The sequence below is a fragment of the Schistocerca cancellata genome, chromosome 1 (genome assembly GCF_023864275.1).
Source record: "Schistocerca cancellata isolate TAMUIC-IGC-003103 chromosome 1, iqSchCanc2.1, whole genome shotgun sequence".
Classification (NCBI taxonomy): Eukaryota; Metazoa; Arthropoda; class Insecta; order Orthoptera; family Acrididae; genus Schistocerca; species Schistocerca cancellata.
In genome coordinates, this window is record NC_064626.1 from 553347859 (window position 1) to 553492037 (window position 144179).

Genomic DNA, 144179 nt, shown 5'->3' on the forward strand with positions numbered 1-144179 from the left:
TTCCCTGTTCCACTCATAACACTTCTCCATTATTTGCCGTAAGCTAAAGATCTGGTCCTGACAACCTCTAAGAGGCCTAAACCCACACTGATTTTCATCCAATTGGTCCTCAACTAATACTCGCACTTTCCTTTCAACAATACCTGCGAAGATTTTACCCACAACGCTGATTAAAGAGATACCTCTGTAGTTGTTACAATCTTTTCTGTTTCCATGTTTAAAGATTGGTGTGATTACTGCTTTTGTCCAGTCTGATGGAACCTGTCCCGACTCCCAGGCCATTTCAATTATCCTGTGTAGCCATTTAAGACCTGACATTCCACTGTATTTGATGAGTTCCGACTTAATTTCATCCACCCCAGCCGCTTTATTGCACTGCAATCTATTGACCATTTTTTCCACTTCCTCAAGTGTGATCCTATTTCCATCATCATTGCTATCCCATTCTACCTCGAAATCTGAAACATTACTGATCGCATTTTCACCTATATTGAGCAACTCTTCAAAATATTCCCTCCATCTGCCCAAGGCATCCACAGGATTCACCAGCAGTTTTCCTGACCTGTCCAAAATACTTGTCATTTCCTTCTTACCTCCCTTTCGAAGACTGCTAATTACACTCCAGAATGGTTTTCCAGCAGCTTGACCCATAGTCTCCAAGCTGTTTCCAAAGTCTTCCCACGATTTCTTCTTCGATGCTGCAATTATCTGTTTGGCTTTGTTTCTTTCTCTGTCTACCTGGGTTCTGGTATGTAGCCATTTTTGATACGCCTTCTTTTTCCTTTTACAGGCTGCCCTGACTGTATCATTCCACCAAGCTGTTTGCTTCATCCTACTTTCACACACTACTGTTCCAAGACATTCTTTAGCCACTTCTAGTACTGTGTCCCTGTACCTTGTCCATTCCTTTTCCAATGACTGTAATTGACTACATTCAACTAACTGGTACCTTTCTGAGATCGCTGTTATGTACTTGTGCCTGATTTCCTTATCCTGAAGTTTCTCCACTCTTATCCTCCTACATATGGACCCGACCTCCTGCACTTTCGGCCTCACAATCCCAATTTCACTGCAGATTAAATAATGATCAGTGTCATCAAAGAATCCCCTGAATACACGTGTGTCCCTCACAGCCTTCCTGAATTCCTGATCTGTTATTATATAGTCAATGACAGATCTGGTTCCCCTGCCTTCCCAAGTATACCGGTGAATGTTCTTATGTTTAAAAAAGGAGTTTATGATTACTAAGCCCATACTGGCACAGAAATCCAAGAGTTGTTTCCCGTTCCTGTTGGCCTCCATATCCTCTCCAAATTTACCCATAACCTTTTCATACCCTTCTGTTCGATTTCCAATCCTGGCGTTAAAATCACCCATGAGCAGAACACTGTCCTTGTCCTTTACTCTAACAACTACATCACTGAGTGCCTCATAAAAACTATCCATCTTATCTTGATCTGTCCCTTCACAATGCGAATATACTGACACAATCCTAATTTTCTTGCTAGACACTGTCAAATCTATCCACACCAGTCGTTCATTTACATACCTTATTGCAACTACGCTGGGTTCCATTTATTTCCTGATGTAAAGCCCTACACCCCATTGTGCTATTCCTGCTTTGACTCCCGACAGGTAGACCTTGTATTCTCCCACTTCCTCTTCTTTCTCACCCCTTACCCGAATGTCACTAACAGCTAAAACGTCCAGCCACATCTTACTTGCAGCCTCTGCCAGCTCTACCTTCTTCCCAGAGTAGCCCCCATTGATATTAATATCTCCCCATCTCATTACCATTTGTTTGCCAAGTCGTATCTTAGGAGTCCCTGGTTTGTCAGTTAGAGGTGGGACTCCGTCACCTCCAAAGGTCCGAGGCATTTTGCTCTGATTATTGCCAGCATCATATTTAAAGCACCAGGGAAGCAGGTTGCTAGCCTTACTTGCCCCGAGTCCCATTGGGTTTTACCCCTAACGGCTGAGGGACTAACCGATGGGTTTGGTAGTCTTTGCCGTATGAGCACAAAGGTGACCACGAGTCAGAATATGTCCGAGATGTCCAGCCTTATTCCAAAGTAACTGGTATCCCGACTGTCGGGACCACTTACTTGGCCACTCATACGTTGCCCGTGGTTCATGAACTAGGACATGACTACAGGAACCCACACCATGAACCACAGAGTGAAGTATATTAAATCAAATTAAGAATTTAATTAAACATCAATTTATTTGAATACTTAACAATAATTAGTGACGACAGGTAACGTCAATTATAATTCGCACACAGTCACTGTTTGCCAGACCATAAGATAAAACAAAAATGATACAAAATTCAATCAAAATTTAAACAGCCATAAAAATTACCAAAACTTCATGAGCAGAAAATAGCAGTAAAAATGTTCAAATGTGTGTAAAATCTTATGGGACTCAACTGCGAAGGTCATCAGTCCCTAAGCTTACACACTACTTAACCTAAATTATCCTAAGGACAAACACACACACCCATGCCCGAGGGAGGACTCGAACCTCCACCGGGACCAGCCGCACAGTCCATAATTGCAGCTCCTCAGACTGCTCGGCTAAACCCGTGCGGCAGATAGCAGTAAATAAAACTGAACTGGTCACATAATAGTTTAGTGCCAAACTACAAGTTACCAAAGAAGGAGAACAAAGGTTTAAAACCTCATGAAACAGACATGGTAGCAAGGCTTACAGAGTTCCACAACAATATTCCAATAATTAGAAATTACATTAAATAAAAATGACTGTTGAGATCTCGAGCACTAGTAAAATGTTTAAATAACTCAAAGAAACAATGAGGTTATAAAAAGGGAATTAATAAAAAGATTGACTCAGAATTGCTCTAAAATTTCAACTTACATTTGAACAGCAGCATTAAAACACGCGGCTGCGGTTGGAAGAAAACACTGCAGAAGATGGACAGAGCGAGCTTTTGCTGCCCTAGGCTTGTGCACAGAATCGCGTAAACAGGCAGCTGTGTAAGCCACTGCCGACTTCCGTGGCCGAGCGGTTCTAGGTGCTTCAGTCTGGAACCACACGCTGCTGCTATGGTCGCAGGTTCGAATCCTGCCTTGGGCATGGATGTGTGTGATGTCCTGAAGTTAGTTAGGTTTAAGTAGTTCTTAAGTCTATGGGACTGATGACCTCAGATGTTAAGTCCCATAGTGCTTAGAGCCATTTGAACCATTTTTGTAAGCCACTGGGCCCAAAATGAGTGGGCTGACAAGGATCGGTAAACGGTACTGATACTAGTGCACAAGCAGTCTTAACAACTTCCCTTTAGTACAAATAAATTCCAGTACGTGCCAGCTCAAGTCACAGCCAAGATTATAACAAACAGTAATTACGGTCCCAGTATTAATGCAGTTTCTTATGAAGCGACACTCGAAATTTTCGTCGTCCAACAAGTTATCAGAAAATTTAAGACACCACTTACACTTGGCTTGAGGAAATCTCGGAATTAAATAGTTATACCAAATCCTCCTGAACCAATGACTAAGCCAATCCCTCGCCAATTCCCTTAAATTCTACGCCTCCTGGGCACGTAGACAGTCCTGGCTAAGCTCACAACGGATAATGTGTTGTGTGCTGCGGTCTGCAGGAAAAAGAATTAACAGTCAATTTGAACAGACTTTATTATAATTAAAGAAAAAAACGCCTTCTTACCATACACTAAGTTAAAACGCAGTAACAAGAAAACCCACAAATCTTGTGGTGACAAACCAAATAAGAAAACAAGACAATGGAAGAAAAGTACTGACCAAAATCTACTCTACACAATACTACGTAAAAAGTGCTACTACAGTGGTACAGCGAATGAATACAAAGCTAGGGCTGTCGTTAAGTACTGGCCGGAGCTGTTCCTAGCGGTTGATGAACACTGCCGGTCTGACGGTGTAGGCGTGCTTATACAGCCAGGTCGGCGGAGCGCTACATCACTCATATGATTTCCGATTGGTGGAACACTGTCACATGTTGTCTGGCGAAGTAGTTCCGTGTTTATTTGGAAAGTCTGTTATTGTTTCGGTCTGCCGGCGATGTTTCTCCCGAGGGCCCTCTAACAATAAGGGGCCGTTACGATACAATGCATGCTACAACAAACTAAAATTTCCATATAAACCACTTAAAATAAACACACGATATCCACTACCTGAAGCAGTATAAGCAGTATATTAGCCGCAATAAATAAGACACATAGCAGCCAAGTACAGAGAGACGGTTAATGTTCTGCCAAATGACAATCACAAATTGAGCGCAGCATTTATCAGACATGTTCAAATCACATGTTAAGTCATACGGTTCTTAACACTGATAACCCTAACCCTGATAACATTCGCGCAACACGAAAGTCCACTTTCACACCAGGAATAGACAATCTATGAGTATATTAAACATCGACCAATACCGTGCGCCAGGACTAATGTCAGCTGATAGTTATTTGCTTCAAGGAACGCGAGAATGAATAACAGGCAGGTAGGTGCACTTAAACACACATAAATGCTACACTGCCAACGAACTTCAGAACAAGTTCTTTGCCGCGCGGGATTAGCCGAGCAGACTAAGGCGCTGCAGTCGTGTACTGTGCGGCTGGTCCCGACGGAGGTTCGAGTCCTCCCTCGGGCATGGGTGTGTGTTTGTCCTTAGGATAATTTAGGTTAAGTAGTGTGTAAGCTTAGGGACTGATGACCTTAGCAGTTAAGTCTCATAAGATTTCACACGCATTTTAACATTTGAACAAGTCCTTTGTAGAGGCAGCCAAAATTGTTAACCCAAATCAAAGGCGCCACGGACACTTAAAATTCACAGATCAAACTTCCAGTAGGTGCAATATACAAAGATCTAATAAAAGTATTTAAAAGACCTTTTTAACACAGGTTCTTGCTCATACAATTCAGTCTGCCATTTCCATGGAGGTGCGGATTTCCGTACCAAAAGACAGGACCAGTGCATCCAGAATTTCCGGTAAACACACCTCTTTTCACCTGTTTTCAATAACCCACTCCTGAGGTTCCTCGGTACTGCAAGCCAAACACAGGCCGACATGGCCCCTGCATATCCTTCCCAGTTTACGCCAACAGCGAGAAAAGGGCTTCCTTTACACGTGTTTGCTCCACTGATACTCCCATCATCTTACTAACTGCAATACAGCCCTTATGGGCCCAGCAAGCCGGTCCTCCATGCCATGCCAGAAGGAGCTGCGTTCGCTGGGCAACATCTTACAAGGGGAGGCCACGACGTTTGGAACGAGGATTTACTGTTAACTTCGTACACTCGTAGTAATCCATAAGGACAACAAAACGTGTAAGCAGCAGCGCGTACTTCTCAAGCGTTACTGAGAAGATCGCAAGATAATTTCCGTCGTCAAATATGTATCTGTGCGTGGCCATTTTAACCGTAAAGCGGCTGCAACCCAGTGGTGCCGGCACGGTAGCTCAGCGTGTTCGGTCAGAGCGTTAGCTTTCCTTTCTAATTAAAAAAGCTGAGCGGGTCACGTCGGACGTCCGCCCTGAACAAAATCAGCGAACAATACAGAACAATTTTTTTTAAAAAAAAAAAGGTTGGTGTTCAAGCCGCTGGATCGCTGGATCGAGTTCCGTTCATCAGTTTGTTTTTTTTTTTTTTATTTTCAGCACAGTCATTTTCTTTACTATTTGTATTAAAATTGATATAATGGGAGAAATAAGTGTGATCGGATGGACTTTTATTAAATTTACAATGTAATTTGGCAGTCTACTAATTTTTATTATCACAAATAATATAATATAATATTCATAACTATCGACTAGTAAACGACCAAACGCATAAAGTGATACTGAAAATGTATGCTTGTACGTGTCTTCAAAACTGTTCGAATTTAATCGAAAGAGAACGAAAAATTGCTTCTCGGAAGACGCTGTTAAAATACACTCGATACTGCATAACCAATTATCAGCTCCGATTTTTAAGGAAATACTGCGTTATGCATGGTTTGCTTCCAAACTATCGTCTGAAAGAGATTTTTTGTTTTGTTTTGTTTAACGAGGTTTGTTTTTCTACGGAAAATGTCAAACGGAAACATAGCATTTATTCAATGCAGCTGGTGACGTTTAACTTTGTGTTTTCCATGTGAATGTATGCTTTCCCCGCGGATACAGCTGGCGAAGAGTTCTCGGGCTTCCAGCCGGGTGGCGGTGTCTTCAAACTGCGACGTTTCGACGAGTGACATACTCGTCATCTTCTGGCGAATTTTTCCATGTTTTTACGAAAAATACCATCCTGTAACTTGTACTCGTAAAGTCGAAAGCAACGATTAATTGTACATCTTTCGAAAGCCGTCTGTGCCGGTCAAAACTTGGAGGTAACAAGTCGTTTCGGGCTCCTTCCAGGTATAAGGGATTTCTCAAATCACGGACAAGCATACATTTTCAGTATCACTTATGCGTTTGGCCGTTTACTAGTCGATAGTTACGAATATTACATTATTTGTGATAATAAAAATTAGTAGACTGCCAAATAACATTGTAAATTTTTGTATTTTGTATTTTAGATGCTCCAGTCTTACAGTTCTTTAAGCATTGTTCTCGTATTAACGATACCATGTGTAATTTTCTTTGATTTGAATCTAACAACATTTGGAAACATTTATTTTTCGTTATTTTAATTGTTTATCAGCTGCTTCTTTTAAATCAAAAGAATCCTCAGGCTGAAGCATAGTAACCACAAACGAATTGTCATGTGTTGCCTTCTCCATAAGTTTTACGATACGATATTTACGACATTGCAGTGCCTATGTTATTATGATTACGATACAAAGTTCCTTTGAACATGCATGCACGTCCAATGGAACTTTGTATTGTAATGAGAATAACAGAGACACTCCAATATTGTACTTATCTGCCGATACCGGGCAAGCGACTTTCAAACTCAACGTCTGACCTTTACGGGAATATACATAGTGGATGTACGAGTGCAGGTCGTAGACGCGTGGTTGACGACATATGCAAGTTTGTGTCTGGCCGTGAGTCGTACACGGATAGCCAAATGATACTTTCATATAATGGTCAGAGAGCTGGTTGCCCTCTGTAATAAAAAACTGAGTGATCAACAACGAACTTCAACGGATGTCATGTGATGTCTGGTACGACCAAATGCAACGAACAAAACACAAAAAAAATTTAAAAAATGGTAAGGCTACCGCTCGCGATAAGCGGAAAATCTGGGTTCGAGTCCCGGTCCGGTACAGATTTTCTTTGTCGTCATTCCATTCTACAGCTGATGGTAGTCCTTATTCGAAATTGCGAATTCATTTGATTTGTAAGTTTTACGAAGTCCGTGTATACTTGGCACTCGGACAGTGTGCCTGCCTCTTACGTTTTTCAAACTGGGCAAAATCTCTGTCATACGCTGCAAACAATTACAAAGTATTGTGGTACTTAGCTCGCTTTAGCCTGCCGAGTGGGCCGCTACACAACCGCTCAGACTAACTTTCGGGCCTTATATGCACTTCTGGAAATGATCTTAGTGCGTAACCTGCTTTTCAGGTTGTTGGCAATAGCACTTAGCTTGGATTTTCGGGTCTAACTCAAAAGAATTTTTTTTTTTTTTTTTTTTTTTTTTTTTTTTTTTTTTTTTTTTTTTTTTTTGGCACAGCTCGTTACTGATTACCACTCTACTTATTAAAATCTGTATATGTATGTGGTAAACACGGTCAGTATACTGAAAGACGCAGACAATCTCGCAGATTTTTGTCATTCAGGTTTCCACCCAATTTTGACTTATTTAGTTCCATAACCGAAAAAGTCTTTCAAGCTCATAATTATGCAGAGTGAAACGCTGTGTAACGTTTGCAGTCTCATTATGGAGACGTGGAGACTCTCCCCGAGTGAAACAACGTAAAACTCGAACTCGTGGACAGTTTTAACGTAAAAGAAATCATCTTTTAAATGGGGACTACATTTCAGGTCGATCAGTTCCTTCTGCACATGCACAGGGACACACACACACACAACTGAAAAGGCAAACTGTCTTGTAAACAGCTCAAAAATAGGTGTTCTCAAAACATGATGTTGACTATTCTTGTCATTCCTTTAACGCCATAAAGGTTTGGATTCTTCCTGCTTGCCGAACTATAATTTGGCCAGCAAGATCGCCAGATTTGTCCCCAATTGAGAATGTATGAGGCAATATGGACAGGGTTCTGCAACCAGTTCGGAAGTTTGAGTATCTAATGCTCCAACTGAATAGAATACGGCACGAAATCCCTCAGGGCAGCCAAAAACTTTGTCAATCTATGCCAAGCCAAATAACTGTTTGCCTAAGGTCGACCAACGCGTTATTGACTTGCTCATTTTGTGAAACTCTTTCTATTGAATAAATGATCCAGTTTCTCTGAAACTATAATCACTTGTTTGTGCATGTACATCACATCTATCGATCTCCGACCTATTCGCACAATTCCTTCGCAGTGCGTCGTCTTCCATTTTTGTTTTTTCTTAGAGAGTATTTTATAAAAAACCAACATTTCTTTTGAGATTAACAATGTCTAGCTTCAACTTTTGGCACTTAAGATTTTTCAACATTACTGTTAGAGTCTCTCACCAGTCAGACAAACCTGTGACGATTAACGACACCCTTCTCTCATTGATAAAACGGGGTGTTCAAAAAGTCTCTCCGCAGTGCCGTATGATTGTTAGCCGCGCGTGCCGTAAGATTGTTCGCCTGCCTTGGTTACTCCCTTCGAGTAGACTCTCCCAACATTCCACTGTTTCGTTTATCTCAGCCAGCGTCTGTAGTATCTTTGGTATGTGTCGTTACGTGTTGACGTGAACGTTTAAGTTTAGTTCCTTTTTTGGGCACTCTTAAAATGCTAACCATTGAAGAATGTGTGTTTCTAGTCGAACAAGTGTTCAAAGCTGGCGGTAAATACACAGTTTCAGTTCGTCAAACATTTAATTCAGTTTTCCCGGTGACAACACTCCCACATCGCGATACTGTGCGAGATTTGATTAACAAATTTCGAAGCACGGGTTCAGTGACAGATGTACCGAGAAGTGGTCGTCCTAGCGTTTTGTCTGAGGATGAACTACTCGATATTTCCGATATAATGTCAATGAGTCCGAACAAGTCAGTAAGAAAACTCACCCGGGAAATCGATGTTAGTGTCGGAACGGCCCATACAGCTGTAAGGAAAAAATTAGAACTTTTCCCATACATAGTGACAGTAATGCAAGAACTGAAAAATACTGATCATGGCAAGAGACTGCATTATTGTCAATGATTCAAAAATTTCGTTCAGCAAAATGGAAGGTATATTCTTAATGAAACTTTTTTCGCCGATGAGGTGTGGTTTCATTTATCTGGGTATATGAACTCGCAAAATTCTCGTATGTGGAGTACGGCAGATCCATTGTGTATTCATGAGGAACCACTTCATTCTCTGAAAATAGGAGTTTGGATTGCAATTTCTAGACGTCGGATTGTGGGTCCTATATTTTTGAACGAAAAAATAAACGCACAACGATACTGCAGTGATATTCTGTACCCATTCATAGGACAATTTGTGTTAAGTGAAATACTGAACGGTTATTTTCAACAAGATGGTGCAACCGCGCATACAGCTCGCTTGTCGATGTCACTGCTTGCTGATGTTTTTGGTGATCGCCTAATTCCACAGGGACTTTGGCCTCCTCGATCGTCTGACCTAACACCACACGACTTTTTCTTCTGGGATGCAGCGAAAGCAACTGTCTGTAAAAACCGTCCAAAATCCATCGATGAATTTAAAACTGCAATATCCACTTTCACTGCTTCTGTTACAGAAGAAATGTTACAGCTTGTGTATGGCATCATGATAAGACGAACTGAATTGTGTATTCAACAACAGAGGGGACACTTTCAACATTAAATGTGAAAATTTGTAAGTAAAAATGAATATTCAATAAATTAATAACTTGGTTCAAATGGCTCTGAGCACTATGGGACTCAACTTCTGAGGTCATCAGTCCCCTAGAACTTAGAACTACTTAACCTAGGGACATCACACACATCCATGCCCGAGGCAGGATTCGATCTTGCGACCGTAGCGGTCTCGCGGCTCCAGACTGTAGCGCCTAGAACCGCACGGCCACTCCGGCCGGCCCTAATAACTTGTATTTCACTGAGTTTCATTTCGGTATATTCACTGCGGCATACGGCACGCGCGGCTAACAATCATGCGGCACTGCGGAGAGACTTTTTGAACACCCCGTACTTGCCAAACCGCATAACAATGCTACACTAGTTGCATAACACGAGTCTTTTTTTTTTAATATTTTCAGCTTGGGGAAAAAGCGCTCAGTTTTCGCAACAGCCTAAGCTGCTTTTAAATTCATCATCATGAGTGGAAATACGTTAGGGTAGCCCGTCATCAGCTTAGCAAGCCTTGCACACCAGATTATTTTTCAGTACTGTGCTGCGTTGGAAACAGAGGAGAAATGTCATGAGAAAAAAGTCGTATTGCTGTGTACGCATCTATAGCGTACTTCATTCCTTAAAATCAGGATTTAGAGGCGAATAAATTTTGACACTCATTGAACAGAAAAAAATTTAAGAGCAGTTACGGCCTCCGTCAGCCTCTCTTCTCGCAAAGCCCTTCGAGTCCTTCTCCGCTGTTCTGTTTCGTTTGTTGGATAATTTACACTTTATGTGCCACCACCTCCCATGTCAGTACCACAACCTGGAGCCAGGCGATGCGGCAGGCTACCTTCAAAATTCTGGAGCCGGAGCCAGAAAAGTGCTGGGCCAGAATGGCGTAAGCCTCCGCTCCGGCACTGTGGCGAACGTGGTCACCATACGCCAGGCCGTACGCTGGCTGCATGGGAGCCGTATGTGGCTGGCAGCAGCGCCTTTTCGTACTAACACCAAGGTGAGCAAATATAAACACTAGTCACGCAGAGCTAACAGACTGCTGCTATGCCACTAAAGCCTTCACGTCAGCGGCTGACCCGGTGTAGCCGCGCGGGGTAGCCGCGAGGTTTAGGGCGCCTTGTCACGGTCCGCGCGGCTCTTCCCGTTGGAGGTTCGAGTCCTCCCTCGGGCATCGGTGTGTGTGTGTGTTGTCCTTAGCGTGAGTTAGTTTATGTTAGATGAAGTAGTGCGTAAGCTTAGTGACCGATGACCTCAGCAGTTTGATCCCGTAAGACCTTACCACAAATTTCCAAATTTGACCCAGTGTAGGTGATTTAGTCTCATCTGGAACCAGCCGCTGGTGTGTGGGCTGTGCCTAGTCCTGGCATGGTGCCTTCCCATTGGAGTCTGCTGCAGGGTGATATCAAATGACTCCTGGCAGCCCCCGTAGAGCCTCTCGTTCGCAGCTTACAGTTTGGTGCCTCCTCCCAATGACCCACTACAAGCTCCTGGCTGGATGCTGCATTTCCGCCAGATGGAGTGGCCAGTCCGCTGCTGTGATGTGTACTATGTAATAGCACATACTCAATAACTGATTTACCTGGTTGTAGTCAATTACCATTTATTTTCATTTCACTCCCATGTACAAACATTCTTCTGCCTTGACCTAGTGTGCCATTCGAACAAAGAAACTAATAAACGATAAGAAAAACAATTTAGATCACTTAGCCTCTGTTGAAAGTGAATGACAGATAATAAGTCCCACAAAAGGACTCATAATGACTGGAGTCACTATACTCCGAGGGGCAGTCAATGAGTAGTGCAACACTTTTTTTCTGAAAGCAGTTTGGGTTTATTCAGAACTCTAGAACACCTTGTTATTTCCCACTCTCTTCGCTACAAATCCTGTTTTTCAACGTAATCTCCTTTCAATGCGACGGGAGGGAGGGGGGGGGGGGGAAGTGGGGGAGGGGGGTGGTTGCTGTATGGCCGCGCCATACCACTCTACTGGTCGAAGTTCAAGCCAATGCTTCACTGCATCAATAATATCCACACATTCTCGTACTGTTCACCGCGGACTGCATGCTTCATTGGACCGACAGACGGAAATCGGGAGGCGGGAGATGCGGGCTGTACGGTGGATGAAGGAGAACAGTCCAATGAAGTTTTGTGATCTTCTCTCGGGTGCGCAGACTTGTGTGAGGCCTCGCGTTGTCATGTAGCAGGAGAAGTTCGTTTGCATTTTTGTGGCGAAGAACACACGAAGTCGTTTTTTAAACAATACAATCAGAGTTCATCGTTGCGCCATGATTGAGGATATGCACCGTAGAGTCCCAGAAGACAGTCGCCGTGACTTCACCGACTGAGGGTGAGGCTTTGAACTTCTTCTTCGTAGGAAAGAAGGTGTGGTGACTCTCCATGAGTTGACGTTTTACTTCCTGTTCGAAGTGATGAAACCATGTTTCATCATTTGTCACGATGTTCGACAAAAACTTGTCACGATCAGCCTCGTAACGCACAGGTAGTTGCGCACAGATTCTTCGTTGCTCTTTTTGATCTTCTGTTAGGCAGCGAGTAACCTAGCGAACACACATCTTTGAGTACCCCGAGTGGTGGACGAGTAAAGTGTCCGCACGTTCCAACATTGCAGGAGTTACAGCTGTGTGTGTCCAGCCGTTACGCAGGAGATCGGAAAGATTCGCGCAACCTTGTTGAGATGATGACAGATGACTCGACAACGACTTGTGGGTTGGCAGGAGAGCCAACACCGGGTACTAGAGAGCCAACACCAGGTACTAGAGGAAGCCGAAAGGCACGCGTTTTAGCTCACGCAGGCTGGCGTGAGGTCTGGAACAGGACAAGGAAATTAGAGTTTAGAAAAACGGACGTAGCTGGTGGAATACTTAACTTTAATCCATAATTGGTGAACATCGGTCTGACGGTACATGATTACAGTATCAATAGTAACTGGTAATGGCGCCTTGCTAGGTCGTAGCAAATGACGTAGCTGAAGGCTATGCTAACTATCGTCTCGGCAAATGAGAGCGTATTTTGTCAGTGAACCATCGCTGGCAAAGTCGGATGTACATCTGGGGCGAGTGCTAGGAAGTCTCTCTAGACCTGCCGTGTGGCGGCGCTCGGTCTGCAGTCACTGATAGTGGCGACACGCGGGTCCGACGTATACTAACGGACCGCGGCCGATTTAAAGGCTACCACCTAGCAAATGTGGTGTCTGGCGGTGACACCACACGACTCACCGTGCTTTTGTTCACTGCCAGGTCTCAAGGGACATTCTGCAAGCGCTTATGAATATCTGCGATGCTGTGGTTTTCCACCAAAAGAAGCTCAATGACATTTCTCTGCATGGAAATCATCTCCTTTACAGACGCCATTTTGAAGGCTACATTCAGCGCCGCCACCTATCGAAACTTCGTGAAACTACAGGAGCTGAAGTGGGAATATTCCAAGATGACCTACAACAAATTTCGCATTTTTTCCACCGAAATTGGCAGAGGGAGAGAAAAAAATGTGTTGCCTTAATTATTGAACGCCTCTCATATGTACTATAGGATGACAAGTCTGACGTTCATTTGGCAGTGACATGTTATCATGTTGTCCAACAAAGCCGAAGTCCACTTGACCGTATAGTGATGGCAACAACTGGGCAATGAAGATAGTCTATCTTCCACACTAGAATACCATTATTGGAGCGCTGGGTCCACAGGAGGCCAAGTCGGAGGAGACGATGTTCCTTGGGTGATGGCTGGCTGTTCATAGTATCCTCCTGACAGGGCTGCTGGTGGAAATGCGTGATGTATATGACGCAACATGCTTCGGAATTGTTAACAGTGGCTCAGAGAACTCAACTGTGGGAGTCCTAAATACATGCCTGGCAGAGTGACATCTGCTCGATGCTTGGATGGCACGTTATTCACGGAGGCAAAGTATTGCTTCCTATTGTGGCGCTGTTATCCAGCTTATGCGCACATCGTTGGTCTCGAGGGTGACACATCTCATGTTAAAGCTAGCGCCACAGGTTTCTGCGGTGCCACTAAAGTTCCAGTTTCAAACGGACCAGTGTGTTTTGGACACAGTCCAGCTTGTTGCGCCGTGTCTGACAGACTATTGCCGTCTGGGTCTGCCAAGTGAGTGTCTTCTGTGGACCTGGAGCACGTGCAACTTGCTCGCAGAACATGACTGAAATGTCGATAGCTGTGCTCAGAGGTCTTGGATACTTCATGCCACAGCACGCCTGACCTCTGCACACCTGACGTAGCAGCGCGCTCGCAAGACGCTGGCGCCACAGCAGTGGCGCCACTCCTCTGCTGTGGCCTCCTTTCTGGCCTGGCACCCTTGTTGCCACCTCACACTGCTGCGTGCTTCACCGAGCAAGTGCCGCCACCCATTATCACCGCACGCTACTGGACACCGGCTACATTGACTGTATGAATTCCACTGAATAAAGGATTGTACTTACCACTACATTTATGATTCCAAGCCGAGAAAGTGGTTCTTCACACCTGCTGCTCAGCCAACCATCCTGCTAGGTCGCCTTGGCACGTTATGTAGTGAATAATGCTCGAACTCTCCTGACCCGTAATACACTCCGCGGACCATCTTTCACAGATATTGAAAATTTCGCCAAGTAGTTTGTCGCATGATCCTTTGATGCTAACTTATTCCTGCCAGCAACAGAGCGATAAGTCGCAATGATAAGACAGTGGACTAGCATTTGATATAACAGCGGTTCAGATCCCCGTCCGCCCATTCAGATTGAGGTTTTCCGTGACTTCCTCCCATACCTCTTGAGAAAAATGCCTTCCTCTGAAAGGATACGGCCGTTTCCCTTGTCCGTCTTTCCCCTGTCACAGTTCGCGTTCCTTCTCTAATAACCACTTCGTCGACAAGATCTTCTGTCTGTATTTATGACAGGGCCATTCCTAAAAATTCATAGGCTAGTTAGATGGATCATTTTACACCATAAATCGTAATTATTCGGAACGAGCCACTTTACATTCACATCGCACATTAATTTATAAATATGGCTATATGCTGAACATTTATAACGCTTTTAATATTTTGTTGTTTTGTTATGAAAAAAAATTTCCGGATGTGTGTTAGTAACACTTGCCCACCAACTTTTACACAGTACAGCGACAGAAATTTTTCCACGCAGTAGAAGGCTTTGTCAAGGAGAAACTTTTTCAGTGTTTTCAAATTTTACTTTAATGTCTGTCAGACATTTTATATCAGTCGGTAAGTGTTCAAAAATTTTAGTTGCAGCATTGTGCGTCCCTTTTTGTGCTACAGACAAACTTAATGTGGAATAGTGTCATTTTTTCTTCTGGTATTGAGATTATGTACATCATTGTTCCTTCTGAACTGTAGTAAATTATTTACAACAAACTTCGTGAGGGAATAAATATACAGTTACGCAGTAGTCATAATGCCCAACTCCTTAAATAGATGTTTACAAGGTGTTCGTGGATGATCGTTACATATTTTCTTACAGCACGTTATTAAAGATGAATTACCACATAATATTAATCCGCACGACGCTACTGAAGAAAAATATGCTGCAGCGTTAATACTCCCAGACTGCATGGCCTTCAGTGCTGTAGTAATTCATTTAAGTCGTCTATATTGAATCTGAAAAAGATTAGATTATGTTTTTAAGGTCTATTGCAACAGTTCGTTCGTTACTTTTCTTAGTCTTACGAATTATGTTTGTCACAGTCTTAAGAACGTCAATGATTCTCTCTTTAAGTGTATAGATGGTTTCTTGTCTACCAGCCCACTGGGCTACATTTGGTCTCTTTGGTGTTGCCTTCAAAGTAATCACGGAACAAGTTTTTAAATCCTACCACCGTATTGTCTGCGGCCAAAAATTATTTTAGCTGCTCGCAGCCGTTTCGAAATACAAATCTGTTTCTTGATTAGGTTCTTACCCTCTGCAGCGTCTTTAAGGAATACATTGAAATTCTAACTTGACTATTTTCTGGACACCATTTTATGCACCGCTCGTCACGCTTGCCCTACGATGGCCTTGGCAGAAACATCTGTTAACATCTAGGCCCTTCAGTTTATATATTCAATTAACAGTCATCAATGGACGCCAAGTTCACGAGATCTAGAAGGGTGGATAAAATGAAATTTAACCAAGGTGCTTCGCAGTTTACCAGAATAATTTTCAAAACAACCTTTCATTATTTCAAGATAGCGAAAGGTTTCTCTTGACTGATCGACTTTATTAAATGTTCTACTTTTCCTTTCCATTTTAATTCTTTCTCATTTTTCTCTTTTTTTCTTTCTTTCCAGAAACACCTTATCCTCATGGCCATTGCCCAGGTCGTTCAATCCTAGTTACATTCTTACATACTTTCCTTAATTCCGCAGTTGTTATTTTCTGCATATCAAAAAAAATTGTTCAAATGGCTCTGAGCACTATGGGACTTGACATCTGAGGTCATCAGTCCCCCAGAACTTAGAACTACTTAAACCTAACTAACCTAAGAACATCACATACATCCATGCCCGAGGCAGGATTCGAACCTGCGACCGTAGCAGTCGCGCTGTTCCGGACTGAAGCGCCTAGAACCACTCGGCCACCGCGGCCAGCTTCTTCATATCCTCTTAGAAAAACAAAACATGGTGATGCAGTTCTCAACAATACAGAGGTCTCTGCAACGGCCCACGCCGTTGCCTGGCATCAGTTTGAGACGATTCAACTGCCGTGCAACATGGATGACGCCGTACACAGTCAGCAAAATCCTGTGAAAACTGTGAAGTGCAGTTAGAACGTGGAGCAACAATAGCAGAAGGTAAGCCATCTGAGTCTCGCCACTCCATGGCACTCAAAACATAGGCATCAAATGAATAGCATTTTTCTGGGGACACACAAAATATATTCACACCGGCACGTATATTTAATGAAGATGGAGATCTTTGACAGGGTAATTTGATTTTGTAAAACAGTCATCCACACTGTTATCGAGGTTTGTCTGAGAGAGAATCTGCAACCAAAGCACGAATTTGGTAAATCTTACAGTTGTAGGAAGAGAACCCGAATATTACAAATTATACATTATCCTATGAAGTTTCTGTGCCTAGTTGCCAACATATTCTGTCATACAGTTATTGTTCGACAAGTCGAGTATGTCACCGTGGTGTCTCGAAACATATGTTTTCTATGTGCATATAACAAGAAAAAAGATGTTCTTATGAGTATTTCTGACGGTTTTAGCCGAATTTCAAATATTAAGTTGTATTTGTGCCAGAAAAGTAATTTGCAAAGATCGTGGGTGTCTTATGGACGATATTAAATGCAATCTGAAATTTTTTCTGTTTATACGTAAAATTAAATAATGAGGGTGAGTTTTCGTGTTTGTTTCACTGCAGGTCGTATCCTCAGTCTCAGCATAGTGCGCCAACATTTTCTTTCCTTGTCGTCTCCATAGAAGTAAATCGGATCGGTAGAGGTCTTTGGAACTCGAGCTTTTAATTTGTTGATTGCTCTCATTGCCAACTTTGACAGTCAAATGATACAGTTCTCAACAGGCCTGACACTATAGTCGCCATTGTTTAATTCTTGTGTTACACTTCGATGATATGTAATTTGGAGTCAGTTCTAGTGTCCGAGCCCACCCGTCGACTTCGAGCAATGACGTCATACCTAAGGCAAAGACGTTACATAGAGATGATCTTTAAAAAGTAACTGATCATATTCTTAAGCAAAGTAATGTAGCATACAGGGACATTACAATCACAGTTCACGTGATTAATTACTTAATCACGAATTATATCAAAAAGAACTGAAGGTAATGACAATAAAGAAGAAGAGAAAAATAGAAAATATACGTGTCTGAAATAAATTACTATTGTAATTTATGAGAGTAAGAAAATCACAGAAAGCTTTTAAATGCTTCATAAGGCACAGTGAAGTAATACTGTGATATAGCGTTAATTGTCAGTCATCATTATCGAATCTAACGGGACTACCGTGTAATAGTTGGAGTTTCGGGCGGGGAGAAACTAAAATGCACCACAAAAACGGGGTAGTGAAATAAATAACGCCATAAAACTAACTCCTTCAGAAAAGGCCTCGGGAAGCCCAAAGGTACCGACCACCGTGTCATCTTCAGCCGATATGCTTCACTTTACTTTACATTTCCGTGTCCAGATCAGATTTTATTTTTCCAATAGTTAGCCACCGCTACGGCTTTGTCGTTGGTTTGTAGCAGGTCACTAAAACTGCAGGGCTCCGGCAGTAGTCGGCATATGAGCAGATGTGCCTCGTCTTGTACTTCTCCGCATCCGCAAAGAACGTCGTCATCGTTAGTCAGCAGTCCCCACTTGCACAGATTAGTTTTGCATCTGCGTACACCAGCCCTCAGCCTGTTTAGTGTTCTCCACACTGTATAAGGGAGTTTGTTTCCAGGTGCCATTTGCTCTTTTGGTATTATCTGCAGTGCGGTTTGTTCATTCTCCCATTTACGGACTCTATTATCTTCCTGTGAACCGTCAAGGATCTTGGTTCTTGCAATAAAGCTATTTCTAGACTTAAGCCTCCGAGCCTGAGTGACGTGCCCATTCAGTGGGTGTCGAGAATCTGTTTCTTTCTTTGTTCTCTCAGCGTCTGCTGCCACCTGCCTTCTGATCTTGGATGGGGCAATTCCAGCAAGTAGGTACAAATTACCCGTTGGTGTGGGTCTGAGACAACCTGTAACAACTCGCATTGTCTCATTTACACTTACATCAACCTGTTTAGCATGTGCAGATGCTTCCCATACTGGCGCTGCATAGTCTGCTGCAGAAACACACAGAGCAAGTGCTGATGTTCTCAGTACTGATGGTTGAGCTCCCCATTCGTAGTTTGTCAGCCTGCGGATGATGTTATTCCTGGAGCAGACTTTAGCCTTGGTGTTTTGGCAATGCTGCTTGAAGGAAAGCGTTCTGTCAAGTACAACCCCAACTTATTTAGGTGTTGGACAGTGCTTTAGCTTCTTACCTTGCTATGTAACGTCGAGCTCAACTCCAGCATCTCTATTGCGCAGATGGAAAGCACATACTTGGGTTTTGTCAGGGTTTGGCTTGAGGTGATTAGCGTCGTAGTATTGAGCCAGTTCTTCAAGCGCTATAGCAAGATTTCCAGATGTTGCATCAAAATTGGACTCCTGGACCACCACAGCTGTGTCATCAGCATATACGAACAGTCTTGCATCTTGAGGTATAGGTTGGTCATTAGTGTACACATTATAAAGGATGACAGAAAGTGCACTTCCTTGTGGTAAGCCATTCTTCAGCAATCGCCATCTACTGCTCTTACCATTTAGGGAGAAATAAAATCTTCGATTCTGCAGAAGACTACCAATAACCATCGTCATCCTACAGTCCCCTGTGAGGCGATATAATTTGCGCAATAGCTTTCTGTGGTTTACCCTGTCGTATGCAGCAGTAAGATCTATGAAAGCTGCTCCAGTTATTAATTTTTTTTTCAAACCCATCTTCTATATGTTGCGTCAGATTAAGTATTTGCCCACAACTAGATCTTCCTGGTCTGAAACCGGCTTGTTCCTTTATGAGCTTTCCATCTATAGTTTCTGCCACCTGGTTGAGAATCATCCGCTCCATTATCTTATAGAGATTGCATAGAAGTGACACTGGTCTGTAACTTTTGGGGTCCCTTATCTCCTTGCCAGGTTTTAGTAAAGCCACCACTCTCGCCTGCCGCCATAGTTTTGGAATATTCAGCTCTTTAATACAGGTGTTCATCATTTGTAGTAACTAGTTTCGAGCTTTGGGCCCAAACTGTTTTATCTGCTCCGTTCTAAGGTCATCAGTTCCAGCGGCCTTATTCAGTTTCATACTCTGAATGGCGTCTTCCAGTTCGGTTGCTGTGAACGAAGTATTGAGGAGTCCGTAATCTTTTTGTTCTTGGGGTATAACTCTTTCCCTTTCTCTTTTCCCTTTGGTTTTCTCCTTCTTCAGAAGTTGGCTAGCAATCTGATTTGCTGTTACCCCGTTGTTCTTCTGCTGGTGGTCAGTTGGGTTCCCACTTAAGTTTCTCAGTAATTTCCATGCACGTCTGCTGTTTTGTTTCATGTCAAGATTCTCGACTAGTTTGCACCACCGTGATCTCTTATCCTCAGCAATAGCCTGCATTAGTTCCTCCCCAGCCTCCACAGTATCTTCGCTGAAGGGGTCCTGAGTGAACAGCTTTTGGTACCTGTCAAGTAAGACCTTGCTGCTGCCGGTCAGACCCTGCATGTACTGGGTGCGGCAACCCCTTGGGATGTTTTTCCTTGAGATCCCTTTTGCTCCAGTCAAATAGTAGACATACTTCGCAAAAGGTGGGGTAGAAGAGTTTATTTTTTCAACTCGTTCATATGCTTGGAAAGATTAGAAAACCGAGTTTTGCCAACAAAATTTCGCTTGGGAAAACTTCCTGCAGTCAAAAACCTTGGACAATTTCGGCGTTTTTTCAGTTTTTTCAAAATATCTCAGTTTTTTGCTCCTATCGCTTTAACGTCTAATTTCTTTTTTAAAGAGCACAAATTTGATTCTTGCCATTTTTTTCTACTCCTAATATCTAAGGCGCTACAGCGCCTCAAAAAATACCAATTTTTAAAATTTTGAGCATAGTGGCAAGGTACCTTATTTTTGAACACTGTTTTTTCAGTTTCTGTTTGTGTAGTATAAATACATTATACATTATGTTATATGTTGGAATTTACCACCTCACTTTCAGGTATTCAATTTCTCTGTATGCAACATGAGGATTGCTGGGCACCCAACTATTGTGATTCTTACATCACCACCTGAAGTTCACTATGGGCCAACTCAGCCCTGGTATTTGTAAAACTATAAATATAAAAATACATCATTTAGACAACATACACACACACACACACACACACACACACACACACACCACACACACACACACATAAGCACACATGCACATACACATGCACACAAAATAAATTGTCTCAGGAAACTGAACTATTATTAGCTGCAATAGGCAACCTAATTAGGTAGGTAATTATTCTTGTGTATAAAAGCCACACAGTTGACATTAAAAATAAGTAGTTTTATTACAATTAAAATGCATTGTCAGTTACTAAAAAATGTTGACAGTTCTGGGTGTGTAATATTTGTAATATCGCACTTTAGCCCACTTGAGACAGATATGAGCATCACTTCCAACGTTTTGATGGGCCAGGTTCCTCAGTGTCACCAGAAATACCTTGAGTTACGGATTCAGGGTCTGTACACAGAATTGATCCCAGATTGGCCTCTTCTTTACACAGCGAGTCAGCCTCAGCAAGTTCGTTGATTTCGTCAGCGGTTTCCTCAACATCCTCCATAACATCTTCTTCACTGTCTTCATATAAACATTTTGGCACGTTTTCACAGTTGACCCATTACATTTCTTGCAAATTGAAGAACATTTCAAACCCGCTTTTCTGCAGGAGCACGCACCGCCACAGTTCAGCTTGCATGAGCATGAAACAATGTGAAGAAGTGCTTCAGGTGCTGGATCTTGGCTCATTATAACGGGTGTTGGACCGTGGTCACTGTGATTCCAGCCCCATTTCTCAGAAGGCTTCTAGTTTCCCACCCAACTTTGGACTTGTTGGTACGTCCACAACGAATGATGTTGTGTAGCATCTCGTGTAGGTGACAACCGTGCAAGATTCAGTTTGCTTTTTGTGGCAGATTTGGCGAATAGCTGGTACCGCAAATGGTCTAGTGTGTGGGAACTGCTGACACCTCCACTATACAATGCGATAGTAACCTGTTCTCCTGCTGTTATTATTTCTTCACAGGTAGCATGTTTATTGAACGTGCAAAGCGCTGAGGTTAGGTGTTCATTTTTCGCAACAATATTGTAGTACTTAATTTTTCCTTGACCAAAAAAGCGGATGTAGTATTACATCCGCTAAAGGCGTCAGTGAACAGAATATATTCACTGTCAAACTTGGAAGATGCAGTGGAAAACCACTTGTCTTCTGCATTTCCTCTTCCTGACTTGAAGAAAAAGTTTTCAATGCTTTGCCCCAAACCGGTCATGAGCACAAGCAGGTCAACATCTTCTCCTACAATGACAACAGTTCCAAAATCTTTGGTTCTTGAAATGGCAGATGTTACAATCATAACGTGAGCATCTTCTTGTGCCTGGTGTACTTCAATGCTACACTCCAGAAATTCCTTTTTAAGAAGTGTGATCAAACGCATCTTGTTTCGTTCGTTGTACAAGAACTTGTCATGAGGGACTTGGTTCACCATCTCTGATTCAACCACAACGTCAACCCAAGAATGTTTTTTGGACCTACGAATCCTCTCAGCACTCTTTGTGCTACATTTGCCTCCCTCACAAGGATACCCATCAAATACAATAGCAAATTGAGATCCAAAATGACGTTGCAGGTAAGAAACATAGCTTTGGGCTATTGACTTAAAGCAAACATTTCGAGTCCAAGTCACTCTGTGGATAAGGTACCCTCCATCAATGACAAAAAATTTACTCGGCCCACCTGACTTCACATCTTCCACTGGAACGAAGGCATTATAGAATGAAGATTTTGTTCCTTTTCGCATGCATTTTTCTGAGAATAGGGACATTGGGTAAGGAGCAAGTTCATATTTCAGAAACGCTTTTAACTCTTCTTCACTTTGTTTCAATAAACAAATCCTTTGGCATAGAGTTAAAGGATCAACAGGAGTAATTTTAGTGCTCCCAGCTTTTACAGAATTGAACGCAGAAAGGAGAGTCGCAACTTTATCTTTTCTACGGAACTTTACATCATGGAAATTGTCACCAACTATTCTTTTCATGTCTTTTTCCCCCTCTTCGTGACACATATGACAATTAGCATCCTCCGTACCGACAACACCACTGCTGATAGACATTATAAAATCACTTTCAGGGAAGGGAGGGTGCACTGAAAACCAATCACGCGTCTTACGCAAGTCTATGCCATCTCGTTCGATGCGACAACTTCTTGCATCTACATGCTGTTCTCATGTTACTGCGCTCACTTCGCAATACGACTCAATTTCTTCACAAATGTTCTGCATGTGAATCGTACCCAATGTCCATCTGGTTAATACACTATCCGTAATTCCTCAGCCAGAAGTAAGTCCTCCAGAACTCTTCATGGTTCTCATCAATGTTTGTTCTATAGTCATGTTGGAAGGAACCCCTGACCAATACTTTTCTGATCGCCGGATTGTAAAATGTCCTTTCGCTGTGAACTTCTCATATTCTGATAAATCCATTTTTTCCTCGAGTCTCATCATATCCTGTAAGTAGAGGTGGCCACTTTTTCTTATAACTGATAATTAACGTCAATCAACTGTAGAAAATGTACGGCACCTGCATGCAATCGTATTACATATTGTAACACAAATAAACTTCACGCAATCTGACGTGAATGTGTTCGTAGTTACTGAATATGATGCTGTTTGTCCTGGCCCTGCAGCAGAGTGAGATGGTATATTCCAATGAATAACATGATGAGTAATATGTTTATATTACACAAATAGAAACTGAAATAACAGTGTTCAAAAATTAGGTAATTTCCCACTTTGTTCGAAATTTGAAAAATTGGTATTTTTTGACGCGCTGTAGCGCCTTAGATCCTGGGAGTAGAAAAAATGGTAAGAAGCAAATTTGCAGAGAATTTTGTGCTCTTTAAAAAAGAAAATAGACGTCAAAGCGATAGGAGCAAATGAAACTGAGATATTTTGAAAAAAACTGAAAAAATTCCGAAATTTTCGAAGTTTTTTGTCTGCAGAAAGCTTTCCCAACAGAAATTTTGTTGGCAAAACTTGGTTTTCTAACCTTTCCAGCAATATGAACGAGCTAAAAAAAAAATCTTCTACCCCACCTTTTGCAAGGTACAGGCTTTTTTCTGACAGTTTCACTGGACTATTTCACAACATCGATAAATCTACCATACCCATCTGGTTGAGGAGGGATTTTCTCAATCTCTTCATCCAATTGCTCTTTAAATTTCTGCCAGTCTGCCTTTTTTAAATTAAACCGTCTTCGGAAAGGCACCTCCTCTCGTTTAACCATGGCATTCACAATACAAATGACGGGTCTGTGTTGTGTACTTGGGATAGGTTCTTCAACAAGCTTCATGCACTGTGCTGCCAACTTCCTACTCACAAAGATGTTGTCAGGATTATATCCCCCTCTGTTGAACGATGCTGGCTGTTTTGGGTCATGAATGAGTTGTAGGTCATTAGTGTCAGCCCAGGATTCAAGCTGTACACCATTCTCATCAGTTTCATTATATCCCCATGCTTCACCATGTCAGTTGAAATCGCCCATGACAAAATTAATATGGTCATATGTAAAATTGTTTGGTTCATGGAAAACAAAGTCCACATCTGGTGGTTTGTACACAAACATCACAGAGAACTTTTGGGCGCGAATGGTAAGTACTTCAATGTTATTTACTTCTGTCATTGCGGCTGATGTTACGTTGAGCCCGGGTATGATGAAAATCGCACTCCCATACTTGTCGTGAGGTCTTTCAATGGCCAAATCCATTCCCGCTATTTTAGGTCTGTGGCTGGTGGCTCCCCGGTGTGTTTCCTTCACCAGCAATACGTCGCATTTATGCTTATAGCACTTGTCTGCTAATAAAACACTCTTATGACTAGAGAATCCCTCAATATTTATCGAAATCGTCACAAGGGGTGGTCTTGGTAAAGGCCGTTGCATCTTGATGTTAATTTGGTTTTGGACTTTAACTTGATCTGGTGTTTGAAGGATTAGCCTGTGAAATCTTTCACCGTTTCCAGGGTACGCCTGATTGTGTCTGTCTTCAGTCTTTAGGCTCACAATCTTCTAGGAGGCTCCTTCTTTGTACCCCATATGCTTCACTGATCGCAGATATTGTGGTCAGTACACCGCTCTCCCGGCCATTGTCAGTTTTCGTGATCGGAGCTGCTATTTATCAATCGAATAGCTCCTCAATTTGCCTCACAAGCGCTGAGTGCACCCTGCTCGCCAACGGAGCTCGGCAGACCCGAACTGTTACGATCCAAGTGCTGGCCAAGGCTGATAGCACTTGATATGACGGGTACCGGTGTTACCAATGTCGCAAGGCCGTTAGCATATATGAAACACAAAAAGAACAGTAGCATGAAACGTGGAGAAACCGACACATCTTAAAAGAAAAGCCAGTGCAGAAGTAACGAAAATTCACAAAAAGTGACAAATATTGGAATCGGTAACTAGAATTAAGCAATATGGTCAGTTCTAGTTACTGATTCCACCCACTCCATGATTCATTATTTACACCACTTTTCAGCAAGTGTGTGCATTGAAATCTTATGGGATTTCTACGTTTGTAACTTCTCTCTGTAATGGCCCGAAAAATTAACTAGAACTGAACTATGTAGCTTAAGTCTCGTTAATTATTCCAATATTTGTTATTTTTTGTGAATATTCGTTATCTTTATACTGGGTTTCTAGATATGCAGATTTTTCCACATGTCATATGCATTATTATTTATTTCATTTCCCCGCCAAAAACCCCCTCTGTCCCCGGTAGTCCCGTTAGATAACGTAATTATTATTATAAATTAACGCTATTTTATAATATTACGACTTCATCACACGCTAGACTGTAACAGAATTTAAAGGTTCTCTGTGCTGTCCTTACATGCATAAATTGCGACAGTAATTTATGTCACGTACATATATATAATTCCCTTTTGTATTAGTCTTATTTATTTCCGTTATCTTCAATTCTTTGCTATATAATTCGCTCCTACATAAATAATTTCGTGAATTGTAATTGTAATTTTATCGTATGGTACATTCGTTTGTTTACGAATATCATCCGCTGCGTTCAAAGATTGCCTATATTCAGCATCCTTGTCTCTGTGATAACATCATTGCTCAAAGCCGACGATTGGAATCGGACACAAGAATTTATCCCTAATTTGTAGCAGTGGGTTCCATTTTTTACTGCCGTCTTGCACCATTGTGTAACCCTTTATCTGACACAACAAGTATTACTCTGAAACGTCCCCTTAGAACAATTATACATGACTATGCTTAAACTGACACACAATATTTTTAGCGCAACGCAATCTGACTTTCAATAATCCCTACAAAACAATGGCCCTGACTAACATTAACCTATACCTTTCACAAATCACTTACCTCACAAAAATCTTCGTTACTCGAACTACTGCAATACAGCGAGCGCCACTACTGCCAGCTAAATAAAAGATTCAAACTACGGAAGGCACTAACTACTGATAGGCATAGTTAGCAAATTAAAGATTTTAATAGAGAACGAACAATGTAGTTACCTTAATAGTCATAATATATATAGCAGTTCATGACAAATTACAAAACTCCGCCATCTCTCTCCCCACATCCACCACTGCTGGCGGCTCACCTCCAACTGCGCAACGCTACGCGCTGTTCACGTCCAGCTGCCCAACACTACAATGGCAGACAACAATGCTAACTAGCCACAGACTGCACACAGCACAGCCAGTGATTTTCATACAGAGCGCTACATAACGTTGCCAATAAGAAAACATAAACAGCCTACTTACATACCAGACTGCACACAGCACAGCCAGTGATTTTCATACAGAGCGCTACATAACGTTGCCAATTAGAAAACATAAACAGCCTACTTACATAGCCCCCATGCTCCCCACAAAAAATTTACAAATTGTTTTGGGCAGTGGCCAATAATGATTTGATAAAATTTTTCATAATTACAATAACAAAGATACAATGTTGGTCAAAAGCTAAAATTTTCTCACAGTCCATAAAGCTAGTCCTGATCATTCATCATAATAGGAATTACAGTTTTTTTCACAAAGTCTCATTAGTAAAAGAAATTGCACACAGAAGTAGTGGATTTCCATGCAGTCTTGAAGAAGAAGTGTTGCCCTTCCAACGGAAAGACAGTGCTGACTCTTGACATGCAGACAGGTAATGGGCCACAACAGAGCAAACCCACAGCAGAGTCAGTCGAAGTTTTGAAGAAGATTGGTAGGTAGGTCATCATAGAGTAGACCCACTGTAGTCCTGGTAGAGATTGTGGTATTGGTGGGCCACCAGAGGTGCAGACCCACTGCAGTCCTTGTAGAGATAATGGTATTGGTGGGTCATCAAAGGTGTAGACCCAATGTAGTCCTTGTAGAGATGGCCAGCAGCCATCTGCTGCGACTGTGCAGGTGCACAATCACCATCGAAGAGTCTTGCAGAGAAGATAGCAAGTCCATAAACCACCACTTGTGCACACACAAAGTTTTTGGAATTGTCCTTAGAAGTCTTGCAGACAGTATAGCAAGTCCATAAACCACCACTTGTACACTCACGAAGTTTTTGGAATTGTCCTTAGAACCAGCAATGCTGTTATCCAGTCCCTTTCTGAATTAGTAACACACGTGCAAACACTAACATTCCCAACTTCTCACATATTGTGCATTACTATGACCAACAGAAATGTGTACAGTGAAATGAATGCTTACACATTACTTAATTTGATGAACTGGTGTCAATTACAATATTATAACATGAGAATACAATTACAAAGGTACAAAATACATCATTAAAGAACATAACAATACAGATAACATTTGTAGTACAGGCTTTACAAAAGAATCGAACTAACATATACATCAGTGTTACAGGAATTATGACATAAGTAAATACATAAAAGATCAGAATAACTTTTGAAACATCAACTTTACACATGAGCATTAAAACAAAACAGAACAAATAATGTCTAAGCATATTTACAAGGTAAATAACATATTATTAATGCCAATTATATTTGAGGATAACAGTATTCCTCATCATAGTGAATGTAGCTTAGTATTAGAAGAAGAAAAATTCTATGAAACTACACAGAGACAGGAAGATAACAAATACACAAGGGTACACAAACACATAGTGGGATAACACAAAAGGAAAGGACAGGATTCGTTTTCAGTGTAACATTTGGTACTGCAGTCCAACCCAAAACTTCATTCCATAGATCTTTCGTCTTATTTCGATATTTGCTCCAGCCAAAAAATTCTGTCCAAGCATGCTTTCTGTATTCTGTTCACACATTTCTTACCTCATTATTTATTTACCATTATCTTACCTCAACATTTATTTCCAAGAAAATCCTACCTAAACCTGTTGTCCCTAAACCCTACTTTTTTTGTTCATATCCTCTTTCAAAATTCTTTTGTTGGCCACACCATTTTCTTATAGCTTCTCAATGCATTTCTTCCAATTCATCATAGTTAGTTTCTTATATAGTCTACCCCCTCTTAAGCTAACTTAAATCTACTGAGCTCAGATGCATAAACTACGGGACGAGGCAATGCAGCAGCACAAAACAATTAATACAAACAGCAATGACAAAGAAATGGAAATTGGTGAAGCAACAATAATGCAACTAAGATAAGGCACTGTGCAGCAAACAAGAAAAATAAATCAGTAGTAAAACTAGCTTAGAAGAGTAAGATAAATTAAAATTCAGTAGCATTATGCCTGGCAAACAGCAGCAGCAAATATAAAAAATATAAAACTTATATCTACACATGACAAAGCTCAAGCAGAAAAAATATTACAGTAAAAATGGCCATGTTTAATACTTATGTCACATCTTAACACTAGAGTGATGCATCACAAAAACTTACTCTACCAAAAAAAAATTACCAAGTAGTTGAACAGAAAATTATGTATGCAGTTCCTGTGAAATGTCTTTGTGCTCCCCCATTTTTGGGAAATGTATTACAAAATTAGTATTTACTGGATCCGTAGACAGAAAATATTTATATTAGTACATCTATAAAATTCTATTTTAACCAATGCTGCAGTGCAGCTAGAAACTTAATATTAAACAAAATGTGTAAATAAATACATAAAGCAAGCCATATGGCATTTTTCTCAACTAGCAAGACAATAGCCGAGAAATGTTTCTCATCGTTTCATTAGGCATTTCAGTAAATATCATACATTACGAGCTCCACAGTATGCTTTCAACAAGGAAATGTCAATAGCGAGGATAATGGCCTCCCTTTTTTTTCTACCTGTGCTTCCGAAAAGGCACACCTTAATGGCTTTTTCTCCAGGCGTCTGACACAGCTGGGTGCCCACGACGCATTACGTGCAGGTGGTCACTTAACTTTCTTACGGAAATATTTATGACAGCAGTTTCCGCTACAGTGACAGTCTCATATATAAAATTTCACGGGTTGAGAATTTGCGTTGCAAATGTGTAGAAACAAAATCTTATGAATATCACAGTGTCCAAAAAATTTTCGTCGGCATTGTAATACATTCACGCATTTACATACGTTCCATAACTCTTAAAGTACGATTCTTGGTTTCCAACATCCTTTTCATAAATCAGAGTCCCTAACCACCACTCCTTATTCCTTACCTTACTACACATATACATATTCGTCGACACTTCTTCAATATTTCATCTTAATACATATGTAGCATAATCAAATTCCTCATATAACATCGGCTTATTGGTCATAAACATACCGCAACAGCGTAATACACATCGTCGTCGTAAAAATAACATCATAACACCTCAGTCAAATCTCAACATCGTCGTAGCTTCCTCCAATAATTTCAAAACCTAAAAAAATTCTCTGCTCATGTCAAAAGTGTCATCTGCCTCAAATGTGCTTTAAAAATCGTGATCCCATACCAAATATATCATTCAAAGCTCTCATAATATCACAGTGGGTCTGAAAAAATTTGAACAGTTCACACAGTACAGACAAAATACAATTTCGAAAGTGTGAAGTTATCCAACGGTGTAATTGCGTAAACATGTGTCACTGATGTAGTAAAAAAAATGTTTGTTTCTCTGGTAAATAATCAGATAGCTGTGTAATTTGTGTGTTAGAGGAATATGGTACCGATGTGTAAAGTTGTATAAGCAAATACCATATTAGCTAGGGCTCCTTGTGCTTGCCAAACACATGGTACACAAAGTAAGCGTGTACCCCCCTGAGGATTAATGTAATTATACCCTCAGGTGTTACAGATTACAGCAATGGAATGAAATGTATAACGGAAAACCTTTGTGTCATTGTACTTCAAATATCTTTAAAAATAAATGTTTGAAGTATAAAATTAATCACTCAAATACGTGTACTGTAGCGCTAAACTGTGCGTCTTGTTGTAAGATAATCTCTGTGGAAGTGTTGTAGTTATCGTCCTCCGAAAGCTAAGTTCTGCAGAAGTCAATGTACTTACCTCATGATAAACAAAAGTGAAATGCCTTGCGTATAGATATCTTAGTTATTACGCTTATTGTTGTGATGAAGAACATACTGTGCTGTAACGTATTGTTGTGCTACGAAAGAGGCTGTCTCATTGTAGCTATACCACAAAAGTTACTACTAAAACATGTTTTACTTTCCAGAATAATACAGAAAAACTGTGCAGATATGAAACAGAAACACCGCAAACAGATTCTAAGTCTGACAAAGCATACTAGCAATGTAAAGTGAAAAGTTATATGGCAAAGACAAAGTTAAGGTGTAAACCTTTACTCTTCCTGGTACGCAGAGGTTCAACTTGAACGGAATTATCATGTGGTATATGTTGGTAAAGAATACTGGAATTTTTCTCAAGGTTAGCGTCAATGTTATTTTTCCCTGAGCCAGCCGGCGCACGCGGCAGCCTGTGGTGCGAGTCATTGTCTGTTCCTTTGTTGGCGCGCATCGTTATTGGTCTTAGGAGACCTAGCTTCTTCAAATTCACGTTGTCGAAAGTGCCCTGCTCTGTTTGAGCCCCGCTAGTTCTGATAAAATTCAGGTCTGGCGTTACGATCACATCGTCTGTCGTCATGTCGGTAGTTACTGTAGCTTCTTTCTTGTTGGTTAAGTGGTGGAGAATTTCTTCCTGAATCATAACTGCGCGCTGAACTGTTGCGTCTGAAGTTATTCTGTCTCCCGTGATAATAATAGTTCTGGTTGCCAAATTGTCTGTTTCTATGATTGTCTCTATCATATTCATTACTACGGAAATGCGATCTTTCTCTGTAACTATTACTCTGCCAGTGGTTGTCATACAGGTGGTGTCTCTTTTGGTCACGATTTGTGTTGTGAGAATAGCCTTGTTGTGTCCAGTTATTATTTCTGTCGTCATGGAATTGTGACGGATGTGACCTGTAGTGATTGTTTACCTGTTTTCGCATCCCGCGACTGTCTGTGTCAATTTCTAATTGTTGTAAGAGTCCCTGAAAAGCTTCAATGTCGTCTTTGCAACGCCCTGCCAAAATAATATTTCTTAAATGTTCAGGAAATTTCATTAAGCAAATGCGGATGAGTTCTGAAGGGCTGTATGGGTTTGACAGGTACTGATTCTTGTGCAACATGTCTTCAAAATATTTCAAAAGACTGGAAAATTCAAATTGTTCGAAACGTTCCATCATTATGATGCTATGTTTTACTCGGTCTTGTGTAGCTTGAGACCAATACGCTGAGAGGAAGGCATGATAAAATTCTCCTTCACTGTGACAATCGTGAATGACCGATCGCATTCTTACAGCTGGTTCATTCTCCAAGTAGCCACACATAAATTCTAACCTGTGCTCCAATGACCAGTTGGGAGGAAAACAATGAGAGAATTGATGGAGCCATGCTTGTGGATGAATGTCGTTGCCAGAATTCTTAAATGTTTTGAATTTACATGTAGTAATGAACAGCTTATAGTCAAAATCATCATGTCGGCGAGTCACATGTCGGTCATTGTTACATCGTTTCGGCAGTTCCATCTCAAAATTCGGTGTACCTTGCCAATTTCTTTCATAATTTCTGAAGTGCCCTGTGTTATTATTTTGTGGCTGTTCCGTATTTCTATGTCCCTCTTCCCATATTGGGGCGCGAGTGTCCTCAGAAATACATAATTCTTGTATTACCTGAGCCAGCTGATCTTGTACTTCCAGGATTTCTCTTTGGTGTTGCGTATTAATTTGATTCAGATTTTGTTTCGGTTTCCTAATTTGTTCGCACTCTTCTGTGTCATTAAAGACCACCGGTTTTGTGTCATTCAGATTATCATCTACCTTTGTAGATAATTTATTTAGCTGATCCTAAAGTTCAACTACTTTCTCAGATAACGAACTAATTTCCTCCATGTGTCTTTCTGAACCAATTTTCAGAGTATCTACTGTGTCCTTTAAGTTTTCTTGAGTTTTTGAAAGTTGCGTAACCAAATCGGTAGATGCAACTGAGTCAATTTTAGCTTGCAATGTCTCATGATTTTCATGAACAATGGTTTGCAGTTCTTTTATGGCTGCTTCGTGATTTTGTAATGCATTTTCATGCCGCGAAAAAATAGGTTGAAAATGCTCACAAATTTGTGTTTTTACGTCATTACAGACTTTTTGACATTTCGATTCAATGTTATGTAACTCAGTATTTAAATCTTCACGTGTTTGTTCAAGCTTATGTTCCACTGAGTCTAACTTTTGAAGCTTTTGTTCCATTGTGTCTAACTGTTGCTGTGTTTGCCTCTGGTGTTGTTCCATTGAGTCTAAGTTTTGAAGATTTTGTTCCATTGTGTCTAACTTTTGAAGATTTTGTTCCATTGTGTCTAACTTTTGAAGCTTTTGTCCCATTTGTTGCATTAATTGTAATAACAATGCACTGGTGTCTGAAACATGCTCCTCAGTGCTATTCGGCAATGCATTTGAACCGCCAATATTCGCATTTTGAAAAGCAGAAAATATGTCTTGACTAATTTGAGAAAATGGCGAGGACGCAAAACCTGAATCTACAGTATTTGCAAGATTGTGTCCTGTCATTTCGGATTCCTGAGGCAAGCTGTTGCCGACCGATCGATCGATAATGCTTCCCTGTTCACTAATTGTTTCTCTGCGTACACCATTATTTGACGCCCGCTCCATTTCCCTATGCACAGTTACCAAATTACTACTTTGAATATTTGTTAATTCATTACACAGTGGTGCTGATAAGCTACGCTCGTCATCACTATTATTTCTCAGTTTACTTTGGAGCCTAGTGTTACGTTTTTCACACGCCATTATTGTCACAATATTTCACACGACAACACAAAAAAAAACCAATTTGAAGAGCAAAAATAAGAGAACACATTAACATAGCACTGAAAATAATATCTAGTTAATTGCAAGCGCAGCTGCGAAATACTTGGTGCAAATCTAAATGCATGCCACAACTGTGTACAACAATGAAAAACTACAACTACAAAGGAAATTCTCTCTATAATTACGCGCTATCAATAAACAAAATCGACACTAATTACACAAACTACAAGAAAAAGCAGAAGATTCCAGTGAGATATCCTTGGCTAAAGGTCGACATATGAAACGTCCCCTTAGAACAATTATACATGACTGTGCTTAAACTGACACACAATATTTTTAGCGCAACGCAATCTGACTTTCAATAATCTCTACAAAACAATGGCCCTGACTAACATTAACCTATACCTTTCACAAATCACTTACCTCACAAAAATCTTCGTTACTCGAACTACTGCAATACAGCGAGCGCCACTACTGCCAGCTAAATAAAAGATTCAAACTACGGAAGGCACTAACTACTGATAGGCATAGTTAGCAAATTAAAGATTTTAATAGAGAACGAACAATGTAGTTACCTTAATAGTCATAATATATATAGCAGTTCATGACAAATTACAAAACTCCGCCATCTCTCTCCCCACATCCACCACTGCTGGCGGCTCACCTCCAACTGCGCAACGCTACGCGCTGTTCACGTCCAGCTGCCCAACACTACAATGGCAGACAACAATGCTAACTAGCCACAGACTGCACACAGCACAGCCAGTGATTTTCATACAGAGCGCTACATAACGTTGCCAATAAGAAAAAAATAAACAGCCTACTTACATACCAGACTGCACACAGCACAGCCAGTGATTTTCATACAGAGCACTACATAACGTTGCCAATAAGAAAACATAAACAGCCTACTTACAACTCGCTCACTCTGAGAATACCCTCGGAACAGTGACTGACGGGAGAAGCTATTTAGACAGAAATCTCAAGATTGTGTATGAATTCGGATTAACATTGACTTGTTTCTGTCCCTGGTTGGTGCATGTTTCGAGCAGCCGTTTCGCCTGGATGACGCCGTATCTCGATGCAACAAGAAACGCGATTCAGCTGACCAGGCGACGCGACCCCATTGATCCACGGTCCAATCTCAATGACACGGTGTCCTCTGCAATCGCAGGTGACGATTTAGTTGGGTGAACATGCGGACACGTATCAGTCACCTGCTGCGCCTCATGTTCAAAAATGTGCGCTGAAAGGTGTGCTCCGAAACACTTTGCAGCCTCCCCAGCAGTGCACTCTGCCATCATATCTGCCACAGACCGATCCCACCCTGCTTTACGTAGCAGATAAGCCTCCGACCTCCACTTTCTCTATTTCATCATCATTCATGAAAGTGGCGAGAATGGACTGAACAAAGGTTGGGAATTTGTACGGGCGCCGATAACAGCGCAGTTGAGCGACCCACAAACCTAACATCACCATCATCCACTGTCTCTGAGGAGGAGTGTGGTTCTGAAAAACCTCATAAAATCGTCGGAAGGTATCACTCGGTAATTCCAATGTGCTACCAGCAGTCCAACCAGCAGAATGACTGTGCTGTTAGAATGAATGGGGTACAATCGACCAGATGCTCCTCATCAGCCACACATTTCTGCAGTCATGGCTAAGCGACTTTTGAGTGACGCCATCGGACACTACATTTCTGGAAACAAGTGATTTGGAGTGTTGAAACACGATATGCCCTGTGGCAATCCGATGGGAGGGTCTGGGTTTGGCGAATGCGTGAAGAAATTTACCTGCCTTCTCACACTTAAGAAAACGCTAAACGCAGCAGCAGCATCATAACACATTTCACAGAATTTTGTGCTTTGTAAAGTAAAGAAATAATTCGAAGGCTATTATTGTTTGTATCAACATGATAATACATCCTGTCAGGAAACACCAGCTGTGAAGCGATGGTTTGTGGAAATAACATTCCCCAAATGGACTGACCTGCGCTGGGTCACGACCTGAACTGCTGGGATGAATTATAACATCGACTTCTCTGCAGGCCCCACTGTCTGGCATCACTACATTATCTGGTATCGGCTCGTAAGGAAAATGGATTGCCATTTCTCTACAAACTTTGAGACGCCTAGCTGAAAGAGTCCCCAGCAGAGTTCAAGCTGCCATAGAGTGAAGTCTGAACACTTCTTATATTAATGGTTCAAATGGTTCTGAGCACTATGGGACTTAACATATGAGGTCATCAGTCCCCTTGAGAACTACTTAAACCTAACTAACCTAAGGACATCACACACATCCATGCCCGAGGCAGGATTCGAACCTGCGACCGTAGTAGCAGCGCAGTTCAGGGCTGAAGCACCTAGAACGGCTCAGTCACAGCGGCCGGCCTTCCTATATTAACGTTCACTGATAGGTGTCCGTATACTTCTGATCAAATAATATATACTGTCTGTAATAACTTACGGTAATAAAATTTGGACGTCGAATGAGCCAACTGTACAAAATTTGAGCATTAAAATAAAACGATCAATTAAAAGATGCATCTTGGGCATACCAACATGGGGCATAACACTTACAATTAGATGAGAAAAGAGACAGGAGTTGAAGATGTCATAGCGACTCTTACGAAACAGAAATGGAGATGGAATGGACAAACAGCGAGACAAAACAACGGGAGATGGGCAAAAGAGTTTCTCTGTTTGGTCCCTTGTGATAAGAAAAGAGCGATAACACAGCTTAACCGAATATGAATTGACGACATAAAGAAACAAGTAGGACAGATTTGGATAGGAAAACTTAATAACCATAATGTGTGAAGATATACTGAAGAGACCTGTATCCAGCACTGAATGATTGATAGCGATTGTGATTAGAAGACAACGGTGGTGATGATGATGATGATGATGATGAGGATGGCGGGACGATAACATCGCCGTGGTAGAAGACTGTTACAGTGCAGATAATACACCAGATATGCCTCGCAAAATGTTAACGTGTGACGGGCACGTGGATTCCATTGTTATGTTCACTTGCTGTACGTACTTGCAGGTCAGTGTCCCGACGGGGATAGAGAACTGGTAGGCCGTCAACTGAATTTGCTGATTTAGCAGCTGTTAGCGCCTTTACTCCACTTTTGAGACACACATGGTAATGAATTGTTTGCAACGAGCGGATGAGTACGAAAATAATCCAACCCATCCAGTCATCTTCATCTAATTTACACCGTAAAGTAAAAAACACCACGTGTGCTTAAAAGTGTGAATGTAAAACTGATACGTTGACTTTTTCGCTGTACAAGGATCATTTTATGTGACGTTTGTGTTTCGGAAACGGCCACTGACCTCATAGAAGCGACTCATATTCGAGCTAGAGAAACACACTGATGCAAACTTGAACTTCAGCTTCTCAAACAATTAATTTCAACTACTTCTGCTCTTCATATAACTGCTAGTCTTGGAAAGAAACGGATCGACCTCTGGACATATTTTGCACATTTCCACTCAATAATGTCTTATGGAATAATTTTCTGGGATAAGTCATCACTTAAGAAGCACTGATTGCACAAAATCTAACAGCAAAAATAGTGTGTGGTGTTCACTCACTGTTTTTATGAAGGTATCTCTTCAAGGAGTTAGGCAACTAATGACATTCGTCATAATAGGCCACCACAATTCGAGAAGAACAATGATGACCGTATCTACAACACTAAAGGAAAAATTTTTTTATTATCCATTATTAAAGCTGTAAATAGCTCAGGTAGGAGTTCGACATGCAGCAACAAATGTATTTGATCATTTTCCCAATAACATAAAATGTTTGACAGGTAGCAAAGCAAGTTTTACATCTAATCTAAAATCATTTCTCCTGGACAACTCCATCTATTCCTTGGTTGAATTTCTATTGAAAAACTGGAAGACTGTAGGAAAAAAATTTGTTTCCAAGTGTAGTTCCCTAAGTAGACTAAAAACTAATATGTTCATTAATATTAACAAAATACAATGTGTTGTATCCTGTAACCTAACTTGTTTGGCGTCCTTTTGATAAAAGAATCGTTCAAACAACCTATGGTACATGTAACTGACTAACTCACTTACTAACAAGGAACGGGGAAGGAACACTCGTTTTGTACAGTTACGTATTTACAGTACTACTTCCAAGGGTGTAGAGAATTGATTGGGCATAGTCGAAAAAAGGAAACGAGACTGCTCTTCTTACCAAGAAACTATTGGTCGCAGTGGCGAGATGATTCTTACAGGTCTTTCCTTGTGCTCGACCAGAAAATGGAGTGACCAAAAAAAAAATCTGAGTAAATATGACTGAGGCTCGCACGTTGAGGGTTCTGTACAAACTTAATTAGGGCCTATGTGTATAGATAGTTCATCCATCCCGAGAACTGAGAATTTCGAGGATTTTTGCCTGTTGTTGGTATCGATACTGGCATAGTCGAAAAAAGGAAACGAGACTGCTCTTCTTACCAAGAAACTATTGGTCGCAGTGGCGAGATGATTCTTACAGGTCTTTCCTTGTGCTCGACCAGAAAATGGAGTGACCAAAAAAAAAATCTGAGTAAATATGACTGAGGCTCGCACGTTGAGGGTTCTGTACAAACTTAATTAGGGCCTATGTGTATAGATAGTTCATCCATCCCGAGAACTGAGAATTTCGAGGATTTTTGCCTGTTGTTGGTATCGATACTGGCAAGATATCAAAAAAATGTGACGCAAATGGCCGTATCTTTTTATTGCATTGACGTAGAAGCTTAAATTTTTTATACCGCCAAGGTACTCTAGACTTTAGTATGTGACATACATTTCAATTTTATACATGTATCCGCCCCTGTGATAAAAACAATCTTAATAGACTAACAGATAGACAGTCGGATAATATGACGAAAAGTACTTTTTCTCGTGTACTATCGTTACAAATTAAGAATTTTCGGATTTTTTCCTTCTAATTCTACTGCGAAAACTTGCTTTTTGCCGAATTTCATAATTCTAGGTCAACGGGAAATACCGTATACGTTATCATGTGTGAGTTTACGAGCATAAAAATATATGACATAAACGGCAATATCTTTTGACTGCACTGATTTGGAAGCTTAAATTTTCCAGCGCCAAGGGACCAGAAAACTTCGTATGTTACACAAATACCAACTTCATATGTCATCCGGTCTTGCAAAAAAAATGGATCTTAACCGACGAACTGACAGACAGTAGGATAAAATATGACAAAAAATATTTTTTTGTATGATACAATTACAAATTAACAATTTTTGGAATTTTTTCCTTTAATTGTGCTGTCAACACTTGCTTCTTGCCGAACTTCATGATTTTAGGTACGCTATAGATTTTGATGATCAGTGAGTTTCCGAGTATCAAAATATGTGACTGTATATTTTGATTGCATTGACGTAGAAGCTTAAATGTTTTACTTCGTCAAGGAACCATAGACCTTAGTATGTGACATAAATTCTAACCGTTCCTGAGGAAAACGGCTCTTAACAGTCGGACAGACTGACGGACGGACTCCAAAGTGGTCCTATAAGGTTTCCGTTTTTACCTACTGGGGAACGGAATCCTAAAAACGACAGTGATACGGTAAGCGGCTGTAGTTGTCAAATATCTCAAAATAGTCCCTGTCATCTTCAAAGCAGGAACACTCGCATGCATTTGTTCCTTTCACCTCTCAAATACACTCCTGGAAATTGAAATAAGAACACCATGAATTCATTGTCCCAGGAAGGGGAAACTTTATTGACACATTCCTGGGGTCAGATACATCACATGATCACACTGACAGCACCACAGGCACATAGACACAGTCAACAGAGCATGCACAATGTCGGCACTAGTACAGTGTATATCCACCTTTCGCAGCAATGCAGGCTGCTATTCTCCCATGGAGACGATCGTAGAGATGCTGGATGTAGTCCTGTGGAACGGCTTGCCATGCCATTTCCAACTGGCGCCTCAGTTGGACCAGCGTTCGTGCTGGACGTGCAGACCGCGTGAGACGACGCTTCATCCAGTCCCAAACATGCTCAATGGGGGACAGATCCGGAGATCTTGCTGGCCAGGGTAGTTGACTTACACCTTCTAGAGCACGTTGGGTGGCACGGGATACATGCGGACGTGCATTGTCCTGTTGGAACAGCAAGTTCCCTTGCCGGTCTAGGAATGGTAGAACGATGGGTTCGATGACGGTTTGGATGTACCGTGCACTATTCAGTGTCCCCTCGACGATCACCAGTGGTGTACGGCCAGTGTAGGAGATCGCTCCTCACACCATGATTCCGGGTGTTGGCCCTGTGTGCCTCGGTCGTATGCAGTCCTGATTGTGGCGCTCACCTGCACGGCGCCAAACGCGCATACGACCATCATTGGCACCAAGGCAGAAGCGACTCTCATCGCTGAAGACGACACGTCTCCATTCGTCCCTCCATTCACGCCTGTCGCGACACCACTGGAGGCGGGCTGCACGATGTTGGGGCGTGAGCGGAAGACGGCCTAACGGTGTGCGGGACCGTAGCCCAGCTTCATGGAGACGGTTGCGAATGGTCCTCGCCGATACCCCAGGAGCAACAGTGTCCCTAATTTGCTGGGAAGTGGCGGTGCGGTCCCCTACGGCACTGCGTAGGATCCTACGGTCTTGGCGTGCATCCGTGCGTCGCTGCGGTGCGGTCCCAGGTCGACGGGCACGTGCACCTTCCGCCGACCACTGGCGACAACATCGATGTACTGTGGAGACCTCACGCCCCACGTGTTGAGCAATTCGGCGGTACGTCCACCCGGCCACCCGCATGCCCACTATACGCCCTCGCTCAAAGTCCGTCAACTGCACATACGGTTCACGTCCACGCTGTCGCGGCATGCTACCAGTGTTAAAGACTGCGATGGAGCTCCGTATGCCACGGCAAACTGGCTGACACTGACGGCGGCGGTGCACAAATGCTGCGCAGCTAGCGCCATTCGACGGCCAACACCGCGGTTCCTGGTGTGTCCGCTGTGCCGTGCGTGTGATCATTGCTTGTACAGCCCTCTCGCAGTGTCCGGAGCAAGTATGGTGGGTCTGACACACCGGTGTCAATGTGTTCTTTTTTCCATTTCCAGGAGTGTATTACCGTATGTCATTTTCCGTAAAAGTGATATTGTATTTTCGTGTCAACTCCTTCTTCTCCATAAACGAAATATTTAGTGTGTAGCTGTTGTTGTTGAGGTCTTCAGTCCAGAGACTGGTTTGATGCAACTCTCCATGCTACTCTACCCTGTGCAAGCTTTTTCATATCCCAGTACCTACTGCAACCAACATCCTTCTGAATCTGTTTAGCGTATTCATCTTTTGGTCTCCCTCTACGATTTTTACCCTCCGCTCTGCCCTCCAATACTAAATTGGTGATCCCTTGATCTATATCTACATCTACATCTACATCCATACTCGGCAAGCCACCTGACTGTGTGTGGCGGAGGGTACCTTGAATACCTCTATCGGTTCTGCCTTCTACTCCAGTCTCGTATTGTTCGTGGAAAGAAGGATTGTCGGTATGCTTCTGTGTGGGCTCTAATCTCTCTGATTTTATCCTCATGGTCTCTTCGCGAGATATACGCAGGAGGGAGCAATATACTGCTTGACTCTTCGATGAAGGTATGTTCTCGAAACTTTAACAAAAGCCCATACCGAGCTACTGAGCGTCTCTCATGCAGAGTCTTCCACTGGAGTTTATGTATCATCTCCGTAACGCTTTCGTGATTACTAAATGATCCTGTAACGAAGCGCGCTGCTCTCCGTTGGATCTTCTCTATCTCTTCTATCAACCCTATCTGATACGGGTCCCACACCACTGAGCAGCATTCAAGCAGTGGGCGAACAAGCGTTCTGTAACCTACTTCCTTTGTTTTCGGATTGCATTTCCTTAGGATTCTTCCAATGAATCTCAGTCTGGCATCTGCTTTACCGACGATCAACTTTATATGATCATTCCATTTTAAATCACTCCTAATGCAAACTCCCAGATAATTTATGGAATTAACTGCTTCCAGTTGCCGACCTGCTATTTTGTAGCTAAATGATAAGGGATCTGTCTTTCTATGTATTCGCAGCACATCACACTTGTCTACATTGAGATTCAATTGCCATTCCCTGCACCATGCGTCAATTCGCTGCAGATCCTCCTGCATTTCAGTACAATTTTCCATTGTTACAACCTCTCGATACACCACAGCATCATCTGCAAAAGCCTCAGTGAACTTCCGATGTCATCCACAAGGTCATTTATGTATATTGTGAATAGCAACGGTCCTATGACATTCCCCTGCGGCACACCTGAAATCACTCCTACTTCGGAAGACTTCTCTCCATTGAGAATGACATGCTGCGTTCTGTTATCTAGGAACTCTTCAATCCAATCACACAATTGGTCTGATAGTCCATATGCTCTTACTTTGTTCATTAAACGACTGTGGGGAACTGTATCGAACGCCTTGCGGAAGTCAAGACACATGGCATCTGCCTGCGAACCCGAATAGCGCGAGCTGAGTTTCACACGACCGTCCTTTTCGAAACCCATGCTGATTCCTACAGAGTAGATTTCTATTCTCCAGAAAAGTCGTTATACTCGAACATAATACGTGTTCCAAAATTCTACAACTGATCGACGTTAGAGATATAGGTCTATAGTTCTGCACATCTGTTCGACGTGCCTTCTTGAAAACGGGGATGACCTGTGCCTTTTCCAATCCTTTGGAACGCTACGCTCTTCTAGAGACCTACGGTACACCGCTGCTTGATGCCTCAGAATATGTCCTACCAACCGATCCCTTCTTCTAGTCATGTTGTGCCACAAATTTCTCTTCTTTCCAATTCTATTCAATACCTCCTCATTAGTTATGTTATCTACCCATCTAACCTTCAGCATTCTTCTATAGCACCACATTTCGAAAGCTTCTATTCTCTTTTTGTCTAAACTATTTATCGTCCACGTTTCACTTCCATACATGGCTACACTCCATACAAACACTTTCAGAAACGACTTCCTGACACTTTAAACATATATTCCAAAAATGTATTGCATTGGTATTCGTGTATTCACCGTAGTTTCCCTGATAAGCTGAATTGAAGTTTTATGTCCCCAAGTCGGTAGATTTGATACATCAGCGAACAGGTATTGGTACTTACCGATGGCCTTTGAGGCGCTCGTCTTCTAAGCTGATTTGGGGTTCACCTGAGGACTTACAGTTCTGATATCATCTGATATAAACCTCGGTAAGTTCAATTCTGGAGTCATTTGTAAGGGTACTTACAACTATTTTTCTTTCACACCATACGTGGAAGCAAGTAGATTATCATGAATTCGGTTCCCCGTTACATCTAATTTTACTGATTATGTGCTATGAAATGCTTCTTATGATGAAGAATGAACATTTCAGACAATAATTTTTGCATAAATTATCTCGAAAATGTTGGTCGTTGAGATAAGATAAATTATTTCTATCGACAGCGCACATACTGAACGATTATTGAAAATATGCGTTATGATGAAAACAGAGTATGCACACACTTGAATATTGTTTACTCGCTTTTGGTTGCTTTTTATAGTTAATTGGATCATATTGACATTCATGACTATTTATGTTAGGTATATAAAAATGAGTTCGTGGAGGTAGCGTAGTTCCATGGCAGATGAAGTTCTGGCCGATCGTGCTGCTGGGAAGAGGTTACGAAAGAGCATGCAGAAGATCCAGAATTTGGAGGAGACTCTGATGCAGATGATGAAGCTACCATTTCTCCAGATTCAAACACTACTGTAGTATCTGATGACAGACTGGATGACACAGTGTCAAGTGGAATAGTGGGTGAGGCGACTAGTAATATGCAGCACGTGGGATACACTGTTTGCCTGTGCCTGAAGAAGAATTTCGTGAAAGTCGTGGAGCTGACTCCGATACTGAAGTAGTTCCAAATGCGAATTTAATTGCATGATATAAAGTTGGTTGTGTACCTTCCTCCGGAGGGCATAATTCCCTAACGGAAGTTGACATCGCTAATTTCCTACGGAAATGATAACTTTTCGACACAGGTTTTGTGCTGTTGATTCATTGGTACGAATATTAACCAATCCATAACTCATGGTGGACTTATAAATACATAATAAATTGATCGGTTTTATTGATCACTATTCCCAAGGAGCATATACTGAAATGAACTACATTGCTATGCTTGATAAAACATTTTCTGACAAATGTATTATCATTTTCAGCTGACTGTAAGATGTCTCTCACCATACCATTCCGAGAGAACGCATTTGCGATCCATGGAACAAGCACGTAACTATCTGAGCTCCTTGTTTACCGTCCCGAAACGTACCAGTAGGTTGCTAGTAAACTGTTACTCCACTGTCACTGAACTTTATCAACTTTTTAATGAAACTTGTCACAGTGCAAGCAAACAGTTAAACAAGGGTGCTATAGTAAGCCACAACAAATAGTAATGCGGACCAAATCGTTTCTCTCTCGCTCAGATATCTGTGGCAGGTACACACATGAAAACTAAGCAGGCAGGGAACGAGAAGTGGAAACAGGGGGAACTAGGTACTTTCACTGATGATGTTGAAATGGAATTCTTCCTTACGGGATATCGTCCTAGAAGGGTTTCGTTTAACGTCCTGTAGCTATTAAGGACAAAACTGTGGCTTACTGTAAATCTTAGAAATTATTGAAGTTCTGACGGATAGTCTATTACAGCTTTAAATGGAGAAACCGTTTCATTTTTGCACCCTGTTACAGTAAGTGGATATCAGTATAGGCTAAATACAGGGTGAGCGTTAATAAAACCGCCAAACTGCAAGGACGGAGTCATCACTGGAAATGGAGAAAAGAAGTTCCCTCGAACATGTCTCCGTAAATGGACGATGTGCGTACAACAACAACAAATCGGCCCAGAACGCAGCACAGAGCTGCATCGCATTCACGTCACAACAGTTGTTCAAAGTAACCTCCAGGGGACGGAATGAACGCGTTCACACGTCGCATTATGGATTGGTGCACTCTTTTGTACGTTTCGGCCTCTCTCCGAGGAGCGTCACAGGTGTCGTGAACATGCTGCTGAACGGTCTGCACATCAGTTACCAATTCAGCATACACAATGCTTTGCAGATCTCCCAAGAGGTAAAAACACAGGCGGTTTAAGTCCGGTGATCTAGCAGGCCATGCTACAGGGCCTGTGTGTCCTATCCAATGACTGGAGAAGATGTTGCTGAGGTGTCGATGAACTATAATGGCCGGCCACGGTGGTCTAGCGGTTCTGGCGCTGCAGTCCGGAACCGCGGGACTGCTACGGTCGCAGGTTCGAATCCTGCCTCGGGCATGGGTGTGTGTGATGTCCTTAGGTTAGTTAGGTTTAAGTAGTTCTAAGTTCTAGGGGACTTATGACCTAAGATGTTGAGTCCCAAAGTGCTCAGAGCCATTTGAACCATTTGAACTATAATGCGGCTGTGGAGTAGTACTCCGTCATGCAGAAAGGAAATAACCTGTAGTATTGCCAAAGACACATTCTCAAGCAGCCCAGGCAGAGTATTCCGCAGGAAGTCCAGGTGTTTTCCTCCTTCGAGTCATTGTGGAATAGTAACCGGTCCAAGTGTGTGATCGCCAGGAACCACTGCCCTTGATGCTGAACCGATTCTGATGAGACGCCTCAACTATTCCCCGAGGATTGTCTGTAGCCGAAAGATGACGATTATGCAGGTTAATGATGCTAGCCCTGGAAAAAGTTGCTTCATCGGTAAAGAAGGCTGAAAGGATTAAATTCTGTTTGACAGGATCAATCTTGTCTGTTACATCTGTTACCGGATTATTCTCTCCTTGCATTAAAAGACTAAATTAAATCAAATAATTAGTAATGTCGACCATATAGGATTTGTCCTCCACTTGCCCTTAACTCAGTTTTCCCCTTAATGGCCACCATAGGTCCAGACAGAATTCACTCTCGTTTATCAGAACACCAGTGAGACATAGCGTCCTTGCGGCTGGTTTTGTAATGATGGTCCTGTGAATATTTTTCCACTTCATAATACAATGAAGAGCCAAAGACATTGGCACACCCGCCTACTATCGCGTAGCGCCCCCGCGAGCACGCAGAAGTGCCGCGACACGCCGTGGCATTGACTCGACAGATGTCTGAAGTAGTGCTGGGTGGAATTGACACCATAAATCCTGCAGGGCTGTCCATTAATCCGTAAGAGTACGATGGGGTCGAGATGTCTTCTGAACAGCACGTTGCAAGGCATCTCAGATATACTCGATAATGTTCATGTCTTGGGAGTTTGGTGACCAGCGGAAGTATTTTAACTAAGAAGAGTGTTCCTGGAGCCACTCTGTAACATTTCTGAACGTGTGGGGTATTGCATTGTCCTGCTGGAATTGTCCAAGTCCGTCGATGTGCGCAATGGATAAGAGTGGATGCAGGTGATCAGAGAGGATGCTTACGTACGTGTCACCTGTCAGAGTCGTATCTAGGCGTATCATTCAATCCTGCACACTCACATTTTCACCATTTCCGCTCTCTATCGAACAACCTTCAAGGAACTTCATTTCTCAATAAAAATTCGGACTGTACATGACTCGACGAGTTTTTCGCTTCAAAACAACATGATTTCTACAGTCATGAAAACTAAAAATTACCCCAGAGTTAACATACTGTTGTCAATTGAGAAGGAGAGTATACAGGGTGTATCAAAAATCATGAGATTAAAAAAATTAGCCCAATTTAGTTCTAGTAAAAATGGTGTCGGGACAACAGAAAGCGTTTTGTGTTCTACGTTTTGCACAGTGCGGGTCAGTAATAACTGTTCATCGTGACATTCGTACTAAGTATTGTGTGGATCCTCCTACAACACAGAGCATTAGGTGACGGCATGAACAATTCCGACGAAACGGTTGTTTGTGTAAAGGTAAATCGCCGGGCGGTCCCCAGGTATCTGACACAGACAAAGTTTCCCAAGGAGTCCGCAGAAATCCGTTCGCCGTGCAGCTCGACAGCTCAACATGCCCCCGATTCCCGTCTGGCGTGTGTTGCATCGTTGTTTACACATGAAACCATACAAAATTCAGCTACTGCAAGCTCTTCGGGAGGAGACAAACAACAACGTGTTGAGTTCTGTAATTTCGTTCTTGGCATGATGGAGGATGACTGTTTTCTTCCACACTTAGTGTTTAGTGACGAGACAAAATTCCATTTAAATGGAAAGGTGAATCGTTTTAATGTGAGAATGTGGGGTATGGAACAACCACATGAAGTTGTACAACATGAGAGGGACTCTCCCCAAAATTTAATGTGTTTTGTGCAGTTTCACGGCGAAAGGCGTATGGTCCATTTCTCTTTGCCAAGAACGTATCTTGATATGCTCGAGAACTTTCTCTTCCCACAGTTAGAGACTGATTAGAACGACTTCACTTGCCAACAGGACGGGGCACCGCCACACTGGCATCTGGAAGTGCGGGAATTTTTAAATCAAAGGATTACTGAGTGATGGATCGGTCGCACTGGACCAACTGATTCAGCCTTACATTACTATCCTCCAAGGTCACTGGACCTCACTGTATGTGATTATTTCTTGTGAGGATTTATGAGTATAAAGGACTCTTAGTTACCAACAACAATGAATGAACTGAGACATTGCCTAACAGCAGCTGTGGAAGCTGTAACTCAAGACATGCTTTCTGCAGTGTGGGAACAATTTGAATACCGCATTGCATCACGAGTAGGGCATATTGAACACCTATGAAAATGTATGAAAAAAAAACTTTGTAGTTTCCAATCCATCAAAAAATAAAATTCATTGTATATGTTAATTAGCTTCAGAAATATAGACGTGCCAAATGGGATGATTCTTTTTGAGAAACGTACTATTGATGACTACAGTCTCCGTTATGTGTATATGTTGTGTTTATTAAATCATGGAGACAAGCTACGAACTTATGCACCAACCAAATAGTATTGCTTGTATCGAGGAGAACAGGATAAGAAATAATGAACATAAACGATAAATACAAAACGTCAGGCGGGATGAGAAAGCACAGAAACGTGAGTGTGAGATGTAGAAGGAACATCTTGCTCAAGCAGCTGAACATGGAGTGAAGATAAGAAACAGAGCCCCTAGATGTTTATGCACCCGCTATCTGGGTCGTAAAGCTGCAGGAACAGACACGAAAGCGCAGGCAATTACAAGCAGAGGTAGCATCCGCAACGTTTCCTGCCACGGACGGCGCAAGTGTCTACAAGCGCAGTACATCCCGGGGCAGCGAAATTGCAACCCAGACTGCTCTTTCTCGTTTGCTTTTCAGAGCACCTTTTCACAACTGAGAATTTAGCTACTGAGACTGTACACAAGTGAAAATTGAGAAAGGACCATTCTGAAGCAAAGATAACACGTAAACAGAGTTTTGTTCAATTCCACTCGAATCGGTAGTTTGAAGAAGGGAACGAATCCAAAACCTCCTTCTTTGAGGAAATACAAAAGACCTTCTTCTGTTATTATTTTTAATTTTGTCTTAAGCAGGTACTTATATGAGATTATTTACATTAAACTCCTACCTCAATACCTTTATAAGATGAACTAAGTTGCCCCGAAGGACACATCACAATATTAAAAACCGATGATTTCTCCCCTCCTTGAGACTGATCACTAATTGGGAGTTAAAATTCTTATTGCAACATTGGAAATGACTATATTTTCACAAAACATTCATAATACAATATATAAAGGCTGTCTACTCAAAGGTTTTGAAACCATTATATGTGAAATGTATTCTGAAAGTCATTATTGTCCGTTACTTTTACCATTCTCTGCAGTAGCTGTTGTTGGTCTCACCGACACCTGCTATTAAAATACTCTGTACTCACATGGAATGTATGTAATTATCTTGCGTACTTCCTTCCTCTTCCTCTACAGGAATTTTTGGATTGTCCGCTATTGCTGTTGGAATGTGCGTCACTCCTGCGTTATTCTTTTACAGCAAAAAAGTGTTCTTCACCACACCACCAAAGAACTCAGATGTGGTGAAATAAAATTGAGGTAAGAAACATGCTAACTGCTTGTACTTGTAAATCGAAAATACGGAGTTTTCCAGGAATTTCGCTCCTGTCGTTGTTGGCAAACTAACACGCTTTTCAGTAGTTACTATATGAATAACTATTATTTATTTTCCGTTAATGAGGAACATCTAAACTCAGACGTCAGAATTAAACACAAAACAATCCTTTGACGAACTGCAAACACGAGGTTTTAATAACTGAAGAGCAGATAAGAACACCAGCTGTCAGAGAGACAACAGGGTTGAGGATGGACAAACCTATATTATTTTTGCTCCGGTTCGGAATAAATCATTAAAAATACTTACTAATGGAAACTGATGAGATCAGGAATATTATAAAGGAAGACGAGGTGTTCTGAAAAAGAAAAAGAAATTAATAAAAGTTTTACTTTAAAATTGGCGTGGTTGGTCAGTCATTAAGAGGGTGATGCTAGACAGTGTTTCGGTAATATAGGTTTGAATATCCGATACCAGTGCGCTTAATAATGCGTGCAACAAACTGTAATCGGACTTCGTAAATCAAGAAAAGATAATGAAGCCAGGTTCTATGATTCATCACGGAAATTTGCATTTGGCTGCTACTACGGCGGCCAATTAATTGCATCATCTCCGCTGAAACACATAAACGCTGTTGAGGACAAGGTAGATACAGTGATTCACTGTAAATAAGAAAGTTTCAGAGTTTAACTGACATGCTAACATAAAATATGCAGACACTGAAAGTATCACGCTTCCTATCAAAGTGTGCATCTACATCGGAAGCTAAGTACAAATAAAAGAGAGTATGGCAGACAAGATCCCTCGCTAAAGAAACTGGAATAATTCGTTTCAACAGACATTAGTTCACATCTGAAGAGTCAAAAATTACGTTTACATAACTTTCTTACTACGTCGCGTCGTTCCATCTGCGGAGCGGTCGGTTATCCAGTTAATTTAGAAAAAGTGGTATCACAAACTTGACACTAGAGTATGGTCCCTTCTTCAAAGTAATGAAAATTTCCAATTCCGATCACGCCGACACATGAGTAGTTTTCGTTTACTTTTTACAGCTCACAACACGCATCTACATACACACTGTAAAAAAAAATCGATTTTTTGGCGCTTGTTCCCTTCTTCAAAGTATCGATTCAGCAGTAATAAGTTGTGCATGATCGAATCTTCACGGACCATGACTAGACTACCTTTTACAATACTTTCAGTACTGTGGTGCTTTTGTTTTCAGGCGTCACATTACGCATCAGTTATACAGTGATTGTTTGCAGGCCCTATACTGTGATCCAATTTATGTAGTGATCCTCCTGCCCAATTAGCCCTTTCAATGATTACTGGGTGCCAGACCAAAGAAGGTAAACCAAGAGTGATAAATTTTATGGGTTTGAGAATATATTACACGAAGAAAAAGCTGCTAGCAGGGAACCTCGCAAGTTGAAACATCTGATTTCTATCTTCGATTAAACAAAGAAAGTAAAAAATTGATCTGGTATTTCTCAGGGTATCTGGCCTGAGTACGACACGTTAATTATTCTTTTGGCGCCTAAGTGCAGTGGCATTGCCCATTACAAATATTTGTTGGACAGTCGAATGTGTGTCGCTGGCTCATTGGTCTGTCTCACGAGGACTAGACGAGACAACATAAAGAGGCAGTGAGAAGCCAGGTGACTGCCACGTCAAAGCGCCAATGAGGACTTTCAGGTGGCGAAGATGATAGCAGACATTTCGAGTGACTCGGTAGATTGGCCATAAATGGAACCAGACAGATCATAATCTAGCTTCTTGCGTGTGCAGACCTTTTTACTGCTCCCTGGCCGAAGCTTTATGATTCTGTATAGCCGTGAGAGAGGAAATCTTACTACATTCCTGCGGAACTCACTTGTGAGGCACAAATTAATTTTCGCACTTCAGTGTATTTACTCAGTTATTTAAACCCGAGAGCGCTGACGGTGCTCTCATCAACTAGCTACTGCAATAATTATTTTACAACATATGAGTCCGGTGTCGAAAATTCAGTGGATGAAATGAAAATACATTCTCTTGGAGAGAAATGACAAGGAAAACATTAAGAAACTCGCGTCAGCTGCATATCTCCTACCACACATACAAAGCTAATACAGAGGGTGCTATAAAAAGGAGACACAAACTTACCATTCACGTGGTCGCTGACCACACTTAAGAGAAGAATATCACTAAGCATCCTGCCGCAAAATCTACAAGCTGTTGACATAAAATACCGTCTGCAAACAAGAGTTATTTTTCGCATCTGCATCTGAAACAGTTTGGTTAGGCATGATGTAGATGCGGATGGGTAAATAGAGAAAAGGTGCACACGCCCAAGTGGCTACCTAGTGTAAACTCGCTCACGGAATCTACAAGTCCCTTTTCCATATAAAATTGCAATTGAGATCAGATAACATGTAAAGAGCGATTTGCGAGAAGCCTCCTAAGGAAAGAACCCACTTACGTATGACAGCAAAAATTAACTGCAGCAAAACATTTCACGCAGAAAGCATAGACCGAAGGAAAACCGCATGCAAGGTCGTCAGCCCCGCAGTCCTACCACCTCCGCCCTCACTGCAACAGACTCCCAACCAAATGTGCTTTTCTTTCTCATAACGGCACCTTCTTCACAGGAGCATAAAGAACTGCCAAATATATTGCTACTTATGACCGCCAGTCGATTCAAAGATCTCCATACTTGGCAAACCAGTCAACGACTATCATTCGTATCTTTGGAGATGCTATTTGCTAGAAAACGAGTACCCGGAACAAAATTTTTCTTACTGGGGTAATGAAATGAGACTAACAGCCGCACATATCTCTGTATTTTATTTATTCTTTACTGATAACTGCAAATTTGGTGAGTTTCTGTCTAACAGTACAACACGAGCCTGGAGTTAATCTGAGTCAGCTATCACGTTTAGATCTACAATCAAAAGAAATGCTTTGTAATGAAAAATAAATAATGTATCTGACAAAAATAAAAAAAGTCACCAGTTCCACTTGCGGCATACAAATATCAAGATGGACTGCAATGGACGCAGCAAATCATCTCCCTACAACGAACTTGTGTGGAGACCAGCGATACAACAGATAATTAAGTGATGATATACTTAGTTCTCTCAAAAGTTTCTTTAATAGTGCAACATGCCGATTGTTTGGTATAACACGGAATTGGAGTAGCATGCAATTAGAAATGAACTGCAGATATGTAGCTGATAAGAAACATAAGCTTCCCAGAATTCCACTTTTATTATTCCCACATGCCCTCCTGCGGGCAAACATTCAAAAATTTAATCATATCTTACTCGTACACTGTTGAAGTTTATCCTAAGTCCACAAAGGCTATGAAATTATGATGATTTTACTTTGCTCTTCCTTAGATTAATCTAAAACTACAAGGAAACTCGAAAATTAGAAGCTACTTTAATACAGTGTTTTATTTACTTATTTTAGGGCTCTCACACATAGATGACTGCCTGCCGTAACCTTTCAAGGCAGGTAAAGGTGTACCACCTGGAACCAATGTGGAATCCGACTCAGCCCGTGTGCCCACTTGTAGAGTCACAAATTCGTAGGAAACTGACTAAGGCAATCCGTTAACACTAAATTTTCGGAAAGTAGGCTCAAAAGACTGAAGTAAATAGCGTTCTCCTTGTTACAATGTCACATTACCGTAGTCTGCAGACCTGAGCTCACAATCGTTGTGCTAAGTAATAATTATGAGTGTACACATAGAGCAAATTATGACATTCTCAAATTTATAAAAGCGTGTACCGCTTAAAATTCTTAAATCAGTTGTATGGTATACATTCTTTCAACTTCTTGGAAGAATGCTTTCAAATGATCTATCTGCTGAACTGCAGTCTTTTCTAAATTATGCTAAAGCAATGTAATGAGCACTGATGTAAATAAATTATCGTAATACATGAGTTTTTTTATCCTGAGAGAACGAAATATTTCAAAAACTACGCATCGGAAAAGTACGTGTTCAATATATTTAAAAATTTTATTCAGCGATACCAATGTTGACACCCTCCATCTCACCCCCACTGGGAGACATGGGGGAGAAACTTTGAAACATTAAATAGGAACATCCTGTTTTTACTGTCGATTGGACTTCTATGGGGAAAACTACATAATTTTACATATTTGTGGTGTCTGTTCTTTCAGACATACCCAAAAAAAAAGAGACATCATTTTGATCCCGCAATATACAGGGTGATTCAAAAAGAATACCACAACTTTAAAAATGTGTATTTAATGAAAGAAACATAACCTTCTGTTATACATCATTACAAAGAGTATTTAAAAAGGTTTTTTTTCACTCAAAAACAAGTTCAGAGATGTTCAATATGGCCCCCTCCAGACACTCGAGCAATATCAACCCGATACTCCAACTCGTTCCACACTCTCTGCAGCGTATCAGGCGTAACAGTTTGGATAGCTGCTGTTATTTCTCGTTTCAAATCATCAATGGTGGCTGGGAGAAGTGGCCGAAACACCATATCCTTAACATACCGCCATAAGAAAAAATCGCAGGGGGTAAGATCAGGGCTTCTTGGAGGCCAGTGATGAAGTGCTCTGTCACGGGCTGCCTGGCGGCCGATCCATCGCCTCGGGTAGTTGACGTTCAGGTAGTTACGGACAGATAAGTGCCAATGTGGTGGCGCTCCATCCTGCTGAAATATGAATTGTTGTGCTTCTTGTTCGAGCTGAGGGAACAGCCAATTCTCTAACATCTCCAGATACTGTAGTCCAGTTACAGTAGCACCTTCGAAGAAAAAGGGACCAAAAACTTTATTGGCTGAAATGGCACAGAAGACGTTCACCTTAGGCGAGTCACGTTCATACTGAGTTGTTTCCCGCGGATTCTCAGTGCACGCTGAACAACTGTCGTCGATTCACTTCTGCCGTACTCAATAACACAAAAAGCTTTGTGTTGAGCGGTCGCCATCTTAGCATCAACTGACGCTGACGCCTAGTCAACAGCGGCTCAAGCGAACAAATGTACAACTAAATGAAACTTTATAGCTCCCTTAATTCGCCGACAAATAGTGCTTAGCTCTGCCTTTTGTCGTTGCAGAGTTTTAAATTCCTAAAGTTGTGGTATTCTTTTTGAATCACCCTGTATATCAATATCAATATGTAAAAAATTAAAGACATTAGCTGCAAGTGGGCATTTGCGTATGTCAATGGGGCAAGTCCAACAATTGTGGCACACCAGGATTCGACCCCAGGTCTTGTGCTTACTAGGTAGATCGCTTACCACTATGCTATCTGGACACAGTGGTCACCATAACTGGCCAAACTACACTAAGCAGATACTAATTCTCAACTTCTACCACGCACTACTCATGTACTGCCCCTGCTCATTAGTCTCATTACCTGTGCCATGTCGCCAATCACCCTAAAAGTTCGAGCCTGCTGTGCATCTCCACAGAAGGGATTTTTGGACAGGAGGCATGCAAGGAGACAGTTCATGCGGCTGTTGTGACCACTTTGTGTGGTTGGTGTGGATGTCAGCGTATATGCCTGTTAGGCAGGAGACCTGGGTTCGAATGCTGGTCCGGCACAGATTTTCAAAATCAAATCAATGCCCTCTGGCAGCTAATATCCTTAATTCCTCTGTGTTTTGGTTCATAGTGGCTGCAGCATCAGTCTGTTCTTTTGAACATGACCTAAAGAATTGATGCCTCAACCATACAATGAAGGATTCCAGCCAGTGATCCCTACAGTGAAGAAGCCCTCCGAGCTCGAACTCTTAGGGTAATCAAACAGATGCCGTGGGAGGCCTGGCTAATGAGCCAAGGTGACTCCATCGGTAGTGTGGGTCTGACAGGAGGCGCGCTAGGGTAGTCCATGCAGTTGTGATGACCCCTATGTCTGGAGGGCGTAATGATCAGTGTATCTACCTCGTAAACAGGGAACGTGGGTTAGAATGCTGGTCTGGTACAAATTTTTAACTTGTGCCATTGATATAAATCAGTGCCCACTGGCAGATAATGTATTTAATTCCTTTGTGTCAATATTACTTTTGTATGTAACACTTTCTTCGTTTGCGTGAGAGATTGCACTGTAAGTGACAAAAAACAAAACTGATTTCAAAAACGGTATTATCGTGAGCCAAGTGCATAGGTCCACAAAAAAACAGACATGTTCAGTATTATGAATCAAGCTTGTTTGAGGAGTGTACTCTCATCTCTTATCAACAGTATGCTCATCTGAGGTGCATCCTCTCACCTCACTCCAACGGGGTGTTTGTTTATAAGAATTGTTTCACAGAATTATTCAAAAGTGTCGCTGCCCACTGCAATGCATTTATTTAATCGTACATGGAATGATATGAAACAACTGAGAAGTGTTTCAGAGGTAATCTTTTGACATGCATTGGTGATACGCTGAATCATTTTATCGCGCGTTATTGGCACTTCATTATTAATTTGATTTTTCGAATAACACCAGCCGGCCAGAGTGGCCGAGCGGTTCTAGGCGCTTCAGTCTGGAACCGAGCTACTGCTACGGTCGCAGGTTCGAATCCTGCCTCCGGCATGGATGTGTGTGATGTCCTTAGGTTTAAGTAGTTCTGAGTTCTAAGGGACTGATGACCTCGGCTGTTAAGTCCCATAGTGCTCAGAGCCATTTGAACCATTTTTGAACAACACCAAAAACAAAAGTCAGACGAAGTAAGATCTGACGATCTTGCAGGCCAACACAGTGGACGCGTCTTTCGATCCACACAAGAGTGTAGACGCGATCTAATACTTCCCGTGTTGCTACTGGACAACCACTGTCTTGAAGCCACATTGTTTATCGCAAGCCCAAGGAAAGGTCTGCAAGCAATACTGGAAGATCGTCCTCCAAGAATGTTAGATATTTATCACCATTTAAGACACCAACGATAAAGAACGGACCAATGAATTTGTCACAAAATAGTTCATGCCAAACATTTACATCCTGCGGACGCTAATGTTCAGTTTGGTGTAACCAATGCGGCTTTTCCAAATTCCAGTAATGCATGTTGTTTCGATTAATCGTACGGTGGTTCGTGGTAGTGGACTCGTCAGAGAAGAATATTTGAGCAAAGAAATTGAGGTCTCTGTACTTGATGAAGCGAACTCTGTCAAAACGCCGCTCGATTCTGGAAGTCATAGCCATAACGTTACTGATGGAGGGAAATATGAAACGGACTACGTTTTCTACGTCTCAAAATTCGGAAAACAGTAGTCTGATTAATTCCCAATTCACGATTTAATTGCCGAGTGCTAATGCAAGGGCTACGATTCACTGCAGATGATATCACTATTTTCTTATTCTCTGCAGCAACTCTTTGTCGACGGTTCCTTTTTCATGGTTATACAGTTCCCTCGGTGGAGAACTGCCGAATAACTCGGACAAATAGAAGTCCGTGTTCGCACGCTGTTTGGATATCGTTGAGCATAAAGGTTTACGGCATTATCGACATTCCTGCTACTTTTTCCATAAATTCAGTTTTCTCTTCTATTGTATTAGCCAGCATTCCATTAACAACGAAGTCAGGTTACGAAGGGAAGTATTTAAGAAATGACGGACGACGTGCTCGCAGTGAGATCGAGTCAGATAATGAGTGGATGTTTCAAAACTGCTGCACGTTGAAAATTGCAAAACACTGGGCCGTTTGGCATACACGTCTGCGTTTGTTCTTGATCCAACTCATCTTTGCTTTTTTCGAGATAGCGCAGTTTTGGAACTCGATTGTATTATTTGTTGATTACAGCGCTATGTATCAAGCAACAAAGGAAGTATTGGCTCTGAGCACTATGGCTCTGAGCACTATGGGACTCAACATCTTAGGTCATAAGTCCCCTAGAACTTAGAACTACTTAAACCTAACTAACCTAAGGACATCACACACACCCATGCCCGAGGCAGGATTCGAACCTGCGACCGTAGCAGTCCCGCGGTTCCGGACTGCAAAGTATTACATACAAAATTTACGTATTTTTCTCCGTAGAATCGGAATCTACAATAAAAATGGAATCTTCCTATTTAAGATGTCGAAGTTGTCCCGCGCCTGACCCCTTGGGGTTTGCGAGGTGAGCGTGGATGAGGGGTGAGAGGTAAACAAATACTGAACACGTGTGTTTCCGTTTATTAATCCGGTGAGTAATATTTGATATGTTTCCTTCTCTCAGGATAAAAAACTCATCGTATGTAAAAAACACTTTATATATTTTATGATTATTATTAGATCTTCCCCCCCCCCCCCCCCCCCCATCAACAACCATGGACCTTCCCGTTGGTGGGGAGGCTTGCGTGCCTCAGCGATACAGATAGCCGTACCGTAGATGCAACCACAACGGAGGGGTATCTGTTGATAGTCCAGACAAACGTGTGGTTCCTGAAGAGGGGCAGCAGTCTGGATGATTGACTGATCTGGCCTTGTAACACTAACCAAAACGGCCTTGCTGTGCTGGTACTGCAAACGGCTGAAAGCAAGGGGAAACTACAGCCGTAATTTTTCCTGGGGGCATGCAGCTTTACTGTATGGTTAAATGATGATGGCGTTCTCTTGGGTAAAATATTCCGGAGGTAAAATAGTCCCCCATTCGGATCTCCGGGCGGGAACTACTGAGGAGGACGTCGTTATCAGGAGAAAGAAAACTAGCGTTCTACGGATCGGAGCGTGGAATGTCAGATACCTTAATCGACTAGGTAGGTTAGAAAATTTAAAAATGGAAATGTATAGGTTAAGGTTAGATATAGTATTAATTAGTGAAGTTCGCTGGCAGGAGGAACAAGATTTTTGGTCAGGCGAATACAGGGTTATAAATACAAAATCAAATAGGGGTAATGCAGGAGTCGGATTAATAACGAATAAAAAAATAGGAGTGCGGGTAAGCTACTACAATCAGCACAGTGAACGCATTATTGTGGCCAAGATAGACACGAAGTCCACGCCTACTACAGTAACACAAGTTTATATGCCAACTAGCTCTGCAGATGACGAAGAAATTGAAGAAATTTATGATGAAATGAAAGAAATTATTGAGATAGTGAAGGGAGACGAAAATTTAATAGTCATGGAATTCGGTAGTAGGAAAAGGGAGAGAAGAAAACGTAGTAGGTGAATATGGGTTGGGGCTAAGAAATGAAAGAGGAAGCCGCCTGGTAGAATTTTGCACAGAGCATAACTTAATCATAGCTAACACTTCGTTCAAGACTCATAAAAGGATGTTGTATACATGGAAGAACCCTGGAGATACTAAAAGGTATCAGATAGATTATATAATGGTAAGACAGAGATTTAGGAACCAGGTTTTAAATTGTAAGACATTTCCAGGGGCAGATGTTGACTCTGACCACAATCCAGTGGTTATGAACTGTAGATTAAAACTGAAGAAACTGCAAAAAGGTGGGAATTTAAGGAGATGGGACCTGGATAAACTGACTAAACCAGAGATTGTACAGAGTTCCAGGGAGAGCATAAGGGAACAATTGACAGTAATGGGGGAAAGAAATACAGTAGGAGAAGAATGGGTAGCTCTGAGGGATGAAGTAGTGAAGGCAGCAGAGGATCAAGTAGGTAAAAAGACGAGGGCTAGTAGAAATTCTTGGGTAACAGAAGAAATATTGAATTTAATAGACGAAAGGAGAAAATATAAAAATGCAGTAAATGAAGCAGGCAAAAAGGAATACAAGCGTCTCAAAAATGAGATCGACAGGAAGTGCAAAATGGCTAAGCAGGGATGGCTAGAGGACAAACGTAAGGATGTAGAGGCTTATCTCACTAGGGGTAAGATAGATACTGCCTACAGGAAAATTAAAGAGACCTTTGGAGAAAAGAGAGCCGCTTGTATGAATATCAAGAGCTCAGATGGAAACCCAGTTCTAAGCAAAGAAGGGAAAGCAGAAAGGTGGAAGGAGTATATACAAGGGCGACGTACTTGAGGACAATATTTTGGAAATGGAAGAGAATGTAGATGAAGACGAAATGGGAGATACAATACTGCGTGAAGAGTATGACAGAGCACTGAAAGACCTGAGTCGAAACAAGGCCACGGGAGTCGACAACATTCCATTAGAACTACTGACGGCCTTGGGAGAGCCAGTCCTGACAAAACTCTACCATCTGGTAAGCAAGATGTATGAGACAGGCGAAATACCCTCAGACTTCAAGAAGTATATAATAATTCAAATTCCAAAGAAAGCAGGTGTTGACAGATGTGAAAATTACCGAACAATCAGTTTAATAAGCCACAGCTGCATAATACTAACGCGAATTCTTTACAGACGAATGGAAAAACTAGTAGAAGCCAACCTTGGGAAGATCAGTTTGGATTCCGTAGAAATATTGGAACACGTGAGGCAATACTGACCTTACGATTTATCTTAGAAGAAAGATTACGGAAAGGCAAACCTACGTTTCTATCATTTGTAGACTTAGAGAAAGCTTTTGACAATGCAGACTGGAATACTCTCTTCCAAATTCTAAAGGTGGCAGGGGTAAAATACAGGGAGCGAAAGGCTATTTACAACTTGTACAGAAACCAGATGGCAGTTATGAGAGTCGAGGGACATGAAAGGGAAGCAGTGGTTGGGAAGGGAGTGAGACAGGGTTGTAGCCTCTCCCCGATGTTATTCAATGTGTATATTGAGCAACCAATAAAGGAACAAAACAAAAGTTCGGAGTAGGTATTAAAATCCATGGAGAAGAAATAAAAACTTTGATATTCGCCGATGACATTGTAATTCTGTCAGAGACAGCAAAGGACTTGGAAGAGCAGTTGAACGGAATGGATAATGTCTTGAAAGGAGAATATAAGATGAACATCAACAAAGGCAAAACGAGGATAATGGAATGTAGTCGAATTAAATCGGGTGATGCTGAGGGAATTAGATTAAGAAATGAGACACTTAAAGTAGTAAAGGAGTTTTGCTATTTGGGGAGCAAAATAACTGATGATGGTCGAAGTAGAGAGGATATAAAATGTAGACTGGCAATGGCAAGGAAAGCGTTTCTGAAGAAGAGAAATTTGTTAACATCGCGTATAAATTTAAATTTCAGGAAGTCGTTTCTAAAAGTATTTGTATGGAGTGTAGCCATGTATGGAAGTGAAACATGGACGATAACTAGTTTGGACAAGAAGAGAATAGAAGCTTTCGAAATGTGGTGCTACAGAAGAATGTTGAAGATTAGATGGGTAGATCATGTAACTAATGAGGAGGTATTGAATAGGATTGGGGAGAAGAGAAGTTTGTGGCACAACTTGACTAGAAGAAGGGATCGGTTGGTAGGAAATGTTCTGAGGCATCAACGGATCACCAATTTAGTATTGGAGGGCAGCGTGGAGGGTAAAAATCGTAGGGGGAGACCAAGAGATGAATACACTAAGCAGATTCAGAAGGATGTAGGTTGCAGGAAGTACTGGGAGATGAAGAAGCTTGCACAGGATAGAGTAGCATGGAGAGCTGCATCAAACCAGTCTCAGGACTGAAGACCACAACTACAACAATTTCTCCTCTGTTTCCAACGCAATAGCAATAGCAACAAATAAAAGAGGGTAAATGTGTGTAGCCCGAAAACATAATTGTGCCTAGGTGCTAAAATTACAGCAATGACAGTAAAAAAAAAAACCGATGTCCTTGTAGGAATACAACTCATCAAAAAATATTCTGAAAATGGCCTTCTACAACAAATATCAATTGTTATGGCTCTTACTGTGTTAAAGCGAATTAATAACGTTTTAAATGAGAGACTGGATCCAATGCTACAATAAACAGCACCTTCATCACCATATTTCAGCTCTAAAGAAGGCTATGGATAAAGTTTTGCCTTCCAGACAGGAGGGCTAAGAAGTCTTCCTTAAAATGAATCTTCTGTTAGCGCAGGTTAACCTATCCAGAAAAAATGCTGAAAATGCATGTCGCAGAGATATTTTGTAAATCAGCATGTTACAATTGTAAGGATTACTTTCTGTACCAAAGTGTGATACGCATTAAACATCGTATCCCCCAGGCGCTTCTATTTACTTTCATTTCCCGCCAACGCAATTTCTTAGGATCCCAACGGAGTAGGCGATGACAGGTCCATGAAAGGTGCAGCGCTGTCAATCGACCGGATATCAAAGAAAACATTCCTAAAAGAACCTCGCTGGAAAGGTGAATGTTCGGCACAAAAACGCAATTCGTTCCAGAGTCTCCAGACGGCATCAAAAAACTCTTTGTTACCCGCTGTACTAAAAACAGACAATACTTTTCCCGGAACTCTGACCTCAGTTCAAGCGCTCCATTCTTTGTTATGCTGAGAAGGTGAAAAATCGTGCTTAGTGAGTTTATTGAACGACACTGCAGGGTCAACGGCTACTTTAGATTAGACTTACAGATTTAAATACTAACGGTGCTAGGTTACACCCCACTATTACTGACATGTACGGAGTCAGTGACGGGAATTGGTCTTACTAAAATAGCTAGTATACAATGCCTAGCCAGGTAGGGTGGGGAACCAGTGGTTATATATATAATGTCATCTAAGTATGAGGGTCGTTTGAAAAGTCGGTGCAAAGTCCGAGAGATGGCACCACCGGTGCGTTTCGAGGTCATGTTTAGTTAGTAGTATCTTTGGAAAGAACGCACATCAAGTTTCAACCATATTGGTCTATTTCTTTGTGTTTGGCATTCGCGTGAATCAAGGAAGTCGAGTGATTGTCAAAAACTGGACGGAAAAGAATTTCGTGTCGTGATTAAACATTACGTTCTGAAAGGCAAAACGCCTCAGGAGACTAAAGAGAAGCTTGATAAACATTACGGTGACTCTGCACCTTCCGTTAGAACAGTTTATAAGTGGTATCAAAATTTTCGGAGTGGCCATACGGGCACACCTGATGCTAAACGTTCTGGACGCCCTGTGAAGGTTACGACTCCAGAAATCGTTGATAAAATCCATGCTATGGTGATGGATGATAGAAAAGTTAAGGCGCTTGAGATTGCTAGTGCTGTGGGAATCTCGAATGAACGGGTACATAATATTTTGCATAAACATTTGGATGTGAGAGAGCTATCCGCAAGATGGGTTCCGCGATTGCTCACGCTTGACCAAAAACGGAATCGTGTAAAGTGTTGTAAGGTTGGTTTGCAGCTGTTCAGGAAGAATCCGCAGGACTTTAAGTGTCGCCTCGTCACTGTGGATGAAACATGGATACATTACCATACTCCTGAGACCAAACAACAATCTAAACAATGGGTTACCAAGGGAGAATCTGCACCAAAAAAGGCGGAGAACATTCCTTCGGCCGGAAAGCTTATGGCGACTGTCTTTTGGGATTCGCAAGGTATAATCCTCATCGACTATCTGGGAAAGGGTAAAACTATTACAGGTGAATATTATTCATCGTTACTGGACCGTTTGAAAACCGAGCTGCAAGAAAAACGCCGGCGATTGGACCACAAAAAAATCCTTTTCCATCACGACAATGCACCAGCACACACCTCAGCAGTTGTGGTCGTAAAATGAATGGAAATTGGATTCCAACTCGTTTCACATCCCCCCTGTTCTCCAGACTTGGCTCCATCAGACTACTATTTGTTCCCCAATTTGAAGAAATGGCTGGTGGGACAAAGATTTTATTCAAACGAGGAGGTGATTGCAGCAACTAATAGCTATTTTGCAGACTTGAACAATTCCTATTATTTGGAAGGGATCAACAAATTCGAATAGAGTTGGACGAAGTGTTTAAGTCTAAAAGGAGACTATGTCGAAAAATAAAAAGAAGGTTTACCCCAAACACGTTAGTCGTTTTTATTTTTGCGCGGACTTTTCAAAGGCCCCTCGTACATATGGCGCTGTGGACAGTGGAGTGACGTACACTATCTTATGAAGAGTTTATAGATGCTATTAGTGGATATTGACACGGGGTGTGTCAACCCTTGCTGTTTATATCGGCTTGAACTCTGATGGGGACACTTTTAATGACGTCTGCGAATGTCTGTGGAGGAATGGTAGCCATTGTTCCTCAGAAGCCGAAAACAGAGAAGGCAGTGATGCTGGACGTTGGGGTCTGAAGCGAAGTTGACCTTCTAACTCAGACCAAAGATTTTCACTGAGTTCATGTCGCGTCTCTGGGCAGGCCAGCCTGTTTCAGGAATGTTAACACGTCCACAAACCATTGCCTCACATATGATTCTTTATGACAGGGTGCACTGCCATGCTAATAAATAGAATCATCGTATCCAAACTGTTGCCCTAACGCTCGCTGTATACTGTGCCGTAAAATGTGTATATCCTTCGTCATTTAGCGTTTTCTCACGCGCACTGAGGGAGCCACGTCCTAACATGAAAGCACATCCATACTGAACTTCATTGTTGGCACTAGACATGATGGCAGTTAAGTTTCTCCAGGCATCCGCCAGACCCAGACAGTTCCACCGGACTACTACAAGGCACCACTCCAAATCGCTCGTTTGCAGTCATTCACTGTCCAGTGGCGTCGCTGTATGCATCACTTCAAGCGTCACATAGCACTGATTGCAGACACGTGCGACTTAAAGAGGAGCTGCTCGGCCGTTGTACACTGCCACTTTTAACCTCCTTCGCACAGTCGACGTGCTACGTGGACTGCAGGTAGCAGTCATTCCTTCCGCTGATTTCACGCGATTTTTTTTTTACAACCACCCTCCGCAATGCACGACGGTCCCTGTCCATCAGGATATGTTGGTTGGCTGATGTTGATTTACCTGTGGGTGTAACTTCTCGTTTCATCTTCACGTTCACATAACTTACAGTCGGCTTCGGAAGTCTTAGAAGGGCTAGATATTTTATTCTGTTCACATCCAATCACTAGTCCAATTCGAAGTCACTGAGATCTCCTACTAACCCTCACCATAGAGGTGGTGCTGTGATTAGTATGTTGTTAACGTATCGGGAAGTACCACGGTTCTAATATGCGTCCGGCCATCCAATTTAGGTTTTCCGTGATTTGTCGAAGCTGCTCCGCGTGGCTACTTTGAGAGGGAACGATCGATTTCCTTCCCCGTCCTTGAAATGTTCTGAGTTTGTGGTCCGTCTCCAACACCGATGCTGACGGCACGTTAAACGCTAATCGTTTTTTCCTTACTTACTTCTGACCGCCCCAATCTCCTGTTACTGTTTCTCTACAAATACTCTTCACCTCTGTGAGATCTAGGGATCAATTTCGCATTAAATGCATGTGTCCGGATAGTTTAATCAGATAGTGTACATTTACATAGGACGCGCGTGTGGTAAATTCTGAGTCTGTCACTAGAACTCTGTGCTTTTTTCACGTTCATTTCAATTTTGGGCTCCGAGAAGTCGGTCCTAACCGAAATACAAACGTTGGGTACAATTTGAGAACAGCAGGGTGCGGCGTACACAAACATTGAGATAGTAACGTTGGTGCTAATACGGCGCCAACGCGATCTGTATGAAGGCACACAAGTGAATTAAGATTAGTACTTGACTCGGTGCGGACAGTTTCGCTTATTAAGATTTAAAATTTCATTCCTACGAGGTACATATTGTTAAGACAGGCCTAATTAAAAAACAATGAGGGGGCATTGTTATTCAAATATGAATGCTGTCAGAACAACACGAAATCATAACAGTCACGAAATCCGTTTCGTTTTCAGTGAGGAAGACAATGAGCAATGTTTCTGCTCGTACAGTATGTAAAAAACTTCTCCGTTCAAGTTCGTGACAAAGTGCTAGCATTTTCGGCAGTATTAGCCCAAAGGGTGAAATTGGTGCTACTGTGACAGTCACTGCCGGCAGTTACTTCAGATGAATAGATCAGAAGTTCACGTCTTCTCAACATTCAGACCGTTATTTTCCAACAAGATACACAAACTACACACACTGCACAATTGTCAACGCAAGTGTTTCGGTGCATATACCTATAACGGTCTTTTTAATATTTTGACGATATCCCTCAGGCCTAAGTTTTCCCTCATTTGAGCAGTTACACTTTCTTTGGGAATACCTCAAATAAAATATTTACAGTCACAAAAATCAACCTTAGTTGAAATGAAGGAGGCAATGAAGCGAGAAATGACAAAAATTGATCGTGAGGTATCTTTACTAAGAATTTTCAGCAAATGTTTGAAACTTTCATTGAAGTAAAAAGGATATCAACTGTCTTATATTATCTTAAATAGTAATACGCTATAAAAATTACCTGTAATTAAGATTCTTTTTTCAAGTACTATAGTTGTTTTTCTATAAAGAAATACAGAAGTACTGACCATTGAAAAAACGTTGTATCCCGTTATTCACCCTGTAGAACATTATACTTTTTAAATAACACAACAACAACAACAACAATTGTTGATTAAAATATCCGACTTATGATCCAGACTTGCATTATCTACCTGTTATTAATGTTTCGATCGCCAACTTACGAAATAGGCAGCTGAGACAGACACGAATAATATCGGCGAACTAAATTGTCGACTGCCAATCTGATGCGTCAGTCAACCAGCAAGTTTCAACCGACTCCCAGATTGGTTCCTTGTTTCCGCCTCATAAACACAATAAAAAGGGAGTTACAGGCAAAAACAAACAGAAACTAATTATAGATGAATTTTTGATCTACAGCGGCAATGTGCTAATTTGAAGCTTCGTAGCAGAATAAAATTATGTGCCCCACCGGGACTCTAACCTGGGACCTTCGCCCTACGCAAGCAACCGACTGAGCACGACTCGCGTCCCGCCCTCACGGCTTTGCTTTCTCCAGTACCTACCAAACCTCACACAGCCACAGCTTCTCGTCCATACCTTCCACTCCTGGAAGAAAGAATACTGCGGAAACTTGCTTAGTCACACCCTGGGGTGTTTTTTCCAGACCTGATTTTCACTCTGCAACGGAATGGGAGCTGATTTGAAACTTCCAGGCAGTTTTACTATCACCTCCCACCCCGTATTATCCTGACATGGCTCCCAGTGACTTCTTCTTCCTTCCTCGAATTTAAAAAAAAAAATGCTCGGGAACCGTTTCCAGGACGAAGACGAGGTAATTTTCGAGATGGATCGTTTCTTGGACAGCCAAATTTGCAGAGTTATACAACCAAGGATTCTGCCCAAATCACCCATCGTTGAAAAAAAAAGTGTTGCGTCAAATCCTGAATATGTAGAGAAGGATTAAATCCATTACCAAGTTTCATGGTCGCAGCTAGACTTTCTTTTTTGGGGGGTACTGATTAACGCGTTGTGAATACCCCTCGTACAGCTGCAGGCCCGGCTTCATGTGGGACCGAACCGTGTCACCGTCCAGGGCGATAAGTTCTTCCGGGATAGCAAATTCTTAAGTTTTAATGTCGTTCCAAAAGAAGGAATTAAACAGACAATGGCACTTTCTACTTAAATGAAGTAGTGTGGGAATAGGTTGTAAATAAAAATAACGTTTAAAATTTAGTATCTTACACGAAATTATCTACGGAGTTGTGAAATAGACAACAAACGAGGCGGTGCGTTTGGTCACTGTGGGTGCGTCTTTGAAAATACGAGGGCTCTTCGAAAAGTAGGTGGAGTCGGTCGAGAAATGGAAACCACGGTAAAAATCAAAAATGTTTTATTTGCAACAGTTAACTACACCTTCCAGCTACTTCCCTACATGGTCGCCACTCCCACTGAGACATTTGTCACAGGGTTGTATGAGCTTTCCGATACCCTCGTCATAGAAGGCGGTCTCCTCTGCTTTCTGTCAATTCTGTACGCTGATCTGCAATTTGTTGCCTGTACCAAAATGTTGTCTTCATAGTCAGCGGTTCATTTGAGCAGAAATAAAAAAAATCAGAGGCAGCCAAGTCCGGGCTGTATGGTGGGTGATCAAACACTTCCTATCGAAAACTGTGCAGGACAGTACTCACTGCCTCTGCAGTGCCGAGAATTGCCATGAAGAAGGAAATGTATGACAGTTATGCTCTGCGGACTGCATGAAATCAGGCGAAAGCTCTCAGCAGGCACCCATACTGGCGGGAGACAACTATCTTTATGTGCCCACTGTACACTCACTCTACCCTCACACTTGAAAAGAGTGACGAGACGCAATCGACGGGCATACCAGAGGCTCTGCCCATCACAACTATGAAAAACTTAATCTGATTTTCATTGTGGTTTCCATTATGCGGTCGATCGGACCTTAATTTCCGAATAGTTCAAATGGTTCAAATGGCTCTAAGCGTTGTAGAACTTAACATCTGAGGTCATCAGTCCCCTAGACTTAGAACTACTTAAACCTAACTAACCTGAGGACATCACACACATCCATGCCCAAGGCAGGATTCGAACCTGTGACCATAGCAGCAGCGTGGTACCGGACTGAAACGCCTAGAACCGCTCGGCCACAACGGTCTGCTAATTTCCGAATAGTCCTCGTAGTAAAGCTTAGTAGTGGCAGTGTTGCCAACACATGTTCTACCATGCGCCTACACAACATTTGAAACGTACCTACGTCAGCTTGAAAGCCACTGTTCAGCAGAAGTTTGTTTGCGAGATGGCCGCTATAGACTTGTCTACTCAGCGTATCCATCTCGCCAGTGTTTTCTTGCTTCCTGACTATGCATGACTGATGGTTTTCGTTTTAGAGCTGAAACTGTTTGTCTGATATTTTTCATAGATAACAAAATAGTTTATGTCATCGTCGACCGGTATGGAAGTGCCGGAGAATTAGACGCTGATGTCCAGTGCAAAAAAAATGTTTCCAGAACATGCACGGTGCTTACAGGGTGCTACAGTTCGATTGCTTCTGAACTGGAATCGCCTACGCAACAATGCTTCGATTTGAAACAATGAAAATGTGGCTTGTTAATAATTCAAGAACGTCATATCTCTTTCTCGCATCCTGTGCAATGACCGTTCATTGCAAGCGCGACGTGAAGCAGTCGTAAAAAGCTGGAGTTCCTTTTCTCTTATCTGTGTTGCTCTTGTACCTCTTACGACATCTGTCCACGATTTTCAGAACAAAAGGAAAATAACGAAATGGTTAACATGAAATATAGGGTCACAAACCCAGAGAACAACATAAACCTCGAGGAGTACTATTTCTGCCAAGAAGAAAAACTTTTGAGACGTCATTTTGGAACTATGAAGCTGTTGTGGGTTAGGTTAACGACTGGCACAAATGATAAATTTCGATTTTATTTTTGGGGTCTCAGGGGACCAACTGCGGCAAGGCTGGTCGGTCCCAGAACGAGTCATTGTTGCTAGTACTCTGAATGTTACTTTAAAACTGAACGAAAACACGAAACACAAGATGTTTGTGACACCATACACAAATTAGAAATGCAGTTAAGCGGGGGGCTCTAAACTACAGATAAAACTACCACCAATAACTGACAGACTGTATCACAAATAAACTTTGATTTCACAAATCAGCTCTGGTTTTCCATTTGCTGGTGAATGTTAATTAAAACTGGAATGTGCAGAATAGCATTCACATTTCTGTACTCAAATAAATGTATGTCCTTCATCAAGGTACATTAAAATTCAAATAGTACGTGGAATGAATATGCCTCCCACTACCATGCCAGCTTGTTTATCACTATTTATCGTGCATATTTGTATCATTAGACACTTGATGAAGTGTTTGTATACTGAAAATGGTATTCAGCTTTCTTGTTTCAGTCTTGGGGCTCCACTAACATTTCATGGGAATTGAACTACGAACTTCACTGCTGCAAGATTAGGCGAATGGGCCTATTTGAAATGTTGGTATTTGTCTTTTCTTGCGTTGTGTTTTCCGAGTTTCTAGGTTTCGTGTGTTATATATTGTAATCACGTCCTTCGTCTCCCTAATAGATACATAGGCCTACATTTTTGTTGTATAACCCCATGTATTCAATGACAGGATAACATCCACCCAGCGTTCTCATTGCACAAACTTAAGCAATGTTGCGCAATAAAGGCAGTTACAGAGTAAATGTAACACATGTCTTTACTTTAGAACAGAAGTAAGTTTTGCCCCAGAAACGTCTCAGGCCTTTGATAAACTCCCAGTAGCAATGTGGCATCCTTACACAGATGTTTAGTAGAAAACAGTATTACCGTTATAATTACAACACATGTCAATGATTCTTTTGAATATCTTATAATTCTTACACCAGCGATTAATTACGGAAATATTCTTTTACAGTAATGATCGCTGATAATACAGTTAATTTGACTAGAAAGTGAATTTGTTACTTTCTTAAAGATTTAACTTTTACAGTGCTGTTTAGTTAATTTAACGGTTTAAAAATATAAATACAACTTTGGTGATAACATTGGTAAAAGTCAGTTGTGTTTTTAAGACGAATACAACGACGCAGGTTACATCTTATCCATTTCAATAAACTCTCAGTCCAGTAAGTTTGACAAAATGTGGAACGTTTTCGGGATTCTTCGTAATCTGAACTTCCTAGCGACATATAAATTATTAAAAATGCAAATTCCCTTCATACTACTAAAATTTAGTAAATTACGTGTTCCAAAAATTTCAGTTTGCTTCCATTATGTGGTACCATTGAACGTTATTTACGAGTTAAGGTCAGTAAAAGACTAAGTTGGGAATCATTGTGCTTTAAATTGCCTCGCTATTCGTTAGTATTGTTTTGTAGTGTTTATTCAATCATGGTAATAATTTTGGCTTGTAATCAAACGCCAGCCGAAGTGGCCGAGCGGTTCTAGGCACTTCAGTCTGGAACCGCGCGACCGCTACGGTCGCAGGTTCGAATCCTGCCTCGGGCATGGCTGTGTGTGATGTCCTTAGGTTAGTTAGGTTTAAGTAGTTCTAAGTTCTAGGGGACTGATGACCTCAGATGTTAAGTCCCATAGTGCTCAGAGCCATTTGAACCATTTGTAATCAAACATCGCTATGGGAAGAAAATTATTCGGCTATAATGTTATTGAACGTATGCCAGTATTACAGATGGCATATGGAAGATTGTTATCGGAGCTATAGTGTAAAAATTCAACTGAAATGTCTGATACTTAGCGCCTTGTTATTTGGTGCTCGACAGAACGTCTTTTTACAAAGTGAACTGACCGACCGATACAATGTGTAAAATATTAGAGTACATTGACAGCAATATGCATTGATGAATAAGAAATTACTATGAACATCTCTGTTCATTGCGATACGAATGAGATCTGATACCATCTTTCAGTGGCCACCTCCCGCCTTTGCGTTGACACGAACGACAACAACGCCTAATGTGCTCTCAGTTGCTACTGTCATTACTCTGCAGACCATAGAAATTGTAGCACCGCGAAGGACTGAAAATAACGAAATTTTACTTGCTACTTACAGCGTGATAGGAAAAATATATAAGGGGGGGGAGGGGGATCAAACAGTTTCCATTCAAGGCGGTAAAGTCCAGAATCGGTATGCCAGTCAGGCAAATTCGCCGTGTGTATTGAGATAATCAGCCTATCGATACCCCAGGTTGAAGGTACCCATTTGGTAAAACACTGTCCTGTTGTGTGAAGAGGTCCGTAACTGCCTTTACAGATCGTCGACACTTCAAGGCCTTTATTAAGGAACTGAATATGTAATACGAGTAATCGCAAGGGTTGAGATCAGGAATATAGAGCGGGGGCTTGATATCCCCCACTTGAGTGAATCTGGGCTCCCAGATCGAACAGGGCCTTCGAGTCGAAGCGCGACGAGGACGAAACTTGGCGCACCATTCCACAACGGTAATTTCCGACAGACATGCTACCCCATACACATTCTTCATTCTCTGATGAAAGTCTACCAGTGTTTGTCCTTTGGCAGCCAATAACATAATAACAGCACGTTGATCCTGTTTTGGCGCATTTGGTAATAACACCGCCACAGTTCACGTTTCCGCATTTACCCTAAGCACACCGGAAACACACGAACAGCACACTAATCCCTTGGCAATACGTCAGTTCCTATATACCCGCATGATTTGTTGCGTACACGCTGCAGCAACGCACTCAAACGGAAACATTTTGCAAGAAATGTATTCGCATTTGTGAAAATGATCAGACTCCAGCTGTATAATGTATTGGCGCAATGAAAATGTGTGCCTGACCTGGACTCGAACCCGCGTTTCCCGCTTTATGCAAGCGGTTGCCTTAATCACATTGGCCATCCGACAGAGCTCCAGAATGGACCCAAACTTCCATATGTCTCCGCTTGTCTACACCATGTACTCGCGCAGTTGCTTTGATTCCCTCACAGAGAGAGACTTATGATTATTATCACGGTCTTATCGTTTCATAAAATACTATACTGTAGTGACTGTGTTTTTACGAAGTACGCTGCAATGTCCAACACATATGCATGGATGTCTGAAGGAACAGGCACTGCTGCGATCGACAAAAAAATGTGTGCGAAATCTTATGAGACTTAACTGCTAAGGTCATCAGTCCCTAACCTTACACACTACTTAACCTAAATTACCCTAAGGACAAACACACACACCCATGCCCGAGGGAGGACTCGAACCTCCGCCGGGACCAGCCGCACAGTCCATGACTGCAGCGCCTTAGACCGCTCGGCTAATTCCGCGCGGCTGCGATCGACAGCTGTATGAAATACAAGAAACGTATTCTCAATCGAGAAGACGATCACGCAGGCTCGGATGGCCGATACAATTAAGGCGATAGCTCATGTAAAGCGGGAAAACCGGGTTCGAGCCCCGGTCCGGCACAGATTTTCATTTTGTCACCAATACATTGTGCAGCTGCAATCTGATCATATTTTCAATTGTGAATAATTTTTTTTTTCTATTTCATACAACTGGCGAAGCAGAAGCACCAGCCAGACTTACTCCAGCCAGAATCAAACTTTCATCAACTTCGTATACAGTACCTGTGACTGCAACAGGAACATATCCATCAGCTTCAACTCGAACAGTTCCACGTAAGAAAAGAAGCCATGCAAATCACGTTGCAGTCCTCAGCATCCCAGTCCTCAATAAAAATCCTCAAACAACCCGTCCCTCAAAGATCTTGAAAAATAACCTAGTAAGACATCTCACTCATCCTCGAAACCCAAAACCCCCCCACAGCAGCCCCACACACTAGAAGCTATGGACTCCACCCCCATCTCAAACCAAACATATCCTCAAACACATTCCTTCATCTCATCATGTCTGGATTTGAAATTATCAATCCTAAAATCTTTTCCCTAAAAAAAGTTCTTTCTAAACCTCAATATATCACCCCAGAAAGATTACATAATCGTTAAATCCTCTAACACTGATTTCCACATACACATGTTGCACAGAAGTCCTGCCATAACTTTTGGTCACATTGCCTCCCTGCTACCACTTAACCCACCACAGCCCAGACAACATCAGTGCCCCTGCCAACCCCCTGACTGTCACTGAAGTGATCGACGGGTCTGACCCCGCGATCACAGTGGGGAAAGTCGAGCAGGAACTGAATTCCAGTCCCAATTCACAAAATCTAAAAACTATACGAATGCACCACCACTCTGGTCTGCGGGTCTTCTCCAGAGACTTATCTACCATAGATCAACTCCTCCAGAATAGAGCCTACATATATCACTGCAAACACAAAATAGAAATTTCCTGATCCCAGGCCAAAGCCTACCATTTCCGCAAATGCCTCATCAACAATGTCCGTTTCACTCCTGGTTCCAAAACGCCACGCACATAACCCCACTGAAAGCTAACTATCTACATCATTAGGGATGGTAGAGCGTATCATTCTTCAAAATCCTTCTCACTGGTTCGATTGTAGTTCTGCACTATACAGTGTAATTGCTGTTCGCGGACTTCTCTGTAAAAATTTACACACACAATCAGTATTCTCTAAAGTTTCCCATCCAAAAGTTCAAAGCGTTGAAAGCTGGGAAAGGCGCCCTTATGGGTAAATTAAAATTCCGGCGGAAAGCGCGTTGATCTCCAACATAACTATCCAAATCTTTGTGCGGTCTCTTCACAAACAGTTCTGGATCGGCAGAAGACGGTCGACTTCGGCCCGCTCATATCTTGTGTCCAGGTGGTGCCAACCTCTATGAACTAATAAAGAATCTTGTGTATGAAGACACTGCGAAGTGACTGTTGCACCGCGCTGTCTTGTGTCGCAAAGGTTTGTGGCCGATCACGGGCAGTGCCAGGTACTCTTCTCATGCCTCTGAATAGGGTGAGGGGGGGGGGGGGGGGGATACTTTACGAAGTGAAGTGGAGCTAGAAAATCAGTTAACCTTTGGACGCATGATGGGGGTCTCTCAGAACTGGTAGCTTTTCATTTCATCAGTACACTCTCTTAACAATTGTTCATAGTAGCTTCCATTCTGTGTAATCCTTGGCAATACATTTGTCTTTCTTTAGGAAAAGCATTATTCGAGCAAGTAAAATTCATGATTTTCCTGTACTGATTTTGTAATCCTACACGTCTAATGCACGGCAGAGGTCTCTCAAACCCCTTAGCGAACAAGCGATGTTTGAAACTTTTTATTGATCTTTACTTGGAAGGCCACATTGTGTTGCCAAGATTACTGACAACAATGAAGAGTTCGGCGAATCCACACTGATTGTTGAAGAGTACTGCAAAAGCTACAGTTAAGTATTCTTTTCCATGGTTCAAATGGCTCTGAGCACTATGGGACTTAACATCTGAGGTCTTCAGTCCCCTATACCTTAGAACTACTTAAATCTAACTAACCTAAGGACATCACGCACATCCATGTCCGAGGCAGGATTCCAATCTGCGACCTTAGCGGTCTCGCGGTTCCAGATATACCGTCCCCAGTAAAATACTAATAAAAGACTTAAAAAAACAGTATTTACAAAGAAGAGACATTAAAAAATTGAATAATGAGTGGACACTAGCCGCTCACGCGAACGTACATTTTTCTCGTGTATCTGTATTACAATAATTTCTCTGTGTAGACGCGAGACAGACTGTAGCGCCTTCTTTTGGATGGTAAGGTGAAATTGTTTCAGTTGAGCATACGTTTAGTTCCATGAACAGAATAACTATGGAACATACTTTTATACTTTACTGTATCATGGATTCCATATTACTGTACATTTTTCATGAACAGCACTTGTGGTGTAAGCCAAGTAAAACTGAAAGTTTGTTGTTTAATCTCAGAACTTTTATTATAATATGTCTTTGATGAACTAAAATGACGGTAACAACATCTTAATAAATACTTTCTTATTCATTCTGTGTCACAAAACTCATCCTTATTTGATAATGGTTTTAATGAATAACTTTTAAATTTATTTTGAGGTAGGGGTAAGTTCGTTGAATGTTGCTAGCGACCGAGCAAATATTAAGGAGTTGCCCCACCCTCTCCCTCAGCCAATGAAACAAATAATGATGTTCACAAAATCAAGCATCAGCTCTGTGAGAATAAGCAAAGATAATTCTGGGAAATCATCAGAAATTCCCTGCGAAAAGAATTAAATTTCAATACAAATTTTTCAGTTGGACAGTGGTTTGAAACTACCTTCTTCTTTGTTTGAATTACTATAAAGTGGTGTTTTTGTTCGTGTCTGTAAGAGCATCGTTATTCATTGTAATAACTCCTGGTACTATTTCACTTACAAGGAGAGGACCCCAAGAGTGGTCTCCATTTTCTGAAACCACACATTCGGTTGTGTAGATAAGCGTCCTAGGGTATCGCACCATACCTTCCAGTCATTCATCCTCTTGGGCACTGATTTACTCATATGTAAGTTAACAAACGTTGAAAATTACAGTACGGCGGTCAGTAGACGGCAGTGTTAACGCAGCTTGGAGCATACAATGGTATGGAAGTGCAAGTGTAGTGCCAGGTCTGTGTGACGTAAGTGCGGTTTGTTCCTCCTCCACTGGCCATCATCAGCGACAGCCGATGTGCTGGCAGTCACTGAGCGCAGCTTGCTTCTACCAACCCCCCCCCCCTCCCCACCCAACACCCAACCACCCCACGCCTCCCCTCGTCTGAATTCGTCCATCTCTTTGTGAACAAATTACAATACGCCTTTACAGCTGCTAATTTGACCACTTCATAGGTATTACAACTAAGTTTTTCTACGTGCGGAAATTTGGTGTGGCGTGCTGTAGAATGCACTTGTCTTTGGCCATCTGATGCGGACCAGAGTAGGCCTACGCTGCTTAAAACGTTGTCACAGGCGCGGGTGCTGTGTGACAGTACGTAAAAAATTACGATTGCTGTATTTTTTATAATTTTGGAACTCTCCATGATACAACGATATGAGAACTATCTTCTGACAGCTTTTCTAAATTCAATGAAAATTTTGTGCTGTTGAAATAGAAAAATATTTAGGGTTTTAAGTTAAGTTGATTTCCCACTTTACTCAATATTTATCACCCCATATCTAGGAAACTATTTGTCATACAACAACATAATTTTATAGTTGCCTTCAGTTGTACATGTCAACATCGACTGCAAACTTTCTTGCTGAAAGAGTCAGTAACAGTCAAATAATAAATTAAATTCTCACAAATGCCTCTGAATTTTGAGCAAACCAACATCCAAAATGTAGTAAGCGACAAACTTTTCCCCTTTACATGTTTTGTGTGAGTACGTGGGGAGGTGGAGAAAAAGGGGAGAAAAGGTTTAAGAAAGGGTTGATTTATTTTTACAGTTTACTGGGCCCAACTGTTTCTCCTAGAAGAGAACAGTATTGTGTGGTCCATTGGCGCGTCACAAGTTCCAGTGCGCTGCAAGGAACATTTTACTAGACACAGGAGAGTGCAGCGCGACAGTAGTAGCCGAGTCGGCGTAGGCCATGCCGCTCAGCGCTCGATCTAAAAAACTGTTGACTTTGGCTCTCAGAAAGTACGAGGAAGTTAGAGAAGAGGAGGAAGGCTGTATATTATTCAGAAGAGTAGTCAGGAAGCGGAAAGAAGCGACATGAAAGTTCTTTGTCTCAAACCGTGAAGAAGAAAAGGAGTGTATAACATTTTAGTAACAAAACATTTGCTCGACCATCCAGGAAAGTTTAAGACATATTTCAGATTCACACCCAACCAATTTCGTTATCTTCTTTCACCAGTTGGAGACTAATCGGGTAGTGATTCCTGTAACCGAGATGCAAAACCAATTACGGCAGTAGAAAAACTTGTAGCTAAACTCACAGCTAGATACATTAAGGTAAGTTACTCATTAATAAGTAACGTTAACGTAGGTTGTTTGGCGAAATGATTTATCGATTGTAATATGTGCTGCTGGGCTATTGTTCCATTATATTAAATGCCGATTCGCCGAACTCCTGCTATGTATAACGAAAGTGCTGACCTCATTGGATCGTACTGGATTGCTTTCCTTCCACACTAATTAAAATATGCATGCATGTAGTTTTTACTGTTTCTGAAGACAGGAAATGGGACAAAAATATTGATTCTGTAGTTAGAATGAAATATATTGCAGCAGAAAGAATGAAAACAGTACACTAGTGGCCATTAAAATTGCTACACCACGAAGATGACATGCTACAGACCCGAAATTTAACCGACAGGAAGAAGATGCAGCGATATGCAAGTGATTAGCTTTTCAGAGCATTCACACAAGGTTGGCGCCGGTGGCGACACCTACAACGTGCTGACATGAGGAAAGTTTCCAACCGATTTCTCATACACAAACGGCAGTTGACCGGCGTTGCCTGGTGAAACGTTGTTGTGATGCCTCGTGTAAAGAGCAGAAATGCGTACCATCACGTTTCCGACTTTGATGAAGGTCGGATCGTAGCCTATCGCGATTGCGGTTTATCGTATCGCGACATTTCTGCTCGCGTTGGTCGAGATCCAATGACTGTTAGCAGAATATGGAATCGGTGGGTTCAGGAGGGTAATACGGAACGCAATGCTGGATCCCAACGGCCTCGAATCACTAGCAGTCGAGATGACACGCATCTTATCCGCATGGCTGTAACGGATAATGGAGCCACGTCTCGATCCCTGAGTCAACAGATGGGGACGTTCGCAAGACAACAGCCATCTGCACGAACAGTTCAACGACGTTTGCGGCAGCATGACCTATCAGCTAGGAGACCATGGCTGCGGTTACCGTTGACGATGCATCACAGACAGTGATGGTGTACTCAACGACGAACCTGGGTGGACGAATGGCAAGACGTCAGTTTTTTGGATGAATCCAGGTTCTGTTTAAGGCATCATGATGGTCGCATCCGTGTTTGGTGACATCGCGGTGAACGCACATTCAAATGGTTCAAATGGCTCTGAGCACTATGGGACTCAACTACTGTGGTCATAAGTCCCCTAGAACTTAGAACTACTTAAACCTAACTAACCTAAGGACATCACACACATCCATGCCCGAGGCAGGATTCGAACCTGCGACCGTAGCGGTCGTGCAGTTCCAGACTGTAGCGCCTTTAACCGCTCGGCCACTCCGGCCGGCGAACGCACATTGGAAGCGTGTATTCGTCATCGCCATACTGGCGTATCACCCGGGGTGATGGTATGGGGTGCCATTGGTTACACGTCTCGGTCACCTCTTGTTCGCATTGACGGCACTTTGAACAGTGCACGTTACATTTCAGATGTGTTATGACCCGTGGCTCTACCCTTCATTCGATCCCTGCGAAACCCTACATTTCAGCAGAATAATGCACGACCGCATGTTGCAAGTCCTGTACGGGCCTTTCTGGATGCAGAAAATGTTCGACTGCTGCTCTAGGCAGCACATTCTCCAGATCTCTCCAACTGAAAACGTCTGGTCAATGGTAACCGAGCAACTAGCTCGTCACAATACGCCAGTCACTACTCTTGATGAACTTTGGTATCATGTTGAAGCTGCATGGGCAGCTGTACCTGTACACGCCATCCTAGCTCTGTTTGACTCAATGCCCAGGCGTATCAAGGCCGTTATTACGGCCAGAGGTGGTTGTTCTGGGTACTGATTTCTCAGGATCTATGCACCCAAATTGCGTGAAAATGTAATCACATGTCAGTTCTAGTATAATATATTTGTCCAATGAATACGCGTTTATCACCTACAGTTCCTCTTGGTGTGGCAATTTTAATGGCCAGTAGTATACTATCTGACATAATAAACATATCATGTTTCATTTATTGCACGTGGTGAGGCCTGCAGCTGTGACAATATCATCGTAATATGTAGGGCTTTGCTGACTGTCAGCACTTGAGATAAAAGCAGAAAGGCAATACGAAAATCTGATACTGCAGTTTTCGTACCGAAACGTCGCGTTATTGGCGTATCCTGGACATGACCGTTTCTGGTTTCCAAGTCCGTCACAATGTTGCAAACTTGTATTTTGGCTTTCTTAAAAGTTGGTGCCATGGTCTTGAAGAACAACTCAGTTTCGTGCTCAGTTTTAGGTTCCACTACCTTGTCGATAAAACAATTTCGAAAAAGTCTATCTGTCCTCGCGCTTCCTTTATCGAGTTCTAGTAGTAACTTGTTTCTCACCCAGACGCACGGAAGCGTTCTCGCAGATGGATCCCCCAAGGTACTGTGCTGTCCGCACCCTAGGAGAATGACCTGATATGTTTGCATTGTGCAGATGGGAAGCTCGGCCTCTTATGCGTTTTACGCAACCTGTTGTGGGAAATTCCCCCAACTAGGAAAATGCAGCTTAAAACTTCCACCTTTCTATAGGGTGAAAAGTATTTAAACCGACAAACTCTGGGAGGTTGTAGGGGACATCAAAACAAATATTTTTCCCTAATGTCATTTTTTTCCTAAGAGGATTATTGAAACCGGTGGAGGCCGTATTACGCTCGTCAGTTGTTAGACACCGTATTACGATCTTCAGTTGTTAGAGGGCGTATTACGCTGTTCAGTTGTAGGCAACTGTTGTCCACCGGTGTAGTAGTGCATTGTCTCTGTTTACTAATGGAGCGATACGCCTGGAGTGAGTACACTGATATGGTTGGTGCGTACTACGTAGCGCACCACAACGGACGTGCTGCACAGATGGTTTATCAACAACAATATCCTAATAGCCGTATTTCGCGTCATACGACCTTTGCTGCTGTGTAACAACGTCTGCTTGAGACCGGGTCATTTAGCACATTACCTGGACAGGAACGCCGTCGCACGGTAAGAACGCTGCAATTTAAGGAAGCTATCTTGCAGCATGTGGAGTGGGATCCTTCTATCAGTGCGGTTCTTCGTTAATGTGTGGGTCGGTGTTTAATTGGGCCGTATCTGCTACCTAGGCCATTAAATGGCAGGCACTATTACAGTTTTCTCGCCAGAGCATTGCCAGAATTGCTGGAAGACGTCCCGCTCCCTACAATGCAACGGATGTGGTTCCAACATGACGGGGCGCCGGCACATTTCGGTCGTCGTGTGTGTCTATTCCTGGACCGACGGTTCCCAGAAACGTGGATTGGCAGAGGTGATCCTGTACCATGGCCTGCTCGATCCCCAAATATGTCCCCTCTGGACATTTTTGTGTGGGGCTAGATGCGCAACCCTGTTTACGCAACTCCTGTTGCATCAGAGAGGATCTGGTTGCCCGGATAGTATCAGCAGCAGGAACAATTCAGGATACTCCTGGGGTTTTGCCCGTGTCAGACATAACATGATCCGACGGTGTAATCTTTGTTTACGTGTCAATGGAGGCATTTTTGAAAATCTAATGTAACTGAAATTGTGTTGTGTTAATGTGTTGTCTATGGTCATAAAAAAATGGAAAAGTGTTTGTTGGTTTAATTAATTTGCGACCAGAGAAATCTTCCTCTACCGGTTTAAATACTCCTCATAGTAAAAAATGACATTAGGGAAAAATATTTCTTCTGATGTCCCCTACAACCTCCCAGAGTTTGTCGGTTTAAATACTTTTCACCCTGTACACGCTGATAGCCCTTCCACGACGGCAGCCTGCCAGTTCCTGCATCTCCTCGTTTCTCGTTTGACTGTCTCGCCCTGTACTGCTGCATTCGTAGTGTAACGGAGTCTATGACAGCCCTCGTATTAAGCGGTGAGTGTTCTCGTAGAAGTGCTTCCCCGCGCCGCGCCGCGCCGCGTCACAGTGGCGGTATTCGGGCTGGCGGTCGGGTGACGGCGCGGCGGGTCACGGCCGGGTCAGCGTCGCCGCGTATCAGATGGCCAGATGTGGCGTGGGATACGGCGCCCGCTGCTTTCGTGCCTTGCGCCCGCCTGTCTCGATATCTCTGGATGACGGCCCGCGGAATAGCCCACGCTCTTTGCTGCAATTACGCTACACAGTGTTAGCCGGCGATAACGCCGAGGTTTCCAGGTCGCTGAGCTTTTAATCGCCCCGCCGTTATAAACAAAGGCGCCACTTACACCTTGCTTGCGCACCAAGCTTTCTATCCTTATGCTGCACAAAGAGTTCTTGGCTGTCGCTATTTTTCTTTAAATCCTCAGTCTTTCAATTGCTTTCGTGTTTCCCACCAGCTATCCCTGTCTTCTGCTAACCTTTTCATTTCGACGAAACTGCAGCACCCAAGATCCATACGCTATATTCTGTTTTGCACCGAAAGACAACTTGTTTGGGACGAGAGCCTTTCATGCATCGCAAAATTGCTCTACTCTCTTTGTAAGTCACTTGTCTGATCATAGAGATTCAGTCACCCGCCGCCTCTTTCTGCTAGAACGAGATATCTTTTCCAGAATGAGAAAGTATGAGCCTCTCTCGCCGTGAGTCGAGATCTTTGACGGCTTCGACCGTTGGGAACGCTAGGTTTTATTCCGCCACTCTTAGCGGGACAAAGATGCAACTTTTTTTTTTCTTATTTGTCATCCGTGACAGCGCCCTGTCTAATGTGAACAGGATCGAAATCGACAAGCAGACACCGGTATTCTGGAGGGATCATACCCAGCCGCAAGCATTGTAGCTGCCTTCACACGTTTAGGGACTATGACAGAAGTCACGTTAGGAAACGTCGTACCGATTTCGAGTGTTGTTCTGTACATATTTCGCATGCAGAATATCAGCTCTTTATTCACACCTTGTTTCAGAATCCTTGATGATCTGAATTCGTCTCATTTTAGGCATCTGACAACTCAAGTGACTTTCAAGTAGTTGGTTCCGCTCACGATCAAGTTTTCACGGCATCTGTCATATTATTTCTTTTGTGAACCTGAGATGCTATTCAAAAGCACCGTTAGCTATTCTTACTCGATGTTTATTCATTACCACCGTGGCTAGATTGTATAACTAATCTACTGCTAAATTATACTATTTAACCATTGCATTTGGGTTTCACTCACACGTTTTTCGTGTAGGTACCAATTTGAGCCACGTACGTATAACTGATTCCACGTCAGAATTCTCATGCACTTTCATGGTATTGTACGATTCTCACTGTTGCTTGGACTCGATTATCTTATAAACAATTTTAGACAAGCAAGGCAAGTTGAAGTTGAAACGACTTGATTGCCGACCATCGCATTCATCACACGGACTAAATATTTATTAGGCAAAGTACGTAACAGAGGACAAAGACAGTTATTCGTGCGCGAATCGGACTTATAAGATGCGATCTATACCATTTTGAGGTGGTGTTTGATGTAGTTAACAGTTTCAGGTACGTGTTCGATATTCTGCTGTGTTACTTGTAAGCAACTTTCCCCTCTGTGTTAATTTTTCAGGTCATAAAGTACATTCATCACTTTCCAGGAACATAAGTAACTGGTAAAGGTAGGTGGGGGGGGGGGGGGGCTAACTACACAGTCTGTCGCTGAACTCAAAGCACAGTACATGGAAAGCTGTAGTGTGCAAGACCAGACCACATCCCTAGAAATAATGCCTGAAGGAAAATTAGTGTATAAAAATAATATACAAGGTATTTCAAAACTATTCATCTGATTTCACAAGAGTATCTGCTGTCTGTAAATGGAAATATAAACTTACGCATAATGAGGCCAACCTATGTGGGCGTGCTGAAAACTAATGCCCCCGAATTTTAATGTGAAAATTCTTAAAGCTTTTTAAATAAAATAAATGTTATCAACATTCTACATCTTTATTCTTCCTCTTTGTATATATCCACAGCTCTCTGCCGCTAGTCACAGGTTCGAATCCTGCCTCGGGCATGGATGTGTGTGATGTCCTTAGGTTGGTTAGGTTTAAGTAGTTCTAAGTTCTAGGGGACTAATGACCTGAGAAGTTAAGTCCCATAGTGCTCAGAGCCATTTGAACCATTTTCTCTGCCGCTAGAGGGCTTGGAATTGTTGAGTGTAACGTGCCAGTGCGTAGCGTTACTATGTCGGGGCTTGAGAAACTGCCTGATGTAATCGAGTTTCGAGTTCGAAGGGTTTGTTCACACGTGGGCCACCCTCTCTTTCAGCATGGCAATGCCAGACTACACACGAACGCTGCGGCATCTGCAAGAATTCGACGCCTTTGGTCCACTGTCATCGATCATCCTGCATACGGTCCCGAATTGGCCCCATCCAACTATCATCTGTTTCCGAAACTTAAAGAAGATCTTCGAGGACTTCACTTTGATAGTCATGAAGCGGTGGAAGCAGAGGTAAGGTTGTGACCCCGTCATCAGGGTCAGACATTCGATAGCGATAGCATCAAAAAACTGGTCTCTTGTTAGGAGGAATGTGTTCGTTGCCAGAGTGATGTTGAGAAATAAATATGTAGATAAGAAGAAAAGATGTAGAATGTTAATGCGTTTTTTATTTAAAACCCTTTAAGAGTATTAAAATATTTGGAGGCATTATTTTTTAGCATGCCCTCGTATATCACATTGTTTGGTTAAAAAAAGCGAGCCCCTATCGGCAGGGTCTCAAATACACAACAGTCGTGGATATACTAAACTTGTGGTCATCGGTTGTCCAGGATTGTAGCTTCATTATCAATTTTTTTGTTTCACATGACTTTATAAATTATGAATAAAAACTTTTCCTAAAGTTTATTATTGTCTTGTGCAGAAACAAAGACACCTTGCTCCCGACTTATTCAGTGTTGCCAGTATATTATTTAATAACACTGAAAATCAGCATCAGTGGCACGACTAACTGAACATCCTATAAGACTGCCGACATAACTGCCCACCTTCAGCCGATGCTGCCTCTTTTAGTCAGGTGGTTTGTTATGTCTCTTCCATAGCTACAGGCAAACACTATGTCACAGTTACAACAGTACTGGGACAAAGGTGGTTCTGGTGCATTTTTGATGTCATATTGATATACTAGATAATTAACCTTTTCGCAGGGCGTGGGGCATACACTTCCCACTAAACGTATTTCTTTACAGCATTTAAGGGAATATGTGCTTCCACTTCCATTCGCTTCTGGCATCTAGTGGCAGTATTTTGTTGTGAAAGATAGCCATCAGGGCTATGAGAAGTATGTGTCCCACCAAACAAAGGTGTTTAATGATTACTGCGAAGTATGGTAACCACCAAAGTAGTTTCTGGAAGAGACTTGAGAAGTATACTTATAACAAAATTAATCTGTCATTTTTGATGCTTGGGAAGTGTACTGACCACCAGCTTTGAGGTATCCCAAAGCCTTTGGAAATACATTTTATTACCTCTGTCTATGCCTGACATCTTGTGGTAGTACATTGCGCCAGGTGTATGAAAATTGCTACAACAATCAGTTTCTGTTCGTCATTTGATCACTACTGTTGTCAGAACACATTGCTTCACTACTGCATTATACATGATTGTGACTTGTATCAGCTCATACCTATAATACGTGATAAAGTTTCAAGTATTGTTTTCACATTTCATTAAGTAAACTGCAATATTGATAGCAAATATTTTTAAATAAAGTAAAAAAAACATAAAATAAAACAAATACCACTGTTCATTATTTTTTACATGTAGTGGCAACTATAACATCGTCCAAAAGGGAAGTGGGAAATCCATTTACCACCGTAGTTTTAACACCTCACAAAGGTGCCATGATTATATATGTACCACTATAGTTTTCAGTCCTAAATCACAAAATAAAAGTATCAAAAAATAAATGTAGTCGCTTGATAACATTTCAAATAGGATGGTAAAACAATTATCCTCACTGAGTTGCTAGAAAAAATGTGCACACCAAAGGATTAAATTGATTATGTAATCCCCTTAGCCTATTGCTCTGTTAACTGATTTATGACTCCCAGAGATTGATTGATGACTGCCTGGGGATAATCTGTCCTTCTGGGAAACTCTCCAAACCATCCCCTCCCTCACCCCACTGGGAACTCCCTAACCACTTCCCCCTCACCAATATGAGCACACTTTGATATCAAATTAGTTGACCAATTAATTAAATTAATCAACTAATTACCCCTCCCCCACCTTTAATCAATAAATTCCAGACACACTAACTTTCTCTGTCACTCTCTAGTGGTTACTTCCTGTTTGTGTGAACACATGCATGAACCAATGAGTCCAAACATGCAGACAGAGGTTTGCGTCCCTCCTCAGAATACTGTGCTCCTATTGGCTAAAGCTGGGGAAAAAGGGAGAGCTAGTGGAACTACAGTACCAAAAATGCGGAACTTGGTTCTTTTGCAGTACCCTATCAAATTCATCATTTAACAGATTACCAAGAATTAAATAAATCACGTAAAATACTGCCCCCGCCTTACAATGATTCTTCTTTGAAATAAAATATATTTTCAACGATTGGGAATCATACAAAAACATTTAGCAAATCAGGTAATTAAATTTTCGCCACAAATATATCGGAGGGCTAACATGCACGCATGATTGAGAACACAAGCACCCTCCTCCACCACTACGTTTCCACTTAACATAGCTGATGAAAAAACCCTTCCAATCACGCACACTCATGATCGCAAAGTGCACACATCAGTTAACTGCTGGATAGCCATGGCTGCACTGGACAAGAGAGGCCCACACACGCATCAGCCACACTGGCAGTAGCGCACGCATCTCCAGCTGTACCAGATGCATGGAGGCTGGAGAGATTGTCACCATGACCACCAAGCAGTCAACCAATCAGTTTAAATGGCGGGAATAATCGTCCATTGCAGACACTCGCCACATAGAATCTTCTCATGTAACATATGTCCACTTCTGTCGTCATTTAATCAGCACACTGGTTACTTTGCTGTTCAGCCACACACAGGGTGCCACTACCAGAACATGTCCCCTCAGCTGTGGACAACATCAGACACGTCGGAGCATTCTTTGTAACTAACCTGTCATCACAGGCTAAGCTGTAGCATCTGGTTGCCCAAAACCGTGACAGCCGCTGCCACTGGCTGCATCACACTGTGGAACTAGCAGGTGCAACTTGGACAACTCCAACCCCAGTAACGAATCTCCTCTATTTAGAAATTCTGCTTTACCCAAACCAAGACAGAGATGTTGTTTTCTCCACACCCCTTGAATTTCTCAGGCAAAATGTAGATTCCAACATTTTATACGATTTATATTCGAAGAGAGAAGAAATCAGGGCATACACACATTTTCAAATCGCTAAAGTAACTTTAATTGTTGTGAAAATCCTATACATCACTATGGAATACATTATAATTCCTCTGAGTATTCTCTCATCAGGTAGAAAGATCTGCTCTTATCAACTCAATATCTCGTACGTCCGGCATCACAGGAATAAAATATTTAACTTATTTTCGGCTCATGGTGGGGTGCTAAGAGCATGTTCTACCAATATTACCGGGTGACTCCTCACTTTCGAACTCTCGTAAAGTAAACAAATGGCTATCACCTATGATGTCTCCTAAGGCAGTAACAGAGAGAAGTTGTAAATATCGATTTAATACTACATATCACTTTATAAATATGGTAATATAGCTGACAATGGTCATTCAACCCGTGAAGGCAGGAGATTGAAAGTTTGTGGAAAATCTCGCCACAACGAAGAAAAGTCTGATTACCAACCTGCTAATCATATCTGTGGTACTCTCACCTTTGCTTCTACCAATCCAATGGCACATTGTCCATATGAAATTGATTGACTAATCAATTAAATTGATCATGAGAGTCTCTTTGCATGAAAAGTATTTTTTTTTCCTGCAGTAGGATTACACTCGCCAGGTAACCATTGCAGATGCTTTCCACAGTCTAATTAGTCCTTTCCTCAGACATCAAAATGGGTGGTAACTGTCATCATTTAGCTGAAGATATCTAACAGTAATTATGTTCTGTCATTGGGTTGCCTTGACATGCTGGTGGAAGTAAGTCAGTTAGAATTCCGGTATGCTTCCCTCAAAATATTCCTGCTAGTACCTATCGGTCTGTGGGGGCAGTAGGTTCTTTGAATCTCTTCTCCACCCCTGCCACACCCCCAACCCTGTCCTCGCAGCCACCACCAGCCCACATGTGAACAGCAGCCACCATCATTACTGCCTAAAATGTATGAGTCTTCAGACCAGGGTCTCCCTCACAATACAGCATTCATGTTGGCTTTCTCCAGATTAGTGAGTGGGTGCTTCAAGAATTCAGATGGGAATCACTGAAGGTAATGCGATATTATTTTCGAGGAACATTATTGAGAACCGACATTTGAAGCTGATTGCAGGAGGATTCTACTGCCAACAACATAAATTTCGCCTCAGAATAACGAAGAGAAGATGGAAGAAATTAGTGTTCATACAGAAACATATAGATAGTCCTTTTCTCCCTCGCTCGGTAGAGAGTGGAATAGGAAAAGAAATGACTAGTGCTGGTACAGGGTACCCTCTGTGCCGCACCATATGATGGCTTGCAAACTACGCTATAGATGTAGATGTATATTTAATGTACCTATTAACATGTCAGTTCGTTCATTTATAGGCTCAAGAAACTCACGAAAGAATGTTGTCCCTTATTTTTCAAGGAAACAAAAAGTGGAACTTCTGTTGCTCATTGTCTCTCTATAAAAACCTTTCTGTTAGCTCCTAGTCCCAATGCAGTCACTTTGCGAGACGATTCTGAAAGGTTGTACTATGTTTGTCCACAATACTTAGAAGAAACGGTATAGAGCTCACCTCTCAACTCCCCCTTATGTCAGAGTATCGCTTACCTGCCATATTCTTACGAATTCTCGTGTCTTCATTGTACAGCACTAGCTTAGTACCCACTGCTTCGCTCGCATTGATTGTATGGCCTGAAGAGATTTTTTTGTTTTTATTTAATCGAATTTTTATGTTGTTCATAAATTGCAACACCTTCTAAGCTTTTCACACTAATTATGGCCATATAGGCATGGTCTCTTTCAAATCCACTTTTTACCAAAAGGTGATTCTGGTAACTAAAGTCCAAAGTTTTTGTTAATCATGCCTTTTTGCGTTCTTGTGGAGATACTTCCATAGCAACTTTCATCCCCTGACAAATATTACTTTATATCTAATCAAAAGGTGAATTATCAATTTTCATAAATTTAGCTTCAAATTGTTTTTAGTGTAACGAAATATTTTCTAAAAAAATTTGATCATCTATTGCAATCCCTTAACGTTCCAATTTCCAAAAACACTTAAACACAATTTTTTTTATTTGTAACTGAGAAGTCAAATATCAATGTTCATAGCTGCAGTTTTCTACATCTACATGGATACTCTGCAAATCACATTTAAGCGCCTTTTAATATACATATATTTTCAAAAAAAGCTTTGACCTAATATTTCACTCCAATAGGCTTCAATTTTGAAAATTTCTGAAATACATATTGTTTATTTCTGACCGAGAAACCAAATACCAATTTTCGTAGGTCTAGCTTCAAAATTTCCTTAATAGCAACATTTTTCAAAAAGATGCTTCATCCCCTATTTCGACCCCTTACGGTAGAAATGTCGAAAAAAATCCCTACTTCAACGATGTCCATAGTATAAGATCAACACCTTCTCCAAATTTCAGGTTTCTATCCTTGGCAGGTTTGTGCTGCATAATAATGAGTCAGTCAGTCAGGACATAGCGTTTTATTTATAGAAAAGATTTGAATTCACCTGATTTTGACGAGTAAGAAATGTCCCCTGCCAAGTCACAGACCCCTTCTAATTATCCCGAAATCCCATCACATTCCGAAAGCACTGTTCCATCAGTTATAAGTTAGTCCTCCACCAGTCACTGACAAGTTAGAGAGCTATCACGAAAGAAAAATGGCACACTAACATACAGGAAGAAATTCACAACCATGCAGAGCAAATGTGGACAGCACAAAGGGGATTCAGAAACATAATACCTACAATTCATTGATGTCGCATGATTGTCTATAAATATCACCCAGTACATGTTCTAATCTCAATTCTCGTATTCCTATGATTACTACGTTAGAAATATGACAGTGTAACGGTGTCTCACCCCCTCGTTATTTTTGTAACATCCAACAGAGTAAAACTACAAACTATAAAAACTTAGCTAATGTCACCTGGTAGAGAACTCTATAAGATTTTACAACATCTATCTCTTCTGATATATCGAAAACACACACTGTGTGCATGTTGACATGAGTATATATGGTTATCCCATTAAACAAACATGTATTGGTCCATTGGACGCTGCAGTCAGATTCGAATCCTCCCTTGGGCATGAGTGTGGGTGTTTGTCCTTAGGATAATTTAGGTTACGTTGTGTGTAAGCTTAGGGACTGATGACCTTAGCAGTTAAGTCCCATAAGCTTTCACACATTGGTCCATTGGAGCACGTGGCCAGTGATCGAACTCGCTTCTACAGACCTGTGTAACGCTATGTTGCCTGTTTACAGGAAGACCATATCCCACAGACTATCAATCATAGTAAAGGGTATTTTTTTATGTAACACATCGAAGCAGTGTATAACCAGCTTTATACACCACCATGACATTGAGGTCTGTGTCAGATGCTAAGCTGACATTAACATGTTTCAGTCCACTGGCTCTCACAGAAAGCTGGACATCGCATGGTGTAAGGTAAAAGCTGCTCCCACAACATACATGATGATTGAAATACAAGACAGAGGTGATGTTTCTTATTGACAAAAATGTGGAAGACATCGTAACATGTGGAAACTCGAATAATCTGCAGCATTTTGGAGTGTTTCCAAAAAGCTGTAAGAAGGTGATGACCTCTACATTTAATCTCCTCCTCCATATTGATGAGGCAACAGGTGTCACACTGTTCTGTTTTTGAAGACACCAAGAGCATTGATTCCTCATACTTTTGGTGCATATTGCACCCACGTAAATGATCACTGTTTTGGTGGCCTAGGTGGTGGTCATCCTGACTTCCATATCTCTGGATACTGTGTCTTTCATTTTTATTACAAAGCATAGCTGCATGTTGATCAAGGCGCTTTCTGCAGGACTTAAATTCATAGAGCACGAATAGTATGCACGAGGAATGGAATGAATTTTGTACACCAAGACTGGCATGTAAGTACTCTCATTCATTTTTGTCGTATTTTCCTCCCATTTACTTATTTTCCATAAATTTTCGTAATTTTATCAGGTTTGCTATAATATCAAAACATTTTTACCAATTACTCAAGTCCCAAGCCACATCAACAAACCGTGTCACAGCTTCAGTCTCATGATACTATCAGTCAATGACATTGAAGCACGGTTCTCAATTAATGTATCATTGCATAATCACACCCTCCTTTATTTTGTAGGTGCTATATACATATGGACATATATCAAACCACATGAAACAACTACTGTTTCTTAGTGCAGGAAACAGACATCAGCAAAGAGGAGGCGCAAAAACTACATTCCTTAGCCGAAATACTTCATAAATTCGGAAAATTTTTTTTAAGATTTGCCATCTGTCCCTCCCTTTGTGGAGGGGAGTCACAAATTATTCTCCCATTCATAGGATAAAGTCGGATATTAGATCACACCAACACCATTGATGATTACCACCCCAACAAACTAATCATGTCCATTGCAGCACTCTGCCCTCTATTTAAGAACAAGCTGCCCTGCATTGAACCTATTCACTAAAGAAGCTGAGCAAAACTCTAGATAGTCCCTCTACGCATCTTGTGTCTGACCCTCTTTCTTTCACCAACCATTCCTCCGATTTAATTTGGAACTGAAGTAGGAGGGCACTATACCTGCTAGATTCCACGTCCTGTGAAAGAACAGAACTGCTGAGTTCCACGTAATCAGTAAACTTCAATATTTTGCTTTCAGAAAGAGCATAACACATGTTCCAAATGTGCACAACCAACTGATGCCAGTGATATAGACCGGTAGTCTCGTTCCATTACTGTAACTTTCGTTCTGTGAAGACTGTTCCGTGTCAATCTTACTCAGAGCACCCATACAGTTATACACAAGATCACCCTCTATATGTGTACCTCCTGAAAAGGTTAGCACTCCTTATTTGTGTATAGTTGATACGGATCTGATACGTTTGAGAATGCTGTGGTGATGAAACTGATCGAGTGAGGTGGCTCAGTAGTTAGCACACTGTATTCGCATTCGCGAGGATGGTGTTTCAAACCCGAGTCCAGCCACCCTGATTTAGTTTTTCCGTGAGTACCCTAAATCGCTTCAGGCAAATGCGACGATAGTTTCTTTGAAAGGACACCGACAATTTCCTTCTAGATCCATCTCTAATCTAAGTCTGTGCTCTGTCGCTAGTGACCTCATTGTCGATGGGATGCTAAACACTAATTTCCTCCTCCTCCTCGTGAGATAACAGATAGTTAACAACAAGAAGAAACGGTTGGTTTATGCATGATGGAGCTCCAGACAATAGAAGTTTGAAACACTTTATGTAAATCACTTGTGATATCAATTCTGTGGATTTGCAGTAGTGTTTAGATAACATACCAAGAAAGTTCTGGAAAGAGGGAAATGATCATAGAACATGAGCACACATTCTTGGGCTACACGGTTCTGCCCTTAAACATGCTATAGTGTTAAATCAATTTGGTTTCCGATATACTAATTACACGGAATTCAACGCCCTTATTACTCAAATACTGGAAATATACAGGGTTATTACAAATGATTGAAGCGATTTCACAGCTCTATAATAACTTTATTATTTGAGATATTTTCACAATGCTTTGCATACACATACAAAAACTCAAAAAGTTTTTTTAGGCATTCACAAATGTTCGATATGTGCCCCTTTAGTGATTCGGCAGACATCAAGCCGATAATCAAGTTCCTCCCACACTCGGCGTAGCATGTCCCCATCGATGAGTTCGAAAGCATCGTTGATGCGAGCTCGCAGTTCTGGCACGTTTCTTGGTAGAGGAGGTTTAAACACTGAATCTTTCACATAACCCCACAGAAAGAAATCGCATGGGGTTAAGTCGGGAGAGCATGGAGGCCATGACATGAACTGCTGATCATGATCTCCACCACGACCGATCCATCGGTTTTCCAATCTCCTCTTTAAGAAATGCCGAACATCATGCTGGAAGTGCGGTGGAGCACCTTCCTGTTGAAAGATGAAGTCGGCGCTGTCGGTTTCCAGTTCTGGCATGAGCCAATTTTCCGCGGGCTACGCGTGAAACTTGTCCGCACGCGTTCAACCGTTTCTTCGCTCACTGCAGGCCGACCCGTTGATTTCCCCTTACAGAGGCATCCAGAAGCTTTAAACTGCACATACCATCGCCGAATGGAGTTAGCAGTTGGTGGATCTTTGTTGAACTTCGTCCTGAAGTGTCGTTGCACTGTTATGACTGACTGATGTGAGTGCATTTCAAGCACGACATACGCTTTCTCGGCTCCTGTCGCCATTTTGTCTCACTGCGCTCTCGAGCGCTCTGACAGCAGAAACTTGAAGTGCGGCTTCAGCCGAACAAGACTTTATGAGTTTTTCTACGTATCTGTAGTGTGTCGTGACCGTATGTCAATGAATGGAGCTGCAGTGAATTTATGAAATCGCTTCAATCATTTGTAATAGCCCTGTATTTCCAATACCTGACATACATCCACCCTCCATGTTTTCTATACCACTCGCTATGGTGAGAAATTGTAAGATAATAAAATACTACGTTCTACACCAAAGGAAAGGAAATGATACATTCGCTGTGAAACATTAACCATATAGCTTTTCGGAGGAGTATAGCGCCCACTGTTCACATCCAACAGCGGATCGAAAATTGTGCTATCCTATTAAATGACCATCAGCAATGGAAAATTCATGATAGAACAGCATCTTACGAGTGAATAAAACATTGCATCGCAACGATGTTTGACATGTGAAATTGCGTGCCATGCAGCACTAACTCCATGAATAAAACACAGTCTCTTCCACACTCAACTGTCAAACAAATTTATACACAGTGATTGCAGTACCTCCCAAGCCCTGTCACTGACTTAGAATCACTGTACTTACGAAATTGAAGACTCGATTTATGTCCGCGATGTGACTGGGAAATGGAGTACTTTGCATACATCTTCGTTTGTCTAGAGGAGGTTGCCAAAACAGGTTTTCCGTCACTTGGGTGGACATGAGTCATCACACATGTACTGGAAGTCCTCTGCTAACTGTGGTATGGGGAGGTTTTCTGTTAATGTTAGGAGATAGATAGCGCTCTAAAGTCACATCCAGAACACGCAGTTGCATACAAGTCGAATTCATGTTATACCACATAACTGATACGACCCAAGAGAACAATGGAAAAGAGGTTAAAAATGCGATAAATGCCCTGCCACAACATTTTTCTCTCTCTAGAATGCATCATCAGTCTACCGTAAAATCCTGCCTCGTTACAACCTCTCTCAGCTGATTACTCCATCTATAGGAAGAGGAATACGAGAAAATGTCGACATGGAAGAGTTGGGAACCAGGGAAACTAAATGATCGTATAAAGTGATAAGACGGCTGGAATTGATTGTTTAACGTGGATAACCACCAAAAGTAGAGTGATAAATTTATGTATGTCGGATCTCAAGCCCATGTGTGGCCCGTAAGTTATCAGCAAGCACCTTATAGGTTTTTATGAAGTGTACAGACATGTGGCTATGATAAACTTTACATCCCCCTTAGCTAAAGAGCATTGTGTTACCAACATGAGGGCTACAGCATACAGCTACCAAATGGATCTTGTGTTTCACCCTGTGCCAGTCTGTTTGAGTGTCTTAGGCTCTAACAAACAGAAACTACCATGTGCTTCTCTGTACTCTCTACTGTTAACAACCATGAGGTGTCGACTAACAAATACCTTACAGAACAGCTGCTGCATGATTTTTAACAACATTCTGCAGTATGTCTACTGAGGTAATAGGAATACATGCAAGTTGACTGCTGTCTTGAATGCTTTCCCAGAAAAGAGAACCATCTGCTTCTAAACTGACATGGCTCTGCATTAAAGAGTGACTGAAACTAGACAGAGTAATCGATTGAGGGGAGGTTGTAATGAGGCTGAGTTAATGGTAGACTGATGATGCATTCTAGAAAGATGGAGATACGGCAGGTCATTTATCGCGCATTTAACCATTTCTTCCCCATTGTTCTGTCAGGCTGTATGAGTTGTGTGATATAACATGCGTTTGTACAATTACGTCTCCTGGCTGTGATGCTATCCACCTGCAATCCTTAATAGCAAAACTCTCCACGTCATAGTCGTCAGAGGACTTCCAACACGTTGTAGTGAATCATGTCCACCAAAGTGCGGAAAACCTATTACAGCACCTTTTTCTAGACGAACAAAGATGTATGTAAAGTACTCTATTTCCCTGTCACGTGGAGGACATAAATCGTGACTTCAGTTTCATAATCGCCGTGATTCTAAGTCAGTGACAGGGCTTTGTGGGGCACTGTAATCCTTGTGTATTCATGTCCTTGACAGTTGTGCGTGGGAGACCGTGTTCTATTCACAGAGTTAGTGCTGCATGGCATGCAATTTCACATGTCAAACACTGTTGCCAAGTATTTGTCTATTTCCTCATAAGACATCCTTATTTCATGCTTTTTCCATTATTGACGATCATTTTATACGACTAATGCGAGAATAGCATAATTTTCGAACCGTAATTGGATGTGAACAGTGGGCCCTATATACTTTCTAAAAGCTATATGTTGTATCTATCACAAAGAATCAATGTTTTTTTCCCCTCTGGTGTATAAGATAGTAGTTTTACCATCTTAAAGTTTCTCACTACAGCAAATAATACAGACAACTTGCAGGATGAATGTATATCAGGTGCTGGAAATATATTTTCTGTATTACAGTATGAATAGCTTTGCATCCACGTGACTAATATATCAGAAACCACACTGCTTCAACATTATAGAGTATTCAAATGCAGAACCGTGTACCCTTAGGAGTGTGTGTTTATTTTCTATTATTATTTCTCTCTTTGAAGTAACTTGTTGGTATAGAATACAAACACTACAACAAAACTACAGAAGTCATTTATGTAAAATGTTTCAAACTCCTTCTGTCTGGAGCTCCATCATGCATCCTGTAAACCTAACGTTTCTAACCAACTTTTATATCACCACAACACTCTCAAATATATCAGGCTCATATATACTCGTACTATACGTCATTAAGGAGTGCTAACCTCCTCAGCTATGCCAATATCTAGAGAGGTCTTGTGTAATTGGATCGGTGACCTGAGTAAGGTTGGTACCGAACAGTCTTCACAGAACGATAGTTACGGCACTGGAATGAGAATACTGGTCTATATCAATAGCTTCGGTTGTTTGTCCAAGTTTGGAATACGTGTTATGATATCGATGTGTATTGATGACGCAGAACATTCTGTTCCTTTACGAGGTGCCGAATGTGCGGGTCTAGTACCCTCCTACTTCAGGTCAGTTCCAAATTAAGTCGAAGACAATGTTGCAGGGATGATTGGTTAAAAACAGAGGAACAGTTTCAAGATGTTCAAGCAAATTTCGGGCTTGCAGCCAGTCGTCATCAAATTCATTGCCCGATATTTCGACTGATCACTTGCCAGTTATCTTCAAGTGAGCCATCGAAGACTGACGAAGGCTTGCTCCATTCCGCCCTGTACAGCACTCTGCGAGTATAGACGGGCCACACTTCACAGTGGCAGTGCCCAGCTGGAACCATGGAACTCAGTTGGCCTCTGAGTTACCACTTCCAAAAGGAAGCTGTGGTCAGACTCAAAGTTCTGTTATACTCCATTGAACATCAAGTGATACAGTACTCGGCAATAGCCAACTCGCTTGGTAACAAAAGGCCGATGCAACGTTCATGTTCAGTGCAGCGCTCTTACACAGTTCGTGTGGCCTGTCCTATGTAAGCCATGCCACATTAACGAGGTATTTTGTAAATTCCGGACTTCTGCAATGAAACACGTATGTATTCATTACCAGCGATGGCGAGGCATGACAGAATCTCTGACCAGAGAGTTATTTATCGTTGCTAGTCTGCGCTTGACCGCGCGAGACGACAGTAGTAGCGTGTAGTGAGTCGGCAGGAACAGTAGCACGTAGCGAGTCGGCAGGAACAGTTGTTATATGTAGCGAGTCGGGAGAGGTAGTAGTCAGTCGACAGTAGTAGCGAGTGGACGGTTGTACTGAGCGGGCGTCGGCATGCGTCGGCGGCGAGCTCTTTCGCGACTCTGGTCACGGTTCGGGACGATGTATATTGTTATAGAAGGTAATGAAGCAGCATTGCGCAAATCTAATAATGTATGTTAATTGTAATTAATTTGTTCAAAAAAATGCCCCAATAATAATTTTTTTATAAAGTAACTTTTTTAAAGAAAAACATTCATTTCAATTTAAAGAATATTTCCTATGCATTTCCTCCAAGAATCAAAATTAAATATAAGCCAGCATTGCACGAAGCTGTGTCGACAGATAAGAGCAGATATAGATGCAGTTTTTATTCAGGTAAGAATTTTGTTTTTTTATTCAGAACACAGGGACGAAGGTCAGCGCTGCTGCCCTTATAAAATTTACCAGACATTATTATTTCTGCTGAGAGGTTAGATTTGGGCCATTATTATTCTTTAATTTTTGTGTGAGGAGATTACGCTTGGATTCATTTCAGTTTAACGATATTTGGCTCCATTTCCATTTTCTTGATTAGCATTTAATATTGTTGCGGGGAGGTTACACTTGGCGACATCCGGCCAGGATCGTATTTCTTTGTGAATCTTCTGAGAAGTAGTCATATATCAGCTCTTATTTACTTAAATACAATTAGGATTTGGCGCAACGCTTTTTCTAATTTGTCAATCTTTCTTCCACAGATCATCGGCAATTTGTTGCTCTTTGTTGTAATAGTGTTTGTTGGATTTTGCATTGTCTTTGTTTCATTTGTGAATAATTGTGGTTTGTGTAAAAATGCCGCGAAAAACTGTTAATAGTACATCGCGATGTGTAATGAGTGAAATAGCCGACATAAATAACTTGACCGATAGTACTTGCGACACGCAGTGTAATGATGACAATCCTCCGTTTACTGACAATCAGTACGTACCGACCACTAATAATGATTTTGATCCCAGTGATGAACAGACGAATTTAATTGTGTCCTCTGTTAATTTAACGGCAATTGATGACGCAGGGCGTTCTGTTGCAATGAGCGCTGCCCAGCTTAACACACCCGGTTTGTATAATTTACGTAATGAACAGACAAATTTTTGTAACGAAAATGAGCAGTGTAATCAGAATAGGACAGATTTATTTGATTCCGAGGTAGTGACTAACAGTACACATCCGATTGGAAAACCTTTTCGAGAATCACAGAATAACCAACTGGTTACACAAAACGCGACAATTGCAGGTACGCCATCAAACGGCACAGAGAATAGAGTAGGTAATGTTACTGTGGATCAAATTATAGCATTATTGCTACAAATGAATGAAGATGTCAAACGTCGGAATGAAAGACAGAAAAACCATTTCAAACAACTTAGTGAACTAATTAATGAAAGTTTCAAACAGCGGAATGAAATGCTAGATAACCATTACAAACAACTAAATGAAAGTTTCGACAACCATTACAAACAACTTAATGAAAGTTTCGACAACCATTTCAAACAACTTAGCGAAACGGTTGATGAAAGTTTCAAACCGACGAACGAAAAACAAGACAACCTTAACGAACAGAACAAACAAGTTAGTGAACAGATTACAGCTGTTACCGTGCAAGGTCACGACACGAAAGAACAATCATGTGAAGAAAGTAGGGCTCATACTAGGAACAGTAATGAAGAAATTACATTTGTTGTACAAGAATTAAGTAGTACACGTGTAGGCACAACAGAATCACTTAAAGATGAAATTAATGCAGTCACTGAACAATGTCCTAAAAACGCAGTACAGATACGCGACGAGTTTAATTTAAAGTCACCAGAAGTTTCACACACTCTGAATACGGAAGTCGATAATAAATGTGAACAACAGAACAACCAAATTGACGAACGTAATAAAGTGACAGAAATAAAAAATATTTCAGTTAATAACACGTCACAGAATACGCCACGTTGCGAACATTTCTCACACTCGTACAGCCAGTGTAACTTAGGCAATTTACAGAGACTACGTGAGTTAAAATCCGAAAAGCTACGTGACTTAAAATCTGAAAAGACACAGACAAACAGATTCTTATGTAATCGTGAACCTGTTCACACATTCAGTGAGAAGAACGTTGATTATAAGCTATTTGTATCTGCAAAAATATCTAAGGTATTTGGAAATGACAGAGCACAGATACACGTTTTGAACTGGATACGTCGATTTATTTTTGTATTTTCAATAGCATTACCTGTAATACAGAAACTACAACTAGCATGGATACAGCAATTTATTTTTGAATTTTCACTGGCATTGCCTGTAACACAAAAGCGAAAATTTATTTGCAGCGCGTAATAGACCTCAGGGGGTTCATTACGCTTTAATGGTTGGTTGGTTGTTTCAGGGAAGGAGACCAGACAGCGAGGTCATCGGTCTCATCGGATTAGGGAAGGACGGGGAAGAAAGTCGGCCGTGCCCTTTGAAAGGAACCATCCCGGCATTTGCCTGGAGCGATTTAGGGAAATCACGGAAAACCTAAATCAGGATGGCCGGACGCGGGATTGAACCGTCGTCCTCCCGAATGCGAGTCCAGTGTCTAACCACTGCGCCACCTCGCTCGGTACGCTTTAATGAATATGTGCCGTAGCGTGCACAGGGCCCCGCGCCGTAGTAGTGCTGTTTCATCTTTAGTTTTCTGCACTGCTGCCTTCTCTTCTACTATCCTTTATATCTATCAAAACAGCTCTTTAACTATCGCTCTATCTATAATTAAGAATGACTAAAGAAAACTGGATATGACAAATTTTACCGAAAGTGACAATTTCCATTAGGCACTCCAGAACTACTAGCGTAATTTTAATAACAGGTAAAATCGTAATCATCAGTATGTACAAAATTTTCAGCAGTCGCAAACGCATTTTGGTAACAATAGACATTTTTCACCGCAACAGCATGAAAGCCAGCCGGTCAGCATACCTAACCAACAATGCAGTGTACAAGGTCAACCAAGCTTTAATGTTTCGCCGCGTGCACATATAGTCTCAGCTCCAACAAATAGTAACGCACGGCAGCAAGGAAATAACTACGTACAGAAAACACAGTATTTCAATTCCTATCGCAATGCACCGTATAGAAATGACTATCACGACAGACGTAAAAATAATGAGCACAATTTTCAGCGTACATTTAATAACAGTTGGTCTTACCATCAGCAAGAAGATCAGCAACAACATATTATCATGAATGAACCAGACAGTAGGTATCATCCAGAGCGTAATACGTCAGGAAGAAATAACAGAACAGTTCAAATAGTCGAAATGCCACAGCATCCTCCTGAAAATAATAACACGTCTGATAGAATTTGACTAGATACAGTACAGGTTGCATTTTCCAGTAACGTAAGCAATACTTTTGACACGCAGAATCTTGTTCACGAAAATGTTATTTGAAACATGCTTTGTTGAATGCACCACTTTTATCGTACCCAGATCTTACTAGAAAATTTTCCATTGCCACCGACAGTTCTAACACCGCTTTAGGCGTACATATTTTTCAGGAAATTGAAGAAGATGGCTCTACAGTAATTAAAAACATCGCATTTGCAAGTCGCATTCTGTCACCTGCTGAACGAAATTATTCCGTTACAGAACTGGAAACATTATGTGTTGTTTGGGCATTTACGAGATTTCGGCATTTCCTTTATGGAAGACATACCACCGTTTACACAGACCACAGAGCGATACAATTTTTACTTTCGGCTAAATTTACTCACGACAGATTAAGCAGATGGAAACTTTATTTGCAGGAATTTAATTTCACAATTGTTCACATTCCCGGAACACAAAATGTTGTAGCAGACGCACTATCTCGTTCTCTCAGCAACAATCAGCAAGACATGGCAACCAACTTCTGCAAAGCAAATTTTAGCGTCATGTACATTCAACAAGTTGCATTTGAAAATTACATTTCGTCGTCATTACAAGACATAGCACAGGAGCAGATTAAAGACAACGTGTGGAAAGTGATTAAACACCTCTGGCAAGATAGGAATAATGTTACCATTAGAAACCATTACACTGTACGCAATGACATTCTATTTCGCCGCTCTCATCCTGACAGCAACAATTGGTTATTATGCATTCCTGACGAACTTGTTAACAAATTAATCTGGTATACTCATTTAAGTTACGCACATTACGGAGCCAGAAAATGTTTTCTTATACTGAGACAGAACTGTTATTTTACCAACATGGAGAAACGTATACGACGAGTTTTAGGGTCATGTAAAATCTGCCAGACAGCTAAGTCAGACACAACTTCACATATTCCTCCATTACATCCTATTGTACCTGTTAAATTGAGACATATGGTCGCTGTAGACATTTTTGGTCCGATTCCCAGAACTAATAGCGGTTTTTGCTACATCTTTGTCGCTGTTGAACTCACTTCAAAATTTGTTACCTTCACTCCGTTACGCAAAGCTACTGCTAAAACCGTTTCGAAAGCATTTGTAAAACATTTTCTATTTCATGTAGGGCATGTATTGAAAGTAATTTCCGACAGTGGATCACAGTTTCGATCTGCTATATGGACACGTATGTTACGAGCTAGAAACGTTTCTCCGATCTATGTATCCAGGTACCATGCTTCTTCGAACCCTTGTGAACGATTATTGAAAGAAATTGGTAAACTGTGTAGAATATACTGCCATAAAAAACGTATTGATTGGGACACACACATACTCTCATTCCAAGATGTAATTAATTCCATACCAAATGAATCCACTATGCTATCTCCGTCTATTATACTGAAAAATGTTGACCCACCTAACAAAATTAAAGAATTAGTAAACTTTCCTACATCTCGTCGACTACGACACCGTGAAATAATTGACATTGCGCTGAACAACATCAAACGTGCCGCAGAGCGCCGGAGAAGACAGCAAAAACAGGTTTGTACACGCTGTGACTTTCACATTGGACAGAAGATATTAGTATGTACACACTATTTATCCAACAGAGCAAAAGGTAGGTGCAGTAAATTTGAACTTCTATACGCAGGTCTATATCGGATTCGCAGCATTACTCACCCGAATGTTGTACACGTTGAAACTTTGAGAACCAGAAAAACCAAAGGAAACCACCACATATTGAATATCAAACCTTTTATTGAATGAAGATACTTTATGATTTAACATGTTGTAATGCCATTTGCTAATTTTTATGATCACGTATGCAATTATATTCACATGAATACTTACTGATGATTGTCGTATTTTTTCTTGGCAAGTGCCGGGCAAGGTAAGGTTAGCAGGTCGCTTTTCTTGTCGTTACACATCAGACCGTGCATATTTTTCCAGATGAACTTACACATTTTTATGACCACTTATGCAGTTATATTTATGTGACTACTTACTGATGATTGTCGTATTTTTTCTTGGCAAGTGCCCGGCAAGGTAAGGTTAGCAGGTCGCTTTTCTTGTCGTTACACATCAGACCGTGCACATTTTTTCAGATAAACTTACGTATCTTATGAATAATTATGCAAATTTATCTAGTGACATATTAATTTTATTAAATTCTCTCTCCATTAAAGTCTTTAATTCTCGACTCTATTAACTACACAACATATAAGCTGAACACAAAGAAAGTCACGTTTCTTGTCATCATTTTTTATGTATGTACGATTGTTTTCCTGTTTTGTTTGTATGCATTATGAAATAGTTAAGATATAGCAAACACCAGTTGACTTTGACATTTTGCCTTATGTTATCTCAACATCGTGACTACTACTTTTTTTTTTTTTTCTGCTACATTGTGATACACTGGGTACATTTTTGCCTCTCAACACTATGTACGTTTTTCACATATTACGTTTTCTGTCATGCTATGCTATGCTCAATTGTGTTACTATAACCAATTTTTATTTAGTGAGTATATGATTTAAATGCAAGACATTAATCTTTGTTCATCAATTTCAGAAAGAAATGACGCGTAAAAGAAATAAATTAAACAGAAATGGGAATTTCACCTTCGGAATGAACGAAAGAAGATGCAAAAACCTCGTGAGGAAGAGTAAATGGATCAGGATTAACAAGCATTGACAAGAATATACTATACACGTCGTAGAATAGCAGTCTTAACTAATTTTTTCTTTCAGAATACAAGGCGAGTGATGCAGGCTGTCAGACAGAACACGTATGTATTCATTACCAGCGATGGCGAGGCATGACAGAATCTCTGACCAGAGAGTTATTTATCGTTGCTAGTCTGCGCTTGACCGCGCGAGACGACAGTAGTAGCGTGTAGTGAGTCGGCAGGAACAGTAGCACGTAGCGAGTCGGCAGGAACAGTTGTTATATGTAGCGAGTCGGGAGAGGTAGTAGTCAGTCGACAGTAGTAGCGAGTGGACAGTTGTACTGAGCAGGCGTCGGCATGCGTCGGCGGCGTGCTCTTTCGCGACTCTGGTCACGGTTCGGGACGATGTATATTGTTATAGAAGGTAATGAAGCAGCATTGCGCAAATCTAATAATGTATGTTAATTGTAATTAATTTGTTCAAAAAAATGCCCCAATAATAATTTTTTTATAAAGTAACTTTTTTAAAGAAAAACGTTCATTTCAATTTAAAGAATATTTCCTATGCATTTCCTCCAAGAATCAAAATTAAATATAAGCCAGCAATGCACGAAGCTGTGTCGATAGATAAGAGCAGATATAGATGCAGTTTTTATTCAAGTAAGAATTTTGTTTTTTTATTCAGAATACAGGGCCGAAGGTCAGCGCTGCTGCCCTTATAAAATTTACCAGGTTTAATTATTTCTGTTCAGATGTTACATTCAGTTCATGATTCATTATTTATGATCAATCATCATTCTTTAATTTTGTAGGGAAGTTAACATTCTGGCACATTTTTATTATCATTGACTTTTTACTATTTCTGCGGGGAGGTTATACTTGGCTCCATTTCCAATTTTCATTTACTATTTTTTGCTGGGAGGTTACAGCAATAACAGATCGTCACTGACTGATCCCAAAAGGTCTTCAGTCTTAGATGGTAAAAGGAAAATCAATTTCACTTAAAATATACAGAAGATTCTTGCTATTTTATACATGTTACCCACAAAAGGAAGAAAAGCAAAAGATTTTGTCCATCTGTTCTCCTCTTTACCGTTTCCTGATTCTTGATTTTGACTGACAGTTGTCTGGTAATCTGCTAGGTGGAATATCCATTCTTTCTAAACACTGTTTGTAGATAGGCGAGCTTTTTAGGTAAACTATCTAGATCTGAGAGAGTGTGAGCCCTGCCTACAAGTGTTTTAAGCACGCTCATAATTTTTGATGACAACTTGACGCTTGCTAATCCAAATCCTTATGAATGGGCTTACGATAAACCGAATGCCCCAGTCTAATTCTTTCGTCTAACCAAGACATCATAGAAACACGGACAACTTCATTTCTCGATTTACATGGTGAACCGAATGTTGTTACGAATGGAGTTGAGGTGCTGCAGAAACTCCTTCAATTTATCGTCTTCATGAGGCCACATTAAGACAGTATCGTCAACATACCTCCAAAACATTGTTGGTTTAAGGGCAGCTGGTTCAAGCGGTTTCTCCTCGAAATCGTCCAGAAAATGGTTGGCCACCAAGGGAGGCAGGGGGGCTGACCAAGGTGACACCGTCAGTCTGTTCAACTATTCTTTGTTGAACATACACCGTCAGTCTGTTCAACTATTATTTGTTGAACATAAAATAGGTTGATGATAGAGCGTGGCAAAATGAATCAGTAATGTCCGCCTAAAACTTTTTCCCAATTAATGCCAAAGAAATTGTGGGAGGACCTTTGTAAAAAGTGATACTACATCAAAGCTAATCAAATAGTCATATCTTTTTGGACGGAGAGCCCTCCGTCTATTGTAAAGTCAGCTGAGTTACGGATGAGATGTGGGTATTTTCTCACCAATGGTCTCAGCAACGAAGCAAGATGTTTGGCTAAGTCGTATGTAGGCGCTCCAGTTTTGTTCACTATTGGGCATAATGGAACACGTTCCTTATGAATTTTGGAAGGCCATACAGTTTCGGGGGTACACAAGCATGTGGTGTTAACCTCTTGATGTTCTCCTGAGATAAGGAGGAGAAATTTAATAGTGCAAAAGTTTTGCATTACATATGTCCTGATGGTCGTAACAGCCTCCTATAAGTAGAGTCATTTAGCAGCCCATACATCTTGTTATCATACATACTACAAGATAACAAAACAGTTTCATTACCTTTGCCAGCCTTCAGTACCACTACGTCCGCCCCAGTAGCTGAGTGGTCAGCGTGACGGATTGCCGTCCTCCGGGCCCGGGTTCGATTCCCGGCTGGGTCGGAGATTTTCTCCGCTCAGGGACTGGGTGTTGTGTTGTGTTCATCATCATTTCATCCCCATCCGGCGTGCAGGTCGCCCAATGTGGCGCCGAATGTAATAAGACCTGCGCCAAGGCGGCCGGACCTGCCCCGCGAGGGGCCTCCCGGCCAATGACGCCAAACGCTCATTTCCATTTCCAGTACCACTACATCAGTGTCCTCTCGTAGGTTTCGTTGTGCAGTCCTTTCTGCTGATGTTAAGTTTTTATGCTGAGAAATAACTTTTAAAAGAGCACAGCAAGTTCTTCTTCTTAACTCTTCTGCAGCATCCGAAGGAAGACGTCGTACGGTTTCTTCAACACTCAAAACTTATTAAAGGTAGCGCTCTAGATGGAGTTGAAAAATTGAGTCCTTTGCTTAATACAGACAGCGTCTTATCGTCTAAATTTTTCTTCTAGAAAGTGACAACAAAAGGCAACAAACAATCAAATTTTGATACCTGCCGAAAACATGCATCCTTTTGGATTCAGTCGAACTTGGCCGAAGTCCATCTATCAATACAATCCCGTGATACAGGAGAGAGATGTGCTGCAACCTATAGATGTAACTGGTACAATTCTTCTGAAACGGCATCCAGTCTTCGTCTCGTATAGCAAATCCTCTCTTTGACTATAGCATCACTAACCTTCTCAGTAATCTTCCTTCCAGCGCCAATCTTAATAAAATGCGTCACTCTGCCAAATATAGGTATTATGCCATGGTGTCGACATCTCAATAAAAATGTTGGATCCAGAAGGATGCAAGATTCCGGAAGAGTCAATATTTTATCGTCTGATGCCAAAAGAGGTAACTCTATGACATTCCGTTGTCAGTTTCATGGAGAAAAGTTTGGACAACGCAATGTTGTCTGTATTTTACAACGGACTCAACTTTGCACCTACACTTAGAGAGCCGCTTTTAATTAGTTTTGTGAAAGGTGTTGAAGAAACCGTATGACGTCTTCATTTGGATGCTGCAAAAGAAATAAGAAGGGGAAACTTGCTGTGCTCTTTTGAAAGGTCTTCCTCAGCGTACTAACTTAACGTCAGCAGAAAGGAATGAACTACAAAACTTTCGAGAGGATACTGGTACTGAATACTGACAAAGGTAATGCAACCGTTTTGTTACCTCGAAGTGTGTATAATGACAAGACATACAGTCTGCTAAGTGACTCTACCTGTAGGAGGACTGATTAAGATCCGACAGGACGTGTTCAATAGAAAACATCTGCATTATTAAATTTCACCTATTCTCCTAAGAAGTTCATAGAGACGTTAAGAACACACGGTTGAGTACCACCAAGACTATATGACCTACCAAAATTCGCAAGAAAAGTGTTCCATTAAATACAATAGTGAGCAACATTGGAGCGCCCACAGTATTTGCATCACGTGATGTAGGCAATGTAACATGTTCTGCGATATGTCCACATGTATACAGCACTGCAAAGTAATGGAGGGTGTGTTTTAGTAATTATACAGAAATTGAGAACCATGTTGAAAAGCCATTGGCTGTAGCACCAAGAGATCGACACAGTGACATGTTCTGTATATTTTGTTGACGTCACAGTTCATTGAGGCTGGTGGTTTGCAACTCAAGTAATCCGTAAAATGCGCTGAAACTACGGCAAAAACTGATGGAAAATACGTAAAATTAATGAAAGTCCACAAAAAGTGGATTAATGAGGGTACTTACATGCTCACCTGGATGTATCCACTGACGGGATTGACTATTGATGGTGAATAGTATCTGTGCTCTATAGATGCTGCTGTGTATTGGAAGCTATAAAAATGAAAGACGCAGTGTCCAAAGATTTGGAGGTCAGGATGACCACCATCTAGGACACCAAAACAGTGCTCATATACCTTGGTGCAATATGCACCAATAGTATGAGGAATCAATGCTCTTGGTCTCTTCAAACACAGAACAGTGAGACACCTGTTGCCTCATCAATAAGGAGGAGGAGATTAAATGCAGAGGTCATCACGTTCAGACAGCTGTTTGAAAACGCTCCACAATGCCACAGATTATTCCAGTTTCCATGTGTTTCGATGTCTTCCACATTTTTGTCAATAAGAAACACCACCTCTGTCTTATATTTCAATCATCCTATGCATTGTGGGTGCAGCTTACCTTAAACCATGTAATGTCCAGCTTTCTGTGAGAGCCAATGGACTAAAACATGTTAATGTCGGTTTAGCATCTGACACAGACCTCAAAGTCATGGTAGAAAAACAAAATGTATGGTGGTTGAGACGCCCGCTAAACCCGCAGGGCAGAACAGGTGATTAGGATTGTGGAAAGGGCCAATTAAGGTGTGGGGCAGGTTCACTCAAAATTGTAATTTATTATAATTTAATAACACCTTTAAACCACAACGGCACATAGCCGAAGCTTTAGAACTACGGGTTTCAAAAAGGCAATTATTTCACGGCTGAGGGCCTCCAAACAAGAAATCTTAAAAGTCAACAAAATAAAAATGCAATTAAAATAGCAAATAAAATAATTAAAATATATGTGGTATCACAGCTAGGCTGGAAAGCCTCAAGGCAAAAGTAGATGAAACAAACATATGCAAGGTGCAAAACAAGTGGCTGAGGGTCACAAGTCAATTTGAAAATTTTAAAATATATTACCATAATCTTTTAAGGCAGAAGGCCGCAATGGTTTTGTTTACAGGGCATTTTCAAGAATAGAGTTTTAAGCGGCTTAAGGCCCACAATTGATTATACAAAATTCAAGAATACATAAAGTTCAGTAAAAAACAAGAATCTTTAAATCATTGGCTATGATAGATTATAAACAGACAATTAAACACCGGTGAGAAGGACAATAAAGGAAACGGCACTCAGAAGCCTCCAGGGAGGTCGGTCTGCCCTCGTTCACTTAGGTGAGACAGATGCTGAGCCCAACTACACTTGCTCCATCGGAAACCCAACCAAGGGACAGCCACGAACCGACCGACAAAACGACTTGCTTGGCACCAATCGGTACATGAGAACTCAAACATAAGAGGTTACGAACGTGATTGTCCACAATAAAATATGTATTAAGCTGGAATGTATTGACTGGAATACTCTCTTTCAAATTCTGAAGGTGGCAGGGGTAACGTATAGGGAGCGAAAGGCTATTTACAATTTGTATAGAAACCGAATGGCAATTATAAGAGTTGAGGGGCATGAAAGGGAAGCAGTGGTTGGGAAGGGAGTGAGACAGGGTTGTAGCCTCTCCCCAATGTTATCCAATCTGTATATTGAGCAAGCACTGAAGGAAACAATAGAAAAATTCGAAGTAGGTATTAAAATCCATGGAGAAGAAATAAAAACTTTGAAGTTCGCCGATGACATTGTAATTCGGTCAGAGACAGCAAAGTACTTGGAAGAGCAGTTGAACGGAATGGATAGTGTCTTGAAACGAGGATATAAGATGAACATCAACAAAAGCAAAACGAGGATAATGGAATGTAGTCGAATTAAGTCGGGTGATGTTGAGGGTATTAGATTAGGAAATGAGACACTTAAAGTAGTAAGGGAGTTTTGCTATTTGGGGAGCAAAATAACTGATGATGGTCGATGTAGAGTGGATATAAAATGTAGACTGGCAATGGGAAGGAAAGCGTTTCTGAAGAAGAGAAATTTGTTAACCTCGAGTATAGATTTAAGTGTGAGGAAGTCGTTTCTGAAAGTATTTGTATGGAGTGTAGCCATGTATGGAAGTGAAACATGGACGATAACTAGTTTAGACAAGAAGAGAATAAAAGCTTTCGAAATGTGGTGCTACAGAAGAATGCTGAATATTAGATGAGTAGATCACATAACTAATGAGGAGGTGTTGAATAGGATTGGAGAGAAGAGAAGTTTGTGGCACAACTTGACTAGAAGAAGGGATCGGTTGGTAGGACATGTTCTGAGGCATCAAGGAATCACCAATTTAGTATTGGAGGGCAGCGTGGAGGGTAAAAATCGTAGAGGGAGACCAAGAGATGAATACATCAAGCAGATTGAGAAGGATGTAGGTTGCAGTAGGTACTGGGAGATGAAGAAGCTTGCATAGGATAGAGCAGCATGGAGAGCTGCATCAAACCAGTCTCAAGTCTGAAGACCCCAACAACAACAACATTAAGCTGTCAAAACTACACACTTCGTTGGACAGCGACCACAGGTGAGGAAAGGACTCTGCCTGAAATTACGTTAGTGGCCAGGGCAGGTAACTGGAACACTAACAGCCACAATGCAGAAACTTCCGCTGGTGGACTTGAATTGTAGTCAACCAATATGGTTGGTGTTGCTCACAGGAAAACCTCCCCAACAGCGAACCTCCGAAACGAACACCATAACATGAATGGACGTGGCTTGGGTACTTGAAACCACTACTCAACTTTGATGTCCTGGGTCGGTGAACTACGAAGCTCGTAGCGATCGGTGAGCTCCACACACGCTCCGACACTGCGCAGGGGCCAGCAGCGGACCCAGCCGACTACACCGCACGGAGGTCTTCCCTGGTCCGCACCAACCGAGCGACTGCCTGCTGGTCCGTCCGCGACTGCTGCTCCATCCCGAATGCACTGCTGGTGCGTCTCCCACTCACTTCCAGACACACGACGGAGGAAATACTGGTTCGGACCCAACCATGCAGAGGAAACACGCGCACTGGCTAAACGACATCCCTGCACCACGAAAGGACCGAGCCAAATTGCACGAGATGGTATTTGAAGGGGCCCAGAAGCGCTTGGAGAACCAGTTACACGTCGCCCGATGAGACGACCAACCTTATGCCGACAGCTTTTAAAAAAACTTGTCAAAAGGAATAACGCTAACTACACACACAACCTGACAAACACTTGCATGAAGACCTGAACGATACCCAACAGTAACTACGCACCCACGAAGACAAATCGGGAGTCCATGCTCACACACACACACACACACACACACAGCCGACTCATGAACGATCGGCAAGCCAAAACGCGTCGTCCGGTAGGACAACCGACCGTCGATCCAACAAGATCGTGGCCCGGCTCAAGTGATGCAAAGCGGCAGTGGTCGGGCGAGCCATGTCGACACAGACCTCACGGCACCAATCCCACTGCACCAGTGCCGCATTGCAAATCCCCGATTGACAGGTCCAGACTGCGCTCCAGACATGTTCCAACTGACTGGCAGACAACAACTGGCGACTCGAACTCAACTCGCGACCCAAACCGCTCACGACAGACAATGACCGAGAAATAATAGCAGTCGAGCAAAGATACCACGCGAGGGGATATATCGATACGCGCTGCTAGCGCCAGTCACGGTCAGGCAAAGCAGCAACTCAGTGACAGTAGTAATTTAAATTAACCTAGTGAGGTGGAAGTACGTTAAAAACAGTGTGTAAAATATATGATGGCGGAAACACGAGCCACGCACGGCTCAGTGGTATAAAAAGCTGTAGTCATACACTGCTTCGACGTGTTACAGAAAAAGAAAATAAGAAGATATAATGTATCAAACTGCTTACAAACACAACAACCCTCTATTGTGATTGATAGTCTGTCTGTATGGTCGTCCTCCTGTACAGGCGACAAAACTTTCCACAGGACTGTGGAAGTGACTTTGATTACTGGCATCTGTTCCAATCGACCAATACATACATATTTCCTCGTGTCACCACATATGTTCGATGTCAGCATCAGATGACCGAGCGAGGTGGCGCAGTGGTCGCCACACCGGACTCGCATTCGGGAGAACGACGGTTCAATCCCGCGTCTGGCCATCCTGATTTAGGTTTTCCGTTATTTCCCTACATCACTCCAGGCAAATGCCGGGATGATTCCTTTGAAAGGGCACGGCCGACTTCCTTCCCCGTTCTTCCCTAATCCGATGAGACCGATGATCTCGCTGTCTGGTCTTCCCCAAACAACCCAACCCCAACCATCAGCATCAGATGGTATTTATTTTCGAGGTATCGGAAGAGAGTCACGGTAATATAGTGTTTTCTACCAGGTGACGTTAGCGATCATTTTATAGTTTGTAGTTTTACCCCATTGGATGCTATAAGAATGACTAGGAGAGAGAGAGAGGGAGAGAGAGAGACTGTGCTGTCAACGAAGACTCTGAGTCCATTACACTGTCATATTTGTAGCTAAGTAATCGTACGAATACGATATCTGTGATAATGCCATGTAAATAGGCACATATATAGACAGTCATATCATATCGATGAATTGTAAGTGTTACGTTTCTGAATTTCCTTATGTAGTCCATGTATGCTCTTCGTGATTGTGAATATCCCCCTGTGTGTTACTGTACTACTCGTATTTTTCTCCTTCTGATAGCTTTCTACCTAGTCAGTAATGTGTGGAGCACTAGACAATCTCCTAACTAATGGAACAGTGCTGTCAGAACGCGATGTGATTTTGAGAGAATTAGCAGGGGTCTGTGACTTCGTGGGGGATATTTCTTACCGGTCGCAATCAGGTGGATTCAAATGCTATATATTGAAGACTGGTGGATTTGTGAGAATACAGCATGTAAGTGATACTCTGACAGAAGGGGAGCACTCTACCGTTTGGTTCAAATGGCTCTGAGCACTATGGGACTTAACATCTATGGTCATCAGTCCCCTAGAACTTAGAACTACTTAAACCTAACTAACCTAAGGACAGCACACAACACCCAGCCATCACGAGGCAGAGAAAATCCCTGACCCCGCCGGGAATCGAACCCGGGAACCCGGGCGTGGGAAGCGAGAACGCTACCGCACGACGACGAGATGCGGGCCACTCTAGCGTTTCTCTTATGTATTTTTGAGAAACATGTTACAAAGTTCCACAATCGTCTCGCGAAGCGACTGCACTGGGATAGTATGGGCTGATACGAAGGTTTTTATTGAGAGACGATCAGGAAAGAAGTTCCATGTTTTGCTTTCTCAAAAAATAAGAGAGAGCATTCTTCTGTTAGTTGTTTGTGCCTATAAATGAATGAACTGACATCTTAATAGGTAGAATAGTTTTACATCTACGTCTATAGCATACCATCATATGGTGCGTGGTGGAGGGTACCCTCAACCACTATTAGTCATTTCCTTTCCAATTCACTCGCAAATAGAATGAGGGAGAACAGTACTGTCTATATGCCTTCTGCATGAATGCTAATTTCTCCTATCTTATCTTGGTGGTCCTTAGGTGAAATGGATGTCGGCAGCAGTAGAATCTTTATGCAGTCAGCTTCAAAGAGTGTTCCTCGAAGAAAACATAGCATATCCTTCATTGATTCCCATCCGCGTCCTCGAAGCATCCACCCAATAGTTTGGTGGAAGCAAATAGGAAAGCTGTATTATAATGGAGAACCAGGTCTGCAGACTCATACACGTTATGCAGTAGTGGTGGTGGCTGTTGTTTGCATGGTTGGTGGTGGTGGTGGTGGGGACTGTGGCAGAGGCGTGCGTCGCAGGAGTTGGAGAAGAGACTGAAACATTCTACTGCCCCCATAGGCCGATAGGTCTCAGCAGGATTGATATCAATGACATGCCACTGGTTGGTGGAAGCGAGAGCGAGAGTACCACGGATATGATTCACGAAATGGAGCGGTAATCAGGAGTTTTCCGCTGTAGATGGACGATTATTTCCACGGTGTATATTGTTCGGTTGACTGCTCATCGGTCACAGTGACAGTCTCTCCGGTCTCTGAGCATGTATAGATGTGAGCGCTACTGCCGGTAAGTCGCATAGTGCTCAGAACCATTTGAACCATTTTTTGCCGGTGTGGCCTCTCTCCAGCAGAGCAGCCGTGGCTACCCGGCAGTCAGCGGATGGCGCGTACTTCGCGATCGCAAATGTGCGCGATCAGAAGATTTTTTCGCCAGATATGTTTACTGAAACGTAGTGGTGCAGGAGGGTGGTTGTGTCCGCAGAAGTTTGTGCAGACAAGACCTTGGATTATTTGTAGCAAAATTTTATTACTGGAATTGCTAAATGTTCGTGTACGATACTCAGACATTGAGATTATGTTTTATTACGAATAAGAATCATCATAAGCTGCTGGTGAGAGTTTTAAGTGATCTATTTGACTCCTCTAAACCGTTAAACAGTTAATTTGATAGGGTAGTGCGAATGGACTAATTCCGTCGTTCTTGATATCGCAATTCTGCCAGCTCATTCTTTGCCTCCAGCTATAGCCAACAGGAACACAGTATTCTGAGGAGGGACAGAAACCTGTTTGGACACGTTGGTTCATGCATGCGCTCACACAAACAGGAAGCAACCACACAGATAGACAGAGACCGGAAGTGAGTCTGAAATTTCTCGATCAAAGAAATGCCATCAGGATCTTTTGGGCAGGTAGGTATGTCAACTTGGTCAATGGGTTTGAGTCGCAGCTGTTACAACAACTACTTGAGAGAAAGTGTGTACAATGAATCAAATTACAGTTCATGTAATTTCAAGTTTTGCTGAGAGCCAATTATATAATGTGTTCATAATGTTCCACTGTCATTTCAAAAAGTAATAATTTGGTAACTATTAGAGGCTGAGCATCATGGTTAGTTGTAAAACGATTAAAAGTTCTCAAAGTTGTTTTTTCTGTTATTCAAGAATTTCAATGTGAGCCCCGCTCATGATTCGTAGAACATCAAGGTAAAATATGTGCTTTGCTCATATAGGGGTCAGCACTGCTGCATCATCATTACTGATTGCTTCATTGCAGCATTGTGGAATGCGTGACAGGTAGCATTGTCATTGACCATATGCATGACATCACTCCACAGAATGCAGTCTGATGGCGTTGAATTGGTAGAGTGTGGAGGCATGCGATGGGACCACTGTGACCTATCCAAATACACACCTGGAAATTGAAATAAGAACACCGTGAATTCATTGTCCCAGGAAGGGGAAACTTTATTGACACATTCCTGGGGTCAGATACATCACATGATCACACTGACAGAACCACAGGCACATAGACACAGGCAACAGAGCATGCACAATGTCGGCACTAGTACAGTGTATATCCACCTTTCGCAGCAATGCAGGCTGCTATTCTCCCATGGAGACGATCGTAGAGATGCTGGATGTAGTCCTGTGGAACGGCTTGCCATGCCATTTCCACCTGGCGCCTCAGTTGGACCAGCGTTCGTGCTGGACGTGCAGACCGCGTGAGACGACGCTTCATCCAGTCCCAAACATGCTCAATGGGGGACAGATCCGGAGATCTTGCTGGCCAGGGTAGTTGACTTACACCTTCTAGAGCACGTTGGGTGGCACGGGATACATGCGGACGTGCATTGTCCTGTTGGAACAGCAAGTTCCCTTGCCGGTCTAGGAATGGTAGAACGATGGGTTCGATGACGGTTTGGATTTACCGTGCACTATTCAGTGTCCCCTCGACGATCACCAGTGGTGTACGGCCAGTGTAGGAGATCGCTCCCCACACCATGATGCCGGGTGTTGGCCCTGTGTGCCTCGGTCGTATGCAGTCCTGATTGTGGCGCTCACCTGCACGGCGCCAAACACGCATACGACCATCATTGGCACCAAGGCAGAAGCGACTCTCATCGCTGAAGACGACACGTCTCCATTCGTCCCTCCATTCACGCCTGTCGCGACACCACTGGAGGCGGGCTGCACGATGTTGGGGCGTGAGCGGAAGACGGCCTAACGGTGTGCGGGACCGTAGCCCAGCTTCATGGAGACGGTTGCGAATGGTCCTCGCCGATACCCCAGGAGCAACAGTGTCCCTAATTTACTGGGAAGTGGCGGTGCGGTCCCCTACGGCACTGCGTAGGATCCTACGGTCTTGGCGTGCATCCGTGCGTCGCTGCGGTCCGGTCCCAGGTCGACGGGCACGTGCACCTTCCGCCGACCACTGGCGACAACATTGATGTACTGTGGAGACCTCACGCTCCACGTGTTGAGCAATTCGGCGGTACGTCCACCCGGCCTCCCGCATGCCCACTATACGCCCTCGCTCAAAGTCCGTCAACTGCACATACGGTTCACGTCCACGCTGTCGCGGCATGCTACCAGTGTTAAAGACTGCGATGGAGCTCCGTATGCCACGGCAAACTGGCTGACACTGACGGCGGCGGTGCACAAATGCTGCGCAGCTAGCGCCATTCGACGGCCAACACCGCGGTTCCTGGTGTGTCCGCTGTGCCGCGCGTGTGAGCATTGCTTGTACAGCCCTCTCGCAGTGTCCGGAGCAAGTATGGTGGGTCTGACACACCGGTGTCAATGTGTTCTTTTTTCCATTTCCAGGAGTGTATAAGGGAATGTCATTCAGTATATCCTGCACCTTTAAAGTCCAGTGTGGGAGCACAGCATTATGATGAAAATTGATGAACAGGTGGAGCTCTTCTAACTGTGATAGTAGGAACTCTTCGAACATACACAGGTAAACATTACCTGTTACGGTTATCTCTGTAAAGAAAAATGGGTGTACCACCATATCGTGCATTAGGCCCCACCGAACATTAAGTTTCAGGGTATCGCTGATATGTTTGGGTTTTCTGGGTCCCAAGCCCTAATGTTGTAGCTACTGGCATGTCCAGAAATGTTTCATCTGAAAACTGGCGCTTTTTAAGGTAGTCATTGTCAGTGTCTACAGAGATCAGCATTGAACACGCGAGCGTATACTGTAAAGGACGATCGTTTGATGCAATGCTTGGACAACTTACACTTTCTACGCAAAACGGCGTAATCCTTTATGTAACACTTTACGGATGTTGGTCTTGCTTCAAGCAATTCGTTTAACGCACGACGAACTGAGTTCTGGAGGCTGCATTGAAATGTAGCTCGCTCTCTGTCAACACGTGGTTAAGACACAGGGGCACGTCCACTTCCAGGAAAATCTTTGTCTCTGCCTGTCTCACTAAAGTTTTCGGACTTCCTCATTATGCTTGTTTTTACCTGTGATGCCCTCTCATACTGGCTTCGATAATTCCACAGTACTTTGGTCACAGATTTGTATTCTGCATACCATATGACTCACTGCGCCATTTCTTCGTCTGTCTAACTTTTAACGCACTCTAAGTCAAATCTGCTACAAAGGACAAAGGAAAAAAATGAGAGCTGCTAAAATTTTTCAAACAGACCATTATTTTCTATCTCTTATATTCCAGAACTATGATTTTTTGAAATGATAGTGATATTTGATGCACATGTAATACCGGTAATTCAGTGCTTTCAAATGACAGTGGGAAACCCTCAGAAACTGCCGGTTCTGCTCGTATATAAATCGTGTTTATAACTATTAACCGAATGAGGAAGAAAGGGGATGAAAAGGCTAATAACATAAAACAATAAATATCACTAGAAAAATGCTGAAATTAAGTTAAAAATTTTATTATAAAGTATATCAAATGATTTCACTTGATCAGAGAATTACGTAATTGAATTTTGATTTTGTTGTGGCAAAGTATTACGAGTGTTATCGCTGTATTTGTTTTAAGTAATTAATAATAATGAAAATATTATTTAGAAATAACGCTAGTTATTGGAATAGATGTATTCTGACCTCATTCTTCGATTCAAATGCCTTAATTGCTTCTGCTATACCCACAGTAGTAATGTGGTGTGCGTACTGTAAGACCTTTGGTACACACATCATCAGATTATTTGACTTGTCGCTCTAACGAAGTAGGCGAGTATCAGCAATATGTCTCGTGGTCTTATTATGGCGGGTTTATCTTCTGCCGTTAGGTCAGACGATAGAAATGCGACTTGCACGCTTAGAGAAGCAGATTGACGGTGACCAACTTTAAACAGAACTTGATTAATTTTCACACACATTTATTAAAATAAAAAGCATACATTATGTAACTTGATTCTGGATGCTATTTACAATTGACAATCTGAAGTTCCTTTGGTCTTGGTACGTTAATCTTATTCTCACATATCTCTGATACTTCACAAAGTGTCTATACATTTCTCTTCATGGCTATGTACAGGAATGTGATAATCTTATTAGGTGCAGACTGAAATTTGACTATAGACTGGTACAGACAAATGCAGACTGGTACAGACTAATGCAGACTGGTACAGACTAATGCAGACTGACTAATCAGAGGTCTGTACACTCGTTATAATACCTTGTGCTTTCATGTATCACTGCGCGAGTGTGATCCGCGAGGAGTAAAGGTTCTATGTTAGCAGCAATCTCATTGGCTGCGTTACATATTAATACGCGGATCAGCGGAAGCAGAATTTGGTCCGTCTCTAAGGCAGCGCCATCTCGTAGTGCGGAGACGGACGAGCGCTGCGCCTGTGCTGTTGTGCTTAGCGGGGCACGCTCTAGTGGGAAAGTTGTGTACGCGCTGACTACGCGGAACTATGTACACAACAAGTTAAATATCCGAGTGCACATAGGTGACTTTAAAAATAGAAGGCACCGCCAGGTGGGAAATTTGGCTGAGGGAGTTGAACCCTATCCAGTGGTACAGAGAACAAAATGCGACAACAGACTATGGACAAGACAGCAGAACAGGACAAAGAGAAACAACTTCATAAAAACGAGGCACTAGACAATGCAGTCGTCATAACGATGACAACAAGATCAGGAGCAGCAGAGAGACAAATCCAAGATGCAGCGTAAGTGGGTGATATACAAGGTAGTTATCCAACAGATCTAGTACAGCAAAGTTCGATCCATAGGTATGAACTGCGAGCACTGAAGTGGCTAGCTGTGCTTTCTTTCTTTCTTCTTTTTTATCGTTTCACTCTCTTCCCTGATGGGGATAGGGCGGGCCGCTAGAGGGCGTCTTTGTGTTCTATTCGGCCATAGGATCACATATATTTATTTCGTTAACTTTATTTTATTACAATTTAAAAGGGTATATTCTTTTGTTACATTTGTTGGGTTATGTTAATGGGGTGAATTTCTGCTGTATTTAATGGCGTCTTCTCGTTTGCTGGTTTACCATTTGTGGTGGTACGGTTGTCGTTGGCGGCTTTACCTTCTCTTTCCGTCTTCTTTTTCTTCCGCCTCGAACTTCCTGCGCACTTCTAGCCAATTCCTCGCGTTTCTGTCCGCACTTCTTTGCTGAGTCGGGTCTAGCTTGTTGTGGTCTGGCCAGTGTACGTATTCAGAGTTGACCACGTTGTTGCACCAGTTTACAAACTCTTTGGTCTGCACTTCTTGCGTATTCTTGGTTGCGGCGGGGACAGATGTTGATGTCTGTACCGTACGGTTAACAACCAGCCTTTTCTTTTGTTTGGTAGTCGTCTCGCGCGTCGGGGGAGTCTGGGTGGCTGATTCAACTCCTATCCGAGTGGTTTCTTGGGTTGCCCGCGTCTCCGATGGTGGTCGCGGACGGAGGGTCTCCCTCAGCCTCAGGCAGGCTGCCTCCATTTCCGCGTGGAGCGCCTTTCGGAAGAGGGATTCCGCTTCTTGAATGGCGGCCCCTATATCCACGCTCTGAACGTCGCCCACTGCCACTGTGGCGACTTCTTTTCTATGGCGATCGGAAGCGTTGTGCCGTCGCCCTGGCCCCAGCGGTCTCCCTTCTCCACCACCACTCTCACTGGCGGCAGGTAGTAGTAGTAGTAGTAGAAGGGTTTTGTGGGCGCACGACAGCAAGGTCTTCAGCGCCCGTTCAGTATCATAGTGAGACGGGTGTCAAGAAAAAACTCAGAACATTTACATCTAACGCAACATAAAACGGAACAGAAAACACGGGGAACAATCATTGAAAAATATGTGCTCACCCACACCGAAGCGTGGGATGAAGCAGGGCGTCAGCAGTAAAACATGGACAACACAGGAAGAAAAAGGTAGAGGGAGCTAAAACAATGGAGCAGATGGAAGTGGCTGGCTGACCGCTGGCGGCAGGAGCGAGCGTCCGGGCTGCAGGGGGGTGGGCTACCACCGACGTGCCACTGTTCTCTGGCGGTGGAGTCTCCGTCTTCTTGCCGTATTTCCGCCTCTTCCTTTCTCTCTTCTTGCGGCCGGTGTGTTCCTGCGTCCCTTTGGTGTTGTTGCGGCCTGTGAAGACTTTACCAGCCGTGCCAGCTCGCGACGTGTGGCCCGCCGCAGCGGGCGCAAGTCGGTCGGTCTTCATTCTTGGCCTGATAGTGACTGTATTTCGCCACATGTTCTTCTTTCTGATATCTGATGCAGTGCGGCTTCATGTCCAACTATGCTGGGAGAGGCGTCACTGTTACTGGGAAGCCCATGAGCTTCTCCGTCCCGTAGATTTCTTCTGCAGTCCGCTTCTGCTCACCTCTGGCCATTTCCACAGCCGGGATGAAGAGCAGTGGTCTCTGCTTGTTGGTTTCAGTGTCACATTCTCGTATTTCCGCAGCAGTAGACGGTGTCTTCGTTGCACAGCCACGGCAGTCCTCTCACAAGTGCCTTGACTGTGCCATTCCTCTTCTTCTTCTTCACCTCCTTCCATGGCTCCGCGTCGATCTTCGGTGTGGCGACGATGTGTGGCGCCAGGTGTGACGTGAGTTTCTTAGCGTCGCACTAGTATTGCAAGCAGAGAGTTGTCGTCCAGGCTGTTCACCTCTACAGCCGCGACTAGTTCCAGTCGGTCGACGAACCCTGTCCAATTAATCTTTTATACCTGGGATTCACAGTCATGTAAAACTTTATAAAAGACATCATATTTATGCCAGTGACTGTAACACTTTCTTTATTTCACGATTGCAATTTCGGCCTTAGGACATTATCAAGTGAAGATGTTATGGCTATTAGGCCATGTCAACCTAAAATGACATATAAATGTGTCAGCTCATTTTAGGTTGACATGGCCTAATAGCCACAACATCTTCGCATGATAATGGCCTACGGCCGAAATTGCAATCGTGAAGTAAAAGAAGTGTTACGGTCACTGGAGTAAATATGATGTCTTTTATAAAGAACTCTGCGCAGTCGTTGTCCTGGTACCGGATGTAGATCGGGTGTGTCGGTGCGTCGGCTTTGCAGCATTTCCCGTTGTTCCCGGTGTCTGCGTTGGCGGGAACGTCCGTTCCGCCTTGTGGAGCCCCCTCTTCGTTTACGCGCGATATGTCTATCGCCAGGGCTAGCTGTCGGGGCTGCCCGGCTTTCCATCCTCGAAGTTGCATCCTATTGGCTCGTCGGTCGGCTCTGCCGTATTTTCCGGGTTTGTAGGCTCGGATCTTCGGCATGCTCGACTTTCGCGGCATCTTCTCCTCTCGTTTCGTCCTTTTTCTTTCCGCTTCGCTTGCCCATAATGTTGCGTGCGTGCCTTCACGACAATTTTGCCTTCGCCGTTAAAACAGCAACGCGACAATTTGCTGACGTGAACGCAACACCAGACAATAACACTTCACGTCCTCTCTCTGCAGCGAGCGCTCAGCACAGCGATGCACACACTACGGCTGCCCAAGCGGGTGGGTGCGACTGGCTGTCACTCACTCACTCACTATATTGACGGGCCTGCCTTGGCCCGAGGTGTAGGAGTTTAAGCTGGTTGAGCTGTTCCTCCTGAAATCCTCTCTGTTGGGAATGTTTTTCTTCTCGTTTTGGATTGGCCTCCGGTTTCTGTGGATGAAGGAATTTATCTGACGGGTGATTGCTGCGGCTTCTTGATCTTATTTTTCTTGCTGCTTCCTGGCTGCCCGAATTCTATCTTCTTCAGGCGGGAGAAGTCCACTGGCGGCGTCTGTTTCTGGATGTACATGACTGCTTGGTCAGTCATGTACCGCCAGTCCTCGTCGGTGAAGATCGGGTGCTTGTTTACCAGCTCCACATCTGCACGCCTGACGAGTTCCCTCCTGTGGAGCTTCTGGTTCAAGGGTTCGCACCCCCAGTGGAATGGATAAGGTTTATGAGGTAGGGGAGAGATGTTGTCTACCGTGAAAGGATAAGGATGGCAATGATGGGGGTAGCTACCGTCGCGCAGGGAATCTGCGATCTTGGTGAGCACCTCCCTCACACAGTTCTTGTTGGGGAGGCACTCGAACGGCTCGTCTTCTTCTTCTCCCTCGGTCTCCATCGGCACTTCCTGTGTCGTCTGCGTTTCCGCAGAGACAGGAGTGACGACTGCTTCCGAGGGGGCCGTCTCCTTGTTGTCGGCGGTTTTCCCCGACTGCATGACCACCTGCGTTGCCGCGTCTGCCAGGGAGGCGGCCGTTTGTGTTGCCGCGTACTGGTGGGGGTCGGTGCCGCGTCCGGCGTCGTGCGAGACGCGAGGTACAAGGCGACCCTTAGTTGAGTCACCTCCCGACGCGTCTCTTCTAGTTCCGCTCTCAGGGCCGCACTCTCCTCCGCCATGGCGGATTTGAGCGCGGTGATTGCGTCCTCGTTGGCTTCCCGCAGTGCTTGGCGGAAGGTGTCCGCGTCGTCTTGGTGGCGCAGCCCGCTTCCCCTACTAAGGTAGGAGGGCGGGGTGTCCACCTTTTCTTCTTGTTGGGCCTCCTCTTCGTGTGTGGTGGCCAACTTCCGCTGCTAACACGTCTTCAGATAGCCGCAGCTGCGCGCATTTGCGTGGTGCGAGCCACCGCAATTTACGCACGTTGGTGCAGTACCTCTTGGTTTGGTGCAGTTTCGTGTGTCGTGCGGTTTCCTACACTTAACATACGCAACCACGCCGTCGCATTCCCTGGCTATGTGTCCCAGCTTTTGACACTTATAGCACTGTAATTGTGCCACAGGCTTCCGCTTCTTCTTCTTGTTGCCGCTACCGTTGCTCCCGACTGCGTTTAGCAGGAGCTCAACAGCAGCAGCAATCTTGCCTCTTCCTCCATTCCTACGTCTCGACATGGCGTTGGGCTAGTGGCGTTGGCGTGCGCGAGCGACGGTAACGAAGTGAGCCGCAGCGAGGCGACTGGCTGTGCGCTGCGCGGCAGCCTAAATACCAAAAAATGGTTCAAATGGCTCTGAGCACTATGGGACGTAACAGCTATGGTCATCAGTCCCCTAGAACTTAGAACTACTTAAACCTAACTAACCTAAGGACATCACACAACGCCCAGTCATCACGAGGCAGAGAAAATCCCTGACCCCGCCGGGAATCGAACCCGGGAACCCGGGGGTGGGAAGCGAGAACGCTACCGCACGACCACGAGCTGCGGACTCTAAATACCAGCCGCGTGGGACGGTATTGGCCAGAACACTCACCTGACGGGACGGTGGCGCGCAAAAACAGGACGAGAGCTGAGGCAGTGGCAGAGGATTCTACACCCGCCTTCGCTTGTTGCTTAAACATCCGAATGAGACGTCCTGCTTCACGATTCAAGCATGGATAGGACGGAGGTCTGATAATATGTTTTGCGCCATTGGCCACACAGAACTCTTTGAAGGCAGACACCACGAATTGGTGGCATTATTTGAAAACAAAGTGTGAGACAACCCTTCGATGGCCAGAACATGGGCCAAGGCACTGAGGTTGGCGTCGGACGTGGTGGATGCCATGTGTAACACATATAGGTATCTGGAGTAGACATCCACAATGAGCAACCAGATTGACCCCAAAACCAGCACACAAAATCGAGGTGGATGTGGTCCCAGAGGCTGTGGGATGTAGGCCATGGTGAAAACGATGGTGGAGGTGCTACTTGGTTTCAGGGCACACATTGTGCAACCACAGACCATTCGCTCGAAGCCACTACTAATACCTGGCCAACATACGATGACGGTGAGGCAAAGCCCTCACGTGAGACATCCTTCAATGTTCCCGGTGGAACAAACACAGGAATTATCGCTTCAGTTCGGTGAGAATGGTCACCAAATGCATTTCATGCTCAGTATGCAAGAGACAGGCCTTAATCTGAGGAAGAAATTTCTGAGAATGCACGTTTCGAGCACAGCTTTGTATGGTAGTAAACCGTGGACTCTGGGAAACCGGAACAGAAGAGAATCGAAGCATTTGAGATGTGGTGCTACAGACAAATGATGAATATTAGGTGGACCGATAAGATAAGTTTAACCAAAACATCCAGGAATGGAAGGCAGCCATCTTTCTTTAGTTCCATAGTTGATCGAATATTCTCATGGTTAAACGGAAGAGTGACAGCTCGTTGGCACATTCTGTCAATCATAAGCCCACTCACACTGATTTGTACTTGCATTCTTCAGGTTACCATCACCCATCCCAGACCATGAGTGTGCTTAAAAGCCTTGTGCACAGGGCAAATACGGTGTCGGATGCAGAGAATTTGCCTAAGGAACTTGCACATTTAAGGGCGGTGTTCAGAGACAATGGATACTCGACCCGGCAAATTAACAGGGCCTTCTCAACTAGAGCCAGGAACCGGGAAGTGGATACAGAGGAAAACGCGCCAGCCAAGTCCCTAGCTTTTCTTCCTTTCGTTGGAAATATCTCCTTCAATATAGAGATGATTCTTAATAATTTTCATGTGAAAGTGGTTTTTCCTTCACCTTCTAAGATTTCGGATTTTCTGGGATCGGTGAAGGATGATTTGTTACTGCGGAAGGTGGGAATTTACAAAATACCGTGTCATTGTGGGTTGGTTTTTATAGGACAGACAACGCGTACAGTGGAAGAACGGTGCACTCGCCTACTGCAACTCAGTAAGTCTGCAGTTGCGAAACATTATATTTCTAACGGACATTCAATGGAGTCCTAGAAAACTTCGATTTTGGCCACAGCATCAACTTTTTGGGACTCCATTCTCAAAGAATCCGTTGAAATACGTATTGCGGGAAATCTAACGAACCGTGAGAGTGGTTACCAATTGAATAACGCATGGAATCCCGTCATCTCCGAAATTTGCTGGAGACGAAGACGCCAGAAGACTTCGATAGCTGTGGCCAGCGACAATACCGACGGCAGCTGAGTACTGCAGTTCCACCAGCCAGGGCGTTGTCGCTGGGCGGTGTGGCCCTTCTGTCTCCGCGACTGCGACGCGTGCGCGGCACTACTATGAGCGCACTATATAAGACGGAGCGGAGAACGTCTTGCTCAGTCCTCGTTCGGCTGACCTGAAGATGGCTGGCAGTTGTCCAGCCGAAATATCGTGCAGTGAAGTTTACGACGACCGGCTGCTAGGTCGAAATCTTTTTCAACAGTTGATACGCCGGAAAATTTTCAAATTTTAAATTAAGCTGTGCTATGTTGCTTCTACAACCGTCCATAGCTGCGAAAGAATTCCCTGTGCAGGATCTTGTGCACAAATTGACCTCTCGATTACGTCCCATAAACGTTCAATGGGACTCGTGTCGGGCGACGTGGGTGACCAACTCATTTGCTCCAGTTGTCCAGAATGATCTTCAAACCATACGTAAACAATTGTGGCCTGATGACATGGTACATCGTCATCCAAAAAAAAAATGTTTTCGCAAACTGGCTGCAAATGGTCTCCAAATAGCCGAACATAACGATTTCCAGTCAGTGAACGGTTCAGTTGGATAGGAGGACGCAGTCCATTCCAAGTAAACACAGCTCTCACCATTAAGGAGCCACAACCAGTTTGCAGAGTGCATTGTTGATCACTTGGGTCCATGGCTTCGGGTGGTCTGCGCCACACTCCAACCCTACCATCACCTCTTACCAACTGAAATCGGAACTCATCTCACTATTAACGCCAAATTTCGTCGCACTGTCCTAACGAATACGTTCACCGTACGTTCCACATTGATTTCTATGATTATTCCACGCAGTTTTGCTTGTCTGTTAGCACTGACAACTCCACGCAAAGGCCGCTGCTCTCACTCAAGTGAGGGCTGTCGACCACTGCGTTGTCCATGGCGAGAGACAATGCCTGAAATTTGGTATGCTCAGCACCTTCCTGACGCTGTGGAGCTGGCGATATAGAATTCCCTAGTGATTTCCGAAACACAGTGTCTCATGCGTCTAGCTCCAATAATCATTCCGCGTTCAAAATCTGTTAATCCCCGTCGTACGGCCATAATCACGGCGGAAACATTTTCACATGATTCACCTGCGTACAAATGACAGCTTCGCCAATGCACTACCCCTTTCTATCTCGTGTATATGATACTAACGCCATCTGTATATCAGCATATAGTTAGCTATCTCATGTCATCTCAATGCACATTAAATGTGTTCTCTCTCAGAACCGTTTGGAATGCGCTGCCTCCTGCTTAGACTCCAAATATTCCTGTGCCATCTATTCTTTCTTAGTCTTTCCTTTAGCCGTCGTCGATTATTTTTTTCGTAGAACTCACTTAAAGATAATGCCGCTCTTATTCTATTGTATTCTAGTTCCTTATCTACTAGATATTAGTTAATGTGCTTCCTGATCTCTCCAGTGTACTGTCGTGGATTTCCTTAACACAATTTGTTAACGTCATTCTTTCTTACAACAGAAAAACATCCTCCAAGGTTGTCTAATTCTTGTTCACTTTTAATTTAAACTACCAACAGTATATCTTCCTGAGTCACTAACATGGTATTTTCCTAATATTTTGTTCGTATCGGCATCTCTAAGAAGTACGGTAGAAGGGTGTGGAACCTCACGTACCACATACGGTCCGCCATATAAGTTAAAGAATTTCTTAATCAGTCTATAACTTTTGTTCCTTTTTAAAAGACCTCTGGCTAAAACTAAATCCTCAAGTTTCCATCCTAGTCCTTGCCGTTTAACCAGAAAGCGTTTAGCTCGCTTACCTGTTTGTACCGCCAAATTTTTATTTATTAAATCCGGTATTTCCTTCTCCTCAAATTCCTTAGGGGGATATTCCACTTTATTCAATATCTTGTCACCCACCCTATACTATCTCTCAAGGACCTAGCTCTGTCTGCCACGTGGTAAATCATTTATCATTTGAGCAGTAACTCTTTCGTTATTGCTTTCGATTTGATCGTTAACGTCTTGCCTAAGCAAGCTTATCGACGTTTCTTGGGATTCCTGAAGTTTCTCTAACCCTTTAAGAAGTGACGACAGTGCTCCTTCCACTTCTAATACTTTCTTATTACCTACTTCATGTTTATTATTTAAAATAGAAATTTCACTTTTTAATTCTTCCTGACTATTTCTAATCTCCTTCTTTAAATCATCTTTAAATTCTGCTATTATACTTGTTAGAGTATCATTAAGTTCCTTCATCCCTGCCCCACTCTTCTCATTAGCAGCGTCTAATCTGGCGAACAACTTCGTCCATTTATTTTCATCATTACCCATTTTAAATAATTTCTAACTATCCATTTAAATGTCACAAAACTACAATATTAATACTTCTCTCTAACGTTCAAGAGTCACCTCGTGCCTTCAACAGTCTGTCCACCCAGTAATAGACAAGTTAAATAACCAAAAGTATCTATTTCACTTCACCACGAACACTTGTTCAAACTAATCAATAAAAAGTCCACCCAATTACTCTACAGTACTTATGGTTGTCCTGCTCGTGCCTCCTCCTTATCGTAAGCAGCACGACACACAGCTGTAGCCACTACCGCTGTTGGGGACTCAGGCGGCCTCTGCTGTTGCTACAATTTTGGAATTTTGTGGTAAGGTCTTATGGGACCAAACTGCTGAAGTCATCGGTCCCTAAGCTTACGTCCTACTTAATCTAACTTAAAGTAACTTACGCTAAGGAATAAACACACACCCATGCCCAAGGGAGGACTCGAACCTCCGACGGGTGTAGCCGCGCGAACCGTGACAAGGCGCTACAGGTTATGCCGTAGGTGAAGCCGATACCGATGTTGCCACCACAGCCGGAGATGCAGCTGAAGTTTTAGCCGAATCCGATGTCGCCTCTACAGTCAGTAGGTCAGTAGGTGCTGCCCACTTAGCTGACGACACCGCCCTGGGGATGACGTTGCCCATGTACATTTGGTTGTACCTGCACAAACTGAACTCCACTAGTCTGCTCTCGACAAATACTTTTTCCAAAAAAGAACTTGTTTCAGGAGATACTTGATCTCTGCGAATCCTAATCCACCAAACTGACAACTGGACTCAGCAGAAGACAAGCCTCTTAAAAACTTTTGACCCACTCAGAACGCACTACGCTTCAATAGCATCACGTCCTGGACCACAGGATTGCCACCTTTCGTACTACTCGATTCGTAGTACATCCTGGACTAAAGGATCGCCAACTTTTGTACTCCGCCACCTTTTGCATGCCACTAACACCAACTTAATGCTGTGTTTCAATTGTAGGAGATATACTGTATGAACAAGCTCTAATAGCACTGAAATACGTAGGTAAAAAATAACGTCGACCAGTGTAGCTCACTTTCGTAATACTACAATTAGTTTTCCTTCCAAAATATTTCCTACATTCAACGACGTAATCTGTGTGACTTTAAATAATCGTCTATTCTAACACAACGACGTGACGTAAGATTTTATATTCAGCTTCTCACTCTATAAATTACACTACTGCTCCCTACGACACCACTATGTAAGAAAGAATGGACACAGCAACACTTTTCTTGGTATGATGAGATCGGTGATGGCTACATGGATATTAATAACAACAACGCATCTATCATTGTTCACTACGTTCGAAAAATAAACTACCACCAAAGATAGTATCAATCACCAGAAAAACACTGTATGCGAGAGTCTACGACGAGTAGGAATGAAGTATTTACTTTACAGCAATGTATATTGGAGAATGCGTTCACAAGACAAAGGTATAATTTTATAGTGTTTATGCCCCATTGTCAATCAACGATAATCTTCATAAGTTGCGCTTCGCTACAATTTTATCCTTGACTCTATTGAAATTATATCATAATAAACTATTTCGTTAATCTCAATCTTTCAGAATGAAATGGACTAACTTGTCATTTATAATTAACCACTTTTCCATAACACGTAAACTTACTTTCCCTGTCTAAAGACAAATTAGCTTTCTTTACGTTACAAGTCGTTCACTGAAAAATACTATACCTTTTCTTTATTTTTTTTTTAACTTTGTTTTTACCAATATTCCAGTCTTTTACTTTATTGGCCTTTGGTTTTACTTTGTTTCGAAAAGATATATTCCAGATATTAGTCTGCTATCAAAGAAGCCTTTGATTTTTTTTCTTGTAATAATTTTGGGAATAAAAGACAGTTCGGGCACAGACTTTTTCAGTTTAAAACCATTTTCTTTATCTCCTGCAATTTAATCAACTACAAGTACAAGGCAGCGTTTTATTTTTTCGAGTGTTGGTTATCTACGCAAAACCACACTAAGCGGAAATGCAATTAAAAAAAATAAAACAAAAAACCTGAGTGTCACCGCCGCTTTTCAGCTATATGGACTTCAGATAATCAGACAAAGCTCAACCACTTCAGGCCTTGACTTCCGCGACCCACTTATATTTATAACTCAAAACACACCACTCGATGTCTTTTAGAAAGAATTAGCGTGATCCCTTTCAAATGGTTCTTCATTTGTCATTTAGGGCCAAAGGGAAAAGCTATCACTTAACAATAAACTTCCGATTGTTTCTCAATAAATAACTATTGGGTAGGGCATCCGTTCTCTTTAATACAGACTCCACATAGAGTGCATCCAACGAGATTTCCGGAATTTACTGTATTACGACGCTCACGCCGAAGTCACACAATCAATCCTAACACAAATATCGCTAAGTCACTACTACTTAGAGCTTGCGTGTACCTATAAAACCACAATAATACAATACTACGCTACTATCCCTTAGTGCGTGCTTTAATCCTCAACCACAAAACCACTAAACGACTTCGCGTTAACACGTCTCATCACATACACGGTACAACGAAAAAACTCACAGAAATATTGAAATACAGTCCGCCCACAACTGCGTGGGTATTAAGCAACACAACGCACCGTTAATCACAACTAGGAGAAACTAATCTCGCACTTCAATAAATCGGAGCATTTCCTATACCTGGTGAGTCTATACTACTAAAATCGGCGAATTAATCATTTTCTAACCAAGCCGAAAATCTTCTCAAAATACCTTTCTAAACGACTTAGAACTGCTTTGTACACATCTGAATTCTATCCCCATTGCAGACCAGTCCATGTATCGCACGTGTGAGCCGATCTCATCACACTCTTGAGATAATCTCTCTCGAGGCTCACTACTCGAACGATACTAGGATACTACTCCTGAAATTCTAAAAAGACAAGCCAAAAACCATTCTCTACAAACAAACATATCACACTAATTCTCTCCTTAACAATAAGTGTTCCTTCTTTGCAGTCGCTGGCAATTGTTCGTAGTGACCAGCAGCATCATAGTTGTCATCTTTGCCGCATGCCACGAATCAGCTGGGCGTTGCAAACTCGCTGACTTGACAGGACACAGCTTTTCTCGACCATTAGGTGTCACATATCGACAACATTTCAACACAAAATTTAAGAAATCTCTATAAACATTATTCTAACACGTAAAAATCGATAATACGTTGAGGCGATACAAACATGTGACGTGCCTTTTACGAGCTGAAGACAGTTTGGTGCATTACAAGATGTCCATGAAGTAACCGATTTGTAACGGTTGCTCAAATTGCTGCTGCAAATTCAGTACGATGCACCAGATCCATACGCCAACAACGATGATCTTCCTTCTCGGCAGGGCCGCGTGACCGTCCGGATCCCGGTCTTCTTGAGACAGTATATTCTCGCGTTCACCGCTGCCGGCAATTATGTGCAGTGGGTACACTCCTGCCAGGTATTTCTTCAATATCGCTGAAGGAACATCCAACTTCTCGTAGCCCTTTCGCACGACCCCGTCAGGTGTTGCCAATGGCGCCTTTTTCGCCTTAAAGACATTCTTGACTAACATTAACTCACCACGTCCAATATCAATGATAAGTAAGGCTCACGACCGTTACAGCGTGTATTTAAAGCAAACCTGATCTGCATCCTCACACATCCGGACACCTGGCTGAGAATGACTTACAAGTTCGTGGTGTCCTCCATCGGTAATGCTGGAATTCAATATGGTGTTGGCCCACCCTTAGCCTTGGTGACAGCTTCCACATCGCAAGCATACGTTCAACAGGAGATGGAAGGTTACTTGTAGTAGTAGTAGTAGTAGAAGGGTTTTGTGGGCGCACGACAGCAAGGTCTTCAGCGCCCGTTCAGTATCATAGTGAGACGGGGGTCAAGAAAGAAACTCAGAACATTTACATCAAACGGAACATAAAACACGGGGAACAATCATGGAAAAATATGTGCTCACCCACACCGAAGCGTGGGATGAAGCAGGGCGTCAGCAGTAAAACATGGACAACACAGGAAGAAAAAGGTAGAGGGAGCTAAAACAATGGAGCAGATGGAAGTGGCTGGCTGACCGCAAGGAAAAAAGGGAGGAGTGAGCCACTCTGCAATACACTAAAACCGCCAGCCTAAAAGTTTAGGCCAGAGTCCAGACACATCACAAAACTTAAAAACCCTAGACACACACGTCTCATCGTTAGCTAAAACACAGGGCAGATCTCCATCAACTTGTGCTTCTGCCCTTGCATCACGGTATAAAACGCAGTCTGTTAAAATGTGCCGGACAGAGATGTGCACACCACAAGCATCACAAAACAGAGGATCCTCCCGCCGTAATAAATAGCTATGTGTCAGAGGACAGTGCCCGATCCGAAGACGTATGAGCGCCACCTCTTCCCGCCTGAGCAGCCGGCAGGAGGAACGCCACGGCCGAGTGGTCGACTTTACCGACCGCAGTTTATTGGCCGTCACCGCCAGCCATTCGTCCTCCCACAACTCCATGCACTTCCTGTGGAGTGCAGCGATGACTGACTGCAAGGGGATAGGACACTGGACCACATCCTGCTCTCTGCAGGCCTCCTTGGCAGCCCGATCAGCCTGTTCATTGCCCCATATGCCGACATGACCAGGCACCCAGCAGAAGGATACCTCTTTACCCCGCCGTTGGAGCAAGTACAGTTGGTCATGTATCAGCTGGACCATCTCCCCAGTCGGGTATAGGTTCTGCAGTGATTGTAAGGCACTAAGAGAATCGGAGCAGAGAAGAAATCGATCGCCCCGAACACGATGCATCTGCTCCAGTGCCGTCAGGATCGCGTGGAGCTCCGCTGCGAAAACGGTATATTCAGCAGGGAGGCGAATCCGGGTAACATGATCAGGGAACACCACAGAACAGCCAAGGAAAGTCTCCTGTTTGGAGCCAACAGTATAAACGACAGTGAAACCATGGTGCACATCTAAAATGTTAAAAAACAGAGATTGGAACGTAAAATCTGGTGTGCCAGCTTTCTTAACATTAGTCAAATCTAAAATAAGTTTGGGTCTCCGGAGGAGCCAAGGTGGAGATCTGCTCCAACCGCGACGTAAAACACGAAGACCAGCCATAGACATCGCACCGAGGCAATCCTGTGCGCGAATCCCATAGGGCTGCGTCGCACGTTGCCGGTTATGAAACAATCGTGCCAGAGGAGGCTGAGCAACGGTATGGTATGCAGGGGTGTATGGTGTGGACAATATACGCCTGGCGCACTGTAAGTAGCCGTCGCCGCATATGAAGTGGCGGTTCACCAGCCTCTGCACAGAGGCTGGGTATGGGGCTAGTTCGGAATGCCCCAGTGGCCAACCGAAGCCCTTCATGGTGCACAACGTCCAACATTTTTAAGTAAGAAGGCCTCGCAGACCCATACACCGTGCACCCATAATCGAGCCGAGACCGCACAAACGCCCTGTAAAACTGGAGCAGACAAGTCCTGTCAGCTCCCCACGTACTGTGGCTAAGACATTTTAAAATACTTAAAGCCTTAAGTGACCGCCGTTTCAGGTCTTTAAGATGAGGTAACCACGTGAGCTTCGAGTCAAAAATGAGCCCCAGAAATCTCACCGTGTCTTTAAAAGTAAGAATAGCGTCCCTCATCCTCAACTCAGGAAAGGTTAAAATCGAACGAGAACGGTTAAAAAGAACACAGACAGACTTCTCGGTGGAAAACTTAAAACCACTCTTCTGCGCCCAGTCATCCAAACGCCTAATCGTAAGTTGCAACTGACGAGTTGTCTTTGCAAGGTTTTAAGAAGAGCAAAACAAGGAGAAATCATCCACAAACAAAGAACACTGGAAGGACTTTTCACTATGGACGTAATGCTATTAATAGCGATGGCAAAGAGAGTTACACTTAAAACGCTACCCTGAGGGACACCGTTCTCCTGCTCAAAGCTATCAGACAGGACGTCACCAATCCGGTATCTAAAATATCGTGGCGAGAGGAAAGACTGAAGAAAAAGAGGAAGACAACCACGAAAACCCCAATCGTGAAGCTGCTCCAGGATGAGACGCCTCCAAGTAGTATCGTAGGCCTTCTCGATATCGAAAAATACACCTAGAAGGTGATGACGGTGTAGGAAAGCTTGTTGTATAGCCGCCTCCAGGAGGGCAGGGTTATTGAAGGTGGAACGAAACCTCCTGAACTCACACTGAAAGCGACTAAGGAGTTGCCAGGATTCTAACATCCAGACAAGGCGGCGGTTGACCATCCGTTCCAAGGTCTTCCCTATGCAACTAGTGAGGGCAATACTACGGTAGCTACTTGGGCTCGTGCGGTCTTTCCCAGGTTTTAAAAAAGGGATTAAAACTGCCTCACGCCACGCATCAGGAAAGTGACCCGACGCCCAAATGGCATTAAAAAGTGCGAGGAGGACTTCTCTGTTCCGCATTGTGAGGTGCCATAGCATACTGTAATGGATCCTGTCGTGACCAGGGGATGTGTCACGAGCCCCAGACAATGCAGAATCCAGCTCCCACATAGAAAATGGGCAGTTGTAAACTTCATGAGAGGTGGACTGGAAGTTCAGACTACGTCTCTCAGCAACCGCTCTATGGCACTGGAAACCGGGATCCTGACTGGTTGTGGCAGTAGCTGTGGCAAAATACGCTGCCATAGTCTGGGCAATGTCTCGCGGATCCGTGTGGAGAGTGCCGTTAGTCATTACAGCAGCTATGGGGCACCTCCCTCCTCTGCCAGAAATTCTCCTGATGGTCTCCCACACAATGGAACTTTTGGTGGAACGATTAATGGTGTTCAGGAACGTTTGCCACGACCTCTTCTTGCTCTCACGAATAATGCGGCGACATCTTGCCCTCGCCACCCGAAAGGCTGCAAGATTCTCAGCAGTCGGCCGACATTTGAACCGACGCAGAGCCGCACGCCTGGTCCTAATTGCAGAGCGGCATTCGGCACTCCACCAAGGCACAGGTGGCCTCTTCCGGTGGCCTGTGGACTGTGGAATGGATGCTGCAGCGGCGTGGTGGACCGTTTTGATAATATGATCCACCCACACCTCAACATTCGCACGGTGTTCGAATTGGGCCAACTGGCTATAAAGTGTCCAGTCAGCTCCACTGAGCACCCATCGTGGTGGTCTCCTTTCGGGGCCCACGCCATCTGGCAGGTGAATCCAGATTGGGAAATGATCACTGCCGTGCAAGTCAGCGACCACTTCCCAGTGAGCACTGGCGGCGAGAGCTGGAGAGCAAAGCGAGAGATCAATAGCAGAGAACGACCCAGTCACTGTGCAGAAATGAGTACTCTGTCCTCCATTGAGCAAGTAGGCACAGGATGACAGGAAAAGCCTCTCAATTGCTCTCCCCCTGGGGCAGGTAATTGCAGAGCCCCAAAGCACATTGTGGGCATTAAAATCACCACAAATAATGAGTGGCTGGGGGAGCTGGGTAAGAAGGTCGGTGAGGGCCGCTTCATCAAGAGCATCATTTGGAGGCTAGTAAAGTGAACATACAGTCAATGGATGACGCACGTGCACGGACACAGCGACGGCCTGTAAAGTCGTCGTAAGTGAGAGAGGCGAGGAGTGGTAGTCCGTCCTGACGAAAATACCTACGCCTCCTCTAGCTCTCTCTCCACGCAGGTCGTCCTTTTTGTGAAGTGTGTAGCCTCGTATCTCAGGGCAGTATGATGGATGGAGACAGAGACACAGTGGTCTACCCTGAGAGAGTAGACGAAGTTCCTCCACATGCGTCCTGAACCCTTGCAAGTTCCACTGGAGTATGGGAGTCATCTATGTTGGGGGTAGCACCTTCATCCTGTCTCTCCGACGGGGCGGGGAGACTGCAGCAGGTGGAGGGGCAGGCGTGGGATGAGATGATTGCCCCACACATACATCGTACTCCATCAACTCTGCGGAAGAGTCAGATGAAGCCTCACGTAAAACAACATCTGCATGGTCAGATGGTTTACCACGGGATTTGACGCGCTGTTGCTGCTGTACGGTAGCTTTCTGTGGTTTGGTGGACTTTGGGGGAGCTGATGTGGGAGTGGTAATTGGCGCACTGGGCTTGGGAACAGCCTCAGCCGTTGGAGGCGCCAGGGGCTGGCCCAAGTTCGCCACTGTACTTTTGTCTGCCGTTCGAGTAGGGGCTACTAGCTCTGAAACACTGGCTGCGTTGCAAGTGCACTGACAGCTGCAGGTGTTAGTGCCAACACTCACCACCTCAGTCTGCGTTGAGGCATCGACTTTTGGAGTAGACTTCTGAACCAGGGATGCAAAAGATGTAGCAAATGTGGGAGGTTGCATCGACTTATAGATCTTCTTGGCCTCACCATAGGGGATACGCTTGGTTGTTTTTATTTCCTGGACCTTGCGTTCCTCTAAAAATATGCGGCAGTCCCTACTCCAAACAGGGTGGTTCCCAGAGCAATTAATACATTTAGCCGGAGACGAGCAACCAACTCCTTCATGAGCAGCCTGACCACAGTTTCCACAAGTCGCTTCGCCTTTACAGCCTAAGGTGGTATGCCCAAAACGCTGGCATTTAAAACAGCGCATTGGGGTCGGGAAATAAGGCCTCACACTAAGGCGAAGGAAGCCAGCTTTAACATGGTCAGGAAGTTTTGTGCTACTGAAGGTCAGAATAAAGGAGTCGGATTTGACAAGAGTGCCATCAACCCTCTTCATGATGTGTTAGACTTCAACAATACCTTCTGGAGCCCACTCACGTTGCAGTTCTTCCTTGGGAATGTCAACTAGATCCCGGCATGTCACAACACCTTTGCTGTAGTTCAAGGTGCTGTGCAGTTCAGTGTCTATGGCATACTCTCCAAGGCATTTAGCAGATTGGAGGTTAGTTGCTTGCTGGGAAGTGGAAGTTTCCACTAGCAAGGTCCCATTACGTAAGCGCTTCACCGATTTTAAGGAGCCACAGATTCCCTCCAATCCCTTTTGTATATAGAAGGGCGAAACCTTCTCGAAACTACCCTCCTTCCGTTTCACAATGAGAAACACATTCGGATTACCAGAATGCATTCTGTTACCTAAGACTGGACTTTTCAAAGAAGCACCGGAGTCAGGGGGACTGACTGCACGGGCCCTCTTAAGAGACTGGGTGTTAGAACCTTCCAGCGGCCCACGCTTTCCGCTGGGAGGAAGAAAAGAGGATTTCGAAGGATCCATCTCGGTCCCACGAGCAGCTAGGGAACTAGAAGTCCACCTAGACAGAGCCCCGCGTGCCTAGGTAAGCCTTATACAACTGAGGTGCGGCAGGTTCCCCAGAGGTTGCCCACTATCGTCTGTTCCACCTCAACAGCCATGCATCTCATCAGCGCGCAGCACACCTTGAGATTGAGGTTTTTTTTATAGAGGTTTGTTCCATCCTCGCGATCCGGGCGGTCAAGCCAAGATCCCCATTCCCTGAGACACACAACGTTCCACCGCCGCGCCACACGGTGGTCGCTGAAGTATGCTCAGAGCTTACGGTGACGGGGGCTGGTGGCGCTTACCAGTCCCCAGCTCAGGAACCCCAGTGTCGCCAAGCCCGTACCCAGCAAATGAATGCTGAGCCTCTGGGGGCAGGTTACTTGGGGAATGGCAGCCCATTCTTCACCGAGTGCTGCACTGAGAAGAGGTATCGATGTCGGTCGGTGAGGCCTGGCACGAAGTCGGCATTCCAAAACATCCCAAAGGTTTCCTACACGATTCAGGTCAAGACTCTGTTCAGACCAGTCCATTACAGGAATGTTATTGTACTGTAACCACTCCGAAACAGGCCGTGCATTATGAACTGGTGATCGATCGTGTTGAAAGATGCAATCGCCATCCCCAAATTGCTATTCACCAATGAGAAGCGAGAAGGTGCTTAAAACATCAATGTAGGCCTGTGCTGTGATAGTGCCACGCAAAACAACAAGGGGTGCAAGCCCCCTCCATGCAAAACACGACAACACCATAAAACCACAGCCTGCGAATTTTACTGTTGGCACTACACACGCTGGCAGTGACGTTCACCGGGCGTGCGCCATTCCCACACCCTGCCATCGGATCGCCACATTGTGTACCGTGATTAATCACGCCATACAATGTTTTTCCACTGTTCAATAATCCAATTTTAATGCTCCTTACACCAAGCGAGGCGTCGTTTGGTGTTTACCGGCCGGGTGTGTGGCTTATGAGCAGCCACTTGACCATGAAATCCAAGTTTTCTCACCTCCCGCCTAACTGTTATAGTGCTTGGAGTGGATCCTGATTCAATTTGGAATTCCTGTGTGATAGTGTGGATAGATGCCTGCCTATTAGACATCACGACCCTCTTCAACTGTCGGGGGTCTCTGTCAGTCAACAGATGAGGTTGGCATGTACGCTTTTGTGCTGTACGTATCCCTTCACGTTTCCACTTCACTACCACATCGGAAACAGTGGACCTAAGAGTCTGGAAATCTCGTACACAGACGTATGACACACGTGACGTCCCATCACCTGACCACGTTCTAAGTCTGTGAGTTCCGCAGAGCTCCCCATTCTGCTCTCTCACGATGTCTAATGACTACTGAGGTCGCCTATATGGGGTTGGCAGTAGGTGGCAGCACAATGCACCTAATATGAGAAACCTGTATTTTTGGGAGTGATCGGGCACTTTTGACCACATTATACACTACTGGCCTTTAAAATTGCTACACCATGAAGATGAAGTGCTACAGACGCGAAATTTAACTGACAGGAAGAAGATGCTGTGACATACATATGATTAGCTTTTCAGAGCATTCACACAAGGTTGGCGCCGGTGGCGACACCTACAACGTGCTGATATGAGGAAAGTTTCCAACCGATTTCTCATAAACAAACAGCAGTTGACCGGCGTTGCCAGCTGTAACGTTGTTGTGATGCCTCCTGTAAGGACCGGAATGCGTACCATCGCGGTTCTGACTTTGATAAAGGTCTGGTTGTAGCTTATCGCGATTGCAGTTTATCGTAGCCCGACATTGCTGATCGCGTTGGTCGAGACCCAATGACTGTTAGCAGAATATGAAATCGGTAGGTTCAGGAGGGTAAAACGTGTAAGTAGGCTGTTAATGTTTTCTTATTGTAAGTAGGCTGTTTATGTTTTCTTATTGGCAACGTAACGTAGCGCTCTATATGAAAATCACTGGCTGTGCTGTGTGCAGTCTGTGGCTAGTTTGCATTGTTGTCTGCCATTGTAGTGATAGGCAGCGGCAGCTGGATGTGAACAGCGCGTAGCGTTGCACAGTTAGAGGTGAGCCACCAGCAGTGGTGGATGTGTGGAAGGAAATGGCGGAGTTTTGAAATTACATATATTATGACTTTTGATGATATTAAGGTAAATACAGTGTTTGTTCTCTATTAAAATCTTTCATTTGCTAACTATCCCTATTAGTAGTTAGTGCCTTCAGTAGTTTGAATCTTTTAGTTAGCTGGCAGTAGGGGCGCTCGCTGTATTGCAGTAGTTCCAGTAATGAAGATTTTTGTGAGGTAAGTTATTTGTGAAAGGTATAGTTTAATGTTACTCAGGGCCATTCCTTTGCAGGGATCTTTGATAGTCAGATTGCGTTGCGCTAAAAAAAACATTGTGTGTCAGTTTAAGCACAGTCTTGTATAAATTGTTCTAAAGGGGACGTTGCATATGTCGACCCTTAGCCGAGGATACCTCACTGGAATCTTCTGATTTTTTCTTGTAGTTTGTGTAATTAGTGTAGATTTTGTTTATTGCTAGCGCGTAATTGTAGAGAGAATTTCCTTTGTAGTTGTAGTTTTTCTTTGTTGTACTGTAAAACAGTTGTGGCATGCATGTAGATTTGCACCAAGTATTTCGCAGCTGCGCTTGTAATTAACTACATATTATTTTCAGTGCTATGTTAATGTGTTCTCTTATTTTTGCTATTCAAATTGTGCTTTTCTGTGTTATCGTGTGAAATATTGTGACAATAATGGCGTGTGAAAAACGTAACACTCGGCTCCAAAGTAAACTGAGAAATAATAGTGACGACGAGCGTAGCTTATCAGCACCACTGGGTAGCGAATTAACAGACATTCGAAGTAGTAATTTGGTAATTGTGCATAGGGATATGGAGCGGGCGGCAAATAATGGTGTAGACAGTCAAACAGGTAGTGAACACGGAAGCATTATCGATCGATCGCTCGGCAACAGCTCGCCTCAGGAATTTGAAATGATAGGACACAATTTTGCAAATACTGTAGATTCAGGTTTTGCGTCCTCAACGTTTTCTCAAATAAGTCAAGACACATTTTCTGCTTGTCAAAATGTGAATGTTGCTGGTGCAAATGCACTGCCGAAAAGCGTAGAGGAACAGATTCCAGACACTAATGCATTGTTATTACAATTAATGCAACAAATGGGACAAAATCTTCAAAAGATAGACACAATGGAACAGAATCTTCAAAAGTTAGACACAATGGAACAAAATCAGAGACAAACACGTCAAAAGCTGCAAAAGTTAGACACAATGGAACAAAATCTTCGGAAGTTAGACACCATACTTGAACAAACACGTGAAGATTTAACTATTGAGTTACATAACATTGAATCGAAATGTCAAAAGGTCTGTAATGACGTAAAAACACAAATTTGTGAGCATTTTCAGCCTATTTTTTCGCGGCATGAAAATGCATTACAGAATCACGAAGCAGCCATAAAAGAGCTGCAAACCATTGTTCATGAAAATCATGAGACCTTGTGGGCTAAAATTGACTCAGTTGCATCTACCGATTCAGTTACGCAACTGTCAAAAACTCAGGAAAACTTAAAGAACACATTAGATTCGATTTCAACACAAATGGACACTCCGAAACTTGGTTCAGAAAAACACACTGAGGAAATGTGTTCACTATCGGAGAAAGTAGCTGAACTTTCGGATCAGGTCACTAACTTATCTACAAAGGTGATGATGATCTGAATGACACAAGACCCATAGCCTTCACTGACACAGAAGAGTATGAACAAATAAGAAAATTCAAACAAAATCAAAATCAAATCAATACACAGTACAAAAGAGAAATCCGGGAAGTACAAGATCAGTTGACACAGGTAATACAAGAATTACGTATTTCAGAGGACACTAGCGCCCCAATACTGGAAGAGGGACATAGAAATATGGAAAAGCCACAATATAATAACACAGGGCATTTCGGTAATTATGAAAGAAATTGGCAAGGTACACCGAATTTTGAGATGGAACCGCCGACACGACGTAACAATGACCGATATGTGACTCGCCGACATGATGATTTTGACTATAAGCTGTTCATTACTACACGTAAATTCAAAACATTTAAGAATTCTGGCAACGACATTCATCTACAAGCATGGCTCCATCAATTCTCTCATTGTTTTCCTCCCAACTGGTCATTGGATCACAGGTTAGAATTTATGTGTGGCTACTTGGAGAATGAACCAGCTGTAAGAATGCGATCGGTCATTCACGATTGTCACAGTGAAGGAGGATTTTATCATGCCTTCCTCTCAGCATATTGGTCTCAAGCCACACAAGACCGAGTAAAACATGGCATCATAATGATGAAACATTTCGAACAATCTGAATTTTCCAGTCTTGTAAAATATTTTGAAGATATGTTGCATAAGAATCAGTATCTTTCAAACCCATACAGCCCCTCAGAACTCATCCGCATTTGCTTAATGAAATTTCCTGAACATTTAAGAAATATTATTTTGGCAGGGCGTTGCAAAGACGACATTGAAGCTTTTCAGGGACTCTTACAAGAATTAGAAATTGACACAGACAGTCGCGGGATGCGAAAACGGGAAAACAATCACTACAGGGCACATCTGTCACAATTCCGTGACGACAGAAACAATAACTGGACACGACAAGTCTATTCTTACAACGCAAATCGTAACCAAAACAGGCACCACCCGTATGACAACCGTTGGCAGAGTAGTAATAATTACAGGGAAAGATCACCTCTCCGCAGTAATGACTATCACAGAGACAATCAGAGAAACAGACAATATGGGAACCAAAAATTATTATTATTATCAAGGGAGACAGAATAACTTTAGACGCAATGGTCCAGCGCGCAGTTACGATTCAGGGAGAAATTCTCCACCACGTAACCGACAAGAAAGAAACTATCGAATCTACTGACACGACGACAGACGATATGATAGTAACGACAGACCTGAATTGCATCAGAACTGGCGAGATTTAAACAGAGCAGAGCACTCTCGTCATGATGAATTTGTAGAAGTTAGGTCTCCAAATCCCAATAACGACGCGCGCCAACAAAGAGACAATAGGCGATGACTCACTCCGCTGGCAGCCACAAAACGTACTTATGAAACTGACGACGCAGCTGCTGTAGCTAGTAATTACGTAAAAATGGAAGACATTAGGGACATCTTACTCCAGGAACACGACATAAAACATAACAACATTGCATATCCCGTGATTCACATTACTGTAAATGACGTAAAATTTACGGCAGTACTTGACTCTGGCAGTCCCATTTCAGTAATTAGTGAAACAGCTTTTAGCAAATGCAACAAATCGAACGATTGCCCCACACTTCCGTTACGTAAGATTAAATTACACTTTGGAAAAAGTGTAGATGTACGCCAACAAACCAATTTAGAATTCTTTTGCCAAAGCCACAGCTTTTCTATGAACTTTCTTATTGTTCCATTATTGTCGACGGAAATTATACTGGGAGTAGATTTTTTGAATGAATACAAAGCAATTTTAAGCTTTCACGATGCTGAAATAAGTTTAGAGAAAGAAGGTAAGTCAATAGCTTTGAAATTTGAAGACTGGCTCTCAAACCATGATGAGGAAATTAATCGGCTTTACCTTCTGTTAGACAACAGTTCGGAATTTTCTACGGAACTAGACACTAACAATCACTCTGCAAGTACTGACAGGGATGACATCGATGGCATATTTGAAATTAATGAGTTAATTCAGAATAAAATTCAAACAATTGAGAATTGTAATGACACTGATAGGCAGGACCTTTTTGAGATTTTACAAGCACATTCCACAGTTTTTACTCACAAAACAAGAACAATCAAGGGATTTCAATATCAATTTCGTGTTCGTGAGCATACTAAATTTTGTGTTAGACCATACGTAATTCCAGCACATTATAGGGACCGTGTTAGAACAGAAATACAATCTATGCTTGACGAGGGCATTATTGAGCCTGCAGTAAGCTCATACAACAACCCATTACATGTTCTTGAGAAGAAAAGTGGATCGATCAGGCTTGTCTTAGATTCGAGACAAATCAATACTATCATTATTCCTGAAACAGACAGGCCGCAGACGATGGAAGAACTTCTTCGAAATTTTAATGGTGTAAAAGTGTTGTCTTCCATTGATCTCAGATCCAGCTTTTATCAGATCGAACTTCATCCAGAATGCAGAAAATACACAGCTTTCCTTTGTTTCGGCGTTTGTTATCAGTTTCAGAAACTTCCTTTTGGTTTGAACATTTCTTCGGCAGCATTCATTCACGGGTTAAATTCCATATTACCTGAGTTCTTAAAACGTCACATCACCTTATATGTGGACGATATTCTAATAGCAGAAGCTTCATGGGAACAACATAACCGCATCCTCGACAGTTTGTTACGTATTTTTGCAGAATCTGGAATTACAATTAACTTGGAAAAGTCTGAATTCGGTAGGTCAAAGGTGAAGTTTTTGGGACATATTATTTCTTCTGAAGGCATTCAGCCGGATCCTGAAAAGTTAGAAGCAATCAGAGCCATTCCAGTTCCATCCACAAAAAGACAAGTCCGCAGTTTTCTAGGTCTCGTAAATTTTTACCGTCGTTTTCTGAATATGCAAATTCTAGTTACACCAAAACTTTGTTCTCTCGCTGGAAAAAATACTATTTGAAACTGGGACGAACAAGCACAGTTGGAATTCAATTCTTTGAAAGAAGCGTTACTTCACGCGCCAATACTAGCTCATCCTGATCTGTCACAAGATTTCTGCCTTAGCACAGATTCTTCTAAAGTCGGTCTTGGTGCTCATTTATTTCAAGAAGCCACAGAAAATGACTCTACTGTTCAGAAAACCATTGCTTTTGCTAGCCGAGTGCTAACAAATTTTTAAAAAAATTATTCCGTTACTGAATTAGAAGCTTCAGCTATCGTTTGGGCATTTAACATATTCCGTTTCTTTCTTTCTGGTAAGCACGTAAAAGTATACAGTGATCATCGTACATTACAATTTCTTATGTCTTCAAAATTAAATCATGGTAGGTTAAAACGTTGGGCGTTGTTTCTGCAAGAATTCCGCTTCACAATAGTCTACATTCCCAGTAAGGAGAACATTGTTGCGGACGCGCTGTCACGCGCACCGGCTGGGCTTGAGAAATGTAACACAGAAGGCAACCTTGAGAAAAATTTCAGTATTCTTTACATTCAGAAAGTCGCCTTTGAAAACTTCATCACCACATCTTTAAAGGACATTGCTCATGAACAAGATAAAGATCCGATTTGGAAAGACATCAAAAGTAAATGGCATGAAAAGACACACACTCAGATTCGGCATTATTACCTGGTTAGAAACAACATACTCTTCAAACGCTGCACTGTTGATGACAAGCTATGGGTACTTTGCATTCCTGACGATTTTGTTAATAAGCTCATTTGGTACATTCATTTCAGCTACGCACATTTTGGTCCACGAAAATGTTATCATATTCTTCGAACGACTTGTTATTTTAACAATATGGAAAAGAGAATTCGAAGAGCCTTGTCTATTTGTAAACATCGTGCTCTGTTGTTTCCTATTATTCCTTCTAAATTAAAAGAATTTGCTGCTGTTGATTTCTTGGGACCCCTTGTCAGAACATCGAATGGATTTTCGTACGTTCTAGTCGCTGTTGAACTTACTTCAAAATTTGTTTCTTTCACTCCGTTACGTAAAGCCACTGGACGGTCTGTATCCAACGCCTTTGTTAAAAATTTCTTACGTGAAGTTGGACACGTTAGTAAAGTCATTTCAGATAACGGACCGCAATTCAGATCTGCTGTTTGGTCATGCATGCTTCAGAATCATAAAATCAAACCTGTTTTTATTTCATTGTATCCACCACATTGTAACCCCTCCGAACGGATTATGAAAGAAATCAATAAGCTTTGCAGACTTTATTGTCACAGAAAGCATCAGCATTGGGACAGATATTTACACTTATTTCAAAACGTGCTGAATGAAATGCCTCATGACTCCACTGCTTTACCACCTACTCTTGTACTGAAGAATGTAGAACCTCCGAACAGAATCAGAGAGCTTGTACCTTTCCCGAATACACGTAAACTTCGACACAAAGACATAATTGATTTGGCTCTTAAAAATATAAAATCTGCAGCAGACAAAAGGAGAAAACTACACAGTAAAGCAAATGCAAAGAAATTATATATTGGTCAGAAAGTTCTCATTAAAGCTCATTCATTGTCACATAAGAAGAAACACTTGAGTCACAAATTCTTTCTAGTTTACAATGGACCTTACAGAATCCGAATGCGTTGAAGTTGAAACTCTGCGTACTAGGAAGAGTAAAGGTTTACACCACATTTCACATGTAAAACCGTTTATTGAAAGATAATCTGCCTTTTAACTTTGTCTTTGCCATATAACTTTTCACTTTACATTACTAGTATGCTTTGTCAGACTTAGAATCTGTCTGCGGTGTTTCTGTTTCATATCTGCACAGTTTTTCTGTCTTATTCTAGGAAGCAAAACATGTTTTAGTAGTAACTTTTGTGGTATAGCTACAATGAGACAGCCTTTTCCGTAGCACAACAATACGTTACAGCACAGTAATTTCTTCATCACAATAATAAGCGTAATAACTAAGAAATCTATACGAAAAGCATTTCACTTTTGTTTATCATGAGGTAAGTACATTGGCTTCTGCTCAACTTAGCTTTCGGAGGACAATAACTACGACACTTCCACAGAGATTATCTTACAGCAAGACGCACATTTAGCGCTACAGGACACGTATTTGAGTGATTAATTTTGTACTTAAAACATTTATTTTTAAAGATTTTTGAATTACAAAGAAAGTTTTCCGTGATACATTTCATTCCATTGCTGTAATCTGTAACACCTGAGGGTATAATTACATTAATCCTCAGGGGGGTACACGCTTACTTTGTGTACCATGTGTTTGGCAAGCACAAGGAGCCCTAGCTAATATGGTATTTGCTTATACAACTTTACACATCGGTACCATATTTCTCTAAAACATAAATTACACAGCTATCTGATCATTTAACTGAGAGAGACAAACTTTTTTACTACGTCAGTGACAGATGTTTACGTAATTACACCGTTGGATAACTTCACACTTACGAAATTGTATTTTGTCTGTACTGTGTGAACTCTTCATATTTTTTCGGAACCATTGTGATACTATGAGAGCTTTGAATGATGTATTTGGTATGAGATCATGATTTTTGAAGTACGTTTAAGGCAGATGACACTATTGAAATGAGCAGAGAATATTTTTTATGGTTTGAAATTATTGCAGAAAGCTACGTTTTTTGAGATTTGACTGAGGTGTTATGATGTTATTTTTATGACGACGATGTGTATTATGCTGTTGAGGTATGTTTATGTCAATAAGATGATGCTACCATATATGAGGAATGTGATTACTTGTTTATATGTATATGAATAATGAATAGAAGTTAGGGACTCTTGACTTGTGAAAAAGGATGTTGGAAACCAAGAATCGTACTTTAAGAGTTATGAAATGTGTGTAAATGCGTGAATATATCACAATGCCGGCGAAAATTTTTTTGGACACTGTTATATTCATAGGATTTTGTTTCTACACATTTGCAACCTAAATTCTCGACCTGTGAAATTTTTATATGAGACTATCACTGTAGCGGAAACTGCTGTCGTAAATACTTCCGTAAGAAACTTAAGTGACCACCTGCACGTGCGTCGTCGGCACACAGCTGTGTCAGACACCTGGAGAACAAGCCATTAGGGTGTGCCTTTCTGGAAGCACAGGTAGAAAAAAAAAAGGGGAGGCCATTATCCTCGCTATTGACATTTCCTTGTTGAAAGCATACTGTGGAGCTCGTAATTTATGATATTTACTGAAATGCCTAATGAAATGACGAGAAATATTTTTACATCTGCACACCTGATTATGACAAGCGTCTTTCTCTAGAATGGAGGGAATTTTTACTACGTTATGAAATGGCAGATGGCTAATGAATGATGTTTCATGCCGTCCTTTGTACATATTTGCTCATTTTCTTTAATATCTAGTTTCTAGCTGCACTGCAGCATTGGTTAAAATAAAATTTAATATATGTACTAATATAGTTATTTTATGCCTACAGATCCAGTCAATAAGAAATTTATTATCTACTTCCAAGAAAACGAGGGCACATTAATAGACATTTCCCTTCAAAGGAATTGCATAAATAATTTCATTACGATTTGGTAACTTATCTGCTAGTGTAAGTTCTCATGATGCATCACTTTAGTGTTAAGATGTGACATAGGTATTAAACATGGCCATTTTTACTGTAATATTTTTTCTGCTTGAGCTTTGTCATGTATAGATATAAGTTTTATATTTTTTATATTTGCTGTTGCTGTTTGCCAGGCATAGTGCTACTGAATTTCAAATTGTGTTACTCTGTTAAGCTAGTTTTACTACTGACTTATTTTTCTTGTTACTGCACATTGGCTCATATTAGTTGTAATGTTGCATTGCTTGGTAATTTAGATTTACTGTAGCTTGCTTTGCAATTTTCCATTTTTTTGCATTGCTGTTTGTGTTAATTTGTTATGTGCTGCTGCATTGCCTCGTCCCTTAGTTTAGCATCTGAGCTCAGTAGATTTAAGTTAGCTTAAGAGGAGTAGACTATATAAGAAACTGTTGTTGTTGTTGTTGTGGTCTTCAGTCCTGAGACTGGTTTGATGCAGCTCTCCATGCTACTCTATCCTGTGCAAGCTTCTTCATCTCCCAGTACCTACTGCAACCTACATCCTTCTGAATCTGCTTAGTGTATTCATCTCTTGGTCTCCCCCTACGATTTTTACCCTCCACGCTGCCCTCCAATACTAAATTGGTGATCCCTTGATTCCTCAGGACATGTCCTACCAACCGATCCCTTCTTCTGGTCAAGTTGTGCCACAAACTTCTCTTCTCCCCAATCCTATTCAATACTTCCTCATTAGTTATGTGGTCTACCCATCTAATCTTCATCATTCTTCTGTAGCACCACATTTCGAAAGCTTCTATTCTCTTCTTGTCCAAACTATTTACCGTCCATGTTTCACATCCATACATGGCTACACTCCATACAAATACTTTCAGAAATGACTTCCTGACACTTAAATCTATACTTGATGTTAACAAATTTCTCTTCTTCAGAAACGC